This window comes from Triturus cristatus, chromosome 9, assembly GCF_964204655.1.
Source record: "Triturus cristatus chromosome 9, aTriCri1.1, whole genome shotgun sequence".
NCBI classification, from domain to species: Eukaryota; Metazoa; Chordata; class Amphibia; order Caudata; family Salamandridae; genus Triturus; species Triturus cristatus.
Window position 1 is genome coordinate 1,199,373,497 of NC_140592.1, and position 144,179 is coordinate 1,199,517,675.

The following is a 144,179-nucleotide window of genomic DNA, read 5'->3' on the forward strand; positions in this document are numbered from 1 at the left end:
CTGTTGCTGCTTCCCCTGTTTCTTTGTTCACCAATTTTGTTTAGGAAAAGTTGGACGATCGTCTTTGACAGACAAACTCACCTTAGTCTGCTGTATTAAGTCAGGAATAACTATAGTTGGTTTAATCCCTAAGCTACTACGGCCAATAGTTCTATAAGCTTCCGCAATAATTTTAGGCAACTCTTTGGGCTTGTCGAGCTCATCGACGAGGGCTAATCCATTAGCCACTTGGAACTGCACCGCATCTCCCTTGAGATTACCAAGGACGAGAGAGGCAACTACGTCGAACACTCTGACAAGCCGCATTCCCAACTCTACAGCCACCTCCGGTCCGTGGTGATCTTGAACACGTTTAATGACGGAGGGAAGCACAGCCATAGACGGGGTGCCAAAGCACTTCGAGTAGACTGCGGCAAAGACCTTGCCCCACTTGTCACAATCGGACACCTCTGGGACTAAGTCCTTCTGCAAACTAATGGTGAGGATCCTGTGTTTCTCCACAGGGGTAGAATGCGGAAATACCGCTTTCAGTTGGTCAAATTTCTCAGCAAGCCAATAAGGCAAATCATCCTTATTCTGGGGGCGCTTGGCCATTACCGAATTAACCATGACGGGACTAATAACAACCGCGGCTTGGCTAGCTGGATGTCCCGCAACAGCAGGTGCCCCCACCTGCACGTTGCGTGAAACGTATTGTACTAAAGCCCTATATACTGTAATAAGGGCTGAATGGAGTACACACAACTCATCCACCGCGACCGTCAGATAGCGGGGATGAGGCGTAAATCCGGCCAGCACCGGCCATGTGGCCCCTGGAATTGACAAAGGGCCCATTCTAGGCGGTGTAACCGCATGGGGAAGGGCGCCATTAAACCAAATGTGATGCTGCCAGGCCGAAAGAGGAATCTCCTGCATCCTATACGGCGTATAATTTGCTGGGACCCGTGTGCGAGTATAAGAGTGAAACGTATTATCATCTGCATTCACTGCCAGCAGTGTCACCCAAGAGTAAAACATCTCGTAGGGGTAAGACGCATCGGCACTCACCACAAAAATAACGGCCATCCCATTGTCTGGTACCCCATACAAATGACGCCGCAGAGGCGTATGGCTATGCGCTGCAATATCGACCGCCATAAGGACTCAGAGAAGAACAACAACGAATATTACAGTAGCACAATGGTTCAGAAATAAAAAACCTTTTTTATTAACAAGCTTGAGGGAACCTATTGTACTAACAGGTAGGTCAAAACCGTCACTCCCGCTATCCGGAAACCAGAGTGAGGGTGTTGTGGACTAATATAAGCACTACTAAGGCGTTTCAAATCAAAAGACCAAACGTTAGGTGCGCCATGTTACAGGGATTCTGCTCATGCACAGAACTATGCGCTTGAAACCAGGACCTCAGTGAATTGTGGTGTACCAAAAACTCACCACAGTACCCAGAACCCCTATCTGACCAGCATCAGTGTCCCATTCGTTATCCGTACTATCTCGGAGGTCCCAATGTATAGACAACCCAGAATAAGCGACTTAGAGTACTCTCAGGAATGGTGAGAATCAGAAATACCTGTTCGTTATTATTCTCATATCAGTCCACAACAAGAGTAATCAGAGACACGGTAAAGTTTAAAAGGTTTATTTTATAAACTACGTGTTCTAAGATGCAGTAATTTGGCTAACATAAGCAGACAAATGATTATAATTAAAACAATCAGCATTGTTACAATACCATAGAAAATGAAGGGAGAAATCATACTACAAATGACAGTGGAATACAACCACCTTCCCTTCGGTAGTAGGCTAATATTATTATACTAATAGAAGGTCTCTAGGCTTGAATGGGGAACCCCATACCGTAAAGATCAGCTTAGGTGAATCAAATCACAGGATCAGCTTTGCTCTGCGCCTGGAAATGTTCTTCTCCAGAATGTGTTTCTAACGCATGCAAACAGTAATATTAAAGGCTCTCGACACCCAGGTATTTGCAGCTGTGTGCATATTATGGCTAGAGAGTGTGCCGATCAACCTGAACTCAAAAACATACATTGTCTGGCGGCTCAGAGTGTTTTGCACACAATGTTCAGACCAAGGTCGCAGTGCACGTCTAGGAATGTGAACAACAGACAGTTCTCATGTGAAGAAAAGGCAAGCAAGCAGTTTTCAAATAAAAACATGTCTCTGCAGTGTCGTGTGCAAAAGCAGCAAAAGTGGCAAGATGGCTTTTCTATCATCTAACGCGCTTATGCTAACATAGCAATGCATGCATCTAAATCGCTGCCTTCACTACAAAGACATTGTTGAAGAAGAGCTCCCAAACATTCATGGGAAGGGGATATAAACCCTACAACTTTTAAGTTCAATTGTGCCTTGAGTATTGCTAGTGAACCAACATTTATTTATATTTTTATATAGTTTTATAGAGAGCCAACATGACCCAGGCGGGTATCAGAGCGCTTTACAAATGACTGAGGGCTGTTGTGTAGTTCCTACATAACGTATACAGGATCTGCGCGTTTGGACATCGTACACTGCGGGCTTGGTGTTTAGGCTGATTCCAGACACCCCCACCGGGTATGTTGGCCTTTATACCAGCTAGCTCACAGTGCCACTAGAAACGTCTCTTACCAAGGAGAGAATAGTTCTTAGCAACTATCGAACATGACAACCCTGATCCCTCAGGACCGTGGAAACAGCGTACTACTTTTTGCTCAGTCACTTGTGCTTACCTAATCTCAGAGAAATACAAAGAATAAATGATAGGGACGTTTTCAATAAGTATTTATTGACCAGTCATTTTTTCTGGTGTAGAATAGATGTGCTGTAACGATCATTAGACAGTAGCAGATATAAATGACTAGAGGCACTAAGAAAAGCAAAAGGATGGTAGATTTCTACCATCCTGATGTAATCATGAATACAGGCAAGAATTTAAAATACATGACAATAAAAATGCGTAGTCCTGCGATGCTATCCTAACTAGATGTACCTAAGTGTATGTAGGTGTTAAGCCAAGAATCCCGCTAGGATAAAGTCAACCCCCATTACCTGAAGTGAGAAACTGTGGAACCCTGTCCTGGTCTCGGGTTGGACACCCTGCAAGGAATGTCAGACTGCTGCAAGCTGGAGTATCTGAATGCATGGTGCTTCATGGTCTCGCATCAGTGTGTCGGCATGGAAGTCCTGATCTGTTTGTTTCAGCAAGATGTGATTTTTTGATACCCAGAGGTCTTCCCGGGGGTTTTACCTTGCTGTGTCAGGTCGGACTTAGGGTGACGTTGGGAATGAACTTTGTACATAGTTATTATGCAGGAGATGGGCGCTGCCGAGTTTCCAAGAATCCTCATGCATAATGTATGAGGCTGCTACTAGGGAAATCCCACGTTCTATTCGTATCTAGGTAAAAGTTCAGTCCCCAAGGTCAGGTAAAAGGTCAGTCCCCTAATGTAGGGGAGAATATAGGTGATGTTACCTGAGCATATATTGGGGGTACATATATGGAATATAACAGGGCAAAAAAGAGGGAGACAAGTGGGTCAGTAAGAGCAGCAGTAGTATGCAAAATACCAGTGTATACAAGAGGAGCAATATATCGTGGCACCGCAAAGAGGATATAAATGAGCATGTAAGAGCAAAAAACAAATAGGGATGTTGAAAACAGTCATAAGATCAAGTGCGAAACACATTGTAGCAGCGCCACTCTGGGTGAGCAAGTCCGTACAGGAGCAGAAAACAAGCTTGTTGAGGAACCAACATCAAACAGTATAGAGTGGGAGTATGTACATTTCAGATCAGAGAGTATTCATCAGTAGTGCTTTCACTTCTTTTTTAAATTCATTCTAACATGCTTAAAAATCACAATTTTCCATTTGCTGATACATTTCCAATGAATTTCATTGGTAGAATACCCAATTCCCTGTTAAGGGGTCTTTGATTTCCACCAAATCTTCTCTGATATTCTGGATCATTGGTGCTTTACACACCTTTGTCCCTGAACCTACACCACTGCAAATATCACCATGGCTTCTTTCCTAGTTTGCGCAGCTCTTCTCTCGCCATGCTGGCAACACTTCTAGTTGGCCTTTTTTTTTTTTTTAAACCTTTATTGCACACAAGAATCAATACAAACATGGGCCTACAACCACCAGGGCCGGCCGCTAATATGTACATGTTTAACAACATCAAGAAAGCGATGGGCCCCCTGGGGCTCAGCTGAGTTGACAGAATACTGAGTGCACCTCAGAAGGTATCCGGAGACATAAATTTTGAGAAATACAAACAAAAGAAAAGTAAAATAACACCAAAAGACAAGGCGGAGATCATCGAGAAAGAGGCGTCTAACCACGGCTGGGGGTCCACACAGTACCAAATCCATCCTCGGGTGGTCAATGAGGATGATCAAGGGGGAGGTGGGGGCGACGGGAGAGCCACAACCATCTGCAGATGAAATGCAATAGTCCGGGAACCTCAGGATCAGGGGGACAAGTCAGCATCAGATGAGTCCACGAGGGGGGGTGTGCAGATGTTCCCACGGTACGCGTTCCATTGGCCCCAAATTCTGCCCCACGCCCCCGGCTTGCCCCGGGCCACATACACAGTCTTCTCTCTGCACATGCACCAGTCCATGTTCTCCTTCCATACTGACACAGTGGGAGGCCGCCGGGAACCCCAAAGCTGTGCGATGTCCCTCTTAGCAACCACGTTCCCGAGGGCCGCCCACCGAGTCTGAGCCGCGTTATAATCGTTAGGCTCCCACACGTTCAGCACACATCGGCGAACCTCAGGCAACAGGGCGACCCCAGTGACACTTTCCATGACCGCGTGCACCCGGCGCCAATACTCCGCAACCTCACGGCACTCCCAGAGAACATGGAGAAAAGTGGCGCTGAGCCCACAGCCGCGCCTACAGAGCCCGTCCTCGGAGAAACCCATCAGAACTAAACGAGGGCCCATCACGTAGACACGGTGAAGAATTTTAAGCTGGACAAGACGGAGACGCGCGGGTATAGCCACCTCCTTAGGGGAGGACAGCGCAGACTGCCAGTCCTCGTCGTCCAGTTCCACCCCATCTCCGATCCATGCCTCCCGCAGATGCACGAGGAGATCCGCCCGAATGTTTATTAGTTTTTTATAGATAAGGGAAATAGTACTGTCGGGCAAGTGACCGTCGAGTATGCGGTCCTCGAGTGGCGAAGACACAGGGACTGCAGTCCCCGCTCCGATGGCCGAGAGCAAAGCGTGGCGAACCTGAACGTACCGAAAGAACTCCCTCTCACTCAATTCGTACTCACTCTGCAGCGCAGCGAAGGATTTAACCGCACCCTTCACCCAAAGGTCACCTACTCTGCTGATGCCAATCGTGTCCCAACGCTCGAATCCCTTCGTCGTCCAGAGGCTTCCCAATCTGTCAGACGCAAACAAGGGGGTCGCGCCCGTCAAGCAATCATTCCAGCCCATGGCCACACTTGCAGCCTTCCACAAGCGTACGGCTATCTTAGTGGGACCGGTTAAGGTCCTCCCAGCAGATCGAAAGTAAAGCGCTCTGATAAAGTTGCCGCCAGGCAACAAAAACCTATCCATTTCGAAAGCCGGATTCGGACCAGGCGAGTACGTGGCATGGTTAATGGCAGATAGCTGGGAAGCCCAATAGTACCTCCTGATGTCCGGGAGCGCGATGCCCCCGTCGTACCAGGGGAGAGTCAGTTTTGCAAGAGCAATACGTGCACGACCGCCCCAAACAAGGCTCCTTTGTAAGCTCTCTACTTCCCGGAAGTAGGCCGCCGGAATATTATCAAAGGAGTTCTGAAGTGCGTAAAGAAATCGGGGAAGAGACATCATTTTAAAAAGTGCCGCGCGACCGAGGGGAGACAAGGGAAGCTTACACCAGCGGGCCACGTCTAACCTCAATCTCCGAAGCGGAGAGAGGAGATTACGCTCGTAGCGGACAGCAGGATCCAATGAGACGTACACCCCCAGGTACGTAAAGCCGGAGCCTGACACCTTAATGGGAAAACGAGAAGGCAAGAGAGGAAAGCCACCGGAGATAGCATAGACACAAGATTTGGACCAGTTAATGATCAAACCAGAGTTCGTGCCGAAGAAAGTGAGGATGTCAAAGAGCACATTAAGTGACTTACGTGGTGAGGTGAGGTACAAGAGAATGTCGTCCGCGTACAACGAAACACGATCCTCGAAGCCAGGGGCCCACTGGATCCCTCTTATCGACGGTTCCCAACGAAGCCAAGCCGCAAGCGGTTCCAAAGCCAACGCGAAGAGCAGGGGAGACAATGGACACCCTTGCCTAGTGCCCCTCCCAAGAACGAAAGGCCGGGAAACCCTCCCGTTAACGACTAGTTGGCCTTTTTAGTATCCTCTTCCAGCAACAGTTTGATAATCATACAAGAAACAACTGAGCTCAATGACACAAGAAGAAGTAAATGTATTCCACTCACATCAGAAGCTGGATTAAACATCAAGTACACATTAGGTAAAAAACTGCCATGAAATGGCTTCCCTATTCTATTCTTCTCAATATCCCAAAAGAATAAGCTAAATGAATGTGGATTTTTTTGTTTAGAAAAAAAACAGAAGAAACGCAGGTGCTGTTTGAAGTCCCATCAATGTGTTCACAAGTGGAGCGAAGCTGGGGCTCATTGACGCAGGCCCCACACTTATTGGGGATCCCGTTCCTCTTCCAACATCTATTCACATGATAAAAAGAAGGCCTGACATGGTCCTTCATGGGCTGCTAATGCACCAATACCACTTGGTGGCTCTAAGTACTGTGTTTTCCATCTCCCAGAATACTTGTTTACTTAATCACAAGCTGTAACTTGGATGGGGAGGCAAAAATAGCCTGCAAAATATGTGGCCCCAGCCCCACAAAGGCTTCTAACATGGCTGAGTTCTACTAACTTCTAATCAGCTATAAATGAAATCTGCTTTGGGCATCAGAGCGTTTCAGCAGTCGTCTTTCTCGATCAGAAAGACGACTGCCGAAACGAGTCTGGTTGTGATGCGAGTCCCGGAACAAACATTTGGATCCGCCCCGTGAGTGCCGGAATATATAACTAAAACGAGATGCCCCCTGCGAGGACGCACTCAAGGACTGACGAATCCTGTCATTTGTGGCAGCATTCTTTATTTTCAGCAAACCGGCAGTTCAATGTCCAATTGATTAAAAGCCCAACGCGTTTCGAAGCCACTTCTTCTTGATCACGGGCAACGTGCGTGCGTCTGTGCAGAAAGGGTGAGAGTTCGAGTCTCTTAAGTATTTACTTGAATTTCCCTCAGGTGGGTTCGCCCTCAGTGGGGCAGATTCAGCACAGAATTCTGGGACTCGTAGTTCTCTCACAAGCCAATTAATAACTCTAGTAGGTTCCGACATAGACGCACAATGTATGCACACTTGATATACTCCAGTGAGTTTCAGACAGGGAATCCGGTTTCAGTTTTGGCAATTCTGTCCTTCTGCAACTCGATCACAGAGGTCTGTACGAAGCAGCCCATTTCATCCATGGCGGTGCAGTCCTCCCGGCCGGGACAGGCCGGAATATATAACCAAAACGAGATGCCCCCTGCGAGGACGCACTCAAGGACAGACGAATCCTGTCATTTGTGGCAGCATTCTTTATTTTCAGCAAACCGGCAGTTCAATGTCCAATTGATTAAAAGCCCAACGCGTTTCGAAGCCACTGCTTCTTGATCACGGGCAACGTGCGTGCGTCTGTGCAGAGAGGGTGAGAGTTCGAGTCTCTTAAGTATTTACTTGATTTTCCCTCAGGTGGGTTCGCCCTCAGTGGGGCAGATTCAGCACAGAATTCTGGGACTCGTAGTTCTCTCACCAGCCAATTAATACCTCTAGTAGGTTCTGACATAGACGCACAATGTATGCACACTTGATATACTCCAGTGAGTTTCAGACAGGGAATCCGGTTTCAGTTTTGGCAATTCTGTCCTTCTGCAACTCGATCACAGAGGTCTGTACGAAGCAGCCCATTTCATCCATGGCGGTGCAGTCCTCCCGGCCGGGACAGGCCGGAATATATAACCAAAACGAGATGCCCCCTGCGAGGACGCACTCAAGGACTGACGAATCCTGTCATTTGTGGCAGCATTCTTTATTTTCAGCAAACCGGCAGTTCAATGTCCAATTGATTAAAAGCCCAACGCGTTTCGAAGCCACTGCTTCTTGATCACGGGCAACGTGCGTGCGTCTGTGCAGAAAGGGTGAGAGTTCGAGTCTCTTAAGTATTTACTTGAATTTCCCTCAGGTGGGTTCGCCCTCAGTGGGGCAGATTCAGCACAGAATTCTAGGACTCGTAGTTCTCTCACAAGCCAATTAATAACTCTAGTAGGTTCCGACATAGACGCACAATGTATGCACACTTAATATACTCCAGTGAGTTTCAGACAGGGAATCCGGTTTCAGTTTTGGCAATTCTGTCCTTCTGCAACTCGATCACAGAGGTCTGTACGAAGCAGCCCATTTCATCCATGGCGGTGCAGTCCTCCCGGCCGGGACAGGCCGGAATATATAACCAAAACGAGATGCCCCCTGCGAGGACGCACTCAAGGACTGACGAATCCTGTCATTTGTGGCAGCATTCTTTATTTTCAGCAAACCGGCAGTTCAATGTCCAATTGATTAAAAGCCCAACGCGTTTCGAAGCCACTGCTTCTTGATCACGGGCAACGTGCGTGCGTCTGTGCAGAAAGGGTGAGAGTTCGAGTCTCTTAAGTATTTACTTGAATTTCCCTCAGGTGGGTTCGCCCTCAGTGGGGCAGATTCAGCACAGAATTCTGGGACTCGTAGTTCTCTCACAAGCCAATTAATACCTCTAGTAGGTTCCGACATAGACGCACAATGTATGCACACTTGATATACTCCAGTGAGTTTCAGACAGGGAATCCGGTTTCAGTTTTGGCAATTCTGTCCTTCTGCAACTCGATCACAGAGGTCTGTACGAAGCAGCCCATTTCATCCATGGCGGTGCAGTCCTCCCGGCCGGGACAGGCCGGAATATATAACCAAAACGAGATGCCCCCTGCGAGGACGCACTCAAGGACAGACGAATCCTGTCATTTGTGGCAGCATTCTTTATTTTCAGCAAACCGGCAGTTCAATGTCCAATTGATTAAAAGCCCAACACGTTTCAAAGCCACTGCTTCTTGATCACGGGCAACGTGCGTGCGTCTGTGCAGAAAGGGTGAGAGTTCGAGTCTCTTAAGTATTTACTTGAATTTCCCTCAGGTGGGTTCTCCCTCAGTGGGGCAGATTCAGCACAGAATTCTGGGACTCGTAGTTCTCTCACCAGCCAATTAATACCTCTAGTAGGTTCCGACATAGACGCACAATGTATGCACACGTGATATACTCCAGTGAGTTTCAGACAGGGAATCCGGTTTCAGTTTTGGCAATTCTGTCCTTCTGCAACTCGATCACAGAGGTCTGTACGAAGCAGCCCATTTTATCTATGGCGGTGCAGTCCTCCCGGCCAGGACAGGCCGGAATATATAACCAAAACGAGATGCCCCCTGCGAGGACGTAGGACAGAATTGCCAATACTGAAACCGGATTCCCTGTCTGAAACTCACTGGAGTATATCAAGTGTGCATACATTGTGCGTCTATGTCGGAACCTACTAGAGGTATTAATTGGCTGGTGAGAGAACTACGAGTCCCAGAATTCTGTGCTGAATCTGCTCACTGAGGGCGAACCCACCTGAGGGAAATTCAAGTAAATACTTAAGAGACTCGAACTCTCACCCTTTCTGCACAGACGCACGCACGTTGCCCGTGATCAAGAAGCAGTGGCTTCGAAACGCGTTGGGCTTTTAATCAATTGGACATTGAACTGCCGGTTTGCTGAAAATAAAGAATGCTGCCACAAATGACAGGATTTGTCTGTCCTTGAGTGCGTCCTCGCAGGGGGCATCTCGTTTTGGTTATATATTCCGGCCTGTCCCGGCCGGGAGGACTGCACCGCCATGGATGAAATGGGCTGCTTCGTACAGACCTCTGTGATCGAGTTGCAGAAGGACAGAATTGCCAAAACTGACACCGGATTCCCTGTCTGAAACTCACTGGAGTATACCAAGTGTGCATACATTGTGCGTCTATGTCGGAACCTACTAGAGGTATTAATTGGCTGGTGAGAGAACTACGAGTCCCAGAATTCTGTGCTGAATCTGCCCCACTGAGGGCGAACCCACCTGAGGGAAATTCAAGTAAATACTTAAGAGACTCGAACTCTCACCCTTTCTGCACAGACCCACGCACGTTGCCCGTGATCAAGAAGCAGTGGCTTCGAAACGCGTTGGGCTTTTAATCAATTGGACATTGAACTGCCGGTTTGCTGAAAATAAAGAATGCTGCCACAAATGACAGGATTCGTCTGTCCTTGAGTGCGTCCTCGCAGGGGGCATCTCGTTTTGGTGATATATTCCGGCCTGTCCCGGCCGGGAGGACTGCACCGCCATGGATGAAATGGGCTGCTTCGTACAGACCTCTGTGATCGAGTTGCAGAAGGACAGAATTGCCAAAACTGAAACCGGATTCCCTGTCTGAAACTCACTGGAGTATATCAAGTGTGCATACATTGTGCGTCTATGTCGGAACCTACTAGAGGTATTAATTGGCTGGTGAGAGAACTACGAGTCCCAGAATTCTGTGCTGAATCTGCCCCACTGAGGGCGAACCCACCTGAGGGAAATTCAAGTAAATACTTAAGAGACTCGAACTCTCACCCTCTCTGCACAGACGCACGCACGTTGCCCGTGATCAAGAAGCAGTGGCTTCGAAACGCGTTGGGCTTTTAATCAATTGGTCATTGAACTGCCGGTTTGCTGAAAATAAAGAATGCTGCCACAAATGACAGGATTCGTCTGTCCTTGAGTGCGTCCTCGCAGGGGGCATCTCGTTTTGGTTATATATTTATGCCTGTCCCGTCCGGGAGGACTGCACCGCCATGGATGAAATGGGCTGCTTCGTACAGACCTCTGTGATCGAGTTGCAGAAGGACAGAATTGCCAAAACTGAAACCGGATTCCCTGCTCTGAAACTCACTGGAGTATTTCAAGTGTGCATACATTGTGCGTCTATGTCGGAACCTACTAGAGGTATTAATTGGCTGGTGAGAGAACTACGAGTCCCAGAATTCTGTGCTGAATCTGCCCCACTGAGGGCGAACCCACCTGAGGGAAATTCAAGTAAATACTTAAGAGACTCGAACTCTCACCCTTTCTGCACAGACGCACGCACGTTGCCCGTGATCAAGAAGCAGTGGCTTCGAAACGCGTTGGGCTTTTAATCAATTGGACATTTAACTGCCGGTTTGCTGAAAATAAAGAATGCTGCCACAAATGACAGGATTCGTCTGTCCTTGAGTGCGTCCTCGCAGGGGGCATCTCGTTTTGGTTATATATATATATATATATATATATATATATATATATATATATATACTGCGAGCGACGGCCCATCACATTGTGAAAGCGACGCGAGGGAGGCGCTCCATTGCCAAAACTCACATTAAGGAAAACCACTGTTAGTTGAAGCTGTGCCTGGGAAAAGATTAGCGGCCAAGGAGCAATCACTGTTCCCCGGTAACCACTTACTCGTGGGATGTATTTACACCAAATGGCATATGTGGCATTTCCCCGACTTTCATATAACTGAAGAGGAACTGTGAAAATTAAGAAGTGACTCCACATTTTTGAAAAATAAACATTAAAATAAAATATTTCAAGAGAAGCATACCAAAAGCAACAAAAGAAAAGGAATAGAACACATACCGTCACAGACAAAAATTATGGCAGAAAGAAGCAAGAATAGAACACAACGAGCAAGTGAACTATTAAATGTTGATATGGCAGTAACTGGAAACTTTAACACTAAGGAAACCCAAGCTGAAGGAAAAAAGAGAACAATCCAAGGTGTCATTAGGGAATTACAACAAAATAGGATTGTTGAGGTCAACAAATAGTGGAGAAAACCACCCTTGAATAATATATTGAATTCAAGAGAGTTCCAAGAGGTTTAAGATTTTTAATAATGCAAACATTGAATGATTTGGATCTAGATCTAATTAAGCAGTGGCAGTCCAACACAAATGATTGTTCACTCAAACTAATGAGGACCTTGATCATACACGCAGAAAGGAACTTGGAGACTAGGATTACCAAAATCAGGGAACTAGAAGAGGAATTGGACAAATTCACGGAGAATGAGGAAAAGAAGGAACTGTTGGAATCCATGGAGAAGAAAATAAGTAAAAACCAAAGGAAATGATGGACGGAGTGTTGAACATTGCAAGCACTCACCCCCAGTCAACTGATCTGGGTTTAATCCATCACCGTTCTTTAGCCCACTCTGCCACCCCAGTTCAGACATGGCCATATGCAAATCAGTCTGACCCTGTGCCTCATGGGAACAGTCCAGCCCGAACTGCCAAACCATGTCTTCCCTGGACCGGAAACAAGCTTCCTAGGACCGGTTTCTGGCATTTCAGCCGTCTTCAGCCAGGCTTGCTTGAATCCAGTGGCAAAGTGAGCAAGGGACTCACGTCTGAGCATACCCTGCCAACTTATGGCGAACAAAGCAAAAACCAAAGGAAATGATGGACGGAGTGTTGAACATTGCAAGCACTCACCCACAGTCAACTGATCTGGGTTTAATCCATCACCGTTCTTTAGCCCACTCTGCCACCCCAGTTCAGCAATGGCCATATGCAAATCAGTCTGACCCTGTGCATGAAACAGATGTAGAGAAGAGGAAATATACACATTTGCTAGAAAATATGATTCGCTCAGGAATAGAGCAGTGATGGATAAGTGTGCTGGTTATGAGACAACAGGCACAGTAGACAGCTTAGACATCAGTTCAGCTGATGAAGAACTAAGCACATCGAATTTGGATTTCTTTTGGGAAATGAGGCTGGTCCAAATGATTACGTGACAAAGAGGAAGAGAAATAGCATGGGGAAGAGGACAGAGCAAACCACAACCAGAAGAAGCAGAAAGCGGAGTGAAGAATAAAAAAGGAAGAGGAAAAATAGCAAACTTAATGAACAAATTTACTAAAAAGAACTTAGTTATGAACATCTCCAATAAAATGTAAAGTCCAGATCAAATCAGTCTCACTTTCTGCCCTAATCAGGATGTCGACTTACCAAACCTCCAAATCAACCTGTATAAAGTTTGCCGCAAATTAAAACTTAAAAAATATTATGAGGACAAACCACAGAATCCAAATCAAACATCTGTATCCAAAACTGAGATCTCACCATTAAACCAAAGAGACATACCAAAACTGAGAACCTTAACATCTCTAGGAGAATATCATGAAGATTGGAATCCAGTAATGGATCAACATGCAGAAATGACATACAATTCTGCCAGAACATGGGCATCTCTACGTGGAGAAGTGGAGATAGTGGACTAGAGGTACAATCAAATTTGTGTCCACTACTCCCACCAGGAACAAAATAGACCTATTCCATGAAATTGTGGTGGAAGATATTAACAAACTACTATCCCAAAAAAATCGCAGCTAAAAAAGAACAAAAGAAATCATGGAAGGCCCAGAAAGAATTAAGAGATGATCCCCAAATCACTATTAAGGCTTCTGACAAAGGCGGTAACATCGTCATTCAAAATCTTAAAGACTACATAGATAAAGCAAACAGACAAATACAAAATGAAGACCGTTGTGAGAAACTGAATGAAAATCCAATGGAGGTGAGGACTCATTGATATCATCTAAAGTTACAAAAATGGAAAAATTGAGGACTGATTGACTTTGAGGAGTATATGTAATTGAAGGTTGGCCATCCCATCATTGCAACCATATACTTCCTACCGAAGGTACACAAGTCAATCATTAATCCTCCAGGAAGAGCTATTGTTAGCTCGATTGGATCCCTCCTCGAAAAGACATCACGCTTTATTGACATCTTCTTAATGGATTACGTAGCATCTTTACCATCATACTTAAGAGATTCAACGGAGTTCCTCAATAAAATCCAGAATATCCAGTGGAAAGACGGACACATCATGGTAACAATAGATGTGACATCTTTATATACATCAATTCTCCATTCATATGGAGTACTGGCTGTCAAACATTTTCTAAAACAAGATCTTTGAGTATTCTGGAACTCTCAAAAATGCTTTTAGAAATGCTGCTGTATTGTCTAACCTTTCTCTTTAATAGTGAACTCTTTTTACAAAAGCATGGAATGGCAATGGGCACATGATTTGCCCCCACATATGCAAATGTATTAATGGCAGTGTGGGAAGCTGATGTATTAGCTATACAATACAAGTCTAACATCAAGATCTGGGCAAGATTTATTGATAATCTTTTGGTGGTTTGGGAAGGAGATCAACTAGACCTTGAAAACTTCATCCAATCACTGAACAGAAACAACTACAACTTGTCATTCAGATCCACAACCAGCGAAACCAGTGTTTTATTTTTCGATGTAGAAGTTTTCATTAAGAATCAAAAGATCTGCTCTAAAATACACAGAAAACCGACCTCCTGCAACAGCATCCTCCACGCCAACAGTGGGCATACAAAATATATAAAGTGGAGTTTACCATATGGAAAAATGCTCTGTGCAAAGAGAAATTGCTCTGAAACAACCAACATCGAACAACAACTAGATGAAATGAACACTCGTTTTTTGGAAAGAGGTTACCCACTAGAAGTCATAAAGACAGCTAAAACAAAAGTCAGACTCAAATCAAGAAAATATCTATTAACATATCAACAAGATAGACGGACATATAGAAATAATGAGACAATACGGCTGATTGTAGACTTCAACAATGAAAAGAGAGAACTAAAAGAAATCATAGAGAAAAATTGGAACATCTTGATGCTAGATGAGACATTGAAAAGAAAGCTATAGTCAAATCCAAGTGTGACATATAGGAAAACAGCTTCCCTAGGAGATATTTTAAGACACAGCCACCTTGAGATCAAACAACCCAAAACTTTATCTTGGCTAAACACTCCTAGATTTGAAAATGTTCGAAATGTAGGGCCTGAGAACATGGTCAAAATACCTCATCATACAAACTTCAAAATGGGAAAACTGAACATATCTTTGACCATATCTCCTCTGAATCACAATATGTGGTGTATGTTTGGAATGTCCCTGCAAGAAGCAATATGTGGGGAGTACGATCAATAAATTGAAGTTGAGAACACTCCAACACTCTATTAAAAACAAGGACTTTTCTTATCCAATCGCCAAACACTTTTTTTGAACATCACTTGAGTGACAGCCAACAATTAAAATATTTTGGCATAAAAATCGTGAAGCAGAAGGAACGATGAGGTGATAGAATCTTGAATTAAAGGAAAACAGAATCTCGACTCTTCCTAGCCATTGGAACTGAAAATCCATTTGACCATAATTTGGATGCAGAACTGCACATACATTTGCAATAATTTCAAATGTAAGAACGTTTTGAAAATTAAGATCCTGCACCCACATTTGAGATGATAAAACAACTGTAAAAGATTCTACACAGGGATGAATCAAGAGAATACATACTAAAGGATTTTCACCATGAATGAAATGGATGATCAACTCAAACACATTGATAAAAGAAGGGGAAACTTGAAAACACTCAATTTATGAAAAATGCAAGCAACATGTCTTATACAATGACATGGGACCGTGTTCAAAACTTAATGAACTTTGACTAATTAATCTATTAGGAAGTATATTGTCTCTATTGCTGGATTGAGATGCACAAAAATTAAATCAATTAAAAATATTCTTAAATATAGAGATCTTTCTTATGAAATATATACTTAATATTGTTCACATTGTAGCCTATGAAAAAACTAAGCACAAAGCACTTTTGTGACATATAGACCCCCCTTTCTTCTTCTTATCTTTAGTTATCACAGACATTTAGATGTTCATGCTTTAATTGAGAAATTGTTATGGCTTGAACAGATTTATCCCTCATGAAACTGTTCATTATTACTTTGTTCCCATGTCATCTTAAGAAATACATGAATATTTTTTGTGACATATTTAATATCTTAAAGAATGCCATTAGTGTTACCAGTTTTATCAATTTCAATCTAGTACTTTACTGTAATTGATTCTCTACACTTAAACTGAATAATTTCAAACATGCAGACTGTATATGGACACAAATATTTATGATACCAAGAGCTGCTTGCATTGATGGTTTATTAATTGAGTAATCAATCTTTTATGAATTGTATAATATATAAATTGTAAATTAATTTCCCCATAAAAATGAAATGATGTACTTTACAGACAGTATTGTAAAAAATGGCGGATAAATGTTGCCATTAATCCAACTTGAGGGTTAGGAGTCTAGTACTTGTATAACAGTAGAAAGCAACAAGAGATCTAAAAGCACTTTTTCACTTTAAATGACGCTCTAGGCTATGGGACTCTATGGTCCAGTAGAAGGCGGAGAGCCAAAACGCGTAGACCGTCCATACTTTTGTCTTGCACTATGGTGTGCTGAATAAAACTATATTTTAAAAGGCAAAACTACCTTTTGAGTCCACTGTTTATGGTGCCGTGAAGTCCTCACCGTGTGAAGGTGTGGAGATTGTTGGAGATATATATATATATATATATATATATATATATATATATATATATATATATATATATATATATATATATATATATATATATATATAATCTACTGGCGGTCGCCAGTAGATAGTTATAGTTAGGACCTATTTTCCACAGGAAATTCACAACATTCTATTTGCAATAACTTTGGCGCCGATTGACGAATCTTCGCAAAATTTTCAAAACTTTTGGCCAGCTCCGGTCCGCTCCTATCCTGAAAGTCTCGGGATGATTCGTGTAGCGGGGGCCGAGAAAAAAGGGGGTCCCAAAACGTGTTTTCCCCATGCAATTTCCCATAGGACCTTTAGCCACAGCTACAGCCCGAACTGCAGAACGGAATTACACCAAATTTGTCAAAGAGGTAGTCCTTATTTCAGACTCGTGCCTTTTGCTTAAATAGTGCAAATCTGTTCTGTAGTTCCTGAGAAAATGACATTTAAAAGTACATATATATCTATGGCCTCGGAGGGTCTGCGTACCCTAAACGCAGCCTAATCGCACCCTGCCGTGCACGAGCTGTATTCTAATTGGCTGTCAACACTCCAAATCAGGCAGTATTGGCAGCCAACTTGTGCCTCGGTGGAACCGAGGCACAAGAAATCAGCAAAAGAAATGCAAAAAACGCAAAAAGGGGGCAGGGTAGAAACACCCTGACCCCCTAGCCCTGCTCAGGGGGTCCCACAAGGACCCCAGGGCCAAAAAAAGCATTTTTTTTTTTAAATCGGCGAGATTCGCGCACCCAGCATGAATTCCGGCCGGAAAAAAAAAAATAACGCGTGGGCTCCCGCGTTTCTTTGGTAATTGGGGCTTTCTTTAATTATGTGTGGGGGGCTCTCAGGCCCCCCCAGCCCCGGGGACCACCACCCCCGGGACTTATTTCAATTGTGTGGGGGGGCTCTCAGGCCCCCCCAGCCCCGGGGACCGCCACCCCCGGGGCTTCTTAATATTCGTTGGGGAGGCTCTCAGGCCCCCCCAGCCCCAGGGACCACTACCCCCTGGGGCTTCTTAATATTCATTGGAGGGGCTCTCAGGCCCCTCCAGCCGCGGGGACCGCCAGCCCCGGGGCTTCAAGTTCTTTGTTGGGGGGGCTCTCAGGCACCCCCAGCCTCGGGGACCGCCACCCCCAGGGCTTAAAAAAAAGAATGGTGTGGGGATCACGGCCCCCCGCTGCCCCGGGGACCGTCACCCCCGGGGCTTTATTTTTTTTAAATATACCCTGTGTGGGGGGGCTCAAGCCCCCAACACGCCCCAGGGACCGCCACCTCCCCGGGGCTCTAAATATGTAAATTGGGGGATCCGCGATGGACCCCCAGCCCCGGGGACCACCACCCCCGGGGCTTTGAAACAGGTGGGAGGGGGCCGCGTGGCCCCCCCTCCTGGAGTCCTTTATGGCCCTGGGGACCGCCACCCCCCAGGGCCGGCTCCTGCAGTGTCCCGGGGTGCCCACCAAGTGCTGGATCCAGTATCCACCACTGAGTAAGAAAAAGTAACGATAACACTACTTACCTGCTAAGTGAATTTCCTCCCATAGGATAACATTGGTGATTCTATGTGAAAAAGTGTCTGTCAACTTTTAAAATACAATAATATTCCTTAAAAATCACTAGTGTAACCAAAATGCTTTTACTCAACTGTTTACAGGAGATGTCCCAGGACTGAATCTAGGATCCAGTCCTGTGGTTAGAAAAGTAATCCGTAAAGTAACTAATTCCATTTAACTAGAAATTCACATTGAGCTCAATGTTGCATTGTGTCTGAAATTGTGTTGCACATTGCAACAACTGTAACTACTGTACTTAAAAGTCTATTGCCTATTTGCAAAGTATTTAAACTAAAGTAATTCATTCTGAGAAAGTATATTTTGTAATGTAATGTATAATGTAATTATAATGTAATTTAAATAAAAAAAATCTAAAAATAAATAGTTTAAAAAAATTTAGTAAATCAGTATCAAAAAAAATAAACATAACGATTAATACATTTAAAAATTGTGATTTACAAAACCTTTGAAATTCACTGAAAAATACATAGGTTTCAGACATGTTATAGTTAGGAATTAGCATTTAAAAAACCTTAGAAATTCACTGAAAAAAACATAGGTTTCAGGGGTGTTATAGTTAGCAGGACATTTCACTCGTACAAAACCATTGAAATTCCTCGGTATAGTTAGTTCTACTAACTATAACTCGTGCACCCGCAATCCACTGCTGCTGATGTCACATATTACATCATTCATGACATGGTCAGTGACATCACTGATGACATCTCAAATGACATCACTGATGACATCATCTAGTGAATGTGGTTTGGTTCGATATTTAAATATATATTATATATTTCGTAATCTGTATTGAATTATCATTAATGTGAAACCTATTGCATTACAAATGCTTGTTGGTTCAGTTGCTGTGTTCTGGGTGATTTGTCAAGCGGGGTTGAGAAAAAAGGGGGGTCCCTAAAAATGTGTTTTACCCATGTTATGTCTATGGGGTATTTTCATTTTTTTTAACATGACTGCAGCCAGAACCGCTAAACGGAATTACACCAAATTTGGAAGAAAGCTAGATGTTGGTCCAGAAAGCATGTTTTTTATGATTTCGTGCACATTTGTCAGAGATCTTTAAGTTAAAAAAATATAGCTATCTGTGAGCCCAGCACCCTACTGAAATCGTACTGAAATTTAATTGGCTACCAACACTTCAAACATGAAGTGTTGGCAGTCATTTTGGGACTCGGTTGAACAGAGTCCCACAAAAATTAAAAAAAGAAAAAGAGAAAATGGGGCAGGGTAGAAACACCTTAAGCCCCTAGGGCACTGGGGGGGGGCGTTCCACAGGACTGAAAATGGCCTGGGAGGGGGGGCATGTGGCCCCCCTCCCTTTAAATATAAAATAAAGAAAAATAAATGGCTGGTCCCTAGGAATGAGGTCCCCAGGATGAAAATGGCCCAGGAAAGGGGAGCCACACAACCCCATCCCCATTCTTAACATGCCTGGCCCTGGGTGGATGGGGTCACTGGGTCCAAAATCGTCCCAGGGAAGGGGGTTTACGTAGCCCCCTCTTGCCTTTGGAAAAAAAAAAAGCCTGCCAACTCGCCGGAGGCCCCGTCTCCTTTCCCCAGCACTCTGAAAACTCACCTTCTGGTGCACTGGTGGTTGGGGGATGAAGCCCCCTAGTCTGCTGAGGGTCCTTCAGGCCTACAAGACCTCTTGTTACCTTCAGTAAGTCTCACTCAGTGGGGTTGCTGAGAGGTGGTCATAGGCCTTGCCTCGTTTCTCCACCACTCTGCAAACGTGCCTCTCGGCACACTGCTGTTGCAATCTTTCATGTAACCTATATACAATACAGTGCACTTGTCCATAAACATTCATAATAGTGCAACTTAAATGGGTCAATGTTATTTCACTTGGCACACAATATTGTCACCTTTTTTAGCATTAAAGCATTTTATTCATGTACTTGCAGCGCAGGAACAGTCTCACATTGAGCACAAACAAAGCGGCTTCACCATATAAAGTCTGTGCCACTATTATAGTTTCCATCCTAAGCTCCATGGAAGCCAGTCCTCCCAAAAAATGTCACTTTCCAATCCTCAATACTCAGCCCTTGCCTCAGCGGTGCCCTGCTCCAGACATCAGTGTCCATATATTTTATCTTAAATAACTGTAACTTGCACCTTCCTAGGTACTGCTGATTATCCACATATTACATCACTTATGACATCATTGGTAATATCAGGGCAATATTTCCTGGAAATTTATTAATGAGAAAGCTGTGCTTGGCGGGTCGTGAGTTATAGATACCTTAGGACAACTATAACTGCTGAATTTCTATAGTTTGTGAGTGTAAAATGTAAATAAACCTTTGTTTTTTTAGTGAATTTCTAAGGTTTTTAAATTTTTAATTCCTAACTATAATGTCCCTGTAACCTTTGTTTTTTCAGTGAATTTCAGTTTTTTTTATTGTGAAGTAATATTTTATTACCATAACCGAATCCAACCTCTGCTGGACGTGGCCTTTGGTCGTGCGCAACAGGGTGGTTGGCCGCAGGGCAGGGCCTGTGGCCAGGCCCTACGGCCAACCCCCTGCATGCATACTACCTCACGCCACGCACAGCCTTTGGTTGTGCACACACTTGGTTAGCCACAAGGGGCCAATGGACCAAATTGCTTAGTATCTAAAGCACATGGGTCGGAAGTCTTTGGATAAGGAGACCCATAATTTGCTCCAAGCTGAGTGCCCTAGACCCTCTACTGAGGATAAGATTAGACCTAGTTTGCAGACCCTGCGAAGTGACCGAAAAACTCTGCCGTGCTACACGGTGTTTCGCAAGCAGCGGAGTGCATTAGGTCGCTTTGATTTTTAGCGTTGGGTGTTTGTCCCACGTTGGAAAATCAGTGTGAATGGGTGCACTGCTTCTTTCTACAACTTGAGTAGATGTTCTACTCAAGTCGCAGCTTCCTCAACGAGAATGGAGGGTTTCTCAACTCGAGCGGTCGTGACCGCCCATGTTTAAAAATCTGGCTGGGAGGTTGTCTAGCGTTGGATTTTCCTCACCCGCGCTCACCAACTTACTGTTGGTGAGCCTGAGCGAGGAAAAAGCTCTACTCTGTGAAACTCTGCATTCTCCATGGAAAGTGGAGTGTGGCAAACTCTGCAAAAAGAGCAGAAATCATCACCCAGGCCTAGATAAGATTTGCAATACACACAATCTGTACCAGGAGCTGTTGCATTTGTTAAAATTTGTTAAAATTCGGGAAAGACCTTAGAAAGGGAGTTGTGGAGTGCCTTAATCAATGTCAGGACAAAGTCCTCAACATCCTGGGTCCGGTTACCCACATCCACGATATGGCCGAGGAGGCAAGGAGCAAGAGTGGAAGAGTTAATCTAGTTCTGTTGAGGAGTTGAGCACAACGTAACATGTGCATGCTGGGCAACACCAATGCAAGTTTAATACCAGAGAGGTGTTAATCAGTACTCTTGTGGACGAATCCTAAATTGGCTGACCTGTTCATTAGATAGGACATGGGAGACCCCAAAGGATTCCTCTTCGAGGAAAGTTCCATAAAGTCCTTGGGGAAATATGTTTCCACTTTTAATGACTCCAGTAAGGCACAAACTAACATGTGAAGGGCTGTTTTTAGACGGGCTGAAAGGAGGGGACTGACTGTCAGCAGTGGTGCCTTCAAGTCCCAATTCTAAGCACAAGAACCAAGGTACTTTGGTAACTATGGCTGTGGGTACCCCCTTAATTAAACGTTTTACCCTCAGAGAGGGAGAAGCTGGAGGTCCCATGGTGGAAGATCTAGATCTTCGGGGTCCGAATCATAAGGTGAGGAGTGTTTGTTTTTCCCAGGTAAATGTCAGGGGAAGGTTAAGATTCTTTATCCATAATTGGGAGAAAATTACAGGCGATGCTTGGGTTTTAGAAACAGTCATTGGTTTCAGGATAGAATTCTGGGAGTTACCAGTTCTGGTCAGGCAACCCAAAGAGTTGTCCTTAGGTGCAGAGAAGATGATTCTCATTGATTCAGAAGTGCCCCAGATGTTAGAAAAAGGGGCTTTGATTAGTGTGCAAGATCAAGTAAGGACAGGAGGTTTTGTGAGCATACTTTTTTTTAGAAAAGAAGAAGGACAAAGTTTGGCGTCCTGTCACAAATTTAAGGGAGCTGAACAGTTTTCTAATCTACAGGCACTTCAAGATGGAGGGTATCCATCTTTAAAGAGATTTTTTGCAGTAAATTGATTGGTTAGTGAAATTAGATCTGAAGGACACTTACTTTACAATACCCATGGACGGGGACAGCTAGAAATATCTGCAATTCAGCTGGAGGGGTGTTCTTTACCAGTTCCTCTGTCTCTCATTCAGTCTGTCCTCGGCTCCATTGTGTTTCTCCAAGGAGTTGGCACCAGTGGTATCTTTCCTCAGACAGAGGGACGTCCAACTAACTATTCACTTGGATGACATTTTGCTAATGTTCCAAGACAGGTTAGAGATCCATAACATTTGACATGGACGATTAAGCTTTTGGAAAGTCTGGGATTCATAGTGAGCACAGAGAAGTCAGTCATGTTTCCCATTCAGAATCTACAATTTTTGGGTTTCCAGGTAGATACTCTTTTGTCCCAGTTGATTTTCCCTTAGAAGAAGGTGACCAAAATAAAGAAGGACTTAAGAGTAGTGTTGATGAAGGAAGGGGTTTTCCTTAAGGACATTGCAAGCGATTTAGGGCTGTTATCATCCTCCATTCAGGGCATTTCCCCTGGCCCCATACATCACAGGGGCCTCCGGAGGCTGCAGGCTTGGGGACTGAGGAAAGACTTATGGTATGGGTACTCTCTTCCTCTATCAGTGGACACACTAGAGGATCTAGAGTGGTGGTTGAAGAATCTTGAGGCTTAGAAATCTTGGAATCAGATGCCAGCAATTGGGCTGGGGAGCTCGCTTAAATGAGGACACAAGTGTAAGATGGTCCAAGGAGAAACAGTTACTTCATAGAAATAGTTTGGAGATGCTAGCTGGTTTGAATGCTTTGATGAGTTTCAGAGAGTTGTTGGCAAACATCCTTACACTGATCAGCTAGACAATTTCACAGCAGTATCTTATATAAACCAATGGTTCACTGACAAAATATCAAAAACTTAAATATAACGATGCAGAAATATTGTGTCAAAAATATCAATCACAAAAATATTGTGTTTCAATACTTATAATGTAAATGACAAAAATATTGAAAGAAAATATCGTTTTACGCTAATATCAAAACATATATTCAAAAAGATATATAGTTAAAAATAGTAAATGTCTCATATATTAACGTAATATTATGTAAATTTAATATATTTAAATAATATATAAAATATATATCAATATATACTTATTTCTACAAACACACACACATATACATGTATGTACATATGTTTAGGTACACATATAAAATGTACATCTATTTTTAAAATAATTAATTTCATTTATATTATACTTTTCAAAAATGTTATATATATACACAGTCCAATATAAGTAAATACGCGCTCTCAGAAGTCCGTATCAGGATATTTATTCAAGGTTCGGGTTACACGTTTCGGAAGGAAAACTTCCTTGATCACACCAAGAACCGAGTGCCAAAACAATCGTTACATAGTCACAGTACTGGTCATAGAAAGAGGACAGCGTTTTTGCCGTGTACATACATAGTGAAAAATGTCAGCCATCTTTTAGTGTCAAAAGGTGTATGGCATTATGTATACACATTATAAGCACTAAGTTACATACTTTGCATAATACAATATTGATAACATAATGTAACAAAAAATAGAAAGAAGGTAAAAATCTGTAATCAGCGGAGTTCATAATAAGCCGATTTTTACTATTAGTGATACGTAAAAGGCTAGATTGCACTGACCACAGTGGTCCTATAGCTGTTAAAATATCAGCAATGCGCCCATTACATATCTGATACTACATTTTCCTCAATACGCTTAAATGTGCGCAAGAGGGGTAGCGTTTATCTGTACTTGCCCCAAAAACGCCAAAGCTGCTCTAAAACAACAAAAAGCGGTTGCACTATCAGAAAAATAACAGATAGGCAACAGAACTATTGCACATGCCAAGTGGCGTATTGCTGTAAATGTGGTACATGCTGTCTAAGGAAAAAGACAGAAAGAGAGAATCCAAATGGATCTTAAATCTTGAGACAAGTACCCGAAGGGACACAATGTAGATGAGGAGCTAGCTACACATCTTATTGAAGAATGATGGTTTAGCACTATAGTACTTTTCTAAGTCTTTAGAATGTCCATGATAACTGAGAAATGTAATGACTTTACGGTACATGTTAATTGTGAATTTTCAGAATACTATACATGTATAAGTCAATTGTAATTTTATCTTTTAATCCAAATGTTTTTTTTTTCTCTTCTTTCACAGGAGGAAAGGAAGGGGCCCACCGACTACTTGCGGGCACTTCACGGGCCACCTACCCTTTTCTTCATCTCTTTGAAGAGAGCACCACCGATATATAGATAAGATTCCATTCACTTTTTTCTAGATACTTCACTAATAGACACTTTTCTGTTGTTTGTTTTATGACAGTACTGTGTAGAATTTAGGTTTTCTACAAGCCACTGGGCGAGAGCATTTAATTTATTATAATAATTTATATTACAATTTAAAAAAATATATGATTTTTTTTATGCAAAACCTTAGACAGCATGTATCACATTTAAAGCAATACGCCACTTGGCGTGTGTAATAGTTCTGTTGCCTATCTGTTATTTTTCTGATAGTGTAACCGCTTTTTGTTGTTTTAGAGCAGCATTGGCGTTTTTGGGGCAAGTACAGACAAACGTTACCCCTCTTGCGCACATTTTAACGTATTGAGGGAAATGTAGTATCAGATATGTAATGGGCGCATTGCTGATATTTTAACAGCTATAGGACCACTGTGGTCAGTGCAATCTAGCCTTTTACATATCACTGATAGTAAAAATCGGCTTATTATGAACTCTGCTGATTACAGATTTTTACCTTCTTTCTATTTTTTGTTACATTATGTTATCAATATTGTATTATGCAAAGTATGTAACTTAGTGCTTATAATGTGTATACATAATGCCATACACCTTTTGACACCAAAAGATGGCCGACATTTTTCATTATGTATGTACACGGCAAAAATGCTGTCCTCTTTCTATGACCAGTACTGTGACTATGTAACGATTGTTTTGGCACTCGGTTCTTGGTGTGATCAAGGAAGTTTTCCTTCTGAAACGCGTAACCTGAACCTTGAATAAATATCCTGATACGGACTTCTGAGAGCGCGTATTTACTTATATTGGACTGTGACTATATGCCGGTTTTGCTCTACTGGCTTCACGCGCCACCGAACTACGGGCAGAGCTCCCGGGTAGGGCGCTCGTACTGCGAATATATATATATATATATAGTCGAGTTGCCAGAAAATACCAGGACAGCTTAATGGACGGGTCCTTGTATCGTGCTCCTGGCAGTCGCGAAAAACATCACGAAAACGACCTCCTTCGTGCAAAGAAATCCAGGGACACAGCGGGGATTCTGTGGAAGCTTTTATTCACTGGTATTCAGCATTTGCATAATGCATTTCGACTCGCGTCTTCCTCAGATGCTGCTGATTACTCGTTATTACCTGCTCCCTCCTTTAAATATCCTCAGGCACTCCCAATGGTGGGAGAACAGCTGACCCTGCTGCCATAACGGGACCTTTTTGCGAGGCAGTAATCAGCAATCACAGCATTTTCATCTGAACCCGACTGCAGTACTTACCAGAACTATGCATTATGGGACGTGAAGTTGTTCATTAAACCTCGGTCCTGTTACGGCAGCAGGGTCAGCTGTTCTCCCACCAATGGGAGTGCCTGAGGATATTTAAAGGAGGGAGCAGGTAATAACGAGTAATCAGCAGCATCTGAGGAAGACGCGAGTCGAAATGCATTATGCAAATGCTGAATACCAGTGAATAAAAGCTTCCACAGAATCCCCGCTGTGTCCCTGGATTTCTTTGCACTAAGGAGGTCATTTTCGTGATGTTTTTTGCACCTGCCAGGAGCGCGATACAGGGACCCATCCATTAAGCTGTCCTGGATTTTGCTGGCAACTCGGACTTTTAAATCAAGGGATTGATACGACCAGGACCGCCTTAAGAATGGACCAAACCAGTGGCTGCTGCTATCCGGCAGCCTGTCATTGTACAGGGAGATGAGCATGATTACAGCTTGCCTCAGGCCCGGTGTGTTCTTATTACTGAGGCAGGACGTTGGTGACCTGAGGGAGCCTTCAACACGTACAGTTAGTTTTACCTGCCACCACATGACCCCCCCTTTTTGCGAGGCAGTAATCAGCAATCACAGCATTTTCATCTGAACCCGACTGCAGTACTTACCAGAACTTTGCATTATGGGACGTGAAGTTGTTCATTAAACCTCGGTCCTGTTACGGCAGCAGGGTCAGCTGTTCTCCCACCAATGGGAGTGCCTGAGGATATTTAAAGGAGGGAGCAGGTAATAACGAGTAAACAGCAGCATCTGAGGAAGACGCGAGTTGAAATGCATTATGCAAATGCTGAATACCAGTGAATAAAAGCTTCCACAGAATCCCCGCTGTGTCCCTGGATTTCTTTGCACTAAGGAGGTCGTTTTCGTGATATATATATATATATATACACATATATATATATATATATGTTCACTGAAAAAACCATAGGTTTACACACGTTATAGTTAGGAATTAGCATTTAAAAAACCTTGCAAATTCACTTAAAAAACCATAGGTTTCACACATGTTATAGTTAGGTGGATATTTCACTTGTAAAAAACCAATGAAATTCCCCCGTTATAGTTAGTTTAGATAACTATAACTCGCGCGCCCGCAATCCTGCTCATGACGTCACATATTACATCACTCATGACATGGTCAGTGGCATCACTCATGACATCACTGATGACATCATCCTTGTGATAGAGTGGCGGTCGCGCGAGTTATAGTTATCTGAAATGCTAATTCCTAACTATAACGTGTGTGAAACCTATGGTTTTTTCAGTGAATTTGTACGTTTTTTTAAATGCTAAGTTATGTCTGTATTATTTTTTTTTTTATATATTTATTTTACAATAAACTACGTATTATTTATTTTTTTTTTTTTGGTTTTTCATCGCACCCCCGCGATTTAAAAAAAAAAATTAAAAGGTTTTTTTCTGCCTTCGGGGTCCTTCAGGGGACCCACTGACAAAGGCTAGGGGGTCAGGAACTCTCTACCCTGCCCTCTTTTCACGTTCGCCACCTTCCTTTTTCACTCTCGCACTGAAAACAAACAAAATGGCGGCCGACACTTCCTGATTTTGACCGATTCGAACGTTGACTAACATGTAACCACCAATCAGAATTACGCTCGCGCACGTTAGGGTGCTCGCACGGTGCGCGGCTATAGATATGTATGTGCTTTTAACTGCAATTTTCTCAGGAACTACTGAACATATTGACTCCATATATGCAAAAGGCACATCCCTGACCTGAGGACTACCTCTCTGCCAAATTTCAAGTAATTCTGTTCAGCCGTTCGGGCTGTACCTTCGACTAAAGGTCCTATGGAAAAATACATGGGGAAAACGCGTTTTGGGACCCCCCTTTTTTCTCGGCCCCCGCTTGACGAATCCCCCCGAGACTTTCAGGGTAGGAGCTGAGCGGAGCGCTCCATTAGTTTTGAAAAATTCGCGAAGATTCGTCAACCGGCGCCAAAGTTATTCAAAATAGCATTTTCAGATTTCCTATGGAAACTCGGTCCTAACTATAACTATCTACTGGCGACAAATCCCTAATTAATTACACATAAATGTGTAAACAATGTAAAAAATATATTTTACAAGAAATATATTATATAGTATTAAAATTACTGTAAAACGATAATTTTTAGTACACAAAATCATAATGATATCATTTTAAACAATATTAACAAAACTATGAAATTAAAGGAATAATACATATGCTATTCACACTCCAGTGTGTGCAACAGTAGAGAAAGTGTTAATTTTCAAAGTGGTAAAATATACTATTCCCACTTCACTCGGTGCAACAGTAGGAAAGCGTTGGACTCACGAGGGATATAATTTACTATTCCCACTCCAGTTGGTGCAACAGCAGGGAGAGCGTTGGACTAAGGCGGGGTAAAATTTACTGTTCCCACTCTAGTCGGTGCAACAACAGGGAAAGCGTTGAACTCAGGCAGGGTAAAATGTACTATTCCCACTCCAATCTGTGCAAAGGTAGGGAAAATGTTGGACTCAGGAGGGGTAACATTTTGTAATCTCACTCCAGGCCATGTAACAGTAGGGAAAGCGTTAGACTCAGAATGCATAAAATGTACTATTGGCACTGCCTTTACTGGTACAGTACAGAGAGAGTACTACACTTCAAACAAATAACATATTTTAACAACTCTATTAAATACCCAAAAATATACAGTACTAAAATAAAACATACATATTACAATTTTTGACAATCATTATCAATTAACAAACATATTATTCATAGAATTAAAACCCATACTATGGGTCAATTATGAATTTGAACGGACTGCCACTGACAGGCCGTTGTGGCTGTCTGCCCGACATCCATGGTATCGGTACGACTGCCGGATTACAATACTGGCAGTCGGAGCGATTTGGGCAGGGGGAAAGACCGCTGACCCCAAAAGGCTCAGGGAGCCCATCGGGGCAGCGGTTGTTGCCTAATCCCTACAATGGAGGTGGAGCCTACAGAGGTCCTGCATTAGGAATTAGGATGTCATTTTCTGACTGCATTTTCATGGCGGTTCCAACGCCATGAAAAGGCTATCAGAAAGGGACTGCTAGGTGACCAGGGACTGCTAAGAGGCCAGGGGGCAGATGTGGTGCACCCCCATACATCTATGCACAGTGTGCCAGGCACCATTGCGGCTTGTGGAGCTCCACTTTTCCTGGACTGCCGCACAAGCCACAATGGTAAACAGCATGTTACGACCGCCTGTAGTGCAGTCGTATCGAAATAGCCAAAACCACCCCACCACCATGGTAATGAGGCCCTATATTCCCGTAAACATAACAGCCACAATTTAAATGTATCAAAAACAAACAAAGCATACCACAATTAACATATTAAATAATAACATTGTGTCAAATAAATGTTTTTTTTTAAATTACTTAAATAACTTCCCCCATTCCTCTACAAACTAAGCAACACACATCTTAAATATAACTTAACACATATAAGTCCACAATTAATATAAATATCAATTACATTATTATTAATAAAGTAATTAATAATTATCAATAAAGTATTTCTTAATTAAGTTCCCAACAACCTGAACCCAACATATCATTGAAGAAATATGCTATACACAAAATGTACATAATTAATGATCAATTAAATCATTACAAATAATTGAGATTAATTATTAATTAATCTTCATTATTTTTCTTCTCACCCTGTAATATATTAAAAACACAATTTACCTAATTAATTGGCAGTTAAATAATGAATAATAATTAAAATTATTTATTACCTAATTATAATTAATTTATTTTCCAACCTGTCCCCTTATAATCCTCACAACCTGCACGTAAAACATAACTTAAACTAGAAATTAATTGCACAATTTACATAATTGTCAATTGAACAATTTAAATTAATTTAGTTCCCACCTTGTACCTCCACAATCCCCACAATTTGCACCTAAAACAATCAATCAATCAATCAATCACATTTATAAAGCGCGCTACTCACCCGTGAGGGTCTCAAGGCGCTGGGGGGGAGGGGGGTGTCAGTGCTCAAAGAGCCAGGTCTTGAGCTGCCTCCTGAAGGAGAGGTGGTCAGGTATGGCGCGAAGGTTGCTGGGCAGAGAGTTCCAGGTCTTTGCTGCCAGGAAAGAGAAGGATCTTCCTCCGGCGGTGGCTTTGCGGATGCGAGGTACGGCTGCCAGGGCATGTCCGGTCGAACGTAGGGTGCGCGGAGGAGTGTAGAAGGAGACGCGGTGGTTGATGAGTTTTGGTCCAAGGTTGTGAAGGGCTTTGTGTGCGTGGGTGAGGAGTCTGAAGGTGATCCTCTTGTTGATTGGGAGCCAGTAAAGTTTCTTCAAGTGTCCGGAGATGTGGTGGTGGCGGGGTACGTTCAGGATGAGTCGTGCGGCAGCGTTCTGGATCCGTTGAAGTTTCCTCTGCAGCTTGATGGTGATGCCGGCGTACAGAGTGTTCCCGTAGTCCAAGCGACTGGTGACGAGGGCGTGGGTGACGGTCTTTCTGGTATCGGTGGGGATCCAGCGGAAGATCTTGCGGAGCATGCAGAGGGTGTTGAAGCATGCCGAGGTCACCGAGTTGACCTGTCTGGACATGGAGAGGGATGAGTCCAGGATGAAGCCGAGGTTGCGTGCGTGGTCGGTGGGTTGGGGAGTGCTGCCTAGGGTGGGAGACCACCAGGAGTCGTCCCAGGCGGAGGGTGTAGTGCCTTCGTGTAGTCTGGTCCTTGCTGAGGTGGGGTTGTTGGTGAGGGATAAGATGAGCTGGGTGTCGTCGGCGTAGGATATGAGGTCGAGTCCGTGTTTTCGTGCGATGTTCGCCAGGGGGGTCATGTAAATGTTGAAGAGGGTGGGGCTGAGGGAGGATCCTTGGGGGACGCCGCAGATGATCTCCGTGGCTGTAGATCTGAAGGGGGGGAAGCGGACTCTCTGAGTTCTTCCGGAGAGAAAGGAGATGATCCATTCCAGGGCCTTGCCTCTGATGCCGGCGTTGCTGAGGCGGTGTATCAGGGTACGGTGGCAGACCGTGTCGAAGGCTGCAGAGAGGTCCAGGAGTATGAGGGCCACAGTTTCTCCCTTGTCGGTCAGGGATCTGATGTCGTCCGTGGCTGCGATGAGGGCGGTTTCGGTGCTGTGGTTAGCTCTGAAGCCGAACTGTGTGGGGTCGAGTGAGTCGTTGGTTTACAAGGCGGTGGTGAGTTGAGCGTTGACGATTTTCTCAATCACTTTGGCGGGGAACGGTAGGAGAGAGATGGGCCGGAAGTTTTTGAGTTCGGTGGGGTCTGCTGTTGGTTTCTTTAAGAGGGCGTTGAGCTCTGCGTGTTTCCAGCTCTCTGGGAAGGTGGCGGAGGTGAGAGATGCGTTGATGACGTCTCGGAGGTGGGGTGCGAGGATGTTGTCGGCTTTGTTGTAGATGTGGTGTGGGCAGGGGTCGGATGGAGATCCAGAGTGGAGCGAGTTCATGACGCGGGGGGTTTCCTCGGTGGTGGTTGGGTTCCAAGTGAGGATGGTGGTGATGTCGGTGGCGGGTTCGTGTTGGTAGTGGTGAAGCTGTTGTACATGTCGGTGATTTTGTGGTGGAAGAAGGCTGCGAGGGAGTCGCAGAGGTCCTGTGAGGGAGGGATGGAGTTGTTTTCTGCGTCGGGGTTGGAGAGCTCTTTGACGATGCCAAAGAGTTCCTTGCTGTTGTGGGCGTTGTTGTCTAGTCTGTTCTGGTAGGCTGATTTTCGTGTGGCGCGGAGGCATTGGTGGTGTTGGCGGGTGGCGTTCTTGAGGGCTGACATGTTCTCCTCGGTCTGGTTGAGGCGCCAAGTCTTCTCGAGGGTGCGGCATTCTTTTTTGGAGTCCTTGAGGTCGGTGGTGAACCAGGAGTTTTTCTTGTGGTTGTTGGTGTTAGCTTGGGTCTTCAGGGGGGCCAGGAGGTTGGCGCAGTCTGAGATCCAGCTCGTGAGGTTGTTGGCGGCTTCGTTGGGGTTAGTGGTGCTGGTGGGTTGGTTCTGGGAGAGGGTCGATGCTGTTCTGTGGTAACCCGATTCCAGTGTCTTCTGGGTGGTTGCTGGGTGTGGTGGTGCATGGTGGTCTTCTTGCAACTGAAGTGGACACAGCTGTGGTCTGAGCAGGTGAGTTCGGTGGTGTGGCTGAAGGAGATGTGTTTGCTGGAGGAGAAGATGGGGTCGAGCGTGTGTCCGGCTTAAATACACAATTTCCATAATTAATTAATTCATTAATTATCAATTATATAAATAGTAATGATGAAAAATAATTAATTATAAATAAATTACATCCCACCATATACCCCTACAAAACCCACAACCGCCATGACACAAAAAATTCCAATAAAATGAAATTCAAAAACAGCTAAAAATTATACACATGATTTAAAACATATACAATTAAAATATATACATAAATACATGCCTTGTGCATGGTACATGGATATGTGAGGGGGCACCACATATGCCCCCCTGGCCACTTAACGGTGGTCCACAGGGGATGGGGGAGCTGCTTGGAGCCCCCAAAGTCTGTTTCCATCTGCCTTTTCATGGCAGTGGGACCGCCATGAAAAGGCAGTCGGAAAGGGACATCCTAATCCCTACGGTGGTGCCTGCACATGCACCATTTCCATTGTAGGGATTAGAGTCTGACTGCTGCCCTGAGGGGCTCCTCATGCCTGTCGGAGGTGACAGTCTTCACCCCGACATAAACGCTCTGACCGCCAGGATTGTAATCTGGCGTTTGGACCGATGGCCTGGATGTAGGGATGTATTCTTGATTTCAGGGCACATGGTGAACAATAATTGTTGTCTTATGTGAAACCCTATAAAGCAGTATCTACAGCTACCATAGCCAGATGGGTGCGTATGGTAATTAGTGAGGCAGGTGTAGATCTTTGGAAGGGCACTATGGCAAGTAAGGTTTTCCAGGCAGGTGGTTCATTACCTAAGATCTTCAAAGCAGAAGATTGGTCAAATGCAAATACATTTGCAAAGTTCTACTTAAGACCTGTAGAGCATTTGAGCTGTGTGAACTGCATGGCTGACCTTAAAAATGCATAATGGTAGCCTCTGGTCTTCATTTAACATGATAAGAGAATCTTGATTTTATTAAAGACAACGGAGGCTAACATTATCCCACCCTCCTCGCCCTTGAGGAAAGGCAGATAAAATGCGGGGAAGTACAAAAAAAGAAAAAAAAAAAAGTTTTGTGGAAATGTGAAAGAATTGTCAATGTATGAAATTTGATGTCATTAGTTTGCATTATAGTTTGCTTGGTTCAATTGACTGTTTTTCTATTTTCTGACAAGTAATTTTAAAGCTTATCAGAAGAAGAAGGTGTTATCCTGTTTCATATCACCATAAAAGAGGAGGATTACTACATGCACTGAATGGTTACAGTTTTTGAAAATTCTAAATGCTTTGTAATGTGTTGATATTCTTTCAAGGTCTGCATGTTGGGGCAGCAATAAGGGAGTAGTGCATAATGTTTGCATATGTTGTCTTTAAAATCAAGATTCTCTTAGCATGTTAATTGGAGAATAACCATTCTCCTCCCAGCTCAGAAGAATTCTGATCAGTTACCCGATTCTCAGACTTAACAACTTTGCTCCCACTTGGCTTATGTTCACTGTGCCCTGCCTTATTAAAGCAGGTGTTCATACTTTTTTGAGTTTTGTGCCTTTTACCAGTACTAAAATGCTGGGGTGTGCTCTCTCTGATTAGTTAGTTATTCTGTTAATTGTCAATCTTTGTGTATATCCATGTTGTACCTAGAGACGAAACACCTGGAAGAGCTGTGCTAAAGAAGACCTCGGAGTGTTGTGTTCAACCATCTCTCTCTCAATCCTGCATTCCAGCATTTGACTTTGTCGTGTATGTCCTGAGTGGCACAGGTGGCGTTACCTTCTGGAAAGTGAGGAGGATTGAAAAATATCATTGATTAAATATTAACTATAATATTGACATAATGGGCTTGATTATGATGTTGGTTGGAGTTGCCTCCCACGGACCCCGTCACGGTCTCGGGACCAACCGACCTCCAGTGGCGGTCCCGACACAACAATTACAATGCAACCGCACATGGTGCAGTCGTATTCTACCATTTCTCAATGGGAGCTTATGTTGTGGCCATAATCCAGCCATAGCACAAGCTCCCATAGACAAATAGGAAGTTGTGGCTGACTGCTATTGACACCGTCAGCCACAAATTACTACTAGATCGGCTAGCAAACTGTGGGGTCACAGGCCTTGCTTGGGACTTGTTAAAGTCCTACTTAATTGATCGAGAGCAGGTAGTAAAATTGGAGAACTTTACATTTCATCCTTTCCCCTTTCATGTGGAGTTCGGCAGGGATCCTCATTAAACCCTACCCTATTTAATATTTATGTTCGTCCTTTGGCCAACTTCATAAGAAAATTTGCTTTCTCCCTGACATCCAAATTGTCGTTTCCCTAGGAAAAAATAATCCTGGCACAGGGCTTAGATTTCATGTCTGCATGCTGTCCATGAATGGATGGATGGATGGTAACTGCCTTAAATTTAACAAAGGAAAAATAGAAGTCATAATTTTTGGACCCCAATCGTGTTTTTGGTGCCCATCAGCGAGTAAATATTGATAATAAACGTAACTTTACAGATCGGGTAAATAAGCTCACCTCATCCTCTTTTAATACCCTCAGAGTAATTAAAAAGATTCTGCCTTTTATACCTGCCAAATTGCAAACAACACAAGTCACCTCTCTAATCCTTTCTAAAATAGACTACTGTAACAGTCTGCTTCTGACCACTAACAAGTACAATATTAACAAACTTCAGGTCCTGCAAAATGCTGCAGCTAGACTGTTGCTAAAAATTCCCAAATTTTGTTCAGTGTCTCAAGACATACAAAATCTGCATTCATTTCCCATTAAACAAAGAATCACCTTTAAGGTGTTATGTCTAGTCAATAAAGAACTTCATAATCTCGGCTGTGACTTTCTGATTCATAGTTTTAAATGGTATCCCCCTATCAGAAATCTTTGCTCATCAAACGCTAAATTAGCAGTACTTCCAAGATTCAATCAAGTAATGGGGGTGAAAAGAGCATTGTGTCAGAAGCATGGAACACACTGCCTCTCTGCATAAAAACAGCCCCCAATCGTCTTGCCTTTAGAAAAGCTGTAAAGACCTGGTTGTTCAGGTCTTGGTAACTTTGAGGTCCCATGACACTCTCAGCTGGAACTGAATAGCGCTTAGATGTCTCCAGGCAATAATGAGCTCTACGAATCCCTCTAGCATAACATAACATAACAATCCCTGCAACGCATGGCAGGCACCTCAAGGTCCCTGCCACACGGTGCAGGGATTAAGTTATTACCGTTATTACCATTTTATGTTTAGTTGTGGGTGGGCGGGCTGCTCTGTTAGCAGGGGAGGATTGGTGTGCCCACTCCTGAGGGCACAATTACTGTTTGGTCGGCACTCTAGGGCCACCCAAAGCAGTCATGTGCACTCTGCCCTTTCTCCATGCAGGCTGTAATGCAGCCTACATGGAGAAAATGGCCTCCTCACAAGCCCCTTGCTGGGTGGCGTCCCCACCAATCACAACACTGCCATTTTAGCATTATGATTGGCTTAGAGGAGGGGAGGGTAGGAAGGCTGACTGCTTTCTGGTCCTGCCTGGGGCAGGAGAGCAGTAGCAGGCGCCAAGTAAACACGGGACCATGCCGGTGGACAGGTACATTTTTATTTAGTATTAAATTACCCCCTCTCTTCCCCGCACGGCTGAGAAAATTCGATTTTCGATCATTATCGTATCGACCCGCCATTTTGTGCTCCGCCGCCATTTTGTATTGCCCTCATTCAGGCAGTACGATGATCGAAGTCTTTTCTGCTTTTCCTGCAGCTTCGTGTCAAAATAAGCCTTCTGCCTCTATTTACAAAGCTGGTGTTAGGACTGGTCGAGTACACTAATCCCTGTCTGGTTTTCCTAATCCTCGTCTCAACTATCTGTTGGTTCACACTATTCTCTTCTGACTTTATCTTATCGTCTGGCCTTCACTGTCCTCTGCTAGCATTCTCTCGTTTCACAACTGTCCTCCAAAACACACAAACGTATCTCGCCACCTGCAAGTTGGTTACAGACCTGTTAATGAATTAGTTCGTGGGAGGGGTGACAAACACAGTCGGAGGAGAGGCTTCTTCGAGTTACCTGATACTTTATTTTCAAACCTTTCCTATTGGTTCTGTTCTGTTTTCCAACTTTTCTTATTGGCTCTTTCTTGTATGCTTCGGGTGTGTTTTTTGGTTAATGTATATTTCACATATGTACTATATAAGATTGTGGGCCACGGAGTGAAGTGGCAGTCTCCTGAGAACATACCGTGTGTACTTCTAGGACAACTGTACTAGCTGCAGCTAATAAAATCTGATCTTTTAAGCCGACAGAGTGTTCCCGTGTCTCTGTGTAGCTAAGCAGGAGAACCCAGGAGATTAAGGCGTACCCTGCGCCGCCAGGTCCAATTGGTTCTGGTTCTTTAAATGGTGCCCAACGTGGGGCGGTTTCAGTGGTAGTGGTTCTGCCTGAAGGTCGTGAGGAACCCCGCAAGAAAATTCTGGAGGAATCGCGAGCCACGTCAAGCGACCCCTGTTTGTCAAAAGTGGTCCGAAGGTCTTTTGCAGCGCGGTTACTCCTTCCTGACGGCTACTGATGACTGCTGCCCTGACTGCTGCCCTGCCTTGGCCCTTCCTTTGTTGATGTATGGTAAGGCGAGACGATAGACGGGCCTCTGTTGGCGTAAGAAGACATCCTTAGTTAAGTATTTGGTGGGTCGCTCCCACAATTTTTGTCCTTTGGTTCTTTGTTCCTTTGTTTCTTTGGTCCTTAGATTCGACTATTGCAATAGCCGAAGCCGAGGAGTAAGTGCATTTGTGCTCTGTAAACTAAGTTTTTACCCCCTTGATGTTTGTAAACAGTCAGGTGAAATCACGAGATGCCTGGTCTGACTAAGTTTGGAAAACTTTGTTGCTTTGGTTGTGATAGGGATTCCCGGCTTGAGGACTCTTGTCCGATTCCTTCGGTTGGAACTCCCACATACGAGCTCTATTCAAAACATGGTATTGGCCCAATTGCCTTTAGCGAGACATGGACCCGGTACACGAAGAAAGATGGTGTTTTAAAGTGGCCAGAAAATGGTAGTTTCGATTCTGATGTGCTAGATAATTTGGAAGAAAGAGAACACTTCATCAGTGGACTTTCACCTATCTCTTACATAAAACACATAGAAGTCTTTGTACACTTATTTACACTTACAAACAAAAATATGAGACAATTCATACATCTGTTTCAATATTTTGACAAAACGAATCACAAACATAAAATATATTTACAGTCACAAAGTAGTGCAAAAATGTCCAACTTATTATACTGTTGGGACCCTGACTCGGTTGGACCTCAAACGTCACAGTCTTTTTTGGTCCTTAAAGCAGGATTAGAAATTACTTCGTGATTAATAACTGTGAGAGGAAAACATTTTTGATTACATTTCCTAGTCAAAGGGAACATAGACGCGTTAGTGTTTTTTTCAATCTGTTCTAAATCTCTGCTAGTGTATTGCCGACGCGTTTCGACCTGTGTTGTGTGGACCTGCGAATTCGTAGTGAGGTCTTCTTCAGGGCTTATTATATTTCTGGTAGGACATCATTGGCCTGTGTGGGTGACAATGTACTCTGTTTTAGTGTACATACATTTCATTACCTCTTGAATAAAGGTCTAATTTTATAAACCTACATACCGTGTTTGCAGTTAATCAGGGTTCTCAAGGTTTTCAAGGCGGGCAGTTTCCTATAAAGGAATATATTTTTAATGTTTAGGACTAGAATGCCATTATGGACTACGGACTTATACCCCCATTTTTGACTTGCTGTGCTTATTACAACAATTGAACAATAGGAATCCAAACATTCAATTTACTGTAAATTCAAATAAAACAGAAATGAACTTCCTTGACATTCTGGTAAAACATGAAGAAGGCCATCTATATACCACCCTGTTCACGAAAAAAACTGATAGAAATACATTTCTACATTTTTCAAGCTTCCATCAACGCAACTTACGAGAAAATTTACCATTCAGCCAATTCCTTAGGATAAGGCGCAATTGCTCAAAAAAGGAAGACTACTTCAAAAATGCAACAGAACTTTTGGAAAAACTGAAAATGAGAAACTATCCAAAAAAGCTTCTGAAGAAAGCAATGAAAAGAGCTTGATATACTCCGCGGGAGTCCCTTCTCACTCCAAAAAACAAGAAGGATGATATGCCCCTTGTGTGTGTAATAACATTCTCAGGATGTACAAATGGAATACAAAAAATCATCAGAAAAAATTGGAATACAGTTAAGGATCTGCCACCCTTCAAGCAAATACCAATATTCGCTTTGAAGAAAAACACAAGTATAAAAGAAAGACTTGTACGTGCAAACACAACCATGACCAAACCGGAAACTACATTAAGATCAATGCTGTCATTACCACCTATTAAAGGACACAGAAAATGTGGAAATTGTGTTTCGTGCGACAGCACACTCGAAGGTACAAAATTCATTTATGGCACAAAGTTTATCAATCATGACAACTTTACAAACTACAATACTCACAATGTCATATACTGTGTGATTTGTCCCTACTCACTAGCATACATCGGTAAAACGACTCAACCCGTAAAAAACAGGATCGCTCAACATAGATCACGAATCAAATGTAAAACGCCGAATGCTCCAATGGTTGCACATTGCATTGAAAAAAATCATGGCTCCAACGAAATAAAATGGACAGTACTGCGTCATGTAAAAAGAAAAAATACAGACTTCCTGTTATCCAAGTTAGAAGCTCAAACTATAATGCTCTTAGGCACAATTGAACATGGATTAAATGAGATGACTGAACTTTCGAATATCATGTAAAGGATGGGTTTCCTTTATATCACTCCTCCCGTGACTACTGAGACCACAAATGACCTCGTTACTTACGATGCTGAAAAAATAATCATGAACAATGTACCAAAACTCACGTTCAAGTAGTTGACACAACAACAGACTACAACTCTCGGTTGAGAAGGTGGCATAAAATCATATCTCTGAATAATGCATATGGAGTATCATCTCATGAAGCTACGGAAAACTCAAGACACAAGGAAAGTAACACCTTTTCAAAAAATCGGAAGGAAAGGACATTGCGGACACTAAAGAAGACGAGTTCGTAAAACTTTATTCATCCCAAAAAAACTGAGAGAAAACGAACAAGTCACCATTACTAAGTATCCCCTTGGCAACAGCAACGCCAAAACGGGAAAGAAGAAAAAAATCCCAACGAAGCATCTCCATGGTTACAGCAACAGCAGTGACGTGGAACTCAGGTGCGCTACGCGCATGACAAATAAATCAAATAGCCGGCAACTGAATTACAAGAAGCTCCAAAACGGCAAGGACGCGGCGAGAACAAGCGGAAAGAATATGGATAACCCGAGATCCCTTTACTAGGAAGTAAGTTTTAATGAAAAGAAAAGATCACAGAGGCACAAACTAATACCACAAATGGGTGTTACGAGCTGCGGGACACGAAGGTTTCCTTACAAGTAGAAGAACCAAAACCTCCTTAACCCACCATCCGCGTCTAACAACACAAGGAATTTCTCGTTCTAGTAACAAAAGCGTCTTTTAGAGAACAGTGGGGACAAACTCTTTTGATTTGGGCAGCTTGCATGTATACAGAGCAAAAATAACCTGAAAACGCCTGCCTTCCATGACATTATCGTAACACGACTTTAAAACTATTACAGAAATAAACAACTGCATGAACATTCAGAGCAGCAGTGACCACGAACTTGAACAAATTTTTCACCCCTCTACGAACAAGACTGGGTAGGTACAGAATTAATAAGCACAGCAAGTCAAAAATGAGGGTATAAATCCGTAGTCCATAATGGCATTCTAGTCCTAAACATTAAAAATATATTCCTTTATAGGAAACTGCCCGCCTTGAAAACCTTGAGAACCCCGATTAACTGCAAACACGGTACGTAGGTTTATAAAATTAGACCTTTATTCAAGAGGTAATGAAATGTATGTACACTAAAACAGAGTACATTGTCACCCACACAGGCCAATGATGTCCTACCAGAAATATAATAAGCCCTGAAGAAGACCTCACTACGAATTCGCAGGTCCACACAACACAGGTCAAAACGCGTCGGCAATTCACAAACAGAGATTTAGAACAGATTGAAAAAAAACACTAACGCGTCTATGTTCCCTTTGAGTAGGAAATGTAATCAAAATTTTTTTCATCTCACAGTTATTAATCACGAAGTAATTTCTAATGCTGCTTTAAGGACAAAAAAAGACTGTGACGTTTGAGGACCAACCGAGTCAGGGTCCCAACAGTATAATAAATTGGACATTTTTGCACTACTTTGTGACTGTAAATATATTTTATGTTTGGGATTCGTTTTGTCAAAATATTGAAACAGATGTATGAATTGTCTCATATTTTTGTTTGTAAGTGTAAATAAGTGTACAAACACTTCTATGTGTTTTATGTAAGAGATAGGTGAAAAGTCCACTGATGAAGTGTTCTCTTTTTTCTAATTAAGTGTAAAACGGAAAAATTAATTTGTTATATTCAGTCAATAAAAAGGACTGTAAGAAAAGGAAAGACTGCAATCTATGGGCTTAGAGGCATTCACATGTTTATATGGTTAAAGTATTGATTCTGGCCTCTACAGTCCTTATTGAATCAATCCCCCATTTTTTGACACAGATAATTTGGAAGCAGTTTTATTCAAAAGAAAAGCCCGGCCGGCAATGTTTGACTCTTTCCGCCTTTGGCGTAAGGAAGCCAAACAGAGAGAAATTAAGCAAGCAAAACGAGATAGGAAAGCACAGGGTATGACAATTATACAGGCTGCCCAACAATTTAAAGATGATGAAATTGATAATGCGATGGAAATTTCAGAAAGACAGCATCGTATGGCGATAGATAAATGCTATCCGGTGTTGCCCATTTCCCCTTCCGATAACAAAAAAGATTTAGAAGAAGATCCCCTAATGTCTCATTTATTGAGATTGCCTCCGCCCTATGCACAAGGTGCTAATGCACCCCAGTTGCTACAGCCTGTTCAGCCGCCACACTTGCCCCTTCCAGTATTACCGCCTTTTTCAGCTTTGCCTTTAACTTCTTCTACTTTGTCCTCATCTCCTGAACTTCGATCTCCTTTGCCTTCTGCCCCTTCTGCGATTACTGGTTCTCCTTCCGTTAGTTCGCCTAATACCTTGTCCCCTATCCTTATGTCCAATTCTCCGTCTATGCGTAAGCAACTTACGGACACTGTCACTGGTATTCTATCTCCTTCCTTTGAAGACTTAAATGTGTCTCCGGCTTTTGCTCGAAGACAATCTCGTAGTCAGTTCCCAGATTCTGAAGAACGAGAAAGGTTGAGTTCCCTCGCACGTAAATGGATCGAGAGGGGTCCACAGTACAGTGTGCCCGATATTATGTCCACCTTCTCACAATCGAATGCGCCTACGCAAGGATATGTTTTCAATATAATGTGTGATACTCTCATTAAAGAATGGGAGGATATGAATTTGAGTTTGGTTCCACAGGGTCTGTTAGATATTCAGACTGACTTTGATAAAGGACTTGTTGTGGGTCCTAAGGTTGAGAACGCTGTAAGGACACTTGTTACCTTTAGAACCTTGTTGTCCTCCCAGACTTTTCTTGACTCTGACCCTTCTGTTAGACTGACACTGAAACATTATCCCATGAGAGAGGTTCCTCCAGTTTGGAAGGAAGAAGTTGCAGCTCAAGGTAATAATCCAGCTATTCCTGCTCACTTCCAGCGTATATGGGTACATGTCCCATGGAAGAGATCTGAAGTTTTAGCCCTTAAACAGACTCTACCGGATCCTCGTAAAAACCCTGCGGGTTATTATAAAGAATTATCACAGACGGTTGATGCTTGCATCATGAATCTAGCTGATATCGACATGTTAATGGGAAATGTAGTTCCACAAGCATTATGGGCTAAGATTCGTAGAGAGGATCATGCTCAAGCATTAGGTGGTGATTGGGCTGCTATAATTGCCGCGGATGCAGCTCAAGTGGGTGGTGCCAAACCTGAAGCTTTGATCTCGGAACTCCCCGGTAGGATTATTACATTAATGAAAACGATGATGCCTGCCTTGAGAGTTAACTGGGATAGATTAGCGGCATGCAAACAAAAGAAAGATGAAAGTGTCTCCGATTTCTTTACTCGCTTTGAGGAGCCATTTATCGATCACAGTGGTCAAGATATGGCTACAGAGGGTGGACAGCGGTTATTCGTAGACAAATTTGTATTTAATTTGCTTCCCGAGCTGTCACACAAATTGAAAGATTCTGAAAGTTCATGGGCTGTTTCTTCTTCTGCCCAAATATTGGCTACTGCACAATATTATGAAAACAGAGATAAAGAATAAAAAGAAAAGCAAGAGAAAAAGACGAAAGAATTAAAAACAAAGGTTCTCTTGCAACAAGCTTATCCTCCTCGCTATGTTCAGCCTCAGTCTCAACAGCCTCCGCAGTTTCAGAGGTTGTAGCAAAAGCCTGAGCCATATATTCCGTGACCTTTGTTAGGTCCAAATCAATGTGCTTATTGTAGGGAAGAAGGTCCTTATAAGAATAGTTGTCCGGTTTTACTACAGCGCAATGGGACACTATCTGCTCCACGAGGTCGTGCTGGCCTCCAGTTAGCAAACAGAGGTAGAGGTCGAGGTATGTTGACTCAAGAACAACGTTCCCTTCCTCTTTCTAATTCAGTGAATTACTTTGATCAGCAAAACGCTCGGTCTACACAATATTACAACGAAGACCATTATGTTGAAGGCGAGAATGAAAGTCTTCATGCTAACTAGGACAGCCATGGACAAAGTAAGGGAGTTGTGTCGATTCCAGTAGATCAGAATGGACCTTATGTTAATGTCACTACAATGGGTGTTTCAGAGACATTTTTTCTAGATACTGGTGCGATGAGAAGTTCTATCATTCATTCCAAATTCCCTGGGGCACCTTTGTCTGGCTTAACGAATGTTTCTGTAGGATTTTCTGGCGCCCCTGTTCGTAATCCGGTTTCTTGCCCTTTGCCTATTTCAATTGGTCCTTATGATTTAGAAGCTCCGCTTCTCTTAACGAATGGCTGCGGTGAAAATCTGTCGGGTTTGGATCTATTAAAAAGAATGCATGCTACGATATATTGTTCTCCTTCTGGTGTATATCTCACTTTAGGACAGAAACTGACTTCTCCAATGTATTTGTCCAAAGATCAGTTTCCACCTGAATTGCTTTCTCTTCCAGCAACGCTTTGGGCCACGGGTCCGAACGATGTGGGCTGCCTTGAGATTCCACCTTATGTTATCACTCTTAAGCCTAATGTTGAATTGCCGCGTATTCTGCAGTATAAAATTTCTACTGAAGGTGAAAAAGCGCTTTTGGAAATCATGATTTGATTCAGTAGGGTGTGGTTGAGGAAACGAGAGGAAACATATGCAATAGTCCTGTTCTTCCTGTTCTTAAACGCACTGATCCTCCTCAGCCTCCTGTATATCATTTCGTAATTGATCTCCGGGAGGTAAACAAAATTGTTGTACCACAGTTTCCTGTTCTCCCAGATATCACTGCTCTGTTGACAATGATACCTTCCACAGCGACTTGGTTTTCTGTTATCGATCTAAAGAATGCCTTCTTTAGTATTCCCATTGCTGAAGAGAGTAGGGATATTTTTGGCTTCTCTCTTGGAGGCCGAAGCTTCCGGTTCAAGCGCGCACCCCAAGGATATTGTGAAAGTCCCTCTATTTACTGCCAAGCTTTAAAATGTCATCTTGATACTTTTCATTTGCCGTCTGGTGCTGCTCTTACACAATACATGGATGACTTGTTAATCGCTGCTGATTCAGAGGATATTTGCAAAAATGTGACTGTTACATTGTTACGTCATTTGTTTGATCTGAATCACAAGGTTTCACCTTCTAAGCTACAATATGTTCGTCGAGAGGTTACCTACTTGGGTCATCTCCTATCAAAGGAGGTACGACGATTAACCCCAGAATGAATTCAGGCGATTGCGAAAATGTCTGTGCCATCCACACAAAGGGAGGTACGTGCTTTTCTGGGTATTACTTCTTATTGTAGGCAGTGGATTCCGAGCTTTTCTTTGGTGGCCAAACCTCTGTTGACACTCACTTTGAAAGATACGCCTCAGCCCCTTCTGTGGACTGACGAATGTCAAAAGAGTTTTACTGATTTACGTGCTGCTCTGTGTTCAGCTCCTGTACTAGGTACTCCTGATTACAGTAAGCCTTTTACGCTCTATGTCCATGAGAGAGAGGGTTGTGCGTTGTCGGTTTTAACACAGCGATTTGGAGACAAACAGCGACCATGTGCATATTTTTCGGCTACGTTAGATCCAGTAGCCAAAGCATTGCCTAGTTGTCTCAAAGCGACAGCAGCAGCAGCAATTTCTATTCGACAGTCTGCTGGAGTGGTGGTAGATAACACACTTATTGTTATGGTACCACATGCAGTAGATACTTTACTAAACCGAACAAAAACACAGCATCTTACGAGTGCTCGTTTGTCTGGATATGAGTTGACACTTTTGGCTAGTCACGTGCACATCAAACGATGTAACACTTTGAATCCAGCTACTTTGTTGCCTCTTCCAGTAGACAAAGATGACCAAGAACAACATGATTGTTTCCTCCGTACTGAGGAGGAGACAAAGGGAAGAATTGACTTGAAAGATACACCGCTAGAAAATCCGGATGGAATTCTATGGGTGGATGGTTCTTGTTTTAAAATGCCTAATGGAGATACAGTTTCAGCCTATGCTGTTACTACTTTGCATACAGTTGTGGAAACAGCACGTATCAGACACAATTCAGCTCAAGCAGCAGAACTGATAGCTTTAACGAGAGCATGTGTGTTATCAAAAGGAAAAAGAGTGAACGTGTACACCGATAGCCAATACGCGTTTGGTGTAGCGTTCAATTTTGGACGTTTGTGGAAAGAAAGGGGATTCCTTACTTCACATGGCACTAAAATACAACATGGTCAATTGGTGACTGATCTTCTTGAGTCACTTTCTTTACCAGCCCAGATAGCAATTGTGAAGTGTAGTGCACACAAAAAGATTACAGATGATGTTGGTCGAGGAAATGCATTTGCAGATGGAGTAGCGAAAAAGACAGCGAGAGATGCTACAAGTCGAATGTATGTTGCGGGTCCTGCGAATTGGGTTAGAGAGAGAGGAATGTATGAGGATACAGTAGAAAGTGTGAAGTCGATTCAGAAAGAGGCTACTGAGAAAGAATTGAGTAGGTGGAAAGAAAGTACAGGAATGTTGGATGAGATGGGATGTTGGGTGGAATTATCTGAACACCAACGTTGGCTGTTACCAGATGCCTATGTACTCCCAGTAGTTACTATGGCGCATGGTCCAGCCCACTTAAGTGCGAAAGGTATATGCAAGCTTCTGGCTCCAGTATGGCAAAATGAAGGAATCCCAAAGTGTGCAGACAATGTAGTGAAACATTGTATTGTTTGTCTGATGTACAATCCGGGAAAGGGAACCCCAACTCCAGCGGGTCACTTTGCTCCTCCGACATATCCATTTGAGGTGTTGCAGATCAATCACATTCATATGGAACGATGCAATAACCTCAAATATGTTCTGGTGGTAGTATGCGCCTTTTCTAGGTGGATAGAAGCATACCCTCTAAAAGACAATACAGACTTATCTACAGCCAAAATTCTAATAAAAGAATTTTTCCCCAGGTTTGGATTGCCGCGCATTGTCTGGAGTGACAATGGGAGCAAATTTGTGGGCCAAGTCATGCAAAAAGTTTGTGCGGGTCTTGGTATCAAGCAAAAGTTCCATGCGGCAAATCATCCACAGTCAGCGGGTTTAGTGGAATGCTACAATGGAACTTTAAAACTCAAACTAGCGAAAGTACAGGCTAGTACAGGACTTAGTTGGCCCGATGCTTTACCATTGGCTCTTCTCTCCACCAGAACAGCAGTACACTCTCGTTTGGGACTTAGCCCTTACGAAGTGGTCTTTGGGCGCCCACCTAATATATGGGGAGTCCCTCGCCCTAGGAAATATTCAGACTTGCCATATCCAATGTTGATTGACTACTTGCATGAACTTACAACTAAATTGCGGTTTCTCCATCAACAGGTTCAGAGTGCTTTGCTGAAGGCTTCCACAGACCCAGGTCATTCCATCCAGCCAGGTGACTGGGTATGCGTGAAGAATTTCCAAAGAACAAAGAACTTAGAGCCCAGGTGGAGGGAGCCCTGAATGGTTTTGCTTACGACGAGAACAGCGGTAAAAGTCGAAGGAAAGAAGAACTGGATTCACGGCGTGCACTGCAAAAAGTTTCCTTTGCCTTTGCCCTTCGATCAGTGGGTCTGTAGGGGTATTAGAGACTCTGAGAGTGAGAAGGTTCCACGATTTGTACCTTTTAGTGATGCACGCCTGAATGGAACATTGTCTGAGAAAGAGAACGACGACATTCTTCAAGAAGCAATTCCACCACATCGTCGCTTGAATACGACAAATCCGCAAACATTGTTCCGAGACCAAACTGTAACTGATAAAGAACACTATAATCTAAGACCTAGATTGCAGGGTCACGGTAGGAGTGTTGGTTGTGACCTGAGTAGTGGCAATAGGCCTGCAGGACTTTCAGTGTCATAGGACGGCAGATAATCATAATCAAGTGATTGAGGAAGATTGCCGTGAGCATCCATTAGAAAGATGGAAACTACATTAGGCAAAAGAGAGAGAAAGGATAAAATGAAAGAAGAACCCTGTAGATTAATGTACTGTCGTTTTAGTATAGCTTTATGTATTATTATATTATTGTGTATTCTTTTGGCGTGTATAATTTGGATTGTTGTTGCTCTACAGCGAAAAGTTGTCTCTCCTTCTACCTCCTCGTCTTCTTCTACTGTCTCTCCACATCTATTTCATACCCTTCCTCAACATGAACTCATTAGAAGAAATGAATATTACAACAATTCATTTGTCCAGTTATTACATCAACACCAATTAGTGATCAATACAACTGACTGTTGGGTGTGTGGACTTATGCCACATACCACGGAAAAAGGAATGCCATATTTAGTTCTTCCGTTTTCTTATGAGGGTTCTGCTTGGGCTTATTTTGTTATCTTTTCCAATGCCTATCAAAGCAAATTCAGACGACCCGTTAGTTCATATATTGGTGGTCCAGATTTTAGTCACAGCTCATTGATAAAGGGAATGGTAGCTATGGCTAAAATCATGGAAATCTGTTGACGAAAGGAAAGCGTATACTAACTGGAACGTCACCCATTATATTGCTAGCCTTAGTGATAAGGTTAGACAAGGAAAATCTCCACCAATTTGGACTATACCTCATCAGGGAAATTTCTGTCTGCAAATAAATGGTCAGTCCTCTGACATCGTACAAAGAAACAACTGTTCCCACACATGCGTCTACTCCTCTCAGAACTCGCTGCCTCTAGTGCCATCTCAGGGCACGTATTTTATCTGCCACGATAGGGCTTACACGTGGTTGCCAACTGGTTTTTCTGGTACCTGTTATATAGCTTTTCTTCTTCCCCCTACATACAACGCTTCTGCAAATCATCATCGAAACAGATATGGCAGAGGAATTATTAATTCCAAAGACACAGCAGGACAAGAGGGAGGAGATTTCCTCAAAGGATTTCTTCCTTTTTGGGGTCCAATGGCCAACAGCAGAAATATATGGTAACTGGTTCGTGTCGTAGAAACCACTATAGACATCACTGTAGGAGCCTTAAGTAATATCACGGCAGAACTACAGGCGGATCGTCTTATGACCTTACAAAACCGAGTTGCCTTAGACTTTCTTCTTGCGGACCGTGGTGGAGTGTGCAAATTGATCGTGTCAAGATGTTGTATTTTTATACCTAATGACGCTCCGACAGTATACCAAGCCATCTCTAAATTACATATAATCTCTGAGTCGATTCATCAGGACGAAAGAGATTGGTCATTCTTGGAGTGGTTTTGGGGACTACTGTCCAAATAGGGTCGGGAGATATTAACGTTCCTTGGAATAGTTTTAGCCATCATTTTCTCTTGTTGCCTTTGTATGCACTGTGGTCCCGCTATCTGCGATCTTTGTGCTCCTATGTGCATCCCTAAACCCAAATCACAAAGAACAGAGAATATCCGAATGATGCTACAACAACAACTCGATGAACTCATGGCCATCGACATTGACTCAGATTAACGTGAGTCTGTGTATCTTGCCTGAGTTCTGGCAAAAGGAGGGTCTGAGAAAATTCGATTTTCGATCATGATCGTATCGACCCACCATTTTGTGCTCCGCCGCCATTTTGTATTGCCCTCACTCAGGCAGTACGATGATCGAAGTCTTTTCTGCTTTTCCTGCAGCTTCGTGTCGAAATAAGCCTTCTGCCTCTATTTACAAAGCTGGTGTTAGGACTGGCCGAGTACACTAATCCCTGTCTGGTTTTCCTAATCCTCGTCTCAACTATCTGTTGGTTCACACTATTCTCTTCTGACTTTATCTTATCGTCTGGCCTTCGCTGTCCTCTGCTAGCATTCTCTCGTTTCACAACTGTCCTCCAAAACACACAAACGTATCTCGCCACCTGCAAGTTGGTTACAGACCTGTTAATGAATTAGTTCGTGGGGGGGGTGACAAACACAGTCGGAGGAGAGGCTTCTTCGAGTTACCTGATACTTTATTTTCAAACCTTTCCTATTGGTTCTGTTCTGTTTTCCAACTTTTCTTATTGGCTCTTTCTTGTATGCTTCGGGTGTGTTTTTTGGTTAATGTATATTTCACATATGTACTATATAAGATTGTGTGCCACGGAGTGAAGTGGCAGTCTCCTGAGAACATACCGTGTGTACTTCTAGGACAACTGTACTAGCTGCAGCTAATAAAATCTGATCTTTTACGCCGACAGAGTGTTCCCGTGTCTCTGTGTAGCTAAGCAGGAGAACCCAGGAGATTAAGGCGTACCCTGCGCCGCCAGGTCCAATTGGTTCTGGTTCTTCACGGCCCACCCACCCGTGACTAATGCCGGCCGCGACTGCACCACAGGTGCCCCCTCAGCTCCCACCTGGAGGCTGCCAGGAGAAGGGGTCCCTGCTAGGGGCCCCCAAACTCACTTTCCGAAAAGATTTCCATGTCACAATGTCGGGCATGGAAAGCTTGTCGGAAACCAAGCATCATAATCCCAACGGCAGAAACGCCATCCATTGGGATCATGGCTGGCCTTTGACTGGCCAACGGGCTCCTTGAGCCTATCAGAATCCAGCCAGAATGACCAGCCGGATTCAATTCTGACTTTCTAAATTGTAATTAGGTGGTTGGAATTGAAACCTTGATGAGGCCCATAATGTTAACCAAAAATGTTAAAAACAATATCACATCTAAAAATATAATATGCATAAATATTGCTTTCCAAACAACAACAACAAAAAAGAGACAAAATATCAACATTATAAATGGATGACAAAAATATTGATAAAACACATTAAAAGCATTCATAAAGTCACAAACACAAAAAATAAAGGTTTATAAAAGAAACATATAAGTGCCAACATTAACCTACATATTAATTATTAAGTAATGTCTACCTAATGAAACAAAATAAAAGAATTCAAGTCAATTATAGAACAAATTACTTTAAAAAATACAATGGTTCTGAAATAGAAAACTTCAATTGGTAATTACGGGGTTTAAATAGAGCTGATACTAAACAAATCAAATATGACATAGTCAAAAATAAAAACTATGCTTGTAAATCAATTTAACTTAAATGTGAATAATTTTTAGATACCACATTGCTAATTACTTTTTTTTAAAACACTACAAACAAATAGATGCACTGGAAGTGTGCCAGCAGTAGTTTTAGTCTATTGCTCAGTTAATAAAAAACATTACAGTAATACATATAGTACCTTAAAAATTCAACAGACAAGTAAATAAAAGCCAAGGAAACACTGAGCAAATGTTATAATTAACTTCCGTGCAAAATTCCTTATATCAACGGTAATTCGCCAACAAATACAGATTTCATTTGAAGTTCTGCATTTTGGACAAACTCAGCTCTCTGACCCACCACTATAATTAACATTTGGGAAGTTAAAGCTGATGTTGCAAGGGTTGTCACCAGTCAACCAGTGCCATGGTCCAGGTTAATTTTTAGAGGCTTAGTTTTGTTTAAGAGTCTGGGGCATTTTTATTGCAATGCATATATACATAAAATGCAAATTGGTAACTGCTTTGATTTAGTTAACAGCCATTCCACACTTGATATAAACTGGATGAACCTACTCACTAGTTGAGGATGCTCTCCACTTAAGTAGAAGATGACCACATGCCAATAAGTACAGTTATTATTCAAAGTGAGTAGTGGTCTAAGCCATGGTCTTTGGTTGTTAAGATGCACCGGACAGGTAAAAATTATGTGTGACAGAGGCTCATTTTTATAGTTGCATAGACAGCTTTTATAGGAGCACAGTTGTGGCTCCCTTGGTAATATGAAATCCAAAGTTGGGGGAAGACCGAATCTCAAAAGTGTTAGCTTTAGGCGTAAGTGTAAGTCAACTAAATGCGATTCTATCTGGCTGCTACGGGTGTGTTACCAAGAACGATGAAGCCATAGAAGACAACATTGAGAGCAAACTATGTCAGCCAATGGTGGGAACAGAAATGAAGTGGCACAGTAGATGACCTAAAAGCTGGAACATCTACTTTTACAGCACCTGCAGGCATGATAATAAAAGACCATGCCCCAAAAATTCCAGGCCAACTAGCTGGTCAAATGCCACAAGTACAAAGCCTTAAATCAACCATGAATGAAAAAAGAAAAGCAGAGAGACATAACACATAAGCACCCAAAACATTGAGGGAATAAGCCCAATCTAACTAAAGAGTTCACACTCTAAGAGTTCATACTTCATCCATAAAACTCCTGCACTTCAAAGCTAAAAATCTCAGAAAACTTCACCCTGAATGGAACGCTCTCCTACCGACCCCCAGAACAACAAGCCACCTTTACCAGTCTCATCACAACTTCAGCACTCCGCTCACCATCGACTCCAGAGCCTACATTCTCGTCTGTGACCTCAACTTTCACCTGAAAGACCGAAACAACCTGGGCTCCACAGCACTCCTTGAAAGCTTGAGCAACATCAAACTCACTCAGCTCGCCCTTAAACCGACAAACAGCACAGGACACCTACTGGATCCCATGTTCACCACAAGTGACAGAATCAAATACATTTCCACTACACCGCTCATATGGATGAACCACTCCATCATTCACTTTGAACTCAACACATCTCCAGTCACTACCCCTACCAGGTTCAGCTTTCCAAGCTGCAGCAGGCGAAAACCACAGAAGCAGACTGGCTCAGCACCCTCAGCATGGATAAACTTAGCCCCACAGACAAGATTGACAAGGATATCAACAGCTTCAGGAACTGGAACAAGAACTGACTATGTGGACTTCCTTGCACCCATGTAACCAAACAAGCGTAGTAAATCCTACAAGCAGACCAGCTGGTACCCAGAAGACTTCCGAGCCAACCACGACACCACCAACAGAACTACCTACATGACTCCACTGAGACACTATCACCAGCAAATAAGAGAAACCGAGAAAAATCGCATGTGTGGACCACATTGAAGGAAGCTTAAACAGCTCCAAGGAGATGTTGTTGATTGTTAAGGATTTCACCTCAGCCAGTGTCACCAATACTGCTGCCTCCCAGCAACTCTGCGACAACCTATCCAACTTCCGCAGCAACTTTGCACACAAACAGAACCCCACAGTCCCTGTTGCTAGCCTACCCACCACCAACCATGATGGCCACCTGACGGAATGGTCCTCAAGAAAAAGAGAGTTACCCCAGTTAGGCCGTGTATTAATTACAATATTAAGCAGTGTACACTGAACGAAGTCCACTCAATATAAACAAAGTAAAAAACAAATTGATATCTACAGATTCTAATCAATTATAAAACTAATTTACTTAATTTTTTCAAAATTTCTTTTATGAGAATTATGCATCTAAAAATACATTCAAAAATACAATCAATTCGGTTATCTAGACAAACAATTCCTAATATCTAGATCTAAGCATATTCTCTGAACATATATTTGCATAAAATTCACATTCATGCATATAGAATATTTTACTTCACTAAAAAACAAATCTTAAAAAACTTTCCAAATCCACTATTGCGGAATCTATTTCATTATGATTAAATAAATGTCAATGACTGTATGGACAATCCTCAATAAAAACGACACAGCAGCAATCATGTGGACCATCCACTCAGGGCCCCCAACTGCCCCCTGCCCCCACCACAGCTATAATATTCACATCATCAACCAACACCACCCTGACCCATATTATCAACATCTCCATTATGTCCATCACTTTCCCGGTTGTATGGAAACTTGCAGAAATAAACATCCCTCCTCAAAAAGCCCACAACCGACCCAGATCACCCTACTCCCCTGTCTAGCCAAAGTGATTGAGAAGGCCAACAACAAGCAACTCACAACCGACCTCGAACTTTGTCATCTTCTAGATAACACTCAATCAGGATTCAGAAAGAACCACAACTCCGAAACAGTCACCGATGACTTTCAAATCATCCTGGAAAGAAGACAAACAGATGCCCTTATCCTGCAACTTTCGATACTGTCTCCCATAAAACTTCATCAGAAGACTCCCCGATATTGGCATACAAGAATCTGCTCTCAAAAGGATCTGTTCCTTCCTCATGAGAAGAACCTAAAGGGTCAGGTTTCCAATCCTTCACATCAGAGACCAAGAAATTGATAAGCGCAGTGCCACTGGGATCGTCACTCGGCCCCACCCTTTTCAACATATACATGACACCTCTGGCCAACATCTTCCGATCACAAGGCATCACTGTCATCTCCTACGCCAATGACACCCAACTCATCTTCTCCCTGATGGACAAAACAACAACCACCAGAACCAGCTTCACCAATTGCATGACCATGGAAGCAGACTCAATGCAACCGTCTGTCAGCAGCTCAACTCCGACAAGACAGAAGTACGGGTCTTCAGCAACAAGACCTTCCCATGGAACTCCACCTGGTGGCTGTCAGAGCTAGAACCAACACCCATACCCGCAGACAACAAAAGAAATCTAGAGATCATCCTAGATGACAAGCTCAATGTGATGGCTCAAGTCAATGTAGTGAGCACCTCCTGCTTCCACATCCTACAATGCTGTGAAAAATCTTCAAATGGGTTCTTCAGAACACCAGACGGACTGTCACGCAAGTACTCATCACGAGCAGGCTGGAATACGTCAACACTCTCTATGACAGAGTCTCAAAACAACTACTACACAGACGCCCAACCATCCAGAACACTGCTGCAAGACTGATACTCGTTCTCCAATGGGGCACCAACATCACATCACACCTCAGGAAGCTTCACTGGCTCCTAATTCACAAGCGCAGCTAATTAAAACTTCTTACTCACATATACAAGTACCTACCTACACAACACAGGACCAGCTGCATATACTTTCACCAACCCACCAGACACATGCGCTCTGCCTCACTCTCACTCGCACACATTCCCCACATCCGCAAAAGCTAAACTGGAAGTTGTTCATTCTCCTACATCGCACCGAAGACATGGAACGGCCTCACATAAGAGCCTCCTGCTCACTTTTTGAGTTCCTCAAGAAGCTAAAGACCTGGCACTTCATATAAGCACCTTGAAGACGACAAACCTGCCCATGAGCCTGGATACCCTTTTGGTGATTAGCGCGCTATACAAATCAATATAACATAACATACCATAAGCTTCATATAAAAATAAAGACAAAAGAATAACCATTTCGAGCACTGTAGGTAACATACTAACATTAAACTATTCACTGATTAGACCAGTTGATGGCACTTTACAATCAGACCACACCGCTTAGCCAAATCTACACATTGGTTGGACAATATCTCTGCAGCATAATTCGCTTTGCCTGTGGCATCCTACACAACAAATATCTTCAATCTACTATAAAGTTCTCATATTAATACCCCCAATAATAAATTAGCAACTTTCAAATTTCAAATAGACTCTGAATATGGTATGATACACCCCATAATCAAAATATACTAGGGAACCCAGATTCAATTCTACTGCTTTCATTTTAATCAAGCTATTTGCCGGCACTTATGAAAATCGACACTGAGGAGCTTCAAATCGTGAGGAGGCTCAGTAACCATAGTTATCTGAAGTACCTGACTTATGAGCTTGGATTTTTTTCACACCTGGAAACTCCAGGACAAAATGTGTAGGAATTTGTATTGAAACACTGATTATACATGTTACTCGTCAAAACAAATAGCTATAGATTTTGTTTCTCACAAAAGTAAATGTTGTGATCTGCTAATCGAATCTGAAGAAAACATTTGCCATTTCCTAGACATTTGAAAAGACCTAGGTTGGCCGCATGCACCTTCAGGGCATAGGACTCAACCCAGGATGCACACACTATATGATGCAACATCAACAAAACAAATAGGAGACTGTCATATGGCTTATTCTTTCCTCTGTAAAACTGTGCATTTGTTGGACAAGATAAATGTCAGGATGGTGGAAAACTGATTTCATGCCACTCTCAGGATATGTTGGCCCAAAGTCCTGCTAGCTCACAGTGCACCATCTGTACCCTTAACTAGAGAAGATAACAAATGGTTTATGCAACCTCAGAAGATTACAATTCTGACTCCTCAAGGAATTCATGGTAACATATCAAGAACCTTTCCATTTGGTGACTGATGCATACCCAATAAGATACAGAGCAATACTCAGCAAAGCATTTCAATATTTATTGAAGAATTGTGATTCTTGTGTAAAAAACATGTGCTGCAATAATCAAAAGAAGGAAACAGAATAATGTGAATAGCTTTACAAGAAATGATGAAGAAGATGAATAATTTAACTAGTCTGCTATAGCAGTGAATAAATACTAGCATATAAGTACTATACTGTATTGTACTTCTGCCTAGCCCTTGATAAACAGTTTTGTCTGGGGTGGGTCAATCTTCCAAATCCCTGTAGGGTGATCGAAGTCCCATTACCTGTGGTTAAATGTCGACAGGCTGGGAATCCCTCAGGGAGGCAATCAGGAGTTTGCTGGGCTGCAATTCCGATATGTAGAGACATTGCTGTGTGAGCGAAATGCTTCTCTAACTAAACAAGTCGGTGATGTTGTTTATATAAAAAACAACCCCATGTTGTCATCTTAAAGCCTTAGTCAGGCCACTATTGTTTAGTCTATTATGATAGTTCTGTCGCCTCATGCACAATAACAAGACAACATTTGCACAGTGAACTTTATCCCTTGTACAAAACGTTCACGGTATAGTGATAGTGTACCTATGAAGTGGTAATGTAAGCAATGCAGTTCCAGTGAATATTATCCTGCACAGATACGCAAGTAAATGTCTGTCAAATGTCACTGTGTATAAGAAAGAAGGCAGCTTTATAAATGAAAGCATGTAAAATGGTGGTGAATCTAACCAGGCCTATGCCGACCATGTGACACTAATACAAATAAAGCAACAGAAGGGTGACAGAACTCTTTCAATGGTTTCCTCAAAAGACACCACCCCACTCATTACCAAGTATTATTGCTAATTCAACATTGGACAAGAACAATACCTATTTTCAACCTCTCTTCCCTGATGTATCCCAACAAACTAAAAATGCATTCAATAGCCTACACACTAATATAACTTAAACCTAGAAAAAAACAACCAAAACATAACTTATCATACCAAATATATTAATGTAATTTGCTATTATATGTTTACCTTCCACCTGGAACAAACCCTTTTTAAATTTGTAATTTAAAATCTACATGTCCTGGCATGCCATGAAAAAATATATAGTATATAGAGTGTTCACACATTGGTAAACAAAAACTAGGTGCTGTAAATCAGATTTCACTATAATCATATATAATATAAATCAATATCAAAAGTGCACATAACGATTACATGAAATAAAATGACATCAATAAATAAGCATAATAATGTTTTTGAAAAATTACATTAAAAACACAATGGATTCTTGGTAGTACATTAACAACCTTAACAAATGAAATGTAAAACATTGCAAATAACACATTATTCAATTACGCACACTAACTGTATTCCCAAACAATATAAATAATTAAAAATGCTCACAATTCTGCAGCTATAGATGCTTTAAGCAAGCGACTCCTCCACTACGGAGCAGTATCCATATCATAGTTTCCAAAAAATATTCTCCATAAAAATACAAGTTTCAACATTAAGGGGTCGATTCCGATCCTGTATTTTTTTTTTCCGTACGACTCGCATCCGTAATTTTTCCCGTACGAATCGTACAAGTCCCGTCCCTCCCATGAAGTACGATTCGTACGGTAAAAATACATACGGATCGGCCCGATCCCTTCGAATTCAATCGGGAAAAGATGTACGAGACGGACCCGGACACTTTTCCGTACGAAGCCTAAAAATACAGTCCGACCATACAAGTACGATCCGGACCGGCTTTACGATTTAGGATTCGTACGGAAAACGTACACGAGGAATGACTTTACCCGCTACAAAGCAAACTTTGTACGACTCGTATCCCGGGAAAAGTAGTTCCCGGGGTGCGAGTCGTACAGGCCCCCCCATGCATATGTATGCACCTCACAACAACATTGCGTATGTACACACCTTACAACAACATCATCGCGTATGTACGGTGTGTACCCCAACATCGCGTATGTACGCACCCCACAACAACATCATCGCGTATGTACGGTGCGTACCCCAACATCGCGTATGTACGCACCCCACAACAACATCATCGCGTATGTACGGTGCGTACACCAACATCGCGTATGTATGCACCTCACAACAACATCATCGCGTATGTACGGTGCGTACCCCAACATCGCATATGTACGCACCCCACAACAACATCATCACGTATGTAAGCACCTCACAACAACATCATCGCGTATGTACGGTGCGTACCCCAACATCACGTATGTACGCACCCCACAACAACATCATCACGTATGTACGCACCTCACAACAACATCATCGTGTATGTACAGTGCGTACCCCAACATCGCGTATGTACGCACCCCACAACAACATCATCACGTATGTACGCACCTCACAACAACACCATCGCGTATGTACGGTGCGTACCCCAACATCGCGTATGTATGCACCTCACAACAACATCATCGCGTATGTAAACACCGAACAACATCATCGCGTATGTACGGTGCGTACCCCAACATCGGGTATGTATGCACCTCACAACAACATCATCGCGTATGTACACACCGAACAACAACATCATCGCGTATGTACGGTGCGCACCCCAACATCGCGTATGTAGGCACCTCTCAACAACATTGCGTATGTACGCACCGTACATAGGCAATGTAAAACAGCACAAGGAGGGTCTATTCGACTCGCAAAACACCAGAAAACACGTCTACAGTGCACAAAACATGGAAATGACTGACCTGGCCACATCCACACAGGCAAACAGAGGGGCAAACTCACAACCACCCCTTAAAACACACCCACCAAAAATTCAAACTGAGGCCCACCCACAAATGGACCAATAAAAAGGGCCCACACACACAAACCATGAGCCTTTGCAACAGACTCACTGCAGCTAGAGAGCACACACCAACAGCTGCACCCATCCACCTTAACATATACACCTTCACACAACCTCCTTCACACATACCCCCTCTTCACATTCAGACCCACACCTTCACATTCAGACCCACACACCCACAACCATCCACACCCTCACCCCACACCATGCCCACAGACAAGAATCCAAAGTTCACAAGGGAGGAGCTGGAGATCCTTGTCAATGAAGTCATCAGAGTCGAGCCACAGCTGTTTGGAACATTGGTCAGACAGACCAGCATAGCCGAAAAATCACGCCTGTGGCAGAGGATCGTCGATAGGGTGAATGCTGTTGCACCCATCAGAAGGACCAGGACTGAATGCCAAGCCAGGTGGTACGATCTGCGGAGGGCGGTCAAGCGAAAAATGACTGACGACTACGCCCAGAGCAACATCACTGGAGGGGGTGGGACCCGCAGACCAGTACATTTCCATCCCTGGGAGGAGAAGGGGATGGCCCTGCTTCCGCCGGTGGGAGTACATGGACTTCAAGGACTTCCAGAGCATGGTGAGTACACAAACAACTTACGTAACATGGGGGTAATGGCATCCACACCCCAACTACACAAAATGCACGCAACTACCCCCAAGCCCTCACCGGCCAGAACCACAGTCAAAAACAACGCTAATGCCACTAACATGTGTATGCCCCATTGACAAAGCAAGGCCATGCTATGTCCCATGCTACACGAAGCACCAACCCAAGAATAGATGTCCGGTATGCTGGGAGGGTGGGTGTCACAAAACGCATTTTTGAACTCCAAATCAGACACAATTGCCCTCATCCCATATGGCCCAGGTACATACCCATGCAGGATGTATGATGTTACAACGCATGCTGTTACAATGAAATTTTTACAACGCAAATGCAGTGACAACGCAAGTCTTTACAACGCAAGTCTTTACATCGACTTGCACTAGATGGCGTGCTAACATTAAAAAAGTGTAATTTACTATTCTAACTCCAGTCCACGTAACAGTAGGGAAGGTGTTTGGATAGTAAACTACACTATTTTTAATGTTAGCACGCCATCTAGTGCAAGTCGATGTAAAGACTTGCGTTGTAATGGCATGCGTTGTCAATGCATTTGCGTTGTAACAGTTTCGTTGTAATGGCAGTGCGTTGTAAAAGTTGCGTTGTAAAGGTTGTTCCCCACCCATGCACCATGCGCAATGCACAGGGATTGGGAAAGTACTGACAAGATAGCTGAGACTTGGCCCGGGTGTAGGCAGCACAAGTCCCTCCTGTGACCAGTGCAAACACAAACACCAAGACAACAAGGTCAGATATCTAGGACAGGAACTCACACTCACTGTCATGACACCATGCTCCATGGGGGGACAGCTACATCACCTGGGATCCCCAGTGCAAGATCACACTACACCCACCAGCAGGCCCTTTCACACACACCCCTTACACAAGCAGACACCCCCGGGACAGGCAATGGATTTACTCACTGACACAATGGACATATAACACAACAACACCAATACATAGCCGTAGAAGCATCCAATCAAAAAATGTACATGTCAAAGACTCAGGAGAACATATCAATCTGTCCCCCGCAACATACCCATCCACAAGTGAACATTGAGGAGAATGCTATTGTCTGTCTCTCACACACAGAGCAACGTGATGAATCTCCCCCCAAAAAGGGGGGTGAGGAATCACAGTCCCAGGCTCGGGAGGAACCTGATCCCACCAGCAGTGATGCCTCTCAACACTCCGCGGATGACCCCGACCGACCTGGACCCTCTGGTGTCCAAGCCCCAGCAGCACCTGGTTCAGGAACATCTGTGCCAACCACCACCCCCATTTCTGCCACGTCCCAGGAGACACCGAGGAGCCCTGCCCGCAGTGAACAACTGAGCCCGTCTGACCAGGAGGGACAAGGTGCGCTGGCCACCCAGGAGGAGGCAGACAACACCGCCACTGCCATCCCTCAGGGGTCCTGTAGACCCGATGTGCCCACAACGGCAGGCCAGGCTCGTGTGGGAAGGGGTGGTGGGAGTGGAGGCAGGCGGAGGCGAGAACCTGACCAGCCAGCTGAAGGGACCGGTATGTCACACATAGACAACATCATGGACGCATACCGGCGTGACACCAGGGAGTTCAGCCAGCTAGTGGTGACCCTCACAGAGATGAAGAACCAGCATGCCGAGCAACATGCCAGTCAACAAGAACACCAAGGACGGATGGAGGCAAGACTGGTTGAGCTCCTGGCGGTGCAAAGGAACATAAGCCATTCACTCCGTCGGATCGCCGACAACATGGGCAACCCTCCCTGTGCCACCAGGCGAAGACCACCACCAGCCAAAGGGAGGAGGATTCATCCGACGGAGCGTCCCAAGCATCGTCAAGGCCTGCATCTGAGGGTCCCGGGAGGAAGGTGGGTCGTCCACGGAAAAGACCGTGAGAGGCAGTGGACCATCCACATCTCCCAGGTCACCTGGCCTGGCACCTGGCCTCCATGTGCGACAGCATCACCTCATTGACTGACATCATCTGCCACATGGACTTGCTGGTCACAGTCTGACCAATGATGCCAAACACTTTGGCCTGGACTCTGATGACTTCAAATGCCAAGGATCCCATCTCCCCCTGTGAACTTTGGATTCTATGGTCCCTGTATTGCACACAAATTTATCATTGTAATTTTATGTTGCAGTCATTTAGCATGAGTCCATACGTGTGGGGATATGTCAAAGTATGCATGAGTGTGGAACTAACTTCAGCCATCCATACACTAGGATCTGAGTCCGGTTGAGGACACACATGGGTCACAATGTATCACCAAATACAGACATGGAGCCCAATACTCACCCCTGATGGCCTCAAGCTGCTGAGGGGGGGCTTGCAATACTGCTCAGAAAGACCAATTTGGCAGAGTATCATGAAGGTGTAGAGGTCATGGGTCATGTTGAGGTGCCCAGGGAGGGAGTACCAGGTCTGTTTGGCGAGGTGGGAGAACTATCTCCTGCATGTAGTTTTCCTGTGGATGTGATGAATGGTGGCCAGGGCAAGGTGGGCTGCACGGAGTTGGGCCAACGGGGTGTTGGATGACAGACGTCCAAGGTCGGTTTGGGTCTGGGGTTGTGGACTGCCTCCTGAGTGTGGTTGAGGAGTCTGAAGGTGATCCTGCAGCAGACAGTGAGCCATTCTAGCTATCTCAGGTGGGTGGTGATATGGCTGGGGCGGGGGATGTTGAAGATGAGGTGTGCAGATGCACCCTGGATGTGGACAACTTCTCCTGCAGTTTTGCTGTTGTTCCTCCGTAGAGGGCGGTGCTGTAGTTGAGCCGGCTGGTGTCGTGGACCTGGGCGACGGTCTGTCTTGCCTTAGAGTGGATCTATCTGTTGATCATTTGCAGCATGCGGAGGGTGTTGCAGCATGAGGTACAGATGGTGTTGTGTTGCATGATAATTGTGAGCGATGAGTCCATGATGAACACCAGCTTGCGTGCGGTGCCCAGGCCGGTGGGACACAAGGAGTTGACCCAGCCATAAGGGGGCAATCCTCATATGATGCCCTCAGTCCTGTCCAAGTCCAGCCTCAGGTGGCTGATGTTCAGCCAGTCGTCAACGGATCTCATGCCTTCTTGAAGTTTGGATCTGGCAATGGCTGGGTCTTTGGTGAGGTTGAGGAGCAGCTGGGTGTCAATGGCATACGAGATGATGATGAGGTCGTGTGCGCATGTGATGGTGGAGAGGGGGGTCATGGAGATATTAAAGTTCGTCACGCTGAGAGATGGGGCATGGGCCACATGACCCCAGTGTACTACATGCTGCAGGGTGGAGGCCTTGCTGGTGATCTACTTGTTGATTTAATCCTGGGCCCTCCCCTGGATACCGGTGTTGGAGATGTGTGAGCTGACAGTGTGGTAGCACATGGTGTACAATGCCGTTAATAGGTCAAGGGGGGTGGTCTCACCATTGTTGAGCAGGGCAAAGTTGTCGTTGGTGGTGGCAATGATGACGGTTGCAGAGGTTTGATTACTGTGGAAGATGTTCTGGTGCCGGTTGCCTGGAGCTGTTTGCGCGGAGGAAGTATGTCAGTTGCCTGTTGAGTGTCTTCCTGATGACATTTGCTGGGTAGGGAAGCAGGGTGATGTTCCAGGAGATCCTGCGGTACTGCCGTCCGTTGTTGAAGAAGGTCCTGGGTCTCTGCATGCCTCCAGCTCCCATGGAATGTGGCAAACTCAAAGGAGACATTCAGGACGCGCTGGATGTGGGCTTCAAGGATGGGGAATGATGTGGTTGAGATGTTGTGTGGGAAGGGGCCTGATGGAAAGCCAGAGTGGATGGTGCACATGAGCCAGGTGTTGTATTTGCTGCTGACGGGAGTCCAGAACCTGAGGGGGGTTTGTCCCGTGGATAATAGTGCTGTCTGCCTCTGTGTGCCAAGGCTGTCGTGTATGGCCATGAGCTTGCAGTTGTAGAAAGTTGCAAGGGATTTGATCTGCCTTGCAAGGGTGGGGTGTCTTTTGGATGGAGAGCTGCTGATATGTCCACTCACAATGCTGATGAGCTCCTTTATGTCGTGTGTTGTGGTGCCTCGGCCCTATCTGAAGGATCTTCACTTGTCCTTGCTGATGATATGGTGATGGCTGTGTGTAGCGTTTTCCAGGGCTGTAAGGTAACTGATGGTTCTTTGTGTTGCAAGGTTTGCACAAGAGTCCGGCTAGATCTGTAGGAGTTCAGTAGGTCTGCCTTGTCCCAGGTGGCTTAACTGTTGTTGTGCTTCACAGGAAAGTCCGTCAATTTGGCAAGATTGTTGGATCAGTTGCTGATCCAGTGTGTGAGGATGCAGGGTGTGGCGGGGGTGTTGGTTCGAGTGTCCCACACAGCTTGTCTGTGGCGACTTACATCAAGCATCTTTGGGTGATCGGTAGCGGGGTGTGGGGCAGTGTGTTGCTTATTGGAGACGTGGATGCAAATGTTGATGGACCAGTGATAGATGGTGGTGTGGTTCTCCTCCAGCAAGAAGTTACTGGCCCCCAGCCACATGTAGCCTGTGGAGGTGAGGGCGTGCGTGCAGATGTATGTGTTGATGGCTTTGGGGATTTGTGGAGGTAGGCCTGGAGATCTGTAGATGAGAGTTAGTCTGAGGGTTGCCAGGGGGTTTGTGCGAAACCGGATTTGTGACTCTGAGGGTGTACTTGTGAATAAATTGCAAGTCATCAGCCGGGATTGTTGGTGCCGTCCCTGCGGGTGATCTTGCATCTGTCAGAGATGGCAATGAAGAAGTGGTGTGCTGAGGATGCTTTTATCCAGGTTACTGTCATGAAGGTGATGTGTGGGGCTGTTGTGTTGAGGAGGTAACAGAGTCCAATGGCGTGCTGGTGGACGGAGCAGGTGTGGAGTAGGAGGCACATGACCTGGTTGTTCTGACAGGGTCTGGTAGGCGGGGCAGTGCTGTGTAGGCAGTTGGAGTTGCACACTCAGCATGCAAAGGTGTCGTGTGTGCGCTTAGGGGTTGCCTGATAGCAGGCGGTTGCTTGTCTGGTGGACATTGCTTGGAGGGATGGCTGCAGCATGAGCCTGTTGTGTGACGTGGGTCATGCAAGGACCAGAGGGTCGTGCACTGTGCACGTTGCAGGCACAGGCGGTCCTGCCTTTCGGCACGGCATTGGCGCAACAGTGGCACAGACAAGCTGCTGGCTGCATTAAGAATGGGTGGAGGGGGAAGGGAGGAGCATTTTGGAGGTGTGTGGGTTGCAGACTCAGGGCACTCGGTGGGGCGGTGCCGCAGGTGAGGCAGCAGCAGTCGGAAGGGGTGAGAAACTAGGCAAAAAGTAGCACACAAAGACCAGGAGGTCAGAAAGGCACAGTGCAACAGGTGTATGTAAAGGAAGGAGTGTCAGGTTACTCATGGGTCACTCCGAGAAAATGTATGAAGAATCAACAAAAATGACGGCCACAGGATCAGGCAACAAAATGCGGAGCTGCGCACAGGAGACACACCGTCAGCAGGCGTTGACGTCCTGTTGTGGGGAGTAACCTGCACAAATACATACACAACCAGGTACTTCATGCACAATAGAGATTATTAGCCATGAAGAAATGCATGCATGTTGCCGAAGTACACATACACTCATATGCTCAATCTTTGACAATTATGCCATAGATGACGCATGCAAACTGGCAAGAGATCTGCAGTGATTAAATAAAGAGGACTAGCTTAAGTTGACCAAAGTGTTACAGTACTCAAATTAGTTCTGTCACAGGCACCTTGTTGGTGTATTCATGAAGCCCTCACCCACCAACCTAGTTGGTGGCATGCTTCATCATCGGGCCCACCCAGTGACACCTAGTATGTCCCGGGTGTGCTACGACGCCTGATTGCAGCGGAGCTGGTATATTGCTGAGAGTGCAGTGAGGTTGGGTGAGTTGTGATTTAAAACGGCTTGGTGGTGGTCCCAGTACCCGAGGGTAAATTACATTTTAATAACTGGGCCGTCACCAGCGGTTAAAAGTAAGGCTACAGGACGCGTGAGGGTGGCGAGTTACTGCCCCTTGCGTCCTTCAGATGGTCGACATGTTTCAGCCAGTGCCTTAGAGTGTTCTGGCTTTCCTCAGGACCGTTTTTTAAAAAAAGGTGTGGTGAAATAAAACAGACTTAGTGTTGTGGTACAGACTATGTGATACACTCACTAAGGCGTTTTTCTATATGAGAGAGGGGGATTCCCTTCTCATGCATATCTGTACTAGGGGTGGGCGGAATTTGCGGAATTAACTTCCGTAAATTATCGCGTGAATGCAGAAAATCTCCGCAAACACGCCGGAAATATCGCAAAGACGCGGAAGTTTTTTTGCTGCCTGTTCACGGTATTTTTTGCGTGATCGCGGGTCGCCAACTTACCCATGCGGTTGCTCACGGGCGCGGCCATCTTGTTTTCACTTGTCCCGCCCTCTGGCGATGTTTACTTCCTGTTACGGGTCGCGCAATGCATGTTCGCGGTCGATATTTCCTGTTCGCAACCGCTTTTACTTGATCGCGTTGCTTTTTGCTTGCTCAGGGAGAAAATATCGCGCGAACTTGCGCACGTGGTCGCAATGGGCGCGGCCATCTTGTTTTCCACTCTATTGCATGGTTCTGGGGCCTGATTTTCAATCCTCCCTAAATCTTTTCAATCCTTTGTTTAAGGTTTTTTGGATCTTTATTACTTATTATTTCTCTAACTATTTTCCTGCCTCTATATTTTTGGTTTTTGTCTACTTTTTTTTTGTTTTTTAGCTACTTTTTCTCTTTGTATTGCCCGCTATTTATTTTTAAAAGTCTTCTGTGATTATGACACAGGTGCTCTTCTGCGCTACTACTAATCTTACTTGTTTGCAGCTTTGCGTTTGCGCTTGCTTAGCGTGATTCTTTACGAGTTTATTTTAGAGAAATTAAGTTACGTAATGCTACAGTGACTCACGTCCACTCCTTACTTTGTCCTGTCACTAATAGATAGGGGCGGATTGATACTTAGGTTTAGGTACTTTGTATGAGCTTCTAATTGGTTAGTGGTATGCGTGATGCCCCCCCTCACTCAGTTACGTGACGTGCTGCTAGTACGGCAGTCTTTAGAACCTTTTCTAGTTTGTTCAATGAGTGGAGGTAGGCTTTGCAGTTACTTAGCAGTAGCAGATCAGCATCAATCAAACCAAAATTTGGTGTATACAAAAAATGTAGTCATGTTCATGTGTCCTCCATGATTGGATCATACACATTGTTGAGGAATACAGTGGAAATGCATACTTAATGTACAATTGGCATGCCTGGAATAGGTGGGCTAGGTTGGGTGGTACGTTGTACTAATACTTAGGCTTACTTGTAACTTAGTTTTCTGGAATCAGAATGGAAGAATGGATTACTGTTGATAAATAGTAACTTAAGTAGTCGAACTGCGAATCCCACGATATTACATGTTGACCAGATGAGATCGGTCAATGTAGTTATTGCAATTGTTGTTTACATAAGTGTTTTTTGACCGTTGTTGAAAAAAATTGTATTTGTTTGACACCATCCAGCAATGTTTGTCTCTTTCTTAATTCTTATATCTCTCCTGTCCATCAGCACCCAGTGGCAGACCGACAGGGACTGGACAGTCGGCGGGACAGGAACACCACCAGGAGGACACCGCTGAGGGCTCCTCTGCTGGCCCCAGTAAGTCTTCTTGTTTTTAATAATATTTCTTATTCCATAACTTTTACTGCCCCATTTCTCCCGAACTATAGTGTGTTTCCAAATGCTATTTTTTTACCACCAATTATCCTTGGATCTGTACGGTTTCAAAAAACTTATCCCTGCCTCCGCTATGATGACTGAGTACTACTACATACTATCAGTCTGTCTGTCTGTACTGTAGTAGCTAGTCTTGCCCAGTTGGCCAGTGCCACTCTTTGTGAAAGGTTGTAATATAAAACTCATATTCACCAGTAGCTCGTACAATCCGTTGGGTCGTTGTCTTGTACTACTTTTTACTCTTATTGATGTTGAGGCTTTGAAAATTCACAGCAACAACAGCCCAACCAGATTTCTTAATATTTTGATATGATACCCTATAGGACATACCACTGTTGTAGGGATCTTGCACATACATTTGCACCAGAAAATAGGATGTTGGTGATGGTAGGTTGGACCTTCCTTGCACACCTCAATCAGAAATTCCGCACCCACCACAATTCCACTGCTTGACTATAGTACTGTCTTGTCATACCTATTAGGTCTTGGAACCCTCCCCCCAAGATAACCAACAAGTAGACAACCCAGAACATAACACACCCAACCTCTGCCGTGGAAGCAATTCACATGCACACCCTTACTTTAATTTGCTCACTCGTGTAAGTTAGTCCACTCCACACCAAATACCACGAAGTCTATGTAAGTTTAAAATGTTTATTTCAATTTGTTTTCTTAGCAGCACCAACCGGCAAATCAATAATATTAAAACAATATACATTGTTACACTTATACAGTTGGGAATTAAATCATGATAACTGAACAGTGGTGGAAGGCAGCACCACCATCCCATAGCAATTTAGTTTATATACATTTATAAATGAAGATGTGAGTGAAGGGACCCCTCACCTCAGAAGAACCTAGTACTGGTAGTTGGTGCATCGTTCAGAAGCTCTGGTTCGTAGAAGGGAATCTTGCGTCTGTAATGCGAAAAAAGAAATGGTGTGCGTTAGTATATTGCAACTTGCAAGCATTTCTCAGCCGTGCCAAAAAGTGTAGCATCTATGGATAAGCAATATGGACTAACAGTAACAGTAGTACACCAGTTCTTCCTAAAAAAGTGGCTTGTTAATGTTTGTTGACCGCTTGTACGCAGCGCGTAGACTAGACAGTAGCAGTGTGAGGCAGGTCATGTGGGCTCAAAGGTGTCTTAAGAAGCTGCAAGGTAAAGGTAACGTCACATGTGCATGGCTAGGGCTAATCAAGCAAATGCTACAATGATCATATAACTTAGTGTCTACTCTACTACTACCTGATTTGTACTAGTGATGTATGTTAGTATTAACTCATTTTTCAACCTTGCTACTGATCAATAGGGGGGAGGTGTATATGTCGCCTAATAAATGTGTAATGTTTTCTAGGCGCACTACCGACCACCATTGCTGGGGCCAGCGAAGGCGACGCCGAGGGCGAGGATGCGGCAGTTGCAGATAGCAATGGAGGGGGAGTGGCAGCACCAGTGGCAGGCGGTGGTAAGTTAGATTCATAATCTTTAACTATTGTTGAACTTGACAGCACACTCACTGCAAAGGTGTACTGTATGTATATGTATACTGTACAGTTGTGAATTAGGGCCCCATTAGGATGGTGGGCGTATTGCCCCCGCCGGGCCGGCTGGAATTCACTGCCGTCACCGCAGGGGCAAACCTCCCGCCATCCCTGTAGAAAATATTCAGACATGTCCAGGCGGAAAAGGGTTCAATATGGCGGTGGTGTCTCTCTCACCACACCGGCAGCCATATAATCTGCATTTTGGAATGCCTTTGCGTGGCGGCATTGCCGTCCGCCACGGAAAGGCATGCACACATTGCAGAGTATGCTTGGGGGCCCCCATGGAGGGTACCTACCGATGCTATGGTACCCCCCCGACTTTCAAAGCAAAACGTGACAGGCTCCGTGCGAGGCCCGTCATGTTGTGCTTGGAAAAGCAGCACAACATTTTAGCATTGCTTTCAGCAAAGCCAACCAGAATTTAAATTTAAAAAAACAGGGTGCGCCCGCCACTGTGCCGGGCGCATCATCCTAATTAATTGTCCCCACGGGACCCCCACCCTTTTTAGCAGTCGGATGGCGGGCGGACAAAGTCCGCCCGCTATCCGATGTCGTAAGTAAGTATGAGTTCTTGGGGACGTTTGAAGAGTGAACTAGAAGACTAGAATTCCCTTTAATTGGTATAGGACTAGGAGCCGGAGTATTGAGTAACCAATGTCCTCATCTATCTGATTTCAACTCCGCTTTGAAAGTTTTATGGAGAAGAGCACCTGGTGCACTGTTCAACTAAAATGTGTAAGACAGGTGGAAGGAAGAAGGACGGGCGACATTTAAAATGTTATGTACTACTGTGCTTTATTTTATAGTGCTACTCTACCATGCCACTATGTGTATAAATAATTACCTTGTCCTACTGTTTTATTAAGACTATATTTTACAATTGTCTTGTTTTTTTCTTTTTGATACACAGCAACTCCGAAACTCAACCGTAAGGAGTTGGCCGCCAAGGCACGGCGCCGGAAGCTGGAGGCAATCCAACAGGAATACCGGCGGCTGGTGGTCCTAGCCGAGGAGGAGGAGGAGGCTGCTGCAGCTATTGAAGCCTCCTCCAGTGCCCCGGGCCCCAGCCACCGCCCTCCAGCGGTACGGCGCCACCGCCGGACGACTGCCCGCCACCACTGTGTCATCTCCGGTGCCCCCCCCACTGTGGCTGCAACTGCCGCGGCCTTAGACGCCGCGTTGCCCATTTAGAGGACCAGATGCGTGTCCTCCTCCAGTCCCGCCCCACCAGTTAGTCCCTGTCACTGCCCCTTTTTTAATTCCTGTTCGTTCTTCACTCGTTTGGGCGTTCTCTACTTCTATGGACAGTCGTTGGGGTTAGGGAGGTGGGTGGGTCAGCTTTTGTGGGTTTAGTTTATTTGTTAGGGTCAATTAAATATATTTTTCTATGTTACATGCAATGTTGTTAATGTTTTGTAGGTGGGGTAACTGTTTTACATCACACTGTTTCCTTGCTGGTGCATGGCCGCCCATAGCGTGTGTTTGATTTCAATAATTTGCTGACTGTATAAGACACAAACAGATAGATGCGACACACCTCACTCATTGACTGGTCCTACTATGCATTCTTTGGAGTGGTGTTTGAAACTGAAATCATTGACAACATGTCCATTATTAATTCTGCCTCCCCCAAACTTCTCTCTTACCGGTGCTTGATGTTTATGTCCAACTGTGGCACAGCACTGGCTGCATGGTGAAGATGGTTTCCTTTTTCATACATGCCATGATTGGGGTGGTGGTGGTGGTAGTATAGTAGTAGTAGTATACACTGGCAGGGTGGCAGCATTTCCAAAAAAAGAAAAGGAGATAGTCAATCGCCTTTGAGAGACTGTTAGAGGAGTAGTTGAATGAAGTACATCACAGAATTTACCGTGCCACAATTATATGCTCAAATATTTGACAAAAAAACTGAATGCTGGTTATTATGAGGATAGCCTACTAGACAGAGTTACAAACTATAGTTTTGTCGACTCGAGTCACTTGACTATGCCTACAGTCTAACAGTTAGTGCTGTATATGAGGAATGACAACAAACAAATCCAATTAATGCCGGCAATTCATGCTGAGGTATATGTTCCTTTGTTAAAAAAAATAACCTCTGAAATATCCTACTCATGGGTGGGCAAGCAGAAGAAGATCATCGCTCTGCATTGAAATTGAAGTAGTGTTGCTTTCACCACATCCGCCCCAGCAAGTGTGTGATTAAGTATTGGTGTACATTTAATTTAGTTACACCTCGACAATAAGTCACACAGCCCGGGGGAAGAGGGTTAAGGTCCGTTGATTGGATGGGAAGGGGGATTTTGGGAAAGGTTTGACATAGAAAAACAGTATGCATACATAGACAAACAAACGACAATCATTGAAGACTACCATACCATAACCATTCCATATGTTAAGGGAGAAAAAGGCAATGCATGCATGATGATGAGACCCGGATTACATACACTTCTATTTCTTGTTCTGTTCCGGCCTTAATACTTTAACAGATAGCAAATAGAAATTTTAAATATTGGTAGTGAAGAATCGTAAACACAGAGCAAACGTAATGATGATTGATAATAACAACTCCAAGAACACACTGTTGTAAAGAATGTATACAAGATATTAATCAAATTATTTAAAAGAAGTGAAAAGTGGATACTGTTACTGTCTTATCCTGGTCAAAAATGTGGACTGGTTTTTTGCATCTCGGCATTCCTCTTGCTCCTCTCGTCCATCAATCTTGGGTGTGTCGCCTCGCCACTCGCCACTGCCCGGCTGGAATAAAAAGGTGATTGATTGGTAAGGTAATTAATATGCATTGTAATGTTTTACAAAGTTTTGGACAAGGCCCGGCCTGTAATTTTAGATTGAAAACCAAAGGGGATATTCAGAAAGAAAGTGAAAACAAATGCACAAGTGATGGTGTAGTGCAACAAGAACACTTTCCGAGGTGGCATGTATGCATATGCATCATCTCTACTGTAGTCTGTTTCCAGCATAGACCTTCAACAGTAACAGGAGAGATCAGGCCCACAGTGCTTACCATTAGCACATCCTACGTTAACACTTTAGAGTCCTTTTTTTTTCTCTCAAAGAGTTGGACAAACGCAAAGCACATTATCCATTCCAAACATAGCATTTTACAGTTAACGTTAGTAAAATCAATGCACTGCAGTCATCCCACCGCTACTCTCTATTCAACTTCTACACAGACATTTGGGTGTGCTGTGGTTGTTGTTGACGTGTTTACCTTTAGGCTTTTCCGTTTTATGCCACTCATGAAACATCCTCCTGACTTCATCATCAGCTCTGATACTTCTACTGACTAACTGGAGATCGGCCTGCAGTACAAGTGTAATTTTTATAACACAACAAGAGTAGAAATATAAATATTACTGACTTGAGTCATTCTTTATTGTGTACAGAAAGATAGATTACCACTAGTACACTTTGACATCACTTTGTGCACAACAAACAACGCAAACACAAAGACCAATAGCTCAGAGTCAGGTGTCCAATGCATGCCATTAATTGTCATCATTCATTACCTGTTCCTTCTCATCTTAAGTTAACGGGCCGTCTCTTTCGCCATCATCATGATGGACGGTGCTGTTAAGTCACAGTCATTTGCATTGCGCAGATTGAGTGAGTCCCCTTCCTGTATTGAATTAAAAGCAATGTATCACCAAGATGCAGGAGAAGTACACATTTCTTGTTTGCCAGAAGGGGAAAATTAGTAATTACTAGTGTGTTCTGTAGAAAGTTGATTAGTGGCAGTACACAATTACATCAATTCATGCGCAACACACACCACAAAATCTACATCATTCAGTCTGCCATTCTGCGGCCAATGCATGGCATCAATCATTACCTGTTGCATCTCATCTCGTTAACGCTGCAGGCCATCTCTTTCGCCATCATCATGATGGACGGTGCTGTTAAGTCACAGTCATTTGCATTGCGCAGATTGAGTGAGTCCCCTTCCTGTATTGAATTAAAAGCAATGTATCACCAAGATGCAGGAGAAGTACACATTTCTTGTTTGCAAGACAGGGAAAATTAGTGTGTTCTGTAGAATGTTGATTAGTGGCAGTGCACAATTACATCAATTCATTCATGCGCAACACACACAACAAAATCTACATCATTCAGTCTGCTATTCTGCGGCCAATGCATGGCATCAATCATTACCTGTTGCATCTTATTTTCAGTTAATGGCCAGTCTCTCTCGGCTCTGAAGGAGGATAGCTATAGAAGTCATCAGATTCATGGTCCACTTGTTTTGGAAGGACGAGGAAAGTTTGAATTTGTTGTTACCATCATCCAATCATCATTCATGAGGGAAATGGAATTGACCAGGAGATGCAGTATGATCGAGCGGAGGAGCTGGATTCTGAGGACTGTAGTGTCAAATGGCAGACACCTGAAACTTGTATCTTTAATTAGAAGAGTAGAAGACGGTGATAATGCATTGGTTGCGATTCACAAGTTTATAACCGGAACGACAGACACAAACAAAGGGGGAAAAAAGGGAGGAAGACAGTAAGTGCGAGCCTAATTGTCAGGGAAGTATAGCTCGTCCTCAAACTCTGGGGGATCTTCCAGTAGTAGGTAATCATCTGACACAATACTTCCGTCACCTGAGCCGCTGTCCTCATCTTCCTCTGTTGATTCATGCATTGTGTAATTCGGTGGTATGAAGTGCTGATTCATTTTGATCATTGTTAACCTCTCCACGTTTTTGGGAGATAGACTGGTCCTTCTCAAGGTTACAATGGAACCAGCAGCACTGAAAACACGTTCGGAAGAGACACTTGCGACAGGGCAAGCCAGATAGCTTATCGCCAGCCAGCTGAGCTGTGGCCATTCAGACCTTTTCCTATACCAATACTGCACTGGGTTTTGATCAACGTACACCTCTGTTGGGTCGTCCAGATAGGCCTGGACCATCCGCTCAATGTTCAGGGTTGCTGCTGGTAAGCTTTTGTGCTGTTTTTTCTGTGCATCAGCACTGTGCTTAAGGCCCATATTTACATACCAATCTGATAATGATTGTACTCGGCCGAATGATCCAGTTATTGTTTTTGTAGTCCATGGTGATGGTGAGTGTTGCGATTGTGAGCCAACCGCACTGCCCTCAGCCGACGAAGTTGCACTTGATTCTGCATGGCCTGCTTCAGTATCAGTACTTGTTGTGGGTTGATGTGGCGGGCTTTTAATTAGCAGCCCTTCGTTTTCAAACTTGATGGCTGCTTCAGCTATACAACTTTTGTAGCGGGCAACATCAGTGTCGGAAAAAGAAAGGAATAGTCCTAATTTTGCATGTGGATCCAGAATTGTGGCACAAATGTAATGTTCTTGTGACAAAATTTTATTTTGTATCCTTACATTTTCTGATAAGCACCTGGATAAGCTCTCCACCAAGTCATGGGCTTGCCTTCTGTCCTCTACACCTTTGTAGGATTCAGACACATTATTCAGCTCATGCTCTAGCATTTGCAACAATGGGATAGCTTGGCCCATTGTACAGTCCTCCTTGCTGACTTCACGTGTGAAGACCTCAAAAGGAGACAGCATCTCAGTCAGGCATTGAATTAGGGTCCATTGCTCCCTCTGAAGGGTCATGCCTTTAACACTAGCATCACTGCTTCTGTACCAGACATATTCATTGAGTGACCTCTGCTGTTCGTACAGACGATCAAGCATGTAATACGTTGAGTTCCAACGTGTTGCCACCTCCTGGATGAGTGCCTTGACTGGCATCCTACGCTCACATTGGAGGATCCTCAGCTGCTTCCGAGCTTTAAAAGAATGGCTGAAATGAGTGCATATTCTTCGGCAGATGGCCAGTAAATTGCTGACTATGGGTTCTTTTTTCAGAAAGTCTTGCACTATAATGTTTATGCAGTGTGCCAAACACGGAACCCTGAAATAGGAACCAAGTTCCATGGCCTTAAGTACATTACTGCCATTGTCTGTGGCAACAAAACCAATACCAAGCCCTCTGGGCCGCAGCCATTCCAAAACCTTGGTGCGAAACTCTTCTAAAATGTTTTCAGCCGTATGAGATTTCTCCATGGCGAACATGGCTACAGTTGCATGTTTCCGAGTACCTTCAAAAATCGCAGCTGTGTCAACAACACCTCGTGCAGATAGTTGATCTCTAACCCCCACAAAAGAGATCCAGTGTGCAGTGATGCACATGTAATCTGTGGCTTGGCAACTGGTCCACATGTCTGTTGTCAGGTGGATATTGTGCACAGCACTCTGCTGCAAACCGTGACCAACCAATTCCAGCACATCATGATGTAGTGCCGGAACAGCAATTCTTGCAAAATAGGACCGGCTGGGAACTTTCCATTTCGGGCAGATGGCAGACACAAATTCAAGGAAACCCACCCCTTCCAAAAATGAAAAAGGAAGAAGGTCCAGCGCTAACATTTTAGCCAGCTTCGCATTGTACAATCGTGCCGTTGGGTGGTTGCGTTGGAACTGCCCCTCCAACCTAAACATGCTGTCAATGGTAGGCTGGCTTACTTTCCTTAGTGGTGCCATTAACCCACTAAGGCTCAACGACACAGATTGTCTCATTGAGGTACTCGCCGGTCGCCTTGGTGTCTCTCCCACACTCTGAGTATGGCTCTTACTGCGGTGCCACTCTGATGTTACTGAGGAGGATGTGGGCGTTACCACTGCAGTGACTGCACTACTGGAGACAGGGCTAGAAATGCCTCCCTGTTCTTCACCTGCCACCACAATAATATCGCTCCCTGATTCCTGACCAACTTCAAAGGGTTTAGTTTTCCTACTTTCTTTTAACTTACGTAGGTGATCCTCCCACACGATAGTGTGGTGTATTCTGAGATGACTTGCTTGTCCTCCGGTACCATAGTTTGTACCAAGCTTACCACGCCGAACACCTTGCCGACAAATTGCGCATATAGCAACGTTCTCCTCCTTGGCGCTAACAGAAAAGAAGTCCCAAACTGGGGAGGAGAACTTTCTGGCACTGCTGGATGTGCCACTTTCAACACCAGATGAACTTGAGGGGGTGCTTGAAAATATGTGACCCTGTCCACCTACACTGTGACTTTTACTACCACTTCCTACTGAGATGGTTGAGCTGGATGTAGGTCCCTGCCGGGCCTTGGAAAATATGGCAGCTGGAGGTAGTGGTGGTGTAACCTGTGTTGGTGAGATCCGTGCTACATCCCGCTCAGTAGCAGCCTTTCTGGATAGGGTGAGAATGTCGGTCTCCAATCCCTTTGGGGCGGGAGTAATGTGCGTGATGACTGGCTCGTCTTCATCAACATCATCAACCCCCTCTTCTACATCTACCTCCATAACTCTAAGTTTTTCTGGGACCTTCCTTTTCAGAAGCAATGTCTTGTGGCGTACTTCACTCTCAGACCGAGCTGGTGGGACCCAAGTGTCATCACGATCATCAGAAGCGGGGCTTGAAGAAGAAGATGATGGACTAAGCCTCCTTTTCCTTGCTGGTGGTCTGGAAGACAATTGATCTTCTGAAACAGTGGTTTGACTTCGCTCCACTTTGTCTGCAGGAAGCTCGATTTCCTGAAATGCCCCTACGTCAGGAGCAACAACTACTATGGTGGGCGGTTGCTGCTGTTCTGGTTGCGGCGGCTGCTGCTGTTCTGGTTGCGGCGGCTGCTGCTGTTCTGGTTGCGGCGGCTGCTGCTGTTCTGGTTGCGGCGGCTGCTGCTGTTCTGGTTGCGGCGGCTGCTGCTGTTCTGGTTGCGGTGGCTGCTGCTGTTCTGGTTGCGGCGGCTGCTGCTGTTCTGGTTGCGGCGGCTTGACACTGATATGCTGAGTTTGCGCCTGCGTTGAACTTGATTGTGTACTACTTTGCGGTAATGACATTTCTTCAACATCGCTGCCCGTTAGTAGACTGGCTACCTCTGCGACAGTAAAGCCCTTGGGCCTAGGTTGGTGGGGTTGCTGGACCGCTGTGCTGGTCCCAGCTTGGTTCCCGGACAACGCTTTGGTGCCAAAAAAAACCTTGGCCGACACACCACCAGTCGTGGTTAATTGCACTTCCTTTTTCTGTTCCTTCTTCTCACCAGCAACTTTCTTGGTACTGGACCTGGTACCTTTCTTTGGGGCCATCTTCTTCCGATGTCAGGCAGGAGGCAGATGCACAACAAGTTCTGGTCACACGTGGGCGTGATGCGCAGCAGGACTTCTGTCTGGCTGGCAGTACAACGGGTAGCCAGGTGATGCCGATGACACCTCCTACTCTGTCTTTTGTGCACCTAAAAGCAAAGAAGACAGGAGAAGAACATCAGTGAAATGTTGCATTTGTTTTTGTGGTTCAGTTACTTAGTACTGTACTAGTGCAAACAAAAGATAGTCTACCCATTTATGACTTTTTTTTAACTAGAGCTATGTTATACTACTAGTACTGTGTACAGCCACACACTACACTCTCAGGAAGGTGATGTCTAAAAATTCAACAGATCACATAGAAAACACTTCATCAATAAAGCTGTGGCTACCTGCTCTGATCCTAGTGGATGAAAAAGCAGGCCTGTTGGCAGACAAGGCCAGGCAAGCTTGCAGGCCTAGGCCTCAAAATGGCCACCAGCCACATGGCCAGGCCCAACAACATCAGCAAGGCCACCCCAAAAAACACACTTCCCCCAACTCAATCCAATGCCATCCATGCCCTAAATGATCTCTAAATTCACCAGAGCAAACAGAAAACAGTAGATTACTAAAGCTGTGGCTACCTGCTCTGGTAGCAGTGGATGAAAGCAGGCCTGTTGGCAGACAAGGCCAGGCAAGCTTGCAGGCCTAGGCCTCAAAATGGCCACCAGCCACATGGCCAGGCCCAACAACATCAGCAAGGCCACCCCAAAAAACACACTTCCCCAACTCAATCCAATGCCATCCATGCCCTAAATGATGTCTAAATTCAACAGAGCACACAGAAAACAGTAGATTACTAAAGCTGTGGCTACCTGCTCTGGCCCTAGTGGATGAAAGCAGGCCTGTTGGCAGACAAGGCCAGGCAAGCTTGCAGGCCTAGGCCTCAAAATGGCCACCAGCCACATGGCCAGGCCCAACAACATCAGCAAGGCCACCCCAAAAAACACTCTTCCCCAACTCAATCCAATGCCATCCATGCCCTAAATGATGTCTAAATTCAACAGAGCACACAGCAAACAGTAGATTACTAAAGCTGTGGCTACCTGCTCTGGTCCTAGTGGATGAAAGCAGGCCTGTTGGCAGACAAGGCCAGGCAAGCTAGCAGGCCTAGGCCTCAAAATGGCCACCAGCCACATGGCCAGGCCCAACAACATCACAAAGGCCACCCCAAAAAACACACTTCCCCAACTCAATTCAATGCCATCCATGCCCTAAATGTGCTTGAAAATGAAATATATTCAAAAAACAAAAGGAACAGTTGCTTCATCATGCACACACACACCCATGAGGCCATGCCCATGGCTAGCTCGGGCCTACTACTACAACCCACAAAATTAAAAAAAAAAAAAAGGAATGATGATAATTAATTAACAAAAATAAATTGTAGTTACACAACAACTGCAATGCCCACAATCAAACACAACAACCACTTACTTGTAAAATATCCTATTCCAAAAATCCTGAAATCCAATTGCAATGATGCAGCAGACAAAAAGAGTGATCTTTCCAGCTCCAAATCCAAAGGCAGAATGAGCAGGAGATGGACAAAGCACTGGGAGGAGCCTGCTGGACAGGAACAGGAAGTTGGAGATTCTGTGTCACTTCCTCTCTCTCTCCACCTTGTAAAAAAATTACTCCTTGCACAAAAAAGGAACGCCAAATGTCAATGTAAGGAGTTCTTTTCATCCAAAATCAGTATTTGCAGATGGTTTCATGCTGCTAGAGCCGATATTCCTCTCCAAATTGTAAATTTTACGTTGTTGAGTTCTCGAGCTTCACATTACTTCCGCCGGCGTGTCGAAAACGATATGATCGCGTTCTCTTCTTTGTCCCTGTCGCGTTGGATATGACGTGTTCGCGGTCTCTTTCTCCTGTTCGCGTTCGATTTCACGTGCCCGCGTCCTCATCCTCTGGCTCGCGATGTAGAATGACATGTTCGAGATCTCAATCTTCTCATACTCGCGCGGTGCATGATCGCGAGAAGAAAGACGTGATCGCGCGACAAATGACGTGATCGCGTGAAAAATGACTTTAATGCGGCCGCGAACTCTCGCGAGACAGCGCAAAATGGCTACCAAAATTCAACATCTCGTGGAGAACGCGACCGGGTCAAGAAAACTTGTCGGAGAACGCAGGGATTCAGGTAAGGCGATCGCGCGCGCGCGAGAATGTATTGTTTTACAGCGCGAGCAAGAAAAAAATTATCGCTAAGCTGCGGAATGCGGAAATTTTGACATTTTCGCGCTTTCCGCGGAACGCGAAAATGTCAAAATATCGCAATTTCCGCGAACGGAACGGAATTTTGGCCCAGGCCTAATCTGTACAAACAAACATTAAGAACACGGACAAAACCTTTACAGAGAGAGTCAGTAGTCAATTTAGACATATGGTCAACAATGCTTAGGTGGCCGGATCTATAGTGCAAGGTGAGAGGACTATAGTCGGCTAGGTGTGATGGTACTGGTGGTGCCATCAGAGTGAAAATACGCGACTAATTAGGAGCGTGGTGTGGCTAAAACACGGAAATCACGCTGAAAGGAGTTGACTTAGTGTGGCAGGGCGCAAGAAAATTGTTCTTACGCTTTGGGTTATTAGCCAAGGCTTCCTGGAGGGAAGCGGTAAGGGGATGACCCTATGGGAGAAAAAGAGATAGGCTGTAGGGTTTAGGGACCTGTGAGGAAAGAAGCGCTTACCCAGTTTGTTGTTTGGAGGCTTGTCAGGTTTGTCATACTCACAGTCTTTCTGGTCAGTGCCTGCCTTGTACCTGTTGTCCTGCCGTCGTCCTCCGGTAGAATGAGCCTGTCGGCGTGTGGGCTTTTTATACTATGGTTAACAAGGTAATGATGAGCACCTGTGGGAATAGTAAGGGTGGAAGGACTACCCCTTTGTGTTGTTGCTGCTCATGCTCGTGGTTTGCACACTAGTCTCTCGTGCAGGCTCAGTATATCAGCGCGATTGCTATGGTGTTGCTCATGCTCATGATTTGTACACTAGTTTCTCGCACATGCTTAGTATGAATGCGTGATTATAATGCAGGTGATTTGTACTCTAGTCTTTTGCATATGCTCAGTATGGTAGCGCGATTGCATTAAGGTACATGTAGCAACTAAAGTATGCCGCCGTTGGTACGGAGAAAGGGGCAACGCCCGTGTTAGGTATGGCGTTGTTTTATCTGCGCAGGCGCGAAGGGATCAGCGTTAGCTATGTATGCGCTAATATTGGGTAAACATGCCTGTGGGACGCGCCGCCTCCCAGTGTGGTTCGGCCCGGGAACCAGCAAACCATAAATCAAGCAACCCATGAGTCCATGGTGTTTAACCTTTCTAGCATTTCACTGACACCCAAACAGGTCTCAGTACTAGAAAAGGGACTATCCTTCGTGCTAACGACTAGATTGGACAAATTTAAACTGCACGTGGAACTGGCGGAGTTCATGAGGAAACTAAAACTCAAGGCCTTCTTCGAGAAACCCTCGAGGGACGACTCAACTCCCACTGAAAACCCTAACATCACAGGCCTGAGGACCAAATCCACCTTCACCCCGCCACCCTCCACAGTGCCCCCAGAGATCACCACTTTTGAATTGGCTGTTTACAATGATGTCAAGAACCTAGAACCAACCAATCACTTCAACAACCTGTCGAAGGAAGACAGAGAAACCATCCAGGTCAAAAACAATCCCTCTATCATAATAAAACCTGCCGACAAGGGAGGAGGCATTGTGCTCTTAGATAAACAGGACTATGACACCGAATGCCGCCGACTACTAAGCGACCAAAGAAACTATAAGAAACTGGAACATGACCCAACCAACTCACTACAAAGCACAATTCAGGCACTAGTGAAGACCGCCCATCAGGCGGAACACATCTCCAATCAAGAAGCAGAGTACCTCTGCCCCCAAAAGATAAAAGTACCATACTTTTACACAGTACCGAAAATACATAAAGGTATTCTCCCCCCTCTCCCCCCCCCCCGGGCAGACCTATAGGTGCCGATTACGATCCTGGAAAAACCGGGTACGAACCATCGGTCGGAGCGTTTTCTCCGTCCGACTCGTACCCGGTTGTAAAACTTTACAAACATGGAAGTACGATTCGCACGGAAACACCATTTCCGTACGAATCGTAAAAAACACCGTCCGACGAAAATATACATATGAATGTGATCCGGGAATGCTCCGACGTGACGTCGGGACGCTGTCAGGCAGCGTTTCACGACCCAGGAAGTACGATTCGAACCGACAGCAGTCCGGACGGCAATATTTTCACGGCACCCAAAAAGTGCTGGAAAAGCGAAGTACGCCGCAAAACGACCAAAATAGGGGGCCCGGTACGCGCCGTACCCCCCCCAGCCCCCGTGAGGACGCGCCTAACCACCCCCCCAGCCCCCGTGAGTACGCGCCTTACCCCCCGTGTATGTACACCCGTGTACGTGTCGAACCCCCCGTGTATGTACACCCGTGTACGTGTCGAAACCCCCGTGTATGTACACCCGTGTACGTTCGAGTCGTACCCCCCGTGTATGTACACTCGTGTACGTGTCGAACCCCCGTGTATGTACACCCGTGTACATTCCCCCACCCGTGTATGTATGGTGCGTACCCCCAGCGCGTAACTCCAGCGCTACACGCTGGGGGTACGCACCGTACATACACGGGTGGGGGTACGACTCGAACGTACACGGGTGTACATACACGGGGGGTTCGACACATACACGGGTGTACATACACGGGTGGGGGTACGACTGGAACGTACACGGGTGTACATACACGGGGGGGTTCGACACGTACACGGGTGTACATACACGGGGGTTCGACACGTACACGGGTGTACATACACGGGGGGTTCGACACGTACACGGGTGTACATACACGGGTGGGGGTTCGACACGTACACGGGTGTACATACACGGGGGGTTCGACACGTACACGGGTGTACATACACAGGGGGGTTCGACACGTACTCACGGGGGTTGGGGGGGTGGTTCGGTACGTATGTGGGCACATGTCTCCATGGTTGCAATGGGAGTTTGGTGCGGACGGTGTTTTTTCCATACGGTTGTGACATCGGACGCACGGGATGGATCGTACTGGCGCGGTCGGACTTCACTTTTCACGTTTGTACGGTAAATCGTCCGGGGAAGTGTCGGACCCATTTTCCGACCCGAGGACGTTTGGGGAATTATTCCCAATGCGACTCGTATGGAGTTTTTCCCATGCGAATCGTACTTGGCAGTTTGTACGGCACTTGTACGATTCGTACGGTAAAAAGACCGGATACGAGTCGTACGGGGAATTTTTTTACAGGATCGTAACCGGCACCATAGTGTCTGGCATCAACTCCCTTCTGGAACCCCTCTCTCGCGATTGCGATTTCTTTCTTAACCCACTGGTCCAGCAAACACCCAGTTACATCAAGGACACCAAACACTTACTACAAGTCATCAACAACACTGAATTCAACCCAGAAACCCAACTCCTGGTGGGCCTGGATATTGAAAGCCTTTACACCAGTATCCCCCAGGACGCCACCATCCAAGTCCTGAAACAGGTACTTATGGAGTCCCCATGGCCGCACCGCACACCCAGAGACTTCATCCTCCAATGTGCCACAATAGCACTAAAGGAAAACTATTTTGAGTATGAGGGAAGCCTGTACCTCCAAACCAACGGAACTTCAATGGGCAGCGTCTTCGCCCCCAGCGTGGCAGGACTCTATGTCCACCTCTTTGAGCAGACCCACATCATCCACAACACCAATCCCTATACCAGGAATATTCTCACATGGCGTCGATATATAGACGACATCCTTATGATCTGGCAGGGATCAGAAATAACTCTACAACTCTTCCTCACTTGGCTCAATGAAAGAGACCCATACCTGAAATTCACAAGCACCTCGAGTGCAAGCCACTTGGCATTCCTTGATCTGAACATATGGGCCAAAGATGGCCAACTGATCACTACCACCTATTACAAGCCTACCTCAAGGAACTCACTCCTCCACTACACAAGTTTCCATCCCCGCCCTTTAAGTGAAAACTTACCATTTGGGCAATTTCTGCGTATACGCAGAAACTGCACTCAAGCAACCGACTACAAAAATCAGTCGGCAGACCTGTCTAAGAAACTGGAGGAACGAGGCTACCCCCGGGCCATCATTAACAAAACCAAGAAAAGAGCCAGGAACCAAAATAGGGAGGCCCTCCTGGAAACTGTACCCAAGGACAAGAGTGACCGACCCATCACGTGTGTCACCACATTCAACACAGCCTCCAATGAGGTGGCGAAGCTCATACGCAGAAACTGGAAAATCCTAAACTCTGGACAACAACAATGGGAAACCCCTAGGTTTGCCTACAAAAGGTGCAACAACCTGAAAGACCAACTCGTGAGCACCCGCCCCAGACCCCTGACCAATAGAGAACCCAACACTATCCTGAATGCGTGGGGCCTGACTAAAATCTCTGGACATTATCCATGCAATGACTGTAGCGTGTGCCATCTTACCAGCCATACGAAAACATTGATACTAGAACCAGACAAAGTGTGGACTCAACGCAGCCACACAAACTGTAATTCACGTAACGTGATCTACCTACTTACCTGCAGCTGCGGCCTCCGATACATCGGCATGACCGCCAGCAAAATAAGAACTAGAGTCACAGAACACAGGAGCACAATCAGGTGCAAGAAGAACATTAGCAAACTGACCAGTCATTTCATTACCCAGGGACACACTCCCAATGACCTGACCTGGACCATCATAGAGCAACTACCGGAACTGGCAGTGGATAATGAGAAGAAATTACTCAGCAAGGAACAACGTTGGATATATCGCCTATCCACCCAAACCAATGGCCTCAACGACGCCATACCGTGGAATTCAGTCACACCCTAGACCTACACTAGTCACAATTACCTCGCCTGTGTACAGTGGTCAGTCCCCCGTGCCATAGTCCCTCTGTACATAGACATAGATCATGCTCCCCCTTGTGTGTACCACTAGGCTGCCATTATCATGGGCACATGCTTCAACCCCCCTAATACTGCCATGTCAAATTTAGCGCGCAGCGCCTAGCAGCGCATGCGCATTAAGCAGTGATTAACGGGCCGAACCACACTGGGAGGCGGCGCGTCCCACAGGCATGTTTCCCCAATATTAGCGCATACATGGCCAACGCTGATCCCTTCGCGCCTGCACAGATAAAACAACGCCATACCTAACACGGGCGTTGCCCCTTTCCCCGTACCAACGGCGGCATACTTTAGTTGCTACATGTACCTTAACGCAATTGCGCTACCATACTGAGCATATGCAAAAGACTAGAGTACAAATCACCTGCATTATAATCACGCATTCATACTAAGCATGTGCGAGAAACTAGTGTACAAATCATGAGCATTAGCAACAACATAGCAATCGCGCTGATATACTGAGCATGCACGAGAGACTAGTGTGCAAACCACGAGCATGAGCAGCAACAACACAAAGGGGTAGTCCTTCCACCTTTACTATTCCCACAGGTGCTCATCATTACCTTGTTAACCATAGTATAAAAAGCCCACACGCCGACAGGCTCATTCTACCGGAGGACGACGGCGGGACAACAGGTAGAAGGGAGGCACTGACCAGAAAGACTGTGAGTATGACAAACCTGACAAGCCTCCAAACAACAAACTGGGTAAGCGCTTCTTTCCTCACAGGTCCCTAACCCCTACAGCCTATCTCTTTTTCTCCCATAGGGTCATCCCCTTACCGCTTCCCTCCAGGAAGCCTTGGCTAATAACCCAAAGCGTAAGAACAATTTTCTTGCGCCCTGCCACACTAAGTCAACTCCTTTCAGTGTGATTTCCGTGTTTTAGCCACACCACGCTCCTAATTAGTCGCGTATTTTCACTCTGATGGCACCACCAGTACCATCACACCTAGCCAAATATAGTCCTCTCACCTTGCACTATAGATCCGGCCACCTAAGCATTGTTGACCATATGTCTAAATTGACTACTGACTCTCTCTGTAAATGTTTTGTCCGTGTTCTTAATGTTTGTTTGTACAGATATGCATGAGAAGGGAATCCCCCTCTCACATATAGAAAAACGCCTTAGTGAGTGTATCACATAGTCTGTACCACAACACTAAGTCTGTTTTATTTCACCACACCTTTTTTTTAAAAAACGGTCCTGAGGAAAGCCAGAACACTCTAAGGCACTGGCTGAAACATGTCGACCATCTGAAGGACGCAAGGGGCAGTAACTCGCCACCCTCACGCGTCCTGTAGCCTTACTTTTAACCGCTGGTGACGGCCCAGTTATTAAAATTTTATTTACCCTCGGGTACTGGGACCACCACCAAGCCGTTTTAAATCACAACTCACCCAACCTCACTGCACTCTCAGCAATATACCAGCTCCGCTGCAATCAGGCGTCGTAGCACACCCGGGACAAACTAGGTGTCACTGGGTGGGCCCGATGATGAAGCATGCCACCAACTAGGTTGGTGGGTGAGGGCTTCATGAATACACCAACAAGGTGCCCGTGACAGAACTAATTTGAGTACTGTAACACTTTGGTCAACTTAAGCTAGTCCTCTTTGTTTAATCACATATAAACCCTCGGGGACTCGGACTAGCTAACTAGTCCTCTCTCTCCCTCTTGTTACACGCAAAGAGATCTGCAGTGACAGAGATGATGCACTTTGGATTGTGCAGAACACCTTTATTGCACAAACTCACACAAAGGGAAATGCATCCATACGAACAGACTCACAGGTCACTTGACAGAACATGTGGGACATACGCTGGACCCCCCCCTTCACAACACGGATGTTGTAAATCCTAATGAACTGGAACACAAGTCAAGGGGATGAGCCAAACACATGCTGCTGCACACGGAGATGCTGCAAATCACCATAGAGCCAGTTGTTGTGATGTCCCACACTATGTCCACCCGTAGCATCAGCAATGTTTCAGAGGCAAGGTTTACGCACATTGATGCCTTCATCAGACTCCACACTCCACTACAGATGCCTGTTAAGAAGGGTGACTATCATGTCATGGGAGTGATGCTACATGTTATATGCTCCATGGTGAGAAGACATGTATGCATGGTACCACAACATGCACAGAAGCAGTCCCCACACATTCCCAACCCGTACCACCACCAAAAAGCCTTGCTGCAATCCTTACCCAAATTGACAGTTCCACATGTCCGTGCATGGAACGCTGATTCAGCACACGTTGCAATCCTCATGAGGAATAGCAGGAGGACAAAGATGACACGAGCAGACAACAGGCGCAAAAACCTGGGAATGACAGACACACAAGAAGTCACCTAAAACAAATCTCGCCGCACACATGGTCAGTTACGAAACATGAACAGTGTTGGACACATGCAAATTTCAAAGAAAGTCTCTCCGCAAAACTGTGTGGCATGACATCATCATTTGAGTGACACATCAGTACACACATCAAAGTCACTTTGCATTCAGTCAGGTGGACACACACATTGCAACACATGCCACTCAATGCTACAAGCTTGCACACTCATACCCAGTGACTCACCATTATGAGAAGAAGTTGCGTATGAGCTGACTCCGGATATCAACCTTCTCCTCATCACTTGCCTCGTGACCAAGCCCTGGGTCCTCCACAGGTGGGTGTTGCTGCTCATCAGGATCAAGGATGAGTGGCACTGCCTTCTAAATGGCCATGTTGTGCAGCATGCAGCCCACAATGAAGATTTTGCACACCTTCTCCGGTGCATATGGGAGGGACCCGCCTGTCTTGTCAAGGCACCAGGATCGGATCTTCAGGAGGCCAAATGTCCTCTCAATCACTCGCCTGGTCTGCCCGTGTGCATTGTTGTACCTGTGATCTGCAGCTGTTCTTGGGTTGCGGAGAGGTGTCATTAGCCATGGCATGTTGGGATATCCAGAGTCCCCTACATGGAAACATCATGTAAATAAGTGGGTCAGGAGATGCCGTAAGAGCCAAAGATACCGCAACACACAGGACCAACAGAATATACCCACCAACAAGACATGCTTGTTCGTTGTGCAGCCGCAGCATCATTTGTGGCACCCTGCTACGCCTCATGATGTAGACATCGTGTGCTGATCCTGTAAAACGTCCACAGACATGGGAAATCAGCATGTTAGCAAGACTCACCACAAGGGCATTTATTGAGTGGTAATGTTTACGTTTGCGATAGGCTTGCTCCTGTGCCTGTGGTGGTACCGAAGCCACATGTGTCCCATCAATGGACCCAATGACATGGGGCATCCCTTCCAGGGCATAGAAATCACCCTTCACATCTGTCAACTCCTCAGGAGTAGGAAATTTAATGAATTCATCAAGGTGCTCCAACATGGCTGCCAAAACATCACGCAGGACACGGCTGAACATTGTCTGTGACATCCCACCAACATCAGCTATGGTCAATTGAAACGTACCTGTGGCAAAAAAATGTAGGGCTGCCATCAACTTCATCTTTGGGGTCAGCGCAGTAGGATACCTGTGGCGCGGTTAGAGGTGTGGTGCCAGCCTGTCGGTCAAGTCCTCAATCAACTGTTGAGTGAATCTGTAACGTCGGATGCAGGCACGTTCCCTCATGGCAGCCAAGTCTGGCATTGTTCTTGGGACAGGCAGTGCCCTGCAAGACATTGTTAGGAATCATGAAGATTGAGAGTCTGACAACATCAATGTCAATGAACATAGCACATGCTAAACTGCTACTACACATCAGGTAACTATGGAGTCTGGTGTGTGCAATACATCCAGGACACATATGCCAGCTTGCTGGCACTCCTACGAAAAGCCAGATACACCTGTTGATTGTCAAGTCTACATGACATGCCCTGAAATGAGCTGGGGGCAAGTCTGAGTGAACAGCCAGAGATATCACCGGAGTGACACACATCCACATAGCTGCATTGGAAGGATGTCATCTCATCCAGACAGTTGACTACAAGGCACACGCACAGGTCACATGGAATGTCAAATGTACATATGACACACATTGAGATGAAGAGGTACACGTGACAACAATTAAACACAGCCATTCAGACGATGCAGACATGTATGCCTGGGAAAATATGATGTCCGATGCACACAGACCCTACAGCCGTGGGAATCCACATGTGGCATGGTGTGCGTAGATGTGTGCCATGCCCATCTCCACACAGACCCATGTTGGATGCACCAACAGCAGATGCAGTTGACGGAACACTAACAACAAGCTCATGGGAACACATGACACACACCTGACATAGTCACAATGGGGCACGCTGATCGTGACATGTCAGTTGATAGAGTGTCCCTGTCCCTGGCCTCAGGAGACAGGTGCGGGTGTTGATGACTGTGCCATCCCACTGCTGCTGTGCATGACACAGTTGGACTACAGACACACATGTGGCAAGTGACAAGGTGATGTGTGCCACATAGTGCCCCATCCCACATGACATGTGTACACAGGTCATCACACATTAATTGTGCAACTAGATGAGATGACTTGTGCAATATCACTGGCTGACACACCTAGGGCATGCACATGAAAGTATGCAATGACAAGTACTTGATACTTGTGCGACTCGTAGCCCTCCATTCCTGGCATGTGTACGCCTGTATTACCATTGTAAGCGTGTGAAACGCACCGTACACCCGCAATAATCGCGTGTGTACGCTTTGTTTCACTATTGTACTTGTGCCATAGGGGTACGTGTGAAACGCACCGTACACCCGCAATCATCGCGTGTGTACGCTTCATTTCACCATTGTACTTGTGCCGTAGGGGTACGTGTGAAACGCACCGTACACCCGCAATCATCGCGTGTGTATGCTTCATTTCACTATTGTACTTGTGCCGTAGGGGTACGTGTGAAACGCACCGTACACCCGAAATCATCGCATGTGTACGCTTACCTGTGTGTGGATTTCCAAATTACATAGGGGACACATAAGGGACAAGTATTAGGCCCTAAATACATTGCTGGTTGTCATGGATACTGAGTTTTCAGTTGAAATGTGTCCATCAGGTGTCCTGGAACAGTCAGTTGGCCACTAAATACAATGTTGCAAAGTGGTTGTTAACTTGACATGATGCTCAAAATTTGAACGATGCGAATGCGTGTCATAGGTGTATGTTTAAAGGGATTGGAGTAAACGTACAATGCAAATGTGTCTGACCAATCACTATGCACTCCTCAAAATGAATGCCCCTCAGCAAGACAGATATAAGTCAGCCAGAACCCATGAGAGGGCACTTGCCTGCACAACTTTCGAGTCAACCACACTGCTGCTGTCTCTGCTTCCTCTGGACCATGTCATGTACTGTGGAGAGGGCCCAGCCATTCACCCTGGAGGAGAATGAGGCGTTGCTGGCCTGCCTCCTCCCACAGTACACCAAGCTGTATGGGAGACCAGGGGAGCAGGTGAGTGCTGACTCCACTACCTTTGCCTATGCACCTGTTGTGTGACTGTCAATATTGTGTCCAGGTGGGACAGACATGCAATGTTGTTTAGAGGGGGTCCCGGGGGGGGACATGCTGATGTCTCTCATGCAGAGCATGATGTAGTTCCTGTGTGCACTCCTCACTTGCATTGTGCTTACTGTGACTTTCACTGCATAGTGCATGACACATTCAGCCTCGCAAATCCTTGGTGGTTTTTTTCCAATTGTCCTAAGGTGATTCAGTCGTCCCCCCCGGTGTGACAGGTGACTGTACCGACAGATGTGTATGAGTTGAGTGGACCTATGGTGAGAGTGTCCAAATGATGTGTACGACCTCATGGACATTGATGTGTGTGAATGTTCCTTGTCATGTGGGTGAGTGTCTATGTGAAGTGTTGCACCACAGCTGCATGGAGGAGGCAATAGATCTACCCATCTGATGTGACAAGTAAGCCATGCTGTGTGTCTGACTTGCAGAGCTAGCACGACACCTGTGACACCCCACTGGCAAGTGGCACATGTGCATAGTGAGGGTTGTATCCGCTGTTGTAAATGACAGGCGAGTGATCTGTGCCTGGGTGTGTCTGTCTAGTCTGCTGAGGGTGCGTCAGTGGAGTGGGACATGTGACTGCTTGACACGTGCTGGCAATCAGTCTGCTGTTGCATGTGCTGCACAGTGTGTGCCATGATCAGTGAGTGTGTCGCACCCCTCATGCCACCTGTTGACTTTCAGTGCCATGTAGTGCATTGGGGCTTGCACACAGGCCAATTTCTTATTGTGAATGATGCAATTCCTGTCAGCATCCTATGCCCTGTTCAACATTTCAAAGATGTTCAAATGTGTGTCTCTGGGACATGGAGCAGGTGTATTGATGTTGTGTCACTTTATCATCCTGACAGGTAACTGCCTACGAGAAGGGGGAGATCTGGAGGGACATCGTCAGGGCCGTGAGATCTGCAGGGGAGCGTAGTTGGAGCCTCCCACAGGTCCGCAAAAGGTGGCAGGACATCCGGTGCTGGACCCGGCAGATCGCCCAGGTCCAGCTGGGGATCGACACTCCTCGCCCCACGGCGGGCGCCGACGCCTGACCCCCTACATGAGCCGTGTCCTGGCAGTGATATTCCCTGACCTCGATAGGCAGTTACAGGAGAGACTGCAGCAACAAGGGGGTAGGTACATGGCTGTTTGTTGTGTTATGTGACACCAGCTTTTGGAAGTGCTCTGTAGCCTGGATACACTCCCAGAGTTTATATGTGCAGTGCATTTTCTGTTCCCCAATGTCACCTGGTGCTCTTTTTCATCCCTTCCCCTTCTTGACATGTGTCCCCTGGTCTGTGTGTAATCACATTTGCACATGGTCATCTAAGGTTCAAGTAAATCTAAGTGCACATTGCTTTCTGCATCATGTGGGAGGGTGGTCTGTGACTTGTGTTGGTACCTTGCCTGTGCCATGACCTGTTCACTATGTTGGGGGTCCATATTTGTTGGCGCTGATGATGATTCTCAACATAGGAGTGTGAGGTTTCAACTGAACACCCTTGCAGCATGCATGACCAATGTTGTGGCCTCAGACATGATGTGCATGAGTGTGAGATATGGATAGTGCCATGACGGTCAGCTCATTCCAGGAACATGGAGCAGTGTGCCCACTACAGTCCCCTGAGACACCCTGGCCTCCTAATCATGTGTGTCATCCAACACTGTGCACATTCTCTGTGGGTTCAGCATAGGTCTGCCTCTGTGTCATTGGTCCCTGGCCTAGTTTGCATTTTTCTAATGTGTGCTACATGTGTCCACTGGACAGGGATACACCATTTTGACTGTGCATACTCACACTGGGAAGTGCCTGTGTGGCTATTCACAAAAATCTGTTGCTGGTTGTTTGTCACAAATATGTGTTGCCAGCCCCAGGAGGTGATGTTGTGTAAATCTAGCAATTTTTGCTGCACAGTTTTTAATACCCTGAATAAGAGGTGTTACTTCTTGATCTGTATCAATCACATTGACTCAGGTATGGGTGGTTGTGCGGGAGAGGCCTACATGGGCACCCCTGATTTTTCCTAGCCAGGTCTGACCTGTGTGTGAGAACTGGCTGTACACAGAATCACCGTGCAGTGCCCCTGTGATGCAGGCCAGTGCTTAATGGTCGTACTTTGCAGCGTGTGTCATTTTTTCAAAAACATGATTCCTGCTCATACATTTTTGGCACCTGTGTGTGTTTCAGATGCATTGCAGTTTGGACTTTGTGTGCTGACATCTGTGTGGACATTCTGGCTTGCCATGAGGGTCTCTCCACAGTACAGCTATGCTTTTTAACAACCCAGTTGCAGGCCCAGTAGCTTATGCATTGTCCTGGGTGTGGACATTGGTGCCACTCCAGATGACAGGCAGTAGGTCATGTGTAGCCAACTGTGTAATCAGGTGACGGATGGCCATGTGACAACTGACATAATTCAAGTTGTTACTCTAAAAAAATGGTACCTTGGCACTCCCCGCGCTTGTCAACAGTTCTTCATGTTTTAAATGTGGTAATTTGATGATTTGTATTAAGAACACTGATGTGCCTGCATGAAAGATGTCTCCCAAGGAAGTGCACACCAAACGACATTTCCACTGTCATGGAACACGCTGACACCTTTGCAAAGAAGCCACTGTTAGAATTAAATGGTGTTGCAGATTCTGCATATACATGTTCCCACAGTGGTCTTGATTTTGTGAGACTCCTTTGTTGTTGGTGATACAAACTAACAAGTCTCAAGACATCAAGACCTCCGTGGGCCCATGTAGATCTACTTTCTGAAACACCATTCATTTCTAACAGTGGCTTCATAGAAAAGGTGCCAGCTTCTTCAATGACAGTGTAAATGTAGTTTTGTGTGCAGTGCCTTGTGAGACATATTTCATGCAGGCACACGAGTGTTCTTTTCACGAAATGGCGAATTGGCACATTCAAAACATGTCGATTGTGTAAAGTATTGTGAGTCCCAAGGTACCAACATTTTTTCGTTTTGTGTTCCAAAGTACTTACAGGTCTCTGAGTGTGGTGACACCTTGAGTATTGAGGTGTGTCAGTTTACATTGGGTGCACCACTACTGTTTCTTTCAAGGTAAACAAGAGGTGGCATGACTTAATTGTATTGCTGTGCTCACCAGTTTACAGACACTAGCTTCTCAGTGTATTTCTCTTTCAAGTAGTGGCCTGGTGTGTTCTTTTTTACCTTGTGTCCAAGTGGCATAGTGGGTCTACCAACTGGGCAGAACAGGGCTTACATATGTGTGAAGTAATCTAGCTGTTACACATGATGCATTGCCTGATATGCACTGTGACCAATTGTTTTTGTGCTCATGTGTCAGATGTATATAGGTGACTGATGCATTTCGGTTTCTTCTCCTTGCCCACAGCATCATCATCCGCAAAGGAGGGAGACACCTGCACGGACCTGGAGGAGGGACCCAGCGACAGTGCCACCAGTGCTGTAGAGTCAGGAGGAGCCAGTGGCACGGAGGGTGATGGGAGTCAGTCAGAGGACCTGTCTGAACACGATACCAGCTACGACGCCGACGGGTCCGACGCTGACCTCCTGGAGGATGCGGAGGCTGCAACACCACCTGGCATCATCCCCACATCTGTCCCCGCCTCCTCCGTTGCCATCTCCACCCTCCCAGTTGCTCCTGTCCCTTCTGTCCGTGCAGCGGCCCAACATGTCTCCTTCGGCCCAGGCACCGCACCCCCTGCCCCTGTCACCCCTGCTTCCTTCAGTGAAGAGTCTGTGGACATACTGCGGCAGTTGCAGGTTGGGCAGGCATCGGTGCTGAATGTCCTCCATGGACACACTAAACTGCTCACACAGATGGTGTCGTTCATGGAGGGCATGTCTGCAACGATGTCTGACCAACGCAGGATTCTGCGGTCCATGGACTCTTCCCTGACGGCAGCAGTTAGTCTCCTGCAGTGCTCCGTCCCACCCCCTACCCCAGACCCATCCACACTTCCCTCTTCCATGCCTGTCCAACGCACACACAGACAGTCACAGGCACGCACCCCACCAGACACAGCCAGCACACCCCCAAGTAAGGCAAAGCGCACACATCCTGGCACGCACACTCAGGGGGATGTAGGCACACCCACAGGGTCTGGGGACAGACGACATACACGCAGCCACAGTCGCAGTCCGCAGTCCTCACAACCCTGTTCCTCCAAAACCACTCCCCATGGCTCCCCTGCCAAACTCTCACCCAAGAATATCTTTATGGGTGAGCTGGACCTCGCCCCCACTGAGCGACCACCCCACAAGTGGGTGAGGAAGTCCCCGGGCATGGGAGTTGAGTCCCCCACCATGTCGACCCCCTCCCCCAAGAACGCTGCACCCCATCCCTCACCCACCACACCCTCTGTTGACCCTGGGGAATCCTCAGGTGCAGGGGTTCGGATGGAGGTACTGGCAGCGGTGTGCAGCGCTGAGCTCACCTCCACCTTCGGCGCTGCCCCACCCCCTGTGGTGGAGACATCCCCCCTGCACCCGCAACACCTACCCTCCCCCCTCCTGTCCCTGCGGTGCCTGGTACTGCCACAGATGATGCCACCCCGGTCGACAAACCTTGAGGTTCCTTTGTGCAGGCAAGCTAGGGGTAGACGCGGTCTCCTACGTCCCCCCTTGGACTTGAAATATGGACTGGCCATTGGCCTCTGTACATAGTCTATTTTTCATTGTTATTTTTTGGTGCTGAATAAAGCCTTTATTTTTACTTTCAACACTATTGCATTTCAGGTACTTGATGTTGGTGCTGAGGCTCCTGGAGTTGGTGTTCTGGTAATGTGTTAGGGTTCTGAGAAATGTTTTTGTATGATGGTCATGAGGTGGACCATGGTATCTGTGTGCCATCACAATGTCTCTGCAAAGAATCATTGGTAATGTGTGTTCATTTTGTTTAGAGACATTGTCCCAAGGAGTGTTCCTCCCTCTGTGGCACCTGACATCTTCCCTGCAAACAGTTGCACAATTGTTGTGCTGACCTGTGTCAACATTTCCTTTGTTGGTGACGGATTCCTTCAACAATGGCCATGCCTGCTCACTGATGTCTCCTGCTGAATCGTCTGTGCCATCCTTGGTAGTCACTGTATTTGTGTTTTGAGTATGTCGAAATGCCTTCATGGACAAATTCACCCTTTTCAGCACTATGCATGTGTGTAATCACGGCCTACCACACAAATGGTACTTGTTATGCAGGGTATTTTGGCACCTGACTGAAAATTGTGGGCATTGTATCTAGGGGAATTCCATCCTATTCCTTCCATGAGAGACAACATCGTGGTGGCTGGACCACCACCTGGACATTCCTATCAGTCCTGGGATGTGCGTGACAGTGTGTGTTCCCTTTGGCTATCTTAGTTTTGTAGGCAGTTACATGACTATACAGTCTTGTGCATTGATATCAGGGTGTGTATTGTGCTGCATCCGCCATGGGTGGGTATGCATGTGTTATATGTCCTCACACCCACATGTGGTGTGTCATGCAGTGTGTGAAATACATCCATCCTCCTGGGAGTGGGACACTGCTGTCAGTGATGTGTTGTTATTATAGCACTATCATCATAGTCCAAAGTTAGGGATGTGTCCATACCACCATGTAGGTGTGGTCATCTGATAATGATGTACACCACCCTATATCCCTGTCCACTGTAGGGAGTCCTCTGCACCCACCCCCATGTCTCTGTCCACTGCTGGGAGTCCTCTGCACCCATCCCCATATGTCTGGACACTGCTGGTATTCATCTGCACACACACCTCATATTGCAGGCCACTGCTGGGAGTCCTGTGCACCCACCCCCATATCTCTGTCCACTGCTGGTATTCATCTGCACACACACCTCATATTGCAGGCCACTGCTGGGAGTCCTGTGCACCCACCCCCATATGTCTGGACACTGCTGGTATTCATCTGCACACACACCTTATATTGCAGGCCACTGCTGGGAGTCCTGTGCACCCACCCCCATATGTCTGGACACTGCTGGTATTCATCTGCACACACACCTCATATTGCAGGCCACTGCTGGAAGTCGTCTGCACCCACCCCCATGTCTCTGTCTACTGCTGGGAGTCCTCTGCACCCACCCCATGTCTCTGTCCACTGCTGGGAGTCCTATGCACCCACCCCCATATCTCTGTCCACTGCTGGTATTAATCTGCACCAACCCCTATATGAGTGGCCACTGCTGGTATTGATCTGCAGCCACCCCCATATGGCTGGCCACTGCTGGGAATCCTCTGCACCCACCCACCCCCTTGGTGCAGTACACTGCTGGCCTGGACCTACACACACACCACTATGAAGGTAACATGCAGGGCCAGTCCGTAAGCCCACATTCCTGGCGTGTGTACGCCTCGTATCCCAAATGTACTGGTGCCAAAGGGGTATGTGTGAAACCCACCATACCCACGCATTCATTGCGTGTGTACGGTCCGTATCACTGTTCTACTGGTGCCGTAGGAGTATGTGTGCCACGCACCGTACCCACGCATTCATTGCGTGTGTACGGTCCGTATCACTGTTCTACCGGTGCCGTAGGGGTACGTGTGCCACACACAGTACCCACGCATTCATTGTGTGTGTACGGTCCGTATCACTGTTCTACTGGTGCCGTAGGAGTACGTGTGCAACGCACCGTACCCACGCATTCATTGCATGTGTACGGTCCGCATCACTGTTCTACTGGTGCCCTAGGGGTATGTGTGCCACGCACCGTACCCACGCATTCATTGCGTGTGTACGGTCCGTATCACTGTTCTACTGGTGCCGTAGGGGTACGTGTGCCACGCACCGTACCCACGCATTCATTGCGTTTGTACGGTCCGTATCACTGTTCTACTGGTGCTGTAGGGGTACGTCAGGAACGCACCGTACCCACGCATTCATTGTGTGTGTACTGTCCGTATCACTGCTCTACTGGTGCCGTAGGAGTACGTGTGCAATGCACCGTACCCACGCATTCATTGCGTGTGTATGGTCCGTATCACTGTTCTACTGGTCCCGTAGGGGTACATGTGCATGTCCACTTCCGTTGTTGCGGTACGCAGGGGTTGCTGGCCACGCCCCCCAAGTGACCAGACCCTGGTGGTAATGTATGGGCTCCATATTATAGGTTTTGCTTTGGGTATGGGGTATGTTTCCTGCCCCTGGGTGTTGTTCTCACCTTCTGCAGCGTGTGCGTCGGGTCCGGTGCACCAGGTCGTAGGCTAGGAGGACCGGGAAGACACGTACAATGGGGTTCATGGCATGTACGTTGCGTACCGGGGCTCCGTTGCGTAGCGGTTCGCGCCAGACTCTGCTTTTCCGGCTGTGTTTGGCTCCCGTAAAAAAAGAGCCGTACGGAGTGACGTAGGGACGAATCGTAATTGCTGGGCCGTTAACCGCTGTTTGAATGCATTCGTACGTCGCGTACAAGCTGTTCCGGATCAGAATCGTTGTTTTTTTATGACCCGTGCGGTCTTTTGTACGAAACGTACGGAAATAGTCTTTCTGTACCAATCGTACTTCCTAGGTTGTCAGAAAGTTTACCGGGTACGAGTTGTACGGAGAAAACGCTTCATACAGCCTTTTCCCAGGATTGGAATCGACCCCTAAGTAGATGTCATATTACAAAAAAATTCTAATTAAGTATGGTAAACCAAACAACAAAGGAAAATATAAAAAACTGTTGAAAATGAAAAATGTCAACATATTTTCCTTAACAAAAAACATTTAAAAAATGCTGAAATACTTTTCAGGAGTGACATTCTGCACCTAAAACACTATACATATCCACCTGCTCCCCAAAACAATCAAAATAATTGTAATGTACACAAATGCACTGAACAATTCCACCCTTTGCTAATAACATCAATTAATCTGTTAATTTCTAACTACTTACCCTATAATGGGCCTATACTAACAATTCAAACACGCACTAACCTAGTACTAATATACCGTTCACAGTAACTAACATTTTTTCGAACAGCACGTGTCACAAAAATTAAAATAAACAATACCACGCCTTCCTATTTAATGTACAAAATTAAGAAAGTAAAGGTTTCTAGTACTTTCAGTCGCACTTTTTTAAAGTACCTATGTGCCCCAAATTTAAACAAAAAGCCATTACCACCATCCTGCCTTGTCATTTCAGCCAAATGTCTGCCCCAAGATGACTCATCTGGCTTCGTAAGCAACATCCAAATATTTTTTAATTGAAAGGCAACACAGTACCATTTAATATCCGGAAGGGCAAGTCCCCCTTTAATTAGCCTGCGTCTGAGTTTTTTCCAAGCCAATCTAGTCCCTTTATAGGCCCAAATCAAACTCCTGATCTTACTCTGAATTTTACTGATATCTAGATTTGGGAAATTGAGGGGGCATGAAAGAGGTATGTTAGTTTAGGGAGGATAACCATTTTAACTAGGTTAACCCTGCCGCATATTGTCAGAGGGAGGATTTTCCACCTGGCAAATAGTCGGTTGACTTCTTTTAAGGTCCTATTTAAAATAATCTGAGGGATCTTCTCAATTTCCTTAACTATTGTGATACCCGGTATTTGAACTCTTGGCTTATTCTTCCCCCCAATTATCAACATTCCAGCACATCACCTCAGTTTTAGAGCTGTTGGCTAAATACCCCGACAAGGATCCAAATTCCTGTAACAGGACTTCGACACTTCTTATTGCCACCGCTGGGTTATCAGTATATAGCAGCAAATCATCCACGTTTAAGGCGACCTTCCTGCTATATTGATAAGATTTAAAGGGTGTAATCAAGTTGTCTGCTCTTATCGCTTGTGCCAAGTGTTCTATACAGATGTTAAATAATAGGGGTGAGGGGGCCAGCCCTTTCTAGTTCCTCTTAGAATATTGAAGCTAGGCGTTAAAATCCCATTTAATAATATCTGAGCGGAAGCCCCTTGATATCAGTTTACCAAAGTCTGGATGAAGATGGGCCCAAAGCCCATCGACCTTAATACTTCCCAGAGTTATAGCCTGCAGACTCTATCAAACGCCTTGGCCGCATCTAGTGTCACTATGGCCAAGGGTTCAGATCGAGCCGTGGCCAGAACTAAATTGCTTATTAATTGCTGCGTTTGTTCTTGGGTGTACCTTTTAGGAATAAATCCTTTCTGGTCAGCATTGATCAGCTGTGGGACAATTTGAACCAGCCTCCCTGCAAGAATGCTCATGAAAATCTTATAATCGGCATTCAGCAGGGAGATCAGTCTATATGAGTCCGCCCCTAAGGGGTCCCTTGCTGGTTTCAAAATAAGCACTATAGTTGCCTCTTTCCATGACTTGGGTATCTTGCCCGCAGACTGGTAGACTGAGTTAAATAAAATACCCATAATCAGGACCAGCTCTTCCAGCAGAAGTTTATATACCTCGCTGGGGAGCGCATCTGTACCTGCTGCTTTATTATTTCTGCATTTCCCAATATGCTCTCTAATCTCACCCTCGGTTATTGGGGCATCTACGTTTTAACAGCTTTCGGCTGTTAAGGTCGATAGGGATTTCTCCCTCAACCAAGTTTTAAGGATCACAGTATTTGGTGTAATCTCTTCCTTATTAAGCACGGAGAATAGTAAAAGCATCTGGTCTTGCATGTCCACCAATCTACTTGTGTCTCCCCACTTTTGTTTATTATTAATTCATTTATGTGATTTTTTGCATGATCTGCTCTGGCATTCCATGCCAGGAGTTCTCCTGCCTTTTCTCCATATTTCAAGTTCTGCATGGATTTTGTCAGCCACTGTGCCTTACATTTCTGATCGAGCCTTACCCTATATTCCTTTTCGGGACATTTTCCAGATCCCCCTGAACTTATGGTACTCTTTCGGGTGCCCCCTGGTTGAGCCGCATCCTTTCTGCATCGAATTGGGAGATTTTATCCTCCAGCGTTTGTAGCTCTTGTGATTCCTCCCTATTCTTGGTACAGATGCAGCTATGTAAGAAACTCCTCAAGTAAGCCTTAAAGGCATCCCACACATAATCCATAGATGTTGATCCAATATTAGTACTAAAGGCTGCCCTTAGTCTATGGTACAAGGTCAGAAGCAGATGGGGATAGGGTTTACTCCGAGTTCGCTCCAATCTGGGATTCCCCAGGGACCCCGTCATGTTTTAAGGACAGTCTTGCAACATGAATCAGAAGAGCAGGTGTCACTATATGGTCAGAATTGTTAACATCAGAAGGGGTTCACTCATGGGAGGTTTTAAGGGCTAGGATTGGAAGTGGCTTCTCCAGATTTAAGTACATACATTTAGTCTCTTGGTATGTAGCAGAGAAGGGGGAAATACACAGAGACTGGGAGGTGGAGCAATACTTCCAAGCTGTAAACCTTAAGAGCAAGAAAACCTCAAAATGGTATACAAAGTTCCTTGATGTGGAGGAGAAGGAATGCCCCCCACAATACCTTCTATGGATTCAGGTCCCCTTGGAATGTGACTTCGAAGAACTCTATGAATCCTCTTTGAAGCTCTTGTATAAGTACGTTAAGCCAGAAAATCTCAAGAAGAACCACTTTTTTGTTATAAATCGATTATACTATACCCCTGCAAAGATCACAAAGTTTGCTCCACTTTCTACCCCTAAGTGCCCAAGATGCGATCTTATCAAAGCAAACGACATCCACATTTTTTATGAGTGCCTCAGACTCAGTGCTTTTTGGAGGGGAGTTGAGGAAGCCCTTTGTGGTATTTTTGGAGAAAAAAATCATCTTAAATGTGACTGTGGTCTTTTTTGGGGATGATGGTACGTTAGGTAAGAAGATGAGGCATACACGTAGAGGTTTACGGTTATATCTTATTTTAATAGCACAGAAGGAAATTTGTATGAACTGGCGAGACCCCTTGCTCCCTATGCCTGAATACTGGGTTAAAGCTGCTTTTACAATGGCCCAACTGGACCAGGGAGGAGGAGAAGAGAACTGTTTAAACATCTGGCAGTCCTTTACATTGTGGGGTAGAGGTCTGGGACTTGCATTGTCCCTCCCGGTCCTATGATTACAGCAAGCCACCAACAATGGGGCAGGTATAATCCAGGGTACAGACCAAAGCGAATGCAGCAGCCGCGATGCGCACGGATGGGAAGGGCGGCTTTAAAGAATTTGGTGAGATGAGGACAAAAAAATTACAACAAAAAAAAGAAAGGAAGTAAAGGTTCCCTATCTCATTTGATGAAACAGGAAGTCACACACAGGGACCTGGCTTGCAAAGTTAGTTTCCGCAACCCCTATTGGTTTCTATCTCCCTGGTGAATCGGAAGTGACGACAGACGCTGCCGCTGCGGTTCACTCGTGTACAGCAGAGCTGTGAGTGGTTTTTCCGGAGCCACAAGAGCAACCTAATGCGGTAGGAGCCGCACTACATTGCCGAAAAAGCTGCAAGTTGCCTTTCAACACGGCGGGAGCCGCAAATTGTTTGCCTAGCGCGGCAGAGGCCGCGAGGACTTTCCAACACGGCAGGAGCCGCAAAAACATTGCCAAAAGCGACAGAATCCAGGAGGAATTTTCAACGCTGCAGGATTTCTCCCTAATACTGACCTCTGAGTGCCTGCCGGTCCGGGTCCGGGTCTTGGATGAGCACAGCAACTGGCAGTGGAGGAAGTGGAGGAAGTGGCGGCAGGGGCAGTGGCAGTGGTAGGGGCAGCTCCTGGTCCCCTTGATGGCTCATCACTCCCCTCATCCAGAGTCCGGTATATGTTTCCGTGCTAACCGCGAGCAGGATGAGGAGACGCCTCGCAGTCAGCAGCTCCCGGTCAGCGGCTCCCGCTCCACCCTACCCCCTTCCACCTCGCACCCTCCCATCGGCGCTGGGTTTGGCTTTGCCCCGGCGTGGCCCTGCTTCGGCCACCAGCTTTAAGTCCCCGCTCTCATTAGCGGTCGGCGGGGGGATAGGCTGTGGTGTTGGCAGATTGGCAGATTGGCAGATTGCAATGGCGGTGGAGGGTCTGAGGCTGATTTTAGCCGCGACTTGTGGTGCAGGGGGTGACAGGTCAGCCTTCTCTTTGCCCCTTGGCTCCCTGGCCCTTTGGCGCCTTGACCACCTCCTGATCACACGGCCCGACTGATGACTGCTGAGGATTTGCACCTCTACACCGCACCCCCATAGATCGGTGAGTGGTGAACTTTTGCATCTGTCTGTTACCTCCCCCTGGAGTTCGGCGCTGATTGTGGGTGCTATGGTGACAACTACTGGTGGTTAAAGCCTTAAAATGTAGCCCACAGTGTATATTGCATCGCACAAAGTCTACACCTTTTAGCGCTCAGTATTACTGGCATTTGTGATCACAGAAGGGTATAGGCATGCAGTTTATTGCAGCCTACTGCCCATTGCTCAAGGAGTGTGGGGTGTGTATTGGCCAGTGGCAAACGGTGTATTGAAAACAAAAAAAACAAAAAAGAAGGGACAACTAGTCAACTAGCCCGGCCATATACACCCTCCGAACATAAACACTTTGGAGACACCGCAAAGAGTAAGGAAAAAAGATAAAAAAGAGTAAAAATCCCAAAAAACAAAATCGAGGACAAACCCTAAAAATAAATTCAGGGACAGGCGGAAGTACGTTTATTTCAATAACCGCGGCAGGTTAATATCAGGCCGGTGCTGCGGTATAAAGTAGAACACCGACTGTAAGATACAACCAAGAGCAAAAAGGCGCACTCTACACATATTATGAGGTCAGGACGAGAGAGACCCACACTTCCATTAACAAAAAGGAAAAAGAAATTCCAAGGATCAACCGCAAAAAATAATAAAGTAAAATCAGAAGGTGCGGCGCAGCCTTTAATTTTGCCAGTATATAGAATGTTTGCAAAATCGATTAGTATAACAAACAAGTTTAACTTTTTAAAAGACCCAGCGGACGCAATGTTATCCCATTACGATGAGCAGGAAGGATGGGATCACCGGTTACCATCGCCAATCCCACCGTTTATTCACTCAGGAATTATAAACTTAAACTCAAAGTATGATCAAATTAATACAGAGCCCGTAACTTTTACTGGGCCCCAGCAGGTCCAAGAACAAAAAGAACAAATGGTCCAATCATGGGGGTCCATTAAGGACCAGGAACTCCTGATGAACGGAGACCTCTCATTACAACGGGACAAACATTCCACTGAAATTCCCGTTAAACAAGTGCTACAAAAATCTCGAGAGCAACCTCAGACCTCTGGGGCCCAACAACCAATTGAGGCACAGGTAATAATCAACAAGCCCTCCTTAAACCTCACTCAACACGTGGATCAACATGTGGAAATAAGTGTAATTGATAACAAAATACAAACATCGACTCATACAGTACCGTCACCCACCATACAAAGCACCATAACAAATGAGGGACCAGCAGGGAAAAATCAAGGAGGAGAGGGAGCAGAAGCCCACAGCTGGTTGGTTCAAACTTCAGAGCACACATTTTCAAATAGCAAAGACAAAACTCTAACTCATCCAATAGCCAAAAGTGAAGCTTTTCCTAATAACACTCCGGCAAAGGTCAATCACGGCCAAACTATTAACATTACACATCCAGAAGCAATGACAGACGCAGGAACAATATGGGATATTTTCTTTAAAACATCTCAACTCACACTGGAGGCATTGAACTATCAATCAAACAAGATGGATGTCCAAGTAGATTTGCTTAACATCATGGCAACAACAATATCTAGGATTGATCAAAAACTGGCTAACTTGAAGAAGTTGATAACACGAGCCCAAGCATATGCAACCTCCTTAAACACAGATTGCGCCCGTGGGCCAACAATTGACAAATTGGCATCAATCCCGGATGTGCTCACCACCCTTATTGAAGATCTAAAACTACAATCGTTTCAAATAGTAGGTAATAGAATAACTGCAACAACTGAGCAAATCACCCAAGAAAAGATCACAAAAAAGGATCGTATAAACTTAATTACAAACATAAACATGGACCCAATAATCACCACTCAAACAATAGAAACTAAAGGAATCCCAGATAAGTCAAGTCAAGTCAAATAATCTTTATTCGGATAAAAATATCCATAAAAGCACAGTTCATCACTACCAATAGCAAATACAATATAAGTTTTAAAACGTATAAATATACAGTATCATCCAATACAAATACAAAGTTACAGTAGTAAAATCACAGTAAAAAGGTTGGACGAACCTGCAAAATCTAGCAGCATTAATAACAAAGTATGAGGTTTAGACCAATGTGCAAAGTCAGCAGTTTGTTACAAATAAAGTGCGATAATGTGCAATAAATCAGACAATAATAGGCATCAAGGTAAAGATATAATTTAACAAAAAACCCATTTTCAATTCTACCAATACTAGCAGCATTATCAAAATATTTAGTTACGGGCAATATTAATGAGTATTATAAGGGCAAAGATAAAAGGTGAATTTCACTAGGCAGTGTTAAAAAATTTGTGGCACATTAGGGTTCGTTCATAGAAGCACGTGAGCGTACCGCAGCTTGTAAGAACGTGCTTACTCGGAAAATCAAATCATCACTTCCTAGCCGTAAAATTTCAAAATATGCTAATTTAAAATCAAAGATAGCCCATGCCTTAAAATAAGGAATTAAATGCTGTTTTGTATATCTGGCGTAACATTTACAAAAAAGTAAAAAATGTAACATTGTTTGTTTACTACCAATACCGCATGGGCAACACAACTGCTCAAGGTTGCTATTAAATCCTATCGGGAAGCAAAGTGAATATTTTATACTACCATCCCTAAGGCGGAAAGGTAAGCTCCTTTTCCATCTCCCTATATTCTTTCTGAGGTATTTCTGTGGCATATGATGTTGAGTGCTCGGTGCCTCCAGAAAGGGCAAATACCTAACAATCGATGATTTATGATGCTCGATGTTCTGTCTTTCTTTAAGATACAGGTCATACAGCGCCCCCCTAAGTGATTTTGTACTCATGCTTTCCAATGCTAATGGACATAAGAAAATATGGTCCAACTTCACACTGGCTAAACTGTTTTTAACTGCAACAAGCCAAGGTATGCTGCCACCCTTATCGCATTTAAGGCAATCTATAATTATCTCTCTTGTTAAAATCGCAGCGGGGTTCTGCCATATTTTTAGCCAGAATATAGCTGGACGAGACCTAATAAAATCCTACACATAATGTAGGTTCAATTCCTTGTGGCATATGTAAGTTGGAGATGAAATTTGAGCCCCGAGAATTTTTCTACAAAATCAATTCTCTTCACTTTGGATCCCGCTACAATTTACATACCCCTAGACTTCAGCACCATATGTGGCCATCGATAAACATTGCCATTTATATATCTGGGTTAAAGGTAATACCACTTCTGCTTGTTTTGGCTGCCGAAGGCTAATTATAGAATTAACCGCTTTGGAAAGTTTGCTTCTGCTGTGGGCTACATGGACTGGCCAAGAGCCTGATTCTGAAAAAACTAAGCCCAGATAAGGAAAAGTGCTTGTGCGTGTTAGGGATTCGCTGCCCGATGTTATAGAATTAATGCAGTGTTTTTTCGACCCACACATCATTTTAAAAGATTTTTTAAAATTAGTGCAAAGGTCCAGTTTGGCCATAAAAGACACGAACCCCGTAACTAAAGTGCGAAGTGCGTTGGCGGTGCGGCCCATGAGGACCGCATTGTCTGCATATAAAAGCACGGGGAATAATTTGCCATTCATTTTCGGTACATCATTGGTCAGTTTAGACAGGGAATTATGTAATTCATTTATATAAAGAATAAAAAGTAGAGGGGCTAGAACACAGCCTTGTCTAACCCCTCTACCAATGACAATATCCCCAGAAACCTCCGCATCATTGCTTATCCTCACCCGTGCCTTTCAATCCCTGTGCAAATACGCCAAAAAATGGACCAAGGCCTCATCCAACCCATAATTTAAAAGAATCTCCCATAAACGTGATCTACTAACAAAATCAAAGGCTGAGGTTAAATCCATAAAACCCAAATAAAGTGGAACTTTTTGAGGGATCGTATATTTGCCCAGAATAAGATTTAAGTTCAAACACTGTTCGACAGTTCTGACATTACTTCTAAAGCCCAGCTGACAACAGTTTAAAATTTGGTTGTCTTCAGCCCATTTCCTGATCTTATTTAAGACAACCCTGCCCAAGATCTTCAAAGTATTGTCTATCAAGGAAATTGGGCGGTAACAGCTGGGATTGGATCTGTCATCTTTTTTAAAAATGGGCACAATGATACTGGTCGACCAAGTGCTCGGAATAGCCGTATTGGTCAGGTTATTAAAAACATTGCATAAAAGGGGAGCCCAAAAATCTGGTACATGTTTTATAAGGTCGATTGGTAGCCCATCCGAACCTGGGGCTTTATTCCCTGTACTTTGTTTTATGGCATCCTCGACTTCAATTACAGTTATAGTAACCTTTAAAACTGGGGGGCAGGTATGACTATTAGAGATCTTTGTGGAAGCTGTGTAGATTCTGGCAAAATGCTCCTCCCATAATTCGCTAGTTATATTACAGCTTATGGGAGTAATATTTGAGCCCATAGACCTCATGGCTTTAACTTCTTTCCAGAATCCAGTTACATCCTTAAGTGAGGCAGCACTAGCAAGGTTATCCCAACGTTCTCTCAATATCTCGTCTGAGCGTAGTTTAGTTGCTTTCTTATAGCAGGCTCTTAACAATCTAACTTGGGTTATATCCCTGGGTATGGCCGCTAGTGCTTCACGCAGTTCTCGGTTAGCCCACGAGCATATGTCATCGAACCATCTGGGATTCTTGCTTGAGTTGGTAACAGGTCTTGAAATTATATGTTTGATACCAACACATAAACCACTAAAGGCCTTAATGATCTCTGCACCCAGGGGGCTGTTTGATAGGCACGTCTCTACCAGTAGGGGATATGATTTTATCATGCGTGCGAATAGGGCTTTACTATCTATGCCTTTCCAAATCACTCTATGTTTGTCAGTTGATGCCTCCAAATGTTTAGCCCCTATTTCCCTTTGGGTAATAAATTTAGAAAAAAATCTAATGGTTGTTAAAATTGGCTAGTACATAAAACCTCAGCCTTTACAAAAAAGTTTACCAATGGAGATGATATAAAAACATAATCTATAATAGATGAACAGCCACGTCCTCTGTAGGTAGGCAGTGGACCCTTATTTGAGTCAACGCCTGCCTTTTCCATTACATTGATTAAATTACGGGAAGAAATATAATTGCAGAGTTCCTCCCCTCTTTTACATAGGTTGACCCTAACGGGGGCAATGGTTGTATTGTCAATACCACTATGCAATCGTACGTTAAAGTCACCGCCTAGGCAGATTCCGTCCAATTTGCCATACCTCTGCTCATCTTCTAATTTATCAATTAATTCAAACAGATAAATAAAAATTCTTATTTGGTAGTGATGTAAAATCATTATTATAAAAATTAATTAAACATATCGAGGCCCCCTGTGAATAAACCGTGGCTTGAAAGTTCTCGTTATTTGTCACCAGTGGTTTTATACTACCCCCAGCTGAGATCTTTATCCATGTTGAAAACCCCTCACGTGGGCGACCTGTTTTGGGGCTGGGTACAATGCTATTATAACATGCAAATCCTTCAAGGAACAATTCATTTGTGCACCATTTCTCCTGGAACATCAGAATGTCATAATTACTAACCAGATCAACCCACTCCATGGAATTCAGTTTGGATCTTAATCCTGCAATGTTCCAGCTTAGCACATTTAAGTTAGAATCTAGGGATCTGAGTTCAGTAACAACCGGACAGACTATTAAGGGTTCCACTAACTCTGGTGCAGTAGTCAATAGTTGACTTGATAGTCAGTCCTGGCTCTCCAGACTAGACAGAACGGTAAACCGATTCTGTGTGATGTGTGTCGGGATAGTAAGATTACGTATGCCCAGAGGAGGTTTGTAGAAAAAGCCCAGAGGTAGTGAATGTATGCTGGTTGGGGCAATATTGTGGTGCATTTGTACTCTTAGTAGCCATTTCACCAGGGAAGGACATCTGAAATTCACGACTATACAGTCACCTGTAATGTTCTTATCTGAGGGTCCTACCCATCCTACACGTCGCACCATTAAAATATCATTGGAGTTCACCATCCCTAGGCCCTTATACTTCGATAACCAATCAATACTCTTATTCTTGAGTTGTTCCCAGGACTCTGATTGGTCTTTCTTCAAGGGAGGAGCGCCAGCTAAAATTACAACATAAGGGCAGGCTTCAGGTGGTAAGTGGAGAACATCTTCAGATGGATTCTTAACCGGATTTTCAAGAATGGGAGTAACGTTCGGAGCAGTTGCCATACTTGTAAGAACGGGGGCCAACGGCACAGGGGTGGCTGATGCTAAATTTCGAGACAAACTATTGCTTATAGTCCTATTGCCAAGTGCTGCGTTTGACAAGGGGATCAAACTGGGGATAGGTTATGAAAAAGAACTGCTCTTAGAGTTGCCATACTTATCACATGCAGTATTAACAATAGGAAGCATACAATCACCACTCTCCTTTAATATACCCTGATCAATTGTCTCCATTGATTTTCAGTGCTGTTCCCCCCTGAGTTTATCAACAATAGTGACAGCTTTTTTATGAATATCTGGTTTCTTAACCAGGTTTTCCAATCTGTCCAGACGTTTAAAAAGGGCATTCAATTGTTTATCTACCACATTTTTTGAACGGTCATAAACAGAGTCCACTATAGTGTCAATTAGGGTATCACCCGACCTTTCACGAATGCCATGGGCAGTTGTATTCTCAGTTTGAATATGGATAGAGTTAACTGCTGCTTCTGAGTTGGTCAAGTCTACGGTGCTAACATTTGTTTGCTCAATGGCGCGCGCAGTCACGGCAGTAGTTCCTCGTCTCCACAAACTCAAGGGTGTAGGTTGGGTTTTTAGGCGGGGTGGCTGTTTCCTCTTACTGCTAGTGAGTTTTGACGTACATCTCTTCCTTTTTTCCCCCACTGCTTTGATGACCAAATTTCCAATACTAGCATTAACTTGAGGCCGTAGTTGACAGTCAGGAATTTCAACATCATCCTTATCAATCTCAAGCCCACCGGCAACATTTCTTGATTACTGGATAATGTAATTAGTACGTTGGGTGATACTGGGAGAGGGGCAATTGAATTACCCCGCTCTGATCCTCCAGGCAGGTGCAGTAGAGGTGCTGGGTGGCCCATAGATAGTCTCCTCTCAGTTTCTTTCAATGGTAGTAGTAGTGGAGGTCTTCGGACCTGATGAAGCTGTACGTCTCCCCATAGTGCTCAGTGTCACTCAGTGACACTCACCTTAATATGGTGCTTAGGGGGAGGGCTCAGCCCGACCTCCTTTGACCTCCTTCGGCCACTGACGGCCCGCCCTTTGCCCGGGCGTCCGCCCATGTGCGTCCCGTGTCGCGGGAGGATGCCGGCAGTTAAAGACCCCCGGTAGTAAGAAGGAGGGGCTGCCGGTCAGCTTGAGGCCCCCGCTGGTCTCTGGGCCTTGGCCTTGGAGTCCTCACTTCTCCCCCCGCTGATGGCCACACAAACTGCTGTGCGATACGTCTCAAACAATGTCAGACTCACCAGTAATGCTGCCCTCCTGCCACTCTCCTGCTTTAATCCACACTCGAAACACTTGGCCTTCAGTGCTTCTAGGATTCACTGCCTAGCCTATTTGTTGGAGCCACGCCGCTGCACTTCTCTGCACTTGACCACCTCGAAGCACAGAGCGCAGAGCCTCCACTCAGCAGCTGCTGTTAAGCAAAAAGGATTTAAAAGGGGCAGACGAAGCCTCCACACTCAGTACAGCCCTCAGCACTCAGCACTCAGCGGTCAGCTGTGAGGGATATCGAGACCAGAGCCAACGAGAGTCAATATCCAGCGCATTCAAACCCTGCACCATCATTTACGTTCTCCGTCACCAAATACTGCCGAATACCGCTCCATAAAAGACCGCGCGGCAGCCGGGAAGTAGCCATAACAGCAGCCGCTCCGCGGAGGCAGTGCTTGCTCTAGGGTGCGCGAGCAAAGTTTTCAGCCCGCAGCTACTCGTGTCTGCTTGCACCACGCCAAACCAGTAGAGCCGCCATCAGCAGAGGGGGAGGAGCATCACCCGGAAGCCCTTGCCAGCTGCCCAACACTGCACATGGAATCCCAGATAAGGAAAAGAAACAGGAAAACCCAATCAGTAATACCGATGCAAATTTGTCACGACGTAAGAAGAAAAAACAAAAAAACAATTAAAGCGCCAAAGGTCTTCACAAATTAGAAGGAGCTGGGGTCAGTCCACTCATGGCTCCACGGAGGTTACAATTAACTCCCCTCCAAATCATGAAAAGCAACCTTCAAATAAATTATACCTGATATTCATTAAGACCCAAAAACAAAATAAATCCCTGGGTGAAGGCGATCATACAGACAAGGTCACACCAAATCCACTAGTGTTTCAGGAATTAAAGCCCACTGAAAACGGTGGAGCAATAAAGAAAACTGTACAAACAACAACGGAAACTGCTAGAGACAAAACTGAATATGGGTTGCTTAAGGAAACAACTGGACTGAGATCAAAAAATCAAAAAACTATGCACACTAATACTGACAACGCATCAGGAGAGACACAGTGTAAAGAAACATCACATCCCGTACCTGTGTTAGGCACATCATTAACCTCTGCCCATACCAGAAACATGTATAAAACAATCCTTCAACTGCAGTACAAATCGAAGGGGAGACACGATACACTGAACAGCTGGAATTTACTAAGGCTCCTTCAACACATACCCTCATTGTCTCACATAAAAAGCGAGGATATAGTGAGTGTTCAATTTGAATTAATAGAGGAAGACCTCAGTAAAGAAGATACCATAGTGACCTGGTCAAACCATTATACGTCTGAAGCTGTGCTCAGAGAAAAAGATATTTTTAAAAGCTGGGGTATTGGTATAAGTGCACCAGAAAAAGAAAAGTATCCATCAATTCTACTGGAGCCGGCAAATATAACAAAGCGTACAATGATTATGAAAGAGCAATCACAAGGGATATTACGAGGCACTTCAAAAATAAAGTTAGACGAAAACTACAAGAAATTAATCATATCAGTAAGGAGACAGGAGGACATGACCATATGTAGGACAGTAAATGATGATGGGCTACTGAAAACTCAAAGGAACGATCAATTTTGCAGGATAAGCAGAGAGTATCAAAGTGGCACTCTTTATTCCTGATGACCAAGTGGTCACATCAGATACTTTAGGGAACCAACAAGGACCACCCACCGCAAAACTGATAATATCAGAAACGTCCTGTACACCCTACATTAATCATAAATCACCTACCAAGCTCAAAATCATCTCTTGGAATGTGGCAGGAATACATAAAGCACTTAAACATGAAACAGCAACAAAAATATTACAGGAAGGAGACATCGTATGCCTACAAGAGACTTGGGCCACAGATTATGTACACCTTGAAGGCTATGCCGGTCTCCATAAACTAGCAACCAAACATAATCGGTTTGGTAGACTTTCAGGGGGAATCTCAATTCATGTAAAACATATAAAACAGATAACAGTAAAAAGGGTAAAAATCGAGTCAGACGTGTTACAGGCGCTTGTAATAGAGGGAGAAAGGGACAGAGATGATAGTGCCCCAATTCTAATTATAAACCTGTTACTAAATGCATACGGTCAGGAAAAACTGGAAGCTACAAAAAATATTATAACATTAATAAAGGAAATCATACATACCAAACCGCTATTGGCCAAATTGATTGTAGGAGACTTTAATCTGCACCACCTGGGAACACATAAGAATGAAAGGTCCTGTCTAACCAGCTCTGAAAGAGCTTTTAATTCCTTTCTGCAAAATTATGACTTAAAGTCCGCCAATGAAACCTGGAAAAGTTTGGATTCCAAAACACCCGGGCATACACACATTTAAGAACTGTTCCATAATTGATTACATCTTTTTATGTAGCCTTCTCGTACAACAAAATAGTCAATTTTGAAGTAAAATCACACGAAACTAGTGATCACAAACTGTTGCAGGTGGAACTAAATTCCAGCATTACACAGAGGGAACAAGCAACTGTAGTATCCCACTCAACAGGGATTAAAGAACACACCCTAGTTAGAAGGCTAAAATGGAACAAGCATCTGGCCAGGCTATTTAACGTATGGAAAGAAAAACAAGAGTGTAAAGACAAGCATCTTGGAATCCAACCCAGTGTGGATAATTGGACGAGGTGGATTGCCGCTCTAAAATCTATACTTGTCAATAGCCATAAAGTCAGTCCACATGGAACGACAATGTACACTTCACAACTTAGTCTCAATAACATAAAACTAACCACAATAATACGTAAACTAAAGAAGGCAAAAAGAGCACAAAGAATGGTAGGAACTCAAAAAACAAGGGAGTTGTGTAAAGACCTATCTAAAAAGCGTAGACATCTGCTATGGTCACTTAAACAAAATAAAATAGAGAAAGACTGGGTAACAATATACAAGCTCTCAAAACCACATAAACAACGTCAGCTTTGGCAATTCATAGCCAGCCTGGAGAAAGGTAAAGTAGACAGGCGTAACTCTGTACACGCAGATGCATGGCTGAGACACGTCGCAATAATCTATATCAAAAAAGCAGGCTCCACAGACCCTGAAAGCTCTGAGATTTGTCCCTCAACTAGTGCAAATAGAGACGAGGAGACCCCAGTGGAATTCCTGGGTAAAGAACAAGACTGTACCGCAATCGAACAAGTAATAAAAAAGATAAGAAAAGACGGGGCACCCGGGCCCAATGGTCTTCCAGGAGCTATCTTTAGAGAAGATCCAGTATATTGGGGAAAAGTTTTATCTGAACTTTTCATCGAATGTCGACTGAAAGCAAAGGTGCCCCGTTCATGGCGAGGGTCATTTTTACACCCAATTTCCAAGAGAGGAGACAACACAGACCCAAAAAACTATAGATTAATCGCCCTCTTGGACATTGAAGGAAAAGCCTATGCCAGCACCTTACTGAATGAATTAAATAGATGGATTAAAGAGAACGAAATCCTTCCCCCCTACCAGGATGGATTTCGCAAAGGTTGCTCCACAACCGATAACATTGTGGCCATGTCGTATCTAAGCCTGCAAGCAAACGGCAAAAACAATAAACCAGTCTTTGCATGCTTTGTTTACTATTCTGCTGCCTTTGATGGGGTGCCCCGACACAAGCTTTGGGTCAAATTGCGTAACTGACATATCCCAGTAGGTCTCCTCAATGCCATTATCTCATTATACAGTAATACCTGGATTAAAGTAAAGTTAGCAGACAATACCACAACGAAAAAGTGCTTGACTAACCGAGGACTAAAACAGGGATGTGTACTTGCCCCAACATTGTTTAACCTATACACCGCTGACCTGGGGTAGAATCTTCACAATGCCAGTTTGGTAACTCCGAAAATTGGAACCAACAAACTGCAAATATTACAATACGCAGACGACTTAGTGGTAATGGACCACACAAAAATCGGGCTACAAAGGGGCCTAGATGCACTCAATAACTATAACGAAATAAATGAGCTTATTATAAATGCTCAAGAAAAGTAGTCATTTTCGGTCATTTTTCCAAAAATGCCTTACTGAAATGGCATGTGGGCAAAGAAATTATCGCCACTGCGAAATCCTACAACTACCTCGGGTGCTGGTTAAGTGAAACAGGTAAAGCAACTCTACATCTCCACAAAATGAAGGCCAGAGCACAGTCAACAACTTATGCCCTATGCAAACTAAATGAGTTAATGCATAGTCCAACAACAGCCCCTATCAGAAAAGTAATACAAGCCAAAATTAGGGCATCTGCAGGTTATGCACAGCAGGCATTCCCGGGCAAAATGGAAGCAATGTTGGACACAGCACAATGCCTGGCCTATAAACGCATTTTCAAACTGCCCAAATACACTCGCAACAGCCTAATTCGTTTGGAATTTGGACTGAACCAACAAAGTAAAGAATGCTTGGGAATGCACGCAAAATATTACTATCAAGTATTAACAGCCCCACTTGGAAGCTTAAAAAGCATGCTGAAGCCAATCTATGGAGGGTCAATCAACCCGTGGCAATGCTACACGGAGAAAGCAGTGGAAACGCTGAGTTTGGCAATTGAAAATTGGGACAAAGGGTCTATAAACTATTTGCCATTAAAAACTCAATTAATAAACAATGTTACCAACTGTCTCATACAAATGACCTAGCGGAGCATGTTACTGGAAGAGGTCCCCCAGGGCTGTCAACATCATATGCAGGGCACAAAATCCAGCCCTATCTCAATCAAGCTCTGGGAAGGAAAGCACTCAAAAACATTGTATGGGCCAGATTAGTGCCCCTCCCAATCAAAGAACTAAATCCTGGATGGAAGTCCCTTGAACACAAAATCAGATGTAGAATCTGCAACTTCAAACATGAATCTCTGCTACACTTGATTAGTTGTTGTGCCGGTATGCTTCAGCCCCGTCAGATCCTTCTAAAACAAATATGGCTGAGTAACTGGGTCCGGACTGTAAAAGAAGCTGCTTCGGTACTCTTTTCCTGTACTTTACCGCCAGACTTGGCCAGGTTTGGGAGATACATGGCCGAGCTTCGATTTAGGCTTATGGTAGAAGAGGGGCCAGGCAATACGAAAGACAATCTGGTTTATTAAATAATTAGTCTCCAGTATCCAGCCGGTGAAGATGTTATTTCTAACTATTACACTATAGAACTCGTATTAAATTTGCTAAAAGGTTGCACTTGCAATCTCTCGCCGTTTTACTAATGTATATAATCCATCCTTTTATCATGTTTTGATAATGTTGTATGTAAACGCATTTTATGAATGGTTCTTTTAACTCTCTTTTAAATTGTTTGTAAGTTATATTGCAAATGGTTTTAAGTAACTGTGCAATACAAATAAAAAAACATTCATTCAGAAACAGGAAGTCCGGTCTCTTTTTTGGCATTCAAAGGGAAATTAAATGAACAGTTGAATTACTCGTGCCAAAATGGCTGCAAAATGAAAAGGAAAAAGGTACAACAAATACATTGGGGTCGAAAATTTGAAAAAGAGAATTTCTGTTTACATAGGGGTATGAATAAAAAGAAAGTGGAACAAAATTAACCAGTATGACTGTTTGTTAATTTTACAATTTGATGAAAACACTGTTTCTAATTACCTAACATAAAACCATGTTTGTGTGAAAATATGTTCATAACTCTGAAATATATATAACTGTTTTTCTCTGTATAATTACAGTATATGTAATATGAGAAAAGCAGGATTATTTTTACTTGAAAAGAAACATAATTGTGCAGTTCTGTGTAACTTTATTTTTTATGCTACTGCATTTTAAATACATTAAATCATTTTAATATGTACACCTTAAAATACATAAACCCCTACATTTCAAATAATGCACATTAAAAATATAATTGTTAAAATGATTATTTCAAGTATGGAATTTACAATTTAAATAATATTAATCAATTCATAATTAAAATACTACTCTTTCAAACCCCAAAGAAACACAAAGCACATTTTACACACCAAAAATAACACCTAACAAAACTCACCTCACATAAAACAACATAAAAACAAAATTACAATTAGAATATTAATGCTAACTATATTGAATACCCCAATACATTTGTGGAAATTATATTCTAAACAATTATATTATTAACAAACACCATAAAAGAGATATACTAATCCTTGTTATTACGTCTCATGATATTTTGGAAGTCACAAAAATGTGGGTGATTTTTTTATCTTAAATAATATTTGCTTTCTAACATGAACAATTTGCAATTAGAATTAGAAGCAATTACAACTATGTTTTTCTATCACAGGTTGAACTAGGCCTCAATCAGACCTCAAACCATCTTGGATTTAGAACTAACGATGTTTTCAATTTTCATTAACATAACACAACTTGCAGTAAAATGTGCACAGATGTCAACACCGCTGTTCCAGAAGAGCTTCGGAGGAAGTTCTTTTGTTTGTTGTCACAATATAATGTCGCTTCTTGCTCTCTTGCTCAGCATACTGAAGGCTGATTCATAATGCTGCTATTCTTTATGTAACCAAATTTGTGCTAAAACATCCAATGACACTAGATCAGAGGAGAGTCATCAATAATCATTTTGATGGACAATGCTAAGATGATGGTATTAGATGGTCCGCGTTCGATCCAGTACCCAGGGCCAAACTGTGGGCGGTGCTCTAGGAAATGGGAATTCCCAACGCAATACTGACGGTGCTGATTAGGGTGCATGCACAAAACTACGCAGAGGTCAGATGTGGGAGGGAGGGGGTGCTGTTGTCCCGGTTTCCAGTTTGCAGGGGGGTCAGGCAGGGGTACGTTCAGGCACCAACCCTGTTCTGCCTCTATGTGAATGGCGTTTTATCGCATCTGGACGTGGTTCCCAATAACTACGCACCCAGATTGGCAGGCAGGAGGGTGCAGGCGATAATGTTTGCCGATGACACCCTCCTGCTTTCCAAGTCCCCCACGGGGATCCAACGAGTGTTGGACGGCTTTACAGACTTTTGCCGATGCCGCGGACTGGAAATCAATGCTGATAAGACCAAATTTATGATTTTCAGCCCCCCGGCATCGACCCGCCCAACACCGATCCTGGGTTCGGTTAGACTGGAGAGGGTACAGACTTTCGAATATTTAGGGGTAACGATCAATGAAAATCTTTCCTGGGGCCCCCAACAGGCGAAATCACAACTTAAACTCTCCCAATTAGTGGGCGGCATCCTCAAAATGTCTAATACATCTACAATCAAGCCAGTGAGCCCCGCACTGGAGATTTACAAAGTGAAGGCGAGGGCATCGGCTCTTTATGGTGGGGAACTCTGGGGGTACACCTGTAGGCCCAAAATTCCTAACGTGGAGAACAAGTTTATGAGGCAGCTGCTTGCACTCCCCCAAAGCACACCCCACCTTCCGCTGAGATTGGACTTAGGACTGAGTTTTATCCAGGATGAGCTAGCTCTGAAACCTCTTAGGTTTTGGCGCAGGCTATGGATAACTCCAGAACTGTCCAATTATAGGCTTGAATTAAAGGATGTGCTGAACCATGGTAGTGCAGCGAAAATCCCCTGGCTTGCATTTGTGAAAAAGGAACTGGGGAAAATGGGACAATCAGACCTTTGGTATAAGCCAGAACAGGCATGCAGGGGGGTTTCATGCAAAATGCTCGCTAAGTCCTTTATGGACTACAAACAAAATATATGGTTGCATGACTCCAAAGCTGGCCCTCTGACAACGAACTTTTTAACACTTAAACATTCATATGTTTTTGAGGAGTTTTTGAATTTTATTTACCCAGTTGGAGCTAGGAAGTTATATATCCAATGAAGATTCGCAACACTACCACTAAGGGCATTCACAAGTAAGTGGTCTACACCAACGAGCACTTCTTGCCCTGGATGCGGTGCGATTAAGAAAGATGAACTAATCATGCTCTTTATTTGCCCTGCTTACAGTAAAGCCGGAAAGTACTGGTTGGTACCCTTGTGTAAGAACATGGGCTTTGATAAATGTCTTGTTGCAATGAGAGTCCTTAAAACTGACACTTCACCGCACATAGTTTTAGCACTCTCAAAGTGCCTGCTAGCTATGTGGTCCAAGAGATGTTCTCTCATTACAGCTGCATCCAGGGGTGATTGTATATCATGATTGCATACCCTGCTTGATAATCTGATTTTATGAAATGTTTATTTATCTCCTGTGGTTTTATATATGTTTTAACTGTTTTAACTGTAATCTTTTATGACTGAAAACATTTCGAAATAAAGATCAAATGAATGAATGAGATGGTATTAGATGACGTTTTATATTGGTGAATTATGATTTGATGATACATTGATACATTTGCTCACCCAATGCTGATTGGGTGATTGCCATTGTCTTCTATGGCGAATTTGTCTTTAAAAGGAAAGGTTTTTAATGTGAGACAGATCTTTTCAGTCGCTTCCCTGAGCTTCTAGGGATGCTGCCTCATTTTCTATTTCGCAGATTTTGCCATGCTGCATCTACCTTTAATGATTCCTGAGTTTCATGCTTAGTGTCATGCCTATAAATATTATACATTTTGATTAACTTTGATATTTTACCTTCTGTATAACACTTTATATATTTTAATAGCCCTTCATGGCTTCTAAATTTCTGATCTCGATCCTTTTGAGTCAATGCTTATTCTTGTTGATTATTTTTAATGCTTTTTTTAATCTTATCTTTAGGGACACATTTCCTTATCTATGCTTGAGAAAAACACTGCTTCCTACACTGCATTAGGGACTTTATTTCTAACATGTAAAATTATCTGAAATAGTACCATCAGTTTTTTCTCAACAATGTTGTAGTCCAAAGATATTTCCCCTTGATATTCAGGTACAATTCCCTTTTTATTATTTAAATATAAATCATCCTAGTAAATCAGTCGGATTTATTTGGATCATAGGAGCAAAATAAAGGCTAACTCCTAAGGATTTTGCTTTGGTGGTTTCTAAATAATTCTGATACTAATTATTGTAACATTTCTTTATATAAACAGCAAGGGCACCCACTATAAACCTTCAAAGCACACATCATTATTTGAAACATTAGAAGAAAACAAATAATCAGTTATCCATCTGTGTATCATGTGACTATAATCTGGTCCAATGGTCTCTCCCATTTCCCCCAAAATAACTGCTTATCAGAAATGTAAGTTTTACTAGTGTGGTTCATTCCTCACTAGCTTTACATAAAGTAGGAAGCTAGACAGTTAGCAGGAGCAGCTTCAGCTGTCCAGAGCAGTAGAATGAAAACCTTCCTGCTACCACTCGGGCCCCTGGTAGAGGGTATTAAACTGACATGGTAGAGGTTAATAAACTGCCACTGCTTAGCAGCTGTGCAATACACTTCCCTTCCACCAAATGTAGTCCACATCAGTGGTAATGAATGGGTCAGAAAAGAAACTGAACAGTAGTGGTATGGATCACAGATTTTGTGCAGGTGGAATTTCTCCTTGGCACACCAATATAGAAGCGCAACAAATTATTCCCTGTAGCCAAATGACCATCTTTTCCTGTGTGGGACCTCTGGTTGTAGGGAATTAACCATTACTAGGCTATAGTCATGCACAAAATAGTCCTACTATGGATCCGGAAACCTCAAACTTTGGGCAGGGTCAATCAATTTCATTTTTTTTTTTTTTTATTCAATTCAGTGAGGCAAAGATGTTACACAGAATTCATAATATACAGAAAAACAGCCTTAAATTAAGCACGTATACAAACATACAATCAAATACAACAAATATAATCCTTGACTTTACAGACAGACCCGAAGCTGATCATCAAAGATACATTCCTATAGCCAATTTGCGATCGGCTCCCATATTGCTACCCCGAGCTTCTTTCTTGCCCTACCTTTTAATTTATACAGGGCCATTTCCAAATTATACAATGAAATAAGCTTAGCCCTCCAATTATCAAAAGAGGGGGGTTCTGAGTCTAACCACTGAGATGTTATACATAGCCTCAACACCGACATACATATAAACTTAAATCCTCTGTATGAAACCGTTTTACTCCCCGCCTCCGTACCATGTTCTATTCCAAACAGAACCAAATGTGCAGTCAAAGTGATCGAGATACCCAAAGATCCTGAGATAAAACGTTCAATATCCAATAAAAGTTGGGAGAGCGATGGACAGGAAAAGAACATATGTATTGAGTCTGCAGCATATAACCCACATCTAGCACAGCTCGTCCCCCTACCCACCTTCCACTTTGTAATCTTTGCTGGCGTATAATATAGATTAAACGCGGCCATATATGCTTGACTTCTTAAACTGCCAGAGAGCAAAATAGCATTAGCAGTCCTCCAAGCCAGCTGAAGATCAATATTGGTCAAGGTTAGTTTCCCCTCCCACATTACCTCAAATTTGTGGATATCATCAGGCTCCTTCAGCATAAATTCTTCATATAATTGTCCGATTTTAGATTTACGCTTTATCAGCTCCAAGATCCGAATCTGGGACCCTTGACAATTCCCCCTCGCAATTTCAGCTTGAAGGTAGCTTCTAAGTTGCAGATATTTAAAAAAATCCGCCCTACCAACCCCAAATTTCTCTTGTAACGATAAAAAAGTAAGAATATTGCCAGTTTCAAAAAGATCCCCTATTACTCTTATACCTTGCTGTAACCACCTCCTCATAACTGAATCATGACATATAGTGGAAGGCAACACATACGAATCAAAAGGTGTACACCATAAGATAGTGGGCATATCTAATTGTTTCCTGAACCTCCTCCATACTGTATATGCTGCCTGTAAAATCTTAAACCTAGTCTTTTTATAGTAGCTAGGCTCTAGTACTTTAACCAACAATCCTCGAGCCGAGTCGCCAAGACACCATTCATAGATTGAAGGAGAAAAGGCAGCCTCCAGTACCTCGGTATTTCCACATAACAAAACCCCCATATATTGAAACAATGAAGCACAATAATAAGCATAAAAATTAGGAATAGCGAGACCTCCCCGCTCTGCAGGCAAATATAACCATTTCATCGCCCTTCTAGAGCGCCTATACCCCCAAAAAAACCGTGAGCACATACGCTCCATTCTCTTAAAAAAAATATTAGGAAACATAATTGGGATCGCCCGAAACAAGTATAAAAACTTCGGGAAGATTGACATTTTTAATACATTCCCCCTTCCATATATAGATAGGTGGAGCCTATTTATGCGCTCCAAGGTGTTAGTTACTGATGTGATCAGTGGATCAACATTGATCCTTGGTATCTCTTGAATTTTAACAGAGATAAGCACCCCTAAATACATTGCCTCCTTGGATATATCGATCCCTAATGGTAAACCAACCTCCGTGTGTAACACCTGTGTCTTGTCCAGATTCAGTTTATAGCCTGATACTACACCGAAGTCTCTAGTAGCAATCACAATTCTTTCCATGGCTTTCCCGATATCCGCAGACAATACCGCCAAATCATCTGCATAGGCCAAAACTTTCACTGAATACAAGTGTGCTTTAACCGGACAGATTTCAGAATCAGCCTCCAATCTGTTTATAAGAGGATCTATATATAGAGCAAACAGAAGTGGGGAACAGGGGCACCCCTGCCTCGTGCCCCTGCTAACCATAAACCTCTGAGACTCTTCTCCCTCTAATCGTACTGTCGCATTCGGCTTACAATACATAGACTGTATTGCTCTTATAAAGTTCTCGGGAAAGGACTTCCACCTCATCACTGCCCACAGAAACTCCCAGGAGACCCTGTCGAATGCCTTTTCGGCATCCAACAGGGCCGCCCCCACAGGAGCCCCCGTTGCCTGTGCCCAATCGAAAACCGAAATAAGCCGCCTAACGTGGTCCGTAGTGCCTCTCCCAGCAATAAATCCGTGTTGACGCAATGAGACTAAGGGGGTAATAACCGACCCCAGTCTCCTTGCTAGGCATTTAGAATATATTTTGTTATCGGCATTTATAAGGGAGATTGGACGATATGAAGAGTGCTCACAAGGATCCTTTCCCTTCTTCTTGAAAATTATTATTACTGTTTCCGACCAAGAGGCTGGGGGGAACCCCCTAAATGCAGCCTCAACCACCAAAGTAAATAACCCAGCTAACCTCTTCCTGAACTTAGTATAAAACTCCAACGGGATTGAATCCGACCCCATCGCCTTCCCTGAGGCTAATGAAAGCATAGCGATCTCAATCTCCTCCCAGGATATCCCATCTACCAATTCCTCTTTATCCCCCTGTTCTAACTCAAGGGGGCTCATTTCCTCTAAATATTGCTGTATTCCTCTAACCGGTTCTGCTGTATATAAGTTCTCATAATACTTTTTAAACGAATCATGAATTAGGGAGGGAGTCTCTAACACGTTCCCGTCTCTATCCTTAATCTTTAATATCCTGGAATAGACCTCCTTTTGTCTAATCCTTCTGGCCAAGACACTCCCAACCTTTTCCCCATATTCATAAAACTCCCTTCTGTGAACTTGGTATTTAGCAGCTGCCTCATCAGCATATCCTTGATATACAATTGAGCGAAACGCAGCTACTTCCGCTTGAGCCTCGGTTACTCTCCCAGCTAGTTTTATCTCAGCAACTAGTTTCTGCTCCAGCAGCGAAAGGGCCGCCAAGTCGTTTAGACATTTCACACGGTCCTCCTTCCGCTTCCTTGCTGCAAATCTTATTGTCTCGCCTCTTATACCCGCTTTAAAAGCATCCCACAGAATCTTGGTCCTAGCAGATCCAGTATTCAGCTGAATAAAATCCGGGATCCATTGTTCCATCCAGCTACAATAGTCATGATTCATCAATAACTTCCTATCAAAAGTCCATTTCCTTCCTTTGGCTTTTAACCCGCCACATTCAAACTCCAATACTACTGGGCTATGATCTGAAATTATCTTGGGGGGAACATTTATAGAGGCACTCAATAATATAACATCAGAAACCAAAAATAGATCAAGTCTTGCCATCATCTTGTGTGGGGCAGAAAAATACGTAAACCCATCTTGCCCTGTTTTTAGTTCCTCCCAAACATCATATAAACCTTGATCTTGAACCAGAACCTGCAAGCTCTTAAAAGCTCTATGTTTCCTGCCCTTGTAGACTTTGGCTGTCCTTATATTCCATTGTGGATACATATGTATATTTAAATCCCCACAAACCAGCATAGGCTGAGGATAACTAGACAGCTCCGTATTAATTACCTGAAAAAAGTCTGGGTCATCTTCATTTGGTGCATATATTGAAAACAGCGTCATTGCTTGCCGTGAAATTGCTACCTCCATTAGCACCCACCGCCCGAATTTATCCGCTTTATATTTTTTAACCTCCAACAGTCCCCTTTTAGCCAAGATTGCAACCCCCTTTTGGTTAACTGCCTGTGATGTGCATGCTAACACTTCAAGCCCCAAAGAACCGAGCCAGGCCCTATTAGACCATGCTATATGCGTTTCTTGTAAAAAGAGCAGATCCCATGAGCTTTTATACACTATTCTGGCCAATACTCGTCTTTTCTTAACATCATTTAGACCACAGATATTTAATGAGCAGCAAGTTAATTTCATCATTCAAACAAAAGAAAAAATTCTTACGAAAAAAAGACACCCTTATATCAGATAGCTTGCTCTGCTTGTATTTGATACTATCAACATTTTCCAAAGACATTGTGCCGTTTTTTACCTCGAGCCCCACTGAATTGATTACCACCCAGCCCCTACCCCCCTTACCACACCCCCCACCACCAACACCAACTGAACCCACCCCACCCCACCCTGAACCTCCCTCAACAGGCGTTGGGAACAAGTCCCTGTTGATGGTAAGCCCATGCTTGACCCCACCTCTTTCACCCCCCCCCCGTACTCAAATAACAAAGAAGAGTAATAAGGCAAACTATACAAAGGCATTTGGCATAGTAAGACACATACCTTTAACTGCATGGCTACAACGCTTCATCACTACATCGCTATAAGCATCAATACCAATAATCCTCAAATTGCCTAGCTCATCACATTGACTGAAGATATTCATTTGCCTTAACTTCTGACGTAAAAAACTGACTATGACCACCCTTTATAACTTTTAGTTTAGCTGGATTCTGTAAAAACGCCTGGGCCCCCTTTGCTTGAAAACCCGGTATCAGCTGTCTTAGCCTCCAGCGACGCTCCACCGTGTCATGACAATAATCTGGCTGAACAAAAAACTCACACCCCCCAGCATTTCTTCTCTTATTCGGGCGGGCCAAATCATATAGCTCCTCCCTCGCCCTGAAATTATTCAGACATATCAAAATAGCCCTAGGGAATTCTACCTGAACCTTCTTCTGGACAAAAGGAAATCTGTGAGCCCTTTGAACCTCTTTTTGCCACTCCCAGTGCCCCAGCTCCGGGAAAGCCTCTGTTAATAACCCCACCATAAACTTTAGCGTGTCTGAACCCTCCTTTCCCTCTGGTATCCCAAGCACCCTCAGATTATTACGCCTAGACCTATTTTCAAGGTCAGAGATCTTCCAGCGTACGTCCTCTCGCTGTGCCTTAAGAGACTCCGTTAGTTCTTTCTGGGCTGATAGTTCATCCTCGAGTGTAGAGATCCTTGCCTCTGCCTCAGTCACCCTTGTGGACACATCCACACATGTCTTTGCGATTCGTCTTACAGCATTTTGCAGCTTTTTACACGCATTCTGAGTGCGTAGCAAGCCGGTCTGAGTCTCAGCCCTATGAGTCATAATTAAATCATAAATAGTCGCTAGAGTAATCTCTCCAGGGGTTGACTCCTCCATCCTTTGTTGACCTTGTGAAGGCGCGACTGGATTACCGGGTAGACATGACAAAATAGAACTCGGGGAGCTCTGATCATCCCACATGAATGAAGCCTCAGATACTCTCAAGACCCCTCCACTGTTAGTCTCCTCGCTGCTCCTCAGGGGCTCCGCCGGGTCTCCTCCGACCTCCTCTTCCCCCCCCATACTGGCCCCTTCCAGCCACTCTTGGACCGCGCTGTCCACTGAGGATCTATCGGACAAGGAGAAGAAATCCTCCGTAGTAGATACTTTATCCGGTGCTTCCCCTATGCCCGCTGGAGGCTCAAGAAAGTTAGCTCTTAATGACTTTGCTGCGTTTGCACTCTCCACGGATGATACTGCTGGGATTTTCTCCTTCTCCTTCCCCTTCTGACTATGTAATTGCTGCGCCTGATGTAGCGCCTGACGCATTTCAGAGCTCTGAATTTGACCTAGCCCTTCTTGGACTACATCTCCCAGAGTCCCTCTGTCCAAAGAGCTTTGATTCTGATCCGGATTCAAACTCAACTGCTGCTGCTGCTGAGTTCCGTGCTGTCCCTCCTCGGTAAACTCAGTGGGCTCAGTAAGCTCAGGGGTTACAGGGGTGCCCACTTTCTGTTTAGCCTTAAACATTGCGGGGATTTGCGAAGAAGCAGTCAGCTGAGACTCTGTCTGTGTCTCTCCCCCCTCCTTCTGTGCATATGGCGCTTTCCCAATCTTACCGGCCCCATTCGGTTTTGTGGACGTCTGCCGTGTTCTTACCGGTGTCCCGGCCATATTCCCAGCACCTCTCTGCCGACTCTTTCCCACCATAGCTCCAGCAGCGGTAAGTACCTGCCAGCGCCAGCAGCTGCACCAATATCCGGTGACCCCCGAGTCTAGGCGTGTACTCGTCAAGATCCTCCAAAGCATTCACCCCCGGGCAAGTTCCAAATCAAAAACGGCACAACTCCTCTGCGGAAGCTCCGAAGCTCCGAATTGCCGCGGGCAAACTAAGGAGGAGGCAGGATCAGAAGAGCGTGAGCCGGGAAACAGGAGACGGGATTCGGAGGTCGGGAGGCACCGCTTCTCCGCTTTCGGCGCCTTTGAGCCACACCGCCACACACCGGTAACAGATACCGGCTCGTATTTACTGCCAGGATCCAAATATTTCGCTCGTCGTGGTCATAGCCCGAGACAGGGCACGGGAGAGTGTAGAGGTGGGAGCACTCGCCTAACCGGCCACAGCAGCGGCCGCCATCTTGCCTAGTTTCTTAATTCCCAGCCCTTCAACCGGGTCAATCAATTTCAAATTATTTGCGAAGTTTTCCAACAATATCTGACTTTGCTGGCATAAATAACATTTCACTGACCCATAGTAAATGCATGTACCAAACACTAACACCTACATCATGATCAGATTATTGCATTTTAGAATATACACATAACTAAATTCTTTGGAAATCTACCTAAATCTACATAGACTTCAAGATGTACTCCTCTTCTTTTTTGTGTTTAAAAAACTTTATTTAGCACAATAGTAAATATCAACACATGCAAAGTTAAAAAGATAAGAAGAAACTCATTTTTACTAAATGCATAAAACAATAAAACATCAAAGTCTTTATACATTTAAGGGGGTAGGTAGAGGAGAGGGGAGAAGGGAAGAACTATTCTAAAATATAAATATATAAATTGGTAAAACAACAGCATATTAATGCGTCATTATCTACTTCACAATAAGAACATCATAAAACAATTAGGCTAATATATATAAAGTACATTAAAATGCAAAAGGAGACAGAGAATAAAATAATTATGGAGGATAATAATTCTCAGACAACTTGGAAATAGTGTGCAACACAATGTCACTAATTTGATTGAGAAAAATAATAGGTGGTAGCCATAACTTGGGGACATTATGAGAGGGAAAACATTGCATCAAACATAAAGAATCCCACCACACTTTGTATGATAATTTGCCTGATGATTTCCAATTTAGAATAATTTGCTGAAGTGCAAGTGGTAATACAATGTCTAACAATTTATCTCTAGGAAACAATAGAGAAATAGACTGAGATAGAATACCTGAAAATAAGTAAAGGATATTGAAAGAAGGTTGTACATTACAAAATTCGTCGAATCTTGGACCAAACCCCGTGCCAAATAGAAAGTGTCATAGGGCAGTGAAATAACATATGCAACAAATCTGCCTGAGGAGAATCACATAGCCAACATTTAGCATTGCCATCAGAGGAGAACGTAGAACATTATAGGGGAATGAAGTAATGTCTGTGATAAATGAAACGTAGGGATTGAGTAACACTAGCAGATCTAGAAACGTCTGAAATACATGCCCATATCTCATCCCAAATAGCAACAGCTCAACATACCCCTAAGTCCTTTTCATATACAAGTTCGACCTTGGATTTGGTTCTAGTGGGGTCAGGTTTAAAAAAATATTTGTAAATAACAGACGCTTTAGGTCCTGAACTGAGGAGGTTAGTAAATTCAGAGAAGAAAGGGACTAACCGAGGTGGAGAGGAATGAATAGAGAAATACTGTTCTAAGATCACATTCATCAATAGATTAAAGCGAGAATAAATGGACTTGGGACACTGATAAATATGACAAAATTAGAAAGTGGAGCATTATTCTGAAAGAATTGATACGCCCACTTAATACCCTTATTTTTCCAAGCACGCCAAAAATTGGTCTATTGTTAATTAGGATTAAGGAATTATACCATATCTGCATTTGATAAAATAATGAGGGAGATATTTGAATAGGAAGGAACGTGGACCTAATCAATTAAACTGTATGCTTTAAGACTGGAGAATGAAGAAAAGACTTACAGGAAAAAACTTACATGATGTATTTAAAAGTAAAGGGCAGAAGGAGAGTTTTAACTATAATGGAGGCAAAGGTGAAATCACGTCAGAAGTCCAATGACCAGCTTGCAGCAGAATGAAAGCTCTATGATCAGAAAAAAAGTCTGGCAAATTAACTCCCCTGACGTGGCAAAGTGGTCAGAGCAATTTATGATTTATTATTATTAATGAAATAAGCCGTTTAAAAAAGGATTTCAGGATATGAATTGGTAACATGGAAAGAAGAAATAAAAAAAATAGGAGAGATCATTTTATTTGTTTCTAAATGACCCCAAAAGGGAAAAATAGAGGATTCCAGGAAGACAAAATACTGTTAACCTTCGTTGTTAGTTCTTTGAAGTTAAGTTGCATAGGAGCACATGCATCAACATAAGGAATTGCGATTCCTTATTGGTGATTATTAAGGAATCACCATTAAGGAATCGCAATTTCTTATGCATGTAGGGATCGCTAAATAAACTGTGCATTCTACACATTCCCTATTAGCGAATCGCAAGTTGCATTTGGCTAATAGGGAGTTCTTTCCCATTCATTCCTATAGGAATGAATGCGAAACCATTCTCAATTTGCTATTACCAAAAAGATAATCGTATATTGCAACAGTGCTAGGGGGCCCGATGGTCACCCTGATGCACCACCAAAATTGACATGTGTGCACCACATGGCACTTAAAAAATATGCTTTTTTGTGCATTTTTCTAAGGAATTGCAAATTACCATCAACTTGAAGTTGATGGTAATTTGCAATTCCTTTATGCAAAGTCGCATTCTGAGCATGCTTCTTGCATTGCATTTAGGGAATCACAAATTGCAATTCCCTAACTGTATTCGCAAAATAGGTAATCGCAAATTTTGCAATTTCCTATTTTGCAAATGGCTTTGGGCTTGATCTATCCCAAAAGGCTAATTACTGGTCGCAAAGGGGCCATTTGCGACTGATAATTAGCTTGATTCATGTGCCCCATAGTTTCTGAAATGGCGTTCATAACCCAGATGCCTAAATATTTAATTTTAACAGAGGTAGACGATAGAAAACCTGTAATGACATAAGGCTGACTAAGTACTCGGCGATGCAGCGTGCGCAAATTAATTGTTTTATTTATTTATTTACTTAACTCCGATCCACCGTATGTCGGAGTTTACTACCCCCCACCCTGCCCCGCCTACCACTCCGCAGCACTCCCTCGGCGAGCCGCCACTGGTGCTCATAGAAAGCTGCATTCTCTCTGCTCAGGACATGCCTGCCCATTAGCATTTTCAACCATAAAACTGTACATGTTGCACAAAGACACTTCCTGAAATATAACTCCTATCGTCCAATTTCATCTTTGTTTGCCAATTTCCTTTTTCCACCCAAAAAACATTTTTACCCAATGATGAACCTCTGCCCTGTGTATGACCCTATGAATTTGGTCTTGCCCCCGTCCCCCTCCTACTTTCGTCAGTAGTAAATCTCTATTTCCTAGGCTGAAGGGGCTGGAGAAGACTTCGTGAATACGCTCAAAGGCACATTTTTATTCTTGTTCCCAAACTTTCCGTATTTGGTTATACCTTGGCACACCAAGAAGGATTTACTAATGTGTAACAACATGTGATTGTGGAGCAACGTCCTGCTTTGTTCACCTAATAGAGGCCTCTGCTTACCATTACTCTGGGTGCATTAGACGATGGAAATGAATGAGAGAAATATATCTATGGAATTCTTTTAATGAATCGAAGGAGAAATTGCATCTGCTTGAGCAACGCAGTGTTCCACTGTACGGGCATTATTGGCACTGCGGGCCTTTTCACATGGCAATGCCATCAAAGGCTCATGAACCAAGTTAGTGAAGAATAATGTTAAAATGGGGGCTACTTTGATACATCTTTTTGGAAATCCGTTTCATCTACTTGAAAGAGAGTGAAAAAGTTATTTTTTTTCTTCCAAAATGTATTCCATATTTTAAAGAATATTTGACAGAAGGCAAGAGGGACCACAGGCTTAATACAGAAAGGGTAGCATCGATTCTGGCTGTTCTCATGGATCAGGTCAGCCTTTCTCTTTGTTCAAAAGCTTCTTAAGATGTGGCTTGAACAGTAATGCAAATTATTCTTTTTTTTCTGGTGCTTTTTCTGTGAAGGATTTCCCTGCACTCGACACTAGTTTGGGAAAGGACTCAAGGTAGCGTTCACATTCAAAGATATTGCCTTCCACTGAACTTTTCACGTTCTGTATTTTCCCTTAATTTTGACTATTGTCACTTATTTGGCTTATTGTACTAATGGATTTCCACGGTCTGTTTACCTCCAAATTAAGCAATGTTGTTGACACACATTTGTTACATGGCCACCAGTGTCAGTTTCATTACGTTATATATTCTGGTGAAATTATCAAAGCGGCCAATAAACCACATGTTAGCACTATTTAGGAATGTTTGGGGAATTTGCGAGTAAATAGAAGTATTAGAGGCTCTTGCATCCAATTAATTTTACTGTCTACTTCACTCCTGTTCTTATTACGCTGCACTTACCTCCCTCCGCTCTTCTTCCTTTTTCCAGGGTATTTTAGATTTTGTTTGACTTGTATGTAAGGGTTTTGTAGAGCACACTGTTTCACCTCCTGGGTGTACTAAACAAGCATTTGAAATGCAATAGGTCTCGCAATTGCGAGATTTTCAGCTAATGTTTATATTGTAAATGACGATGCCTTTTATGTATGTGTTTAAAAAACAACACATAAATAAAATGCATTGTCATTTACACTACCAATAGGTCAAAGTTTCTAAAATGCGAGACCTGTTGCATTGCAAATGCCGCATGTCTAAAGAAAGGTCAGCGGCCATTATTAAATTGAAAGTGCGCTCTTACCAAAGAAATCATTTTGTTTGTCAAGTTGACGCAGGCGTTTCATTCGTGTTCCTGCCTCCCCGTCGTCCGCACTAATCCCGGTTCGTGCAATTATATGGACTTGTCCCCTGTTTGAGTGTGATTTATCTGAATTGTTGTTCACATCCACGAGAATTCCCTCGGGTCCGCTTTTACAAGTTGTGTGCTTTGATGCACCTTTTCATCTCCAGGATTGATATCATTCAATTGCCCCTTCTTGGATCGTTTGATGTCACCTCGCCCCACGCGGTTTTACTCCCCTTGCCCTTCTCATTTCAGAAACACCTTTGAATCACCGTAACCATTAGTCCTGATGATGACCTCAATTTAAAGTGGTTGAAACGCCGTCGACTCCACAACGCAAATTGCGGCTCTATTAGAGTCATACATAATTTGAATAATCAGTCTTTGTAAATTGTAAATTTCTTGTAAATACCTGTGTATGATCTCTATGTTTTATGTGTCCTATGCCGTTTCACGTTGTTTCTTAAACACTTATGTCACTGCGCCGTTCACTTATCACGTCACTCCCAGTGCACATACGGTTGTTATGGTTACTGTAAATTAATTGTATAATTTGTGCTTCTATTTTACAAATAACAACCTTTCATCCTCTTTTGGTCTCCCTGGTTTCCCTTGTGTTTTGGATTGATTCTTATATATAGTGTTTCCCTTTGTATGATTTTCCAGTTGAGACATTGTTCTTCTGTTATTTTTTTTTGCAAAAGCACCCAGTGAAAGCACGCATGGCGGTCTGAATGCCTGTATGGATTTAACCCAGATCTCTTGCCTGGGGATGAATGTTTTCATTTGTTCTGCATTCCGTACATCAATTGTGTGTCTTTTACTTTCTCGCTCTAAGTGCGCTAGGTAAGCCCAGACGTGGGTCCTGGGCTCACTGTGCCACTGGAATCAAGCTATCCTGGCTGAAGAGGGGTCAAACCCCGAAACCGGTTCTAGGATGCTTGTTTCCGGTCCAGGGAGGACCTGGCTTGGCAGTTCGGGCTGGACTGTTCCCATGAAGCACAGGGTCAAGACTGATTTGCATATGTCCAGGTCTAAACTGGGGTGGCATGGTGAGCAAAAGAATGATGAATTTAACCCAGATCTCTTGACTGGGGGTGAATGTTTTGATTTGTTCTGCATTCCGTCCATCAATTGTGTGTCTTTTGCTTTCTCGCCTTAAGTGCGCCAGGTATGCCCAGACGTAGGTCCTGGGCTCACTGTGCCACTGGAATCAAGCTATCCTGGCTGAAGAGGGGTGAAACCCCGAAACCAGTCCTAGGATGCTTGTTTCCGGTCCAGGGAGGACCTGGCTTGGCAGTTTGGGCTGGACTGTTCCCATGAGGCACAGGGTCAAGACTGATTTGCATATGGCCAGGTCTAAACTGGGGTGTCATGGTGCGCAAAAGAATTATGGTTTTAACCCAGATCCCTTGACTGGGGATGAATGTTTTGATTTGTTCTGCATTCCGTCCATCAATTGTGTGTCTGAATGTTGCAGGAAAGCATGTAGCGCCTGCAGAAGGAGAAGCGTTTTAAAGAAAATAGTGCTTACAGAGTAAATAAGACGTACCTTGTAACAATCGAAGTAAAAGGGTCAGTGCTCATGGGAGGTTACAACTGAAGACCAGGCAGTACTAAGGAGGAACAAACAAGCCAATGAATGAATCAGAAGCCAGTATTTATGAAGGACAATGACACAAGGCAATTACAAATATGGGTGGAGAGTGGGTGGGGCTTCAAGGCCTTACTGCAAGACAGCATGCACTTCCCAGGCTCGACCTGAAAAGGCACATCATCCTGAGCTGGCCTTGGCATACCTGGGGATGGTCAGAAGATAAGAAGATGAGGCGATAGTGTAGAAGCTTCTGTTGTTTATATGTGGGACCCTGGCTGTCGTTAGCCCAAAAATATTATGGACCTGATTCACAAAAGTAACTTTACACTTTTGAGTAAGTTTACTCCTTGGAGTAAGTTCACTACTTTTTGTATTCATAAACTCCAGATTCGTTAACCTTTTGCCAGGCCCAAACGTACCTTTTTAATGGGTATGTCACCCCTAAGATAGGGCCTAAAAAGCCCATGTGGTAGGGTACATTATATTTAATATGTAGGGCATTTGTTTTAAAGATTTTCATATCCTGGTAGTGAAAAACTCCTAAATTCACTTTTCACTACTGTAAGGCCAATTCCCTCATTGGATATCATTGTGTTATTTTATTACATTTAATAAGTGCTAAGGTTTGATTGGGAGCAGGCAGGAATCTTATGTTTGGAATAAAATGGGTTGTATTGTAAAACCCCATTTAATGGCAAATTCAAACTTAAGTCACAATTAAAAAATTCCACTTTTCGAAAGTTGGCTCTTTCCTGCCCTAATCATTTTTTGCCTGTTGACAGTGGCCAATGTCATTTTACATCTTAGTTGTTGTTCTTTGTGTATTCCTCCCAGACAGTGAGACAAAGGGTGAGGAGTAGTTGGAAGGATGGGTCATCTTGCCAGAATTTCTGGGAAAAGAGCTGTTTACTCCCCCGCTAACACTTTATAGGGCTGCCTCCAGCACACAGGAAACCTGATACCAGCCTTTTGTCATCCCAATCTTCTTGGAGCCTTGGGAGGGGAAGGGAAACATTTTCCAGAACCAGGTATGGGGGTAGCCTAGACGATTCCCCTCCTTCAAAGGATGTACTGGGTATAAATATTGGACCCTTAGAACACCTCTTCAGTACACTCCTGGACCTCTGGGAGACTTCAGAAGTACTGCCTTGTAACCCAGAGGACTGTGCTGCTACTAGAGGCCTGCTTTTCTTCCCCCAGGGAACTGCCCTGCTTCTACCAGAAGACTGTGCTGCTGCTTGAGGCTTGTTTTGCACCCCAGAGGACTGCCTTGTGGCTTGAGGCCTTCCTTGCTGCTTGAAGGAGAAGCGGACAATCTCCTTGAATAAAAGACTACCAAAGTAACTCCAAGGGCTAGGTGGCTGGCCTCCTGTGTGAGCTACAGGGACATACACAAGCTCCAGAGACCTTGAACCCTGCACCTGGTCTCTGCTGGAGTGAGTCTTAACCCCCAAGGAGGTGGCCCCCCAGGTCCTGGATCATTTGAAGTGGTATTAGCAGTGCTGCTTCTGCCTATCCATAAATGTTGGGCTTTAAAAAATATTCACCAAAAACTGCTTGAAGAACCAACAGAAGACTGGGACCTACCTGCCAGCCGATCCACCTAGGGTGCCTTGCTGGTCAGCCTGAGTCTGTGGTAACTTCCTCTACGTTATTCTCCAAAGCAGCAAATACTGTTCAGCGAGTCCTCCTAGCTACCGTATCCAGCTTTTTGGAGCCCTCTTTGGATACGGCTTGCAGCTTCATCCAGCTGGAGGTCTTCAACTTCCAAAAAATTGATTAAGGGCTTGATTCAGTTTTTGGTGGATGGATTACTCCATCACAACGTAACAGATATCCTGCCCGTTAAAACATAAATCCCATAATATCCTATGGGATTTATATTTCAGCTGACGTCATATCCGTCACCGTTGGGACAGAGTAATCCGTCCGCCGAAATCTAAATCAAGCTCTAAGTCTGAAGGTAAAAACCTTTACCATGCTTGACAGCAACAGGTCCCCATCAATGAGCTTATCAGCCTGGGAATCCAGTTCTCCCGCTTGGAGCTTTTTCCCGCCATCCTTGATGACATCACCAAGACTTTGCCCAGTGATCCTCAATGATGACAACTCCTCCTCCGACACAGCCAGCTGCCTTGCCCCACTGAATTGTACTTTTCTTCAGGATTTTTTCCAAATCCGAAGCTAAACTGAGACCTTGCCCAATCTATTTTGTGTATCTGACTAGTATTCCATCGCAAAGGCCTTAACGATTGAGTCTGCACCAGTCTTGCACGACTAGATACCGCAGTTGATGCTTTGATCTTTTAAGCCCTAGATCTCGCTAAAAACTTTAAAAGTGCATAACTCCGGTTCTACTTATTCAATTTAATTATTTTCGAGGTCATTTTATTTATTACATTTTTTAAATTGGCATGTGATTCTTCTTGTGTTGTGTTTTTGCTTTGATACTGTTTGTTTACACATTACCTCTAAATTAAGCCTGACGGCTTTTGTGCCAAGCTATCAGAGGGTTAAGCACAAGCTAATTTATTGACTTTTTTGGTTCACCCTGACAAGGATTTTGGTTGTTGCTTGAGTAGGGTTTCCACCCCCTCAATCTATAGCCCAATTTTTTTACAATGTGTACTCACATCTCTAAGTAAAAGAATAATCATCATCCAAATACATTTAAATAAATACAATTTCAAATATATATTATTCACTGAAAACCAGCCATCAAATTCTGATATTTGTGACATTGAATTCATCACTTGCAACAGATCTGCCATTAAAAGTAGTGATTGTTTTCAAGTCCACACCCATCTCCAGGCAGAAGATAATTACAACAACAACCAATGACAGCCAGGCTGACCACATGAAAACGGAATGCACACACCACAATTATTTTCCTCTCTTCACTATGTTGTTGAACATGTTTGTGGGTTTGTCCCTTTTTTGAGAAGGACAAGGAGAGAGAGTTTGAAAATTCCAGATTCCACTTCCCACTTGTTGTGACATGGTTGCTGAATGGGAGCAGGTGCAGGATTCACTAATGGGCCACTCCCAGACTGTCCTAGCCTATATATAATTATTAGCTATACTCTAACAATGTTGTCATCTCACAGGAAAGCCAGTCCCAATGTTTGCATCATGTCCTGAGATGGATCACTGAAGAGTGTACCAGTATATTGCCACAGCCACTGACCGAAAGGCAATGGAAGGCAAGGTCTTTTATGTCTTTGCCCACCTTCCTCATGTGCTAGGTGCCATTGAATGCACCCATGTAGCACTTTAGCCACCTCACCGCACAGCACATCTTGGCCATAACCCACATCGCTGGCACTCTGTAAACTTGCAGGCTATCTGTGATGCCAGGGACTGCTTCACAGATGAGTTTGCTGTCTTTCCTAAAAGCACACACGACACTTTAATTTTCTAGCAGTGGCCTCCTGCACGTCATTTTGTTTCTGGTGAATTTGGTGAAGTGGATTATTGGTAAGTAAACACACCTCATACTGGTTTTGGATTGGCATCAGGGGTGATCATTTAAACACTAATCTAGAATGACTACAACACAATGAACACATAGTATTACCCTTCACACACTGCATGTAGGTAGGTAGGCATAATGTAAGTTGATTAAAATAGAGGGCTTCCCACAGCTTGGCTGCAAGGCTCATCACAGAATCAGAAAGAAACAATCACATCACCCCTGATTAGAAATCCCTTAAGTGGTGGCCTAAAAACACACAAATTCAACTGAGAATTGCTTGCATTACCTACATAGTTCTACACTTCAGTATCCCAAGTTACATCCCTTTAGAAGCTTGAACTTTCAGTAGGTCTTAGATCCTCCAGAAGCTCCAGCACTTTACTACTAAAACCTCAGAGATTCTTTAAAAAGAAAACCTATCACAGAGCCTTCTCGGGCTTCGCACCAAGAATTTAGAACTCCCTCCCCGCCCTGAATCGAAGAATGAACCCTTCATTCTCATCCTTCAAAAAGCAGCTAATCTGTTACTCATGAGCAAATGTCTGCAGTCGGCCATATTAACTCCCTTTCCGAGCAGTCGATACTCATGATTTCTCTGTGTCAACACTGAGTGGATCCCATCCTTATTGCGGATGCTGCCTGATGAATCTTTAACTGTCCTAGATTATGATATTATGATCACTATTTGCTTTTATGTTTTTGTCTTGCCTGATCTAATTGTCCTATCACTGAGATGATACCACCCTCAGCTGTGGTGTTGCCTCAGACTGTTCTGGTCTAGATTATGACACCAATGTTACCTCTTACTTATTATGGCACTGTCTTGTTTAATCTATTAGTCATAACACTGAAACGTCACAACCCTCTTATTGGGATGTTGCTGTATCTTGTGATGCTCTAACTATTAAAAATGTTCTGCATGTTCCATTGCATAACTATATCCTCTCAAACAATTGTAAAGCACTCTGATACCCACGATGGTCATGTTCACGTTGTATAAAACTCTTCAAATAAATAAAATAAATAAATACCTATATGATACGTCATTTTTTTCAGGTGATGCTGGAGTTTCTCTCTCTCTCCCTATCTCCTCATACCCTACAGATGTCCAACCACAGTATCTAAGTTGATGTTAATATATAATAACATGAATGTTTACTGTTTGTTTACTTTGTCAAATATACTGACAATGTGTACCTTTAACTTACTACCTAAACGATATACATTGCAATATTAACTTTACAGGTTCACACATTTTAATGAATATTGTGCTAAACTGTGTTGGTCCATGAGAATACCAGTTCCACATCTTTAACAATGCTTTCAAAGCTGGTGAAATAAATGTTGTCTACTCTAAGACAAACTTTCTGCGTAACCTGTTGTGAAGCTACATTCCCAATAGGTTAAATGTTTAGAAGAAAAGAATCATCTCTCAACTAACCTTTAGATTACTTGAAATGGGGGAAACCTCATCCATATTGTGACATAGAAAATAGTTTCACTTCTATTTCGCATACTTTGTAAGATGAAAGCACAGAATATATTTTATTTTGTGTACAATGACCACACTGTCAGGAAGAATTTAAAAGCTATGGATTACTAAACATTCAATATAACAAGGTTCATTTGTTTTCCAAATGCAGTTCATTGATTTTCTAGCAGTACAATACAGCTTCCATTCAGTACTTTTACATATGAATAGAAACAAACCATCATAGAAAACATCCCCACCGTAATGTCTTTTCATCTTTCCTACCTCCCTCCCGCCCTCCCTCCCAGTATACCACATTCATTATCCAGATGCCAGAGTAGAATCACATGTAGAGAACAATAAGGGGCTTATTTATGGGAGGCTTACACCACTGGAACATCACGTTTTTTAATGCTCCGGTGGCGCAATCCCCTCAATCATATCTGAGAGGCAATGCAAAGCCACTATCCATGTCTTTGCCTGTTCTCATAGATATGGTGTAAGACAAAGCAGCACAATTCGCTGGCCTGCCTTGCTCTGTGTAAAGTAGGCGTTCCATGGGCATTGCAGTGGGTTTTCCCATGCACCACCCATGGATTTTGATGCTGCCCTAGATTTACTTAATCTCGTAAACCTGGGGCAGTGCCAAAACCTTACAGCTCCCCAGAGCAGGCGTAACAAGTAGAAATCTTTTTATTTCTCCTTGTTTTTTCCTCTTTCGAAGAGGAAAATGCCTCTCAGGATTGCTTTTGTGCAGGAAGGACACTTCCTTCACAAAACAATCCGGCCTGCAATGAAGACACCCTTGCACCATGGTGCCTATATTGGTGCAATGCAGCAAATTGTGCACCAGCACAGGGGGAAAGGACAGGAATGCACCATATTTCACAAATACAGTGCATTCCTGCCCTTTTACATTGGTGTAGGGCAGCACAGCAAGAAGACTTTTGGCGCTGCCTTATGCCAGTTCCTCATAAATGAGGCCCTACAGTGTCACAATAGTACAATGGTCCACAACTGACTCTATCAGGCATGAGGTGGCATCCTCACATTAGACCTTACTGAATCAATTTAGTGCTTGTAATTTCAGACGGCAGGTCAGCATTCCTCATGGTCATCCATATACAAAGCAATCATAAAATGTGCTCCTGTCTTTATATATTTGACCTTTCATATTCTCAACTGCCATTGTGTCCCAAATATGCCAACACCATGCGTGTCACCTGGGAGATGTTGTCTGTTTTCAATACTTGGCGATGGTCATCTTCGCAATTAACAGTAACTAGTAAATTAGGCACCAGCGTTTCAGAGCACCTTCTTGTCGACTTTATGGGTGCAGGTCTAATACTGTCACCGGGGGCTCAGTGGGCACTGTGACTCCTGTAATGTCTTTAATTGTGGATTAGACTTATTTCCAGGAGTGTAATAACTTTGGGCAGTTCCATCAGACCTGGAGAGGATCCCTCATTATTCCACACCCCCTCCAACACAAATTATTCATGGTCTGTGGGAACATTTTGTGTAGATTGTCTGGTGTTTGGTACCAACCTGTCATTTTTTTTAGGCTTGACTCCTTGTGACGAACCGATTAGTTCTAGTTATAAATATTCCTCCACAACTTTTCCCGCTATGTGTGCTGATGGTGTGTTGGAGTACCGTTGTCCATGTATGCATATAAGTCCAGAGGTTTGACATTGAGGAAGTGGTTAAAGAGTGTGAATGGTAGAGACCCACCCCTTAATAGCTCTGTATGATGTGAGAAATGTTTCGTCGTCTTCCAGCTGTCAGGTTGCCGCTGCCATTACTTGTGGGTGAAGGTCACAATGTCATATTTGTTGATACTGGAAACATTGGGCTCGATTCACAAAGGTAAAAAGAAATGAAAGTCCAACTCGTAAATGCCCTTAGTGAATACCAAAAGTCGTAAAGTTCAACTTTTGGTATTCACAAAGGGCATTTACGAGTAGTAAATGCCTATTGTGAATACCAAAAGTCATAAAGTTAGACTTTTTGTCAAACTTTACCTCTGTGAATCGGGCTCGTTATGTCTCCAAAAGCTGGGATGTTTTCTTATAGTCAAAAAAGGATCTGATATCCCCCTTCAAAAACATGTCTGTTTTCATTCTTTAGTCTCCCTCCCTCAAATGTGGGTGAGAGCTCACCCCTAGTTTCAGAGTGAAGTCTGGATTATCTAGTATGGGGGTAAGGCTGAATGGGAAAGTCATTATGGCGTATCGGGCCATCACATCACCCTATGTATTCAACAGTCTACTAGTGATTTGGTGACAGTATGCATTTTGGGGTCTATGCTTGCGGGGAATTCATATTACATCCCATAATGTACATCCCACAACAGCTCTGTCCATATAGAACCAATGTTTGCAGGATTCTCAATTAGACCATTCACCTCATAGTCGCAATTGAGCGGCTTAATGATTGTGGAGGATATGTGGAAAGCCCAGGCCCCCCTTCTCCTGCAGGGCCACCATTTTGTTAGGCACTCTAGGAGTTTTAACCTAGTAGACAAAGCTAATAAAGGAGTGCGAGAAGCTGTCCAATGTGTAAGGGTAGAGCCTGGAAGAGGTACACAAGTCGGGGGACCAAGGTCATTTTAATTGCCGCTATCTGGCCTAAACACAAAACATATTGGTTGTTCCTCTTCTGCTTTTCAAGTTTCATGCCCTTCAGGAGTTGAGGGGTGTTGGCACCCCAACAGGGAGATGGTAAGATTAACCCCTAAACAGTGAATAGCCTTAGAGGTGACTTTGAAGGGTGTGTTGCCTATTCAAAATTGTATCTCCAGAGGTGTGCATCCCAACTGTACGTGCTCCAATTTAGAGTGATTCTTTTTATACCCGAACAGGTCCCCATATTTTGCAAAAAGCTGCATCAGTGGGGGTAAAGAATGCCTGGGCAACTCCACAGTAGGGAGCACGTCATCCAAAAACAATTAAATATTATGTCCCACTCTCCTGAAAAGATTGCCTTTCATTGCTGGAGTCTTGTGAATCTTTATAGCTAGGGGTTCCATGTCTAGAACATAGAATAGGGAGGACAAGGTGTAACCCTGCTGGGTGCAGCACTGCAGATAAACATTATCAGAGAAGGAACTTCTCTCACCACAATTGTGTGCCTGATATGCTGCCAGGACCATACAGATGAATGTCTCCCCAAATCTGCAATGGTGGAGCACCACCTACATAAAGGGCCAGCCTACCCTGTTGAAAGCCTTTTCGAAGTCCAATGATAGTAGTGAACTTCAGATGTGCGTTTTCTTGGTTTTGTCGATATGGTGGGCTATATAGCAGCTGTTGTTAAACTTCTGTCTTCCTGTCACAAAGCCTGATGGCTCCTCGTTAATTAGGTGAGGGGTAAGTGGAGGTCAGTCTAAAGGCCAGCACTTCATGTATATTTTGCTATCTATAGAGAACAGAGTTAGGGTCTGTAGGCTGAAAAGTCCAAGTGGTACTTACTTGGCTTGGGGATCACCACTATTTTGGCTTCCTCCATTGCTGTGGTACCTCAATGTTCCTCAATGTCAAACCTCTTGACTTATATGCATACATGGACAAGGGTACTCCAACACACCATCAGCACACATAGACGGGAAAAGTTGTGGAGGGATATTTATAAGTGTAACCAATCGGTTCATCACAAGGAGTCAACCCTCAAAAAAATGACAGGTTGGCACCAAACACCAGACAATCTACACAAAATGTTCCCACAGACCATGAATAATTTGTGTTGGAGGGGGTGTGGAATGATGAGGGATCCTCTCCAGGTCTGGTGAAACTTCCCAAAGTTATTACACTCCTGGAAATAAGTCTAATCCACAATTAAAGACATTACAGGAGTGACAGTGCCCACTGAGTCCCCAGTGACAGTATTAGACCTGCACCCACAAAGCCGACAAGAAGGTGCTCGGAAACACTGGCGCCTGATATTATTGATGGTGTCTTATAACAGTAGTGTTAATTTCCCTAAATCCAGTTTGTAGAATTATCCTCCAAACCTTTCTTGCCCTGGAGTCTTATTTACTTAAGAGAGATTTAATGGTTCATCTAATTTTGTCCTCTTCGATTAGGGAGTCCAAATCCTTAGTTTGGGATTCAGTGACCCTCGAGAATGGGAGGCCATGTAAATACTGTTGTATTGCCTGAGGTATCACTTCAGTTCATTTATAGAGGTTAGCATTAAATTGTTTGAAAAGGTTAGCTTTTTGCCTTCTCGCATGGGTTATTGAGCCTGTTGATGTCCTCTGACCTATAGTGGTATCTTTATTTTTCCTCTTTTCCTCCCTTTCAACTTCATCATTTGGTTATTGGCCATAACATTCTCAATTGTAGAGGCTATTTCTGCCCTATTGGCTGCGTCTCGTAGAAGATATTTCCCTAGTCTCCAATGCCTGTTGAGACAGCCCGAATGACCCACCCTGAGCTCCAGCCACACATGTGTATAGTCACAGTCTATTATGCTCCCAATCCCTGCATCTGTGATTAGAGGCATAATGTCTTCTGAAACAAAGATCATGTTGATCCTTGAGTACAATTGTGCACATTTGAGTAGAACACATAGTCCCTGGCCACAGGGTGTAGCCATCTCCACGTATCCACCAATTCTCATCTGACGAAAGGTCTTCTGGGTTTCAGCCATCATTTGCTGTGGGTTGCCCATGTCGACCCAGATCTGTCCATTGCTGCCTGCATGACTGCATTAAAATATCCCGTTAAGAGCATCATCCCCTCCTTCAAGACCACAAGTCTCTGAAGGAATTTTGTCAAGAACCTGTCCTGAGCTTCCTTTGGGGTGTAAAGCCTGGCTAATGTTATCTTAATCTCCTGTAGTGTGCCCTTAAGCTTGATGTACCATCCGTGTTGGTCACTAATGACCTCAGATACAGCCAAGTTAAAGTTATTTGTCTCAAGAATGGCTGTGCCGCAAGTTTTATGTGTGTGTGAGTGCAATACTTGTGGATAGTGCTAAGAGGTCAATCGATGGGAGTCATCCTTTTTGAGGTGTGTTTCCTGTATGACTATCTCTGCTTTGTGTAGTGAAAGAAAGTTGTGGGTTTTCTTTTGCTTCAAAGGGAAATTAAGCCCCTGCAAGTTAAGGGATAGGATCTTGAATACTCAATATTCAAGAGGGGCCTGTGTACTCAGTGTGTACCTGGACTGTAGTGTGTATGAAGACCCATCCGGTAATCAAACAATACAGTTCACCTTACCTGCATCCCCCAAAACAGGAACAATCACATATATATATTTTAAAAAAACACATGCACTACCCCTTATGCATTCATTACCACTGACAGCGATGGTCCTCTTGAAGACGATATTGGTAATAATTACACTGTGGAAGCATGTAAGCCCTGCCCTTGGCATCGAGCAGGATTGGTGTTAGCCAGGTCATCCGACACAACCTGTCTTTGTCATCATGCTGGGCCAGGGTTCAGGTTTGTCAAGTTTTCTGGTTGTCCTTTCCTGTCCTTTCTGCTGCATGTTGTTGATGAGTGTAGGACTTGGCCTTTGGCTAAAGCTCCCTAAACTTTTTGCTTGCCCCCTAGACTGTTTTCCTGACATAGAGATGCCAATTTAGATGCTTGGTGTACTTTGCCACTGCTGATCAGTGCCAAAGTACAAATGATCCCTGTGTAAAATTTAATGATGATTGGTTGGCCATGATTGGTATGTTTGCCTTACTAGTAAAGTCCTTAGTGACGTGCAATGTGTGTGCCAGAGCTAGTAATGCAAAGGCGCGTGGAGAAGGGAACTCAGGCCTGCAGTGTAGGGCCTGCGTGCAAATTGCTACGTTAGCATGTTGTCTTGACAAGTGCAACCACTTAACAGGCCTGTTGTTCCCTTTTACATACACACTGGGCACCCCTGTGGTAGGTCCCAGGTAGCCCCTGGGCAGGGTGCAGTGTATGTAAAAGGCAGAACATATACTGAAGTGTGTGCTATTTTCTGACAGTGAAAAACACTCCATTTTGTTTTTCACTGCTGAAAGGCCATCCTGCCCATAGGACAGAATGGGGGAGGCTGGGTGTTGTGTTTGTTAGCCTAGTTTCCTGTCAGTTTATAATGGAGAGGTGAGGTTTAGTATGTATGAACTCACAGTGTCATAACACATTTTTCTGTGAAGGTGGTTTTGTCACTGTGTGTTCAGAAACCACTCTTTTAAAAAGTGGCAGAGTTTTGTGTTCTAGGCATTTCCGTGTGTCTCTGCTGAAATGTGGATTGTCTGTCTGGAACTGAAAGGTGAGAGCAGCTGGGAGAAGTCTTGACCCAGGGTGGGGTTGAGATGGCACCAGGCTGCCCTGCATCTGGAGAGTAGGGGGAGGAGAAGCTCGGGAGGCGAAAAAGGCCTGGGCTGGAGCTATAAACCAATTGACCCATCTCCTGCTGAGTGATTAGGGAACCAGACCCCAGTATCAAAGGGAGAGAGGTGACACTTGGAGGGAAACAACCAGAACAGATTTTGCGAAGGGACAGGGACCCCTGAGCACAAACTTCAAAGACATTAAGAGGTATAACTATGAGAGCTGAAGCCCCCTGAACACTGGAATAAAACAGATATGGATTGAGACTGAAGTGGCTTGGACCCATTCTGTGGTCAAGAGGAACCTCTGCTAAAGAAAGAGCAACTGAAGAGACTGCTGTGGAAAGACCAATCCTTGCTTCGTGATCTGGGGCTGGTCTGCAGTTGGCTGTTCTAACTAAGAGAGAGGCTGTTGGGACTGTGCTTGGAGGCGCTGGGTCCCCCTGCTTAAAGAAGACTGTGCTTTATGCTGTGTCTTGCAACCCCAAGGACCCGAGGTGAGCTGGCTCCCTGTTTGGAAATACAGGATCATAAAAGATTCCGGAGAAGTCCCAAGCAACGCTGTGTGCATGCACATGCTTTTGCAGCTTGAGACCCTCAGAAGTTGTGCCTCGTGATCGTGGGCATGCAGGAGTAAGTTGAGTCTCGGACGCGCTGGGTGCGTGTTGTGGTGCGGGCCAGAGCATTGGTGAGGAGCGCCTGGTCATGGTGTGCACGTGGAGACGAAGTGACACTCGGACGAGCAGAGTGCGTGTCGTGGTGCAGCCAGGGCATTAGTGAACAGCGCCTGGGCATTGTGTGCACCAAAAGAAGAAGTGACTCTCAGACGTGCAGAGTGTGTGTCGTGGTGCAGCCAGGGCTTTGGTGAAGAGTGCCTGGACATCGTGTTCACCAGGAGAAGAGGTGAGACTCAGATGCGCAGAGCGCATGTCGGGGTGCAGCCAGGGCGTTGGTGAAAAGCGCCCGGACATCGTGTGCACCGGGAGTAGAGGAGAGACTCGGACGCGCAGGGTGCGTTTCGAGGTGCAAGTGGGGTGTTGGTGAAGAGTGCCGGGTCGTCGTGAGCACCAGAGAAGAGGCGAGTCTCGGAAGCGCAATGTGCATGTTGAAGTGCAACCCAAGGCGCTGGTGAGGAGTGCAGGGGTAGGGTGTGCACCGAATTTGAAGTAAAGTCTCCACAGTGCTGGCAGCGGATCTCGGTGTGGACTGAGACCGCCGAAGAGAGGGCCATGTCATTGGGCTCTCAGAGTAACACAGCAGCGGCACGGACCGGTAGCCCCGGTAGAGCTGAGCCGCCGACCCGAGCTTGCCGCAACCCGTGACGGGGTTCTGGATCAAGGCACAAGTCACTGATGTCAGAGAGGAGAGTGGGGTCGCGCTCCCCCAGGTAACGTGGATCTCCACCTGGGGTGGGGTGCGGGCCCGGAGGGACACTCTCTTGGCCTCTTGCTTCAGTCAGCTGCGCAAGCCATTGGTTCGGCTCGGATCTCGGCCCGCGCTGACCCAAGGAGGGGCAGTACTGGGGCCGAAGTGGGAAGCAGTACTTTAGTTTCATCATTTGATCCATAACAGGGGCACTGTTAACGGAGAACCTAGAACTGTCGTATTATACTTTGTATTATTGCTGCTAGCGAACTATCAAACTGTCGTATGACGCCTGACCTCATTTGTGCCTGACAAACTACATGCTTGGTGCGCTACGCACTCCGCTATTTCTCCCTTGCAGATTACCTGATTGTAACGTGGCACATTGCATTATTTCTTCAGTGCACAGTATCTGATTATAACAGGGCGCAGTGTATTATTTCTTAATTGCACCGTAGAGGATTGTAGTGAGACGCATTGCTTTGTTTCTTCCTGATAAAGGGCATGCTGGTGGTGATACGCATTGCATTATTCCTTCATTTGCAAAGTACATGACTGTGGCCCTACGTATGGCATTGTTTGTCTGTTGCACAGTACAAGAGAATATCGTTACGCATTGCAGTATTTGTTTCCTTTTGCAACGTGTGTTATTCTAGCAATACGACTTGCCTAACCTTTTGGAAACGGTTAGAAGTGAGCTTAACTGTTGGTTAGAAACGGTGGTTGGGATTAGAACCTACCAACCCGCTGGAAAGAATACTACCCATTCTTATATGTTGATTTTGTATCGTGTGGTGGTATCGTATAATTTCTTATATAAAGATTATACTAATTTTCTCAAAACTCGTGTGGAGTGTATTTGTGGTGACATCATTGGGTTACTGTGAGCGTGGTTGCACATACTGTACACTCGTGCCTTGGAGAAAAGCCTGGCTGCTCGTGCCAAGCTACTAAGGGGGTGAGCAGGGCTATCTCAGACGGTGTCCTTACTTAGCCTAACTTTGAAGCGAGGGGCCGGGGACTCCCTCCTCCAGCATTTTGTGGCGGCGGTAAGCGATAAGGACCCCCACTTCCAACAGTGAGGTCTTGGACAGCATCCTCTATTTCCAGCTGTATTATTGTGCTTACAGTCCAAGTTGTCAGGTTGTTGGCTGGAACCTATGCATAGTAGTTTAAGACCCTCCTCCACCGTCACATCATGGCATTGCTTCCCTTACATTGTGAAGGCCACTCCACAAGAGAATGTCCAATGGAATCTAATGTTAGCCTTGTTCACTGCATCCATAAACAGTCATAGTTCACTACATTTTCCCAAAGTAGTCTGGGATAAAACTTGGATCAGATTCTGTGCCTTTCCACCGAAATGGAGATTGAAGGTTTTCTGCACCTCACGTAAGATGGACTCCTTTCATAGGTAGGATGTTAATTTGGCCACTATGTCGCACTGGTGTGCACAGGCCATTTTATGTCTAGGGCCCACTCATGGACCCATTCAAAGCCGAGGGTTTCTCCCTCTTTCCTATGCAACATCTGGGTGAACAGCGCGTGGACATATGCCTTGATGTCCGTGCCCTGGGCTTCTTCTGCAACATTATGAATCCGTATATTCTTTCTTTCTTTCAGGGAGTTGAATTCATGTTCCAGGCTTGCATCCTGTCTGTATGGGAGGTCTGTTCCTGTGACAGGGTTCAGAGGTCTCTCTCCATCTCCAA